The sequence below is a fragment of the Podarcis tiliguerta genome (assembly GCF_965153285.1).
Source record: "Podarcis tiliguerta genome assembly, chromosome: 13".
NCBI classification, from domain to species: domain Eukaryota; kingdom Metazoa; phylum Chordata; class Lepidosauria; order Squamata; family Lacertidae; genus Podarcis; species Podarcis tiliguerta.
Window position 1 is genome coordinate 28907309 of NC_139546.1, and position 144179 is coordinate 29051487.

Consider the following 144179-nt stretch of genomic DNA (forward strand, 5'->3'; position numbering starts at 1 on the left):
CTCAGAAGGTGATTGCAGGGTTCAGGTCAGTTCATATGGGGAGTTGTATAAAGGAGAGCTCATTCACAAAAGCAATTGTCTATAGCTTAGCCATACTGAGGTTGTTGAATTAAAGTAACTATATAAATATGTAATAAACCTTCAAAATGCAATTATTTAACATGACAGATTTTTTGTGGGGGGGAGGGGTATTCTGGAAGTAGCTTCTCAAGTCAAGGTAAGAACATCCCCCCCAAAAAAAATTGATTCCCCCCTCCCAATGATCGTTGGAGTAATTAGAAACCATGGGCGGCATATTTGATGTTACAGCATTATTAGCAAAATAAACAAAAGGCAGCTAGGGTCTAATAAAACTTCTACCTGATTAACATATGTGGAAATGAGAAAAGTTACTTAACAAATTTATCTTATTTTAAAGAAATAGATAGACAATGGAACTATTTCCTCTTCTGTATTTCCAAAGTCATAATCCCCAAAGCCTTGTTTACTTAAGAACACTCACCAACTTTCTAAAGTTATATATATATATATATGAGTTAAAGACCATTGTGAATAGCATTTCCCATATTAACTTAGGAACTTAATTTGCTAAGTGCAACAAGTTTATGTATCTCAGTAAGAATCGTTGTGCACATCAGCTGCAGTCAACAAACCATGTCTGGGTTTCATAGTCAAAAAGAAAAAAATCTACTAGCTAGCCAGAATATAGTAAAAGTGTCTTTGAGCACATACAGAGTGCCTCTTTCTGTCTCTACGCTGAGCAAGTGCAAATTGTCCAACCCCTCCACTTTTCCTCTTTTTCACATCTTTTTCACAGCTGCACTAGAAATTCAATTTGGTTCAAATTTTATTGCAGACCTATGTAATTACAATTCCCGAAACAACAGGCAAATGTAAACACAAATATTCTTCAAAATTCACACTGTTCTCAATATTGTGTGCAGTTCTTCAACCTTTATACTGAAATGCATATATTGGGGGGGGGGGGGGAGTGAACATTAAAAGTGTACGTTAGTGAAAGCTACATGCAAACATGCAGTATATTACATTATGCAGAACTGCTTGCAAAAAGGGATATATTTGGTAAACTGGCACACTAAAGTATGTATATTAGGAGAAATACCAGTGCCACCCTATCTCTTTCCAGGCCACATCCATCACTGGCCCTACTTGAGAAAGGGGTGTGTGAGTGTAGAAACTAATTTTCTGAACAAAAGTAAAACCTGAATGCCTTGCTTCACCCACTTTTTCAATTGCCCCTGTGCGCTACTGACAGGTGCCCCTCTGAAGGTTGCAAACAAGGAAGGAAAAACAAGTATTTCACACTTTGTGACATCAGGGAGATGTTTATCCACTATGTAATTAAGAAAAACACCATCATTGTTTTTCCTCAATCTGTAATCAAAAAAGACAGACGGAGAGATTAAAAACAAGTGCTTCAAATTTTGAGCTCACTTAAGTACTGGTTACAATGTGCTGCATAGGTTGGAGGGTGTGTGTTTGTTGTGACACATGCAGAAGGGATAAATTGACCTCTTACATTTGCTGCTTTATGTGTGGCAAAGCATGCCGTTGTGCAGTTGTGGTATGGGCAGGCATGTATTTGAATTAAGGTGCTTGCTGTTGTTGCTGCTGCTGTTACAGCTACAGGTCCCTCCCTTTGCTTGCAAGAAAACATCAGAAAAATGCACAAACATCCAAGACCATTTGTATAAGCCTGGAGAAGTGATCATCGGTGGGATTCTTTCTCTTATACAACAAGGGGTATATTTGCTCAATTTTACATTCGTTCCATACAGAATTCATGATTTTCCTATGTAAGTTTTGCATATTTTTTTTTTACTAGTAATCATTTTTACTACTTAAAATTGCATATGCCAACAATTGTACAGTGATGTGTGTGGAATGCTACAAAGTTCTGCTTTTCATATGATGTTAATGGGCAAGACGTATAATTCCAATTTCTACTTGTAATATATTTATTAAAGACCTACCCGCTGTGGGTGGCACAATAGTCTAGGATTTTGACCCCATCCCCAATTTTCCTAGGAAAAGCCTTTCAAAACAGCGCACTTTAATGGGAGGGAGGGAGGAAGAGAAATTACTGCATGACACCCTTCCTGCCCAAAATAGGGTATCCTGCCCACCATGCTTTAAAAATAGGCAATTCCACTGGCAATAACCAGACAATTGCTAAGTCCAGCTGATCCAAAGGCAGCAAGCTAATCATTAGGACAAAGTGTTTAATTCTGGCTGGATCTGTCCCAGGTTTACAAGAAAATATTTTCCTTAATCCCCATTTGTGGTTCGAGGACCGAGGGGGGGGGGGCGGCGCCTGAAGATAAAGGATGGCTAGGCACGCCCCTGCTACGGGCGGCTCCAGGTGGGAGCCGCCCCCTGGGCGGGAGGCGCCGGCCAGGTACGCAGGAAGGGGCAGGGGCTCACGCCCCTGCATGGGCGGGGGTTGGAGCTCCCGCCCACAACCACTCCCCTCCCCTCTGGGGAGGAGAGCCTTTGTCTGACTCAGTTCAACAACTCTGCCTGAAGATGCTGAATCAAAATTCACACTTCTTTTCTGATAGTAACCTGCCTTTCTCAAGCTATTAGGGAGTTGTCTAATAGCTTTTCAGTAATTAAAAACACCACCAAGCTGGAAGGTAAATGAAACAGGGGACTTGTCTTCATTTTGGGGCAGGTTTGTGTGGACAACGGAAGAGGTTGAAACAGATGGTCAGTACTCTGAGGCATGTTTGAGATGAATAATGATCCCAGAGACTTGCACATTGGGCTTTGTGGCCCATGGAGCAGGATATGGATGACTTTTGGGGATAGCGTGCATCACTCTATTGGAGTTTTGTATCCTCTTCTTAAGAGTGCCAAAAGGTGAAAGTTAGAATTCAGAACCAACTCGCCATATGGTAGGCTCACCCAGTCAATATGACAAGGAGCCTGATAGAATTGGGTTTCACATAGTTTTCATTGCCCACTATGAAATTATATGACTTCATTATGTTCTTTTGTTATTTTAATAAAGGGCCCCTAATTTTATCCCATACTGTTCATGTGTTCCTTGACTATTTGCAGTCTGCTAATGCATAATATCTAATTGACCTTTGTAAATCTCATTGTGAACCTCATTGCAGCATAAAGTTTAAACATTATCAACATGTCCTCGCCATGATTTTTGCCATTAATGAGATCAACAATAACCCACGGCTGTTGCCCAATATCACACTGGGGTTCCATATCTTTGACAACCTATATAACTCAAGAAGAACATATGAGGCCACCCTGGATCTACTTTTCAAGCAGAAAAATAATATACCAAATTACAAGTGTGGTAGAAAAGATGTATTTTCTGTTACTGGAGGACTCACTTCAGAATACTCCATGCAGATGGCCTCTATCTTAAGTAACTTCAAAATTCCACAGGTGTGTGCATGCTTGCTGTTCAGTTATACCCTCTCAATTTTTCCTTTCTTTGAAAAAAAAAGTTGTTCACTTAAGTGCTGATTATTAATAGTTTGGGAAGCTCAATGTGTTTGTGAAGAATGTGAAGAAAGTGCAGTTTCTTCTTCAGGAACAACCTGAAGATAAATAAAGAATGCCAAAGTAACTATTTGCCATATATACCAATTACTGTAAAGGTTTTTAGAATAGTTTATATATATGTCAATTGGAAAGAAAATATAATCACAATTTCAAACATAAAACATCATTTTCAAAGTTAAACATCAATTTTTGAGCGATGCATGTGGCCTATCTGCTGAAATCCTGTACCTTCTTATACCAAAGATATTCTGGGTTGTTCTATCTCACTTTCATGGCAATAATGTAATTACATTGGATATATCACAGAAAAAGTAATTAAGCAGAATTAATCTACTATCAACACGCTGCTTTTGTTTCAAGACCATATTGGAGATTACACCCACAAGAAAACACTGGTTTGCAAAAGCCCTGGGCTTACTTTTATATACTAGGTACTAGTTTGACAGAGACAGGTGTTGTAAATCTTTATTTAGCAGAGCTATTGATCAAAGGAAAGATTTTTTCATTCAGCATTTCCTAAGAACTAAAAAAAAGGGGGATCCTTGCATATTTGTGAAAATTGGTGTATTAATGGAGGAGAGCCTTCCTATTCTTACAGATATCATTGTTTTGTTCACAGATTGTACACACATTGAAAATTAAATGTGAATAACAGTAAGTGTATAGCTCAACTATTGTGTAAACAAATTCACAAATTGTATACTTTTTGAATGTCATGTGTGAACATAGTCATCACCTGGATGGGGTCCTTTGGTTGCAGATGCTTATAAAGGCAGTTTTTTAAAAAAATCTTGAGTTTTAAAAGAAAACATATGTTTGCTCATTTGTTAGATCACCTTTGACTCATTTGAAGCTACAGTGAATGATAAAAGTGATTTCCCTTTTTCATACTGGACAGCACCAAGAGAAACCATATATCATGTTGGTATCATCCAGCTACTCCTGCATTTTAGATGGACATGGGTTGGCCTCATTGTATCTGATGATGATGCAGGGGAAAGCTTTGCACAGAAGATGTCTTCTTTGTTTATCCACAACAACATATGCATTGCCTTCTTGATAAGGGAAATAGTAACTCATTTTCTTCTTAATGATCACTTGAAACCTGATAGCACTGAAAGAATCATGGAATTAATGCAAATACTTATTTAAAGCAGTGCCAGTGTGATTATTCTCAAGGCAGATGCTCTGTTGTTGAATATTTTAACACGCTTGATGGAAGTAAATGAATTCAACATGAACACCAATGTAGGGAAGGTTTGGATCATGCCACTTCAGTGGTATTTCAGCACCTTCGTAAAAGGAGAATTGATCGGCAGAAACATTTTCTTTGGTGCATTTTCTTTCCCTGTCCACACAGATAGAGTTCCAGGTTTCCATGATTTCCTTCTGAATGTAAAGTTTGATAAAACACTAAGTATGTTCCTCTGTTTCTTCTGGCAATTAGCACTGCTACGGTGTAAAAACTGTAGAGAGGGATATTTAGAAGATCTTCCTGCCAAGGTTTTTGAGATGGATATGTCTGGTGAGAGCTACAGTATCTACAATGGTGTCTATGCTGTGGCACATGCTTTGCATGCTATATACTTCTCCAGACCAAAAGCTATGTTGCATAAAGTCAATGTGGAGCCTGTGAATGTTCACCCGTGGCAGGTAAATTAATCACTTTAAGGCTGGGAGTACCTATTTGTAATCCACAGTTTTGAGAACATGTTGTGGGCACCAGTTACAAAATGCCTACCATGGTTATTAGGCAATAGCACAGCATGCCTAACACAGCAAAATACTGGGAAAAGAGAAAGGAACACAAAACTGTATGGGTATATCCATGGGGGGAAAGGATCTATATCAGCCTTCACTGTGCTTGCTGAGAAAGAAAGAAAAATCTCTGCTTGTTGTCTCTGTTTAGAACAAAAGGTAGGCTAGGTACTGAATCCTTGTCTTTACTTGGAGAGAATTAAATCATAAAACTGCTACCCATAATGTGTGGAAATAAGGTAACAGACAGCTTTTGACCTTTTCTCTGTACTTCACTTCAGCTATAATTTAAAATGCTTGTAAATGGCCTCATGGCATATTGAGGGCATGCAGAAACTATGGCTACCATTTTATAAAACTCATTTTATTTTCTTCCAATCAAGCTCCATGCTTTCCTAGAAAACATCCGCTTTAACAATGGAGCTGCCCAGGAATTCTTTTTTGAGAAGAAGGATTTGTCCATTGGATATGATATCATCAACTGGGTCACTTTCCCCAATGAGACCTACCTAAAAGTCTTGGTTGGAAGGGTTTCATCAAGTCAGAACTTCAGCATTACCAAAGATGCCATTGTGTGGAATACAAGATTGAAGCAGGTAGCAATCAACTGTGGATGGAGCTGCTATCCGCACTCTTGCTGTAGAACCTTAAGTCCTCTTATTTGTCTTTAATAATCTCTGAGCCCCACAGAGGTAGACTGGTGCAATGAAACTAGGCTTCTTTTATACAGGGTGAGTCTTTTAAAAGAGGCTCCGTGGAACATGTGTACTCTGTATCCACAGAGCCTCTTTTAAAGGACTCATTCTGTACATATTCAGGTTTAGTGTTTCTCCACAGGAGACAGAGTTGCTCATTTATTGCAGTAAGCAGCTGGAAACCGGTCTCCTTCCTGGCTGGCAGGACTTGGGCCTCTGCTTGCTCTGAGAGCCAATCAGCTCTCTTGACTAGCTCCTAGGAGTACAGCCAGGGAACATAACAGAGGGTAAATTGTGCTCCCTTGGTCTGCAACCAAGCTATAAAAGGAGACCAGAGCTGTAGGAAGCCTGGATTCCTGAGGTAAGTATGGTTGGACTCATACATTTTTTTATGAATAGGTGCCACCACGTTCCATATGTGTTGAAAGCTGCCATATTGGACAGAGCAAGATAGTTCAAGAAGGCAAACCACTCTGTTGTTATGACTGCACTGCATGCTCAGAAAACATGATTTCCAACGAGAAGGGTATGTGGCAGTACACAGCTATGCAAGTCCATACATGGCACTCCTTTTCCAGATCTGTCCTTTAAACTCTTTACTCTCATAGTCCACTTTTTGTCCATCAACTTGAGGCTCTATTACTGTATTTTCCACCAGAGATTCCTCTTGTAAAGACGGAACCTGTTCTGTTTGATCCATATTCTTGTCAGTTGTCCTTCCTTGTTGGTTTAATTCCAGTCCTTGGGCCGAGTTTAATAATTTTTTTCCCTTCTTGAGCCAGGCTGTGCACATTTTCCTTCAAATCAGAGATGCCAAATTCCAAAATAGACAGTTTTTTTTGAAATTGCTCAAACAGAGCTGCTATTCTTCCCTCCATGTTCCCAAGTCTGTTCTTTCAATGTTATCTTACTGTCAAGGTCAGATGCTTATTTAGTCTGTAAAGTTGTAGCCTGTGTGAAAGTTTCTATCCAAAAGTGTAACATTTGTAACAATCCAACATAAGTTTCTGTAACTTTCCACAGCCACCTGATTACAGTTTCCTTTAGTTATTTTTCATCCACCTTTCAAAAACAATTGTCATTTAACTCCTTTTTTCCTTTCCCAAACAGTAAGCAAAAGATTCAGTTCTCTCTTAATCCTTTTCTTCTTAATAATTCTTAGTAATTTATTTCTTGTTATAAAGATTCTTTTTCTTGTTTTGGCCGCCCGGTCCCGGGCTCGAGATGGTAAAAAATAAGTTCAAAGTACCCTGCTCTGCAGGACTATAAACTGTTAAAGCAATCTCCCCCTCTTCCCTGCTTCCGAGGGGGGGTTTAAAGGGCTTAGGTGACAGATTTGTTTCCTTGTGAAGTACTTTTTAGAGGCTCCAGTTCTCACACTTTTGCCTTGATCTTTCTACAAAGTGGAAGATGGGCTTCCTGTTTTAACCTTCCATCTGATGCCGAATTTCAGTAATTTATAATCCAATTTCCGTTTACTTACGAGAGTTTCTTTAGTCCAAATGTCCACAGGAAAAGTTAGCGCTTCCTGACAGCAGCTGTGCGGCTTCACTCCCCGAAAACAGCGATCGATCCAAAGTGCCGCGCCACTCACCCCACGTCGCTCCGGAGCCCGTAACCGGGTCTCCCCGCGAGTAAGGGAGGCGCTACTGGCACCAGCCGGATCCCAAGTCCACGGTCTTCCTCCGACCGTGGTTTTTAACGGGTCTCCACCTCGCCGTAGGCGGTCAGACCCTTCTTTTCAGAGAGCAGTCTCCTCCGAGACGAAGGAGGTCCGCCATTGCCAGGCGCGCCAACCCGGAAGCCCTCATTGTGACTTATTTGTCGCTTCAGGGCCATGTAGGAATCTTTGGTAGATCCACCACTGGGTGGGTTGGTTTTTTCACCTACTACTTATTGAATAGCTGGGTCATGGGCATTAGATGGTCTGCTGTACTGTAAATTAAGTTAACCTAATATTTTATTCGTTTTCGTTTTCAGCCTGGTCACCCCCTTAAGGCAGGTGCCACAGAAAGAATGTAGTTGGTCAAGGGAGCCTTAGATTCAAAAGGTTGAAAAACTTCTCCCCTAGTGGTTGCAATTTATTCCTGCACCAATAGTGTTTCCCCCCTGCAAGGATTTTTAATAGTGCACCAGGGAATTATATGCAATTCACACAAATTGGATGTTCAAGATGTATTAAAGAAAAAGTCCACCCCAATGGGTGTGAATTATACCTTAAGTGACAGATTGCTTAGAATTGGTCCCAGATGCTCGGTCTGTCCTTCAAATCCCTTGGTGTATTCCTAGACTCTCTATGTTGAAGGGCCTGTGGGAACACAGCACAGCTTAAGTTATCTAAGGGATTTCTTTTTCCTCCATAGGTGTTTAAGACTTGATAGGGTTATATTTTCAAAGCTGAGGTGAAATCTTAAAGGAGACGTCAGGAGTGCTCTGATGGTGTTTCCTGCTTGGCAGGGGGTTGGACTCGATGACCCTTGTGGTCTCTTCCAACTCTGTGATTCTATGATTCTACGATTCTACATGGCTTTTAATAAGATAAATATTTCTTATTCAACTAAATTAATTTGAGTTACAAACAGCTGTGCAGGACAGCATCCTTACCTGAATTTTTAACTGGGTGAGTAGAAAGAATAAGACAGTCAATTAGTTGTTGAAAATAGTAACAGTGGAAGAATAGTATATATTTTAAGTTAATTGATACAAAGAGAGCAGTAAATAGTTGGTAAGTGGCTCTATTTTCCAGTGTGTTTCGGAATATAAACTTTGAGAGAATTCAACTTTTTGTATTCTCCTGAAGCAGTTCCAGCTTCCTGATAAGGCAATGGGCCATGAAAGGGAACAAAGGATGTGGATCTGTACAAGACAGAAAATGGGGCACCTTCTCCATTTAGAAAGACAAAGTATTTGATTAGAAGTGGTGTGAGCTAGAAGTGATTTGAATGTGAATGTGAATGGCATAAACCCCTCCATTGTAATCTCAAGTAATGTGTGTGTGTCTGTGTGTGTGTGTGTGAGAGAGAGAGAGAGAGAGAGACTACTGCATTAAAAATAAATTACTGAAATTGAACATATCATTTTGTGATGGATAAGTAAAGAGTACGTTATGAAAGTCAGTTTGTATATACTGTATAAGTGTTCAACTTCATCATATTATGGCAGGAACACATTTTCCCCTCCCTCCAATACTACTTTATAGCAATTTAAACAACGGGAAATTTTTTATTCTAGAATATCATTCACATGCTTTCTTTATATTTCAAGACCTTTTAAGATTTTGTTTTTAAGTTCCTGTGGCATGGTTGGTGGTTTTATTGTGCACATTTTGGTTCTGTGCTGAGTGTGGTGTTTTGTAGTGATTTGTTTGTGTGTTTGGAGGAGCAGTGATCTCACTTTCATGATACTTTGTGTTTTAAAGCTTATAGGCTTTATTTATTGTTCTATACTAAGTTTTATAGTTTTACTTTGTGGACAACATCATATATGTGATGATGTACCTCATAAAGAGAATTAAAAATGATATTCTTTCCTTCTTTTTAGAGGCATATGCATAATGTTGAAATCATTGTTGACAGAGGCTTTTTAAAAATCGAATTCTAATCCAACTTTATTAAACCTATCAATTGAAAGGAGAAGGCATGTAACCTGAGGTACTCCATGCAGCTCAGGGGGGTTCAGTGGTTTGGCATGACTATGGGCAGGTGCAGCTAGTTTGCTGGCTACCACCATTCCTAGATTGGAATAATCTAGGATCAATCCCTGCCGGAGTAACCTCCCAAGTAGAGTATTGTGACTCACTCCATATGGGACTGCCCATGAAGATAGTCCAGAAGATGCAACTGGTGGAGCAAGCAGCCACTAGTGTCCTAAGCAACATGAGACCCAAACACCTCAGAGTACCTTCCCCCTGTATCAATCTTCCAGTGACTAAGGTCCAATGGGAAGGCTATCCCAATAGTAACATGGAACAAAACCTTATCTATAGTGATAACCCACTTAGGGAACACACACACTATTGGGCTGTTTAATGATACTGACAGAAAAAGGTAGATAAAGTGAGGTTTAAACAGAAGTCAAAAGCAAGTAATAAATAAATCAGTGAGGGTACTGGGTGAGCCTCCATTGGAAAGTATTTTGTTAGCAGATAGCCACAATGAAGAAGGATCTTTTCACCTTACAAGATAGTGAGAGTCGGTGATATTGTTCTAGAAAAAGAGGTGCTGGAATTCACTATGAATGCCTCCCTCATTCTCTTCAAATGGCGATGATGATCTTAATACTATTATGTATATAGTACATTAACTGATTTACCCCATGAAATAATCATATATTCATATATATATCTGGAACTCAGCTCCCGGATGCTCTTCTGGTACAATCAGCATTTCTTCCCACAGAGGGACTTAATCATGGAGGTGTACCATGAAGACTATGCAGTATACAATCATTAGTTTAGAGAAATGGGCAAATCTGTCTATATATACATATCTCCCAAGGGAAGAACAAACAGAGGCCCTACAGCATTCTATTTGCAAATAGAGTTGATGTTGCTTCTATCAAATACACGAGTGATTGTAAATAAAAAGACTACTTTTGGAATTTATTTGTTTGTTTGTTTATATTCCTTATTGTGAAGCAGTTGCCTTTGGTGATATATTTCTGTGTGACTTTGCATTTTGCTATTATATCACTACCCTTTTGTTTCGTTTGTTGAGGAACTCAGTTTGGGCAATTTCCAGCTTTAAAAAAGCCCCAGTCAGAGTATTTGGGGGGGGGGAGTCCTGACAGATAACAGGTTGATGGGAAAGGTGCAGGGGCAGGTTCATGTTGGAGATACACACACACACACACACACACACACACACCATCACATAATATAATATTGTATCATTTCCTGCTGGATAATGAATCTGTTATTTTGGCTATTTGTCCGTGCAGTTAAAAGAAGATTGATGGGAAATACAAATGAAGGATCACAAAATGGAACAAAAGTGATGGAATTCATCCTTCTTGGCTTCCCGGGATCTCAGTATTTACAGATGTCCATCTTCATGCTCTTTCTTATCATGTATGTGATGTCACTGCTGGGAAATGCGGCCATCATCATTCTGGTAATAGCAAATCGTCGTCTCCATACTCCCATGTATTTCTTCCTATGTAATCTCTCCTTCCTAGAAATATGGTACACTACAGCTTATATCCCTAAGACTCTTGCCATCTTTCTGGGGAGGAGCAGAAGCATCTCTTTCACTGGCTGCATCCTTCAGCTGTACTTTGTGTTTTCCTTTGGATGCACAGAATACTTCCTGCTGTCTGTCATGGCTTATGACCGATATTTGGCCATATGTGATCCCCTGCACTATAGCACCATCATGGACAACGAGCTCTCCAGGAAGCTGGCAGCTGGCTCCTGGCTATGTGGTTTCCTCATTATTTCTATACTGGCCTTTCTAATCACAAGATTGTCTTTCTGTGGGCCCAGTGTGATCAATCACTTCTACTGCAACATTGATTCCTGGATAGTTCTTTCTTGTAGCAATACCTATGACATTGAGATGGCAGTTTTCGTAATATCCATCATTGTCATATTGGGCTCCTGTCTGATCACCTTTTTTTCCTACATATGCATTATCAACACTATCCTACACATCCCTTCTGTACAAGGTCAACAAAAAGCCTTCTCTACATGCTCGTCCCATCTTGCTGTAGTGCTCATTTGGTATGGCTCCACGATCTTTCTCTATGTCAAACCTTCTAAACGGACATCCTTAGAAATGACCAAAATTGTCAACATCTTGAACACAATTGTTACTCCATTGCTGAATCCATTCATCTACACACTACGAAATAAAGAAGTGAAGGATGCAATCAGAAGTTCATTGCATTAGGCTTACGGTCCCAATTGCATTAATGGAGGCATCCCCCACAACAGTTGGTGATCGTCAGTGAATGAAAAACAAGGATGACAGAGGGTAAATCATCCTTGCAAACTCCCACAGGGACAGGGGAAATGGGCTTCACTCACAGTTCATCTTGGTACCTGGCTTTTGAATGGAATATGGGAGGCAGGGAGGCACTGAGTGCAAAAGCACTTCACCTGGCGAAATCCCTCCTGTGACGCCATTAAGAAGCAGAGGTTCTCCATTTAATGGGATACAGTGGTGCCTCGAGTTAAGTACTTAATTCGTTCCAGAGGTCCATTCTTAACTTGACTTAACTTAAGTGTTCTTAACGTGAAGCACCACTTTAGCTAATGGGGCCTCCTGCTGCCGCTGTGCCACCGGAGCAGGATTTCTGTTCTCATCCTGAAGCAAAGTTCTTAACCCAAGGTACTATTTCTGGGTTAGCTGAGTCTGTAACTTGAAGCGTATGTAACCTGAAGCATATGTAACCCGAGGTACCACTGTATTTAATTGGCTTTAAAGTACAGGTACGTGATGCAAAAGGGTTGCAAAAACATACTGCCAAATATACCAGCTACATGGATTTAATTGAGATAAGATTTTCTTCGGAAGAGAGTCAGATGGGGAGAGGGATGACAGAGGGTAAATCATCCTTGCAAAGTGCCCACAGGGACAGGGGAAATGGGCTTCACTCACAGTTCATCTTGGTACCTGGCTTTTGCATGGAATATGGGAGGCAGGGATTCGCTGAGTGCAAAAGCACTTCATGACTATTGGAAGGACAGAGTAATCCTCCTCACCTCTGCTTAAAACCAACAAACAAGGAAAAAGAGACTGAGATTTATGTGTGCTACTGATGGAATGTAATCTAAGATAAAGTTTAATTCGGCCATAAATCTCTTGTGGAAGGAAAAGAATTTGGAGGCTGTGAAAATAATGCTGCAGAGATTCTGCGAGTTGGAAAGGAGTATTAAATCTTCAGCATGTTCAGAAATTGCCCACCTTTTCCTAGGCTGAGGGGAAAATGGTGACATGTTTTACTAGTGAGACAGAATGTGTTTTAGCAGACTCAGGGCCGTCTTTACTCAGGGTTGCGTGTGGGGCACCTGGGCACCAAATTCTGGGGTGCGCCAAATGTATACCTACTGTATATGGTCACTCTCGATCAGTGACAGTGAAAAGCAATGGAGCGAAAGTCCCCATCCCCCCTCCGTCGCTATAATACTCTGCAGCACCAAATACTTCCAAAGAGTCAAGAAACAAAAGCAGTTATTTCTGCTGCGTCGTTGTTACAGGCGAGCTATTCCCCCCCCCCAACTTTGAGTTCACCTCCCCCAAAAAAGGCCAACAACTTTGGCTCCCCCCTCCCCCAAAAAGCTCAATAAAAGTTAATTTGGGGGTGGCTAAACTAAATTTGGGGCCGCTGGGCAGATTTTTGCACCCTGGCGGCACATATGCTAAAGACGGCCCTGAGCAGACGGTTCCCTGTTCTGAGACATCAAAGCAAGGGATGGAGAGATAAGACCTCTGAGAAACTTCAAGATTCAGTTCTGCCCCAAGCCCTGATGGGAGAAAACAACAGCTGGGAAGTGAAAGAGACAACACACTATATGGAAAGAAGGAATCTCCGTGGATATAACAGTTTTCACATGCAGGGCAGAATAAAGATAATAGTTTGAGTTCCTCACTTGAAGCTTTATAAATGTATATATTGTAACATCACAAATGGAAATCATTAATTATGTAGCTGTTGACTGAGGGATTATTATTGTAACTGAAATGTAACTGACATTAATTAAGATTATGGAACACAGTGATATAAGATTGGAAATGCACCCCAACTATCATGTGTGGAGCCACTTTAATTGGAAATTTATTGGGGCTTTGATAATTGTATAATTGGCAAATTAATTGTTATTGTTATAATTTGGCGATTATTGTGGGTGTATTGGAAAACTAATAAAAATATTTTTTTTTTTTTAAAAAAAGAAGTTCATTGCATTGAGGTTCAAGAGAAACATTTATTATATGATAATAAAGGGTATTGAAATAATGCCACAAATAAACTCATGGTGAAGAACCTCTGGACAGAGGGGCATATGAGGCCTTCAGTAGCTTGAATCTGGGTGTATGGAAAGGATATCCCCCCTCCTAGACCTAGTTTCCGCAATGGTCATAGGGTTAGTTGCCATACATCCAGGAAATCTTGGACGTGTCCTTTTGGGCGCCTACATGCCCACCTGGGCAATTTTTTTACAATTTTAAGCCAATCACCGGGTTGGGGGAGGGTAAAAAAAAATGTGTGTGCACGACTGGCTCTGTCTCTGTTTTGAGCTTTGTTTTGGGTGCCTCAGGCTCTATTTTGGGCTCTGGCACATGTGGCTCCGGGTCTGTTTTGGATTCTGGCATGGGCAGGCAAGCTAGAATAGGCTCAAGCACAGTGCAGGGGTTGAAAACTGATTGATTAAGCACTGGAGCAGCCCTTGAGTAGTTTAGAGACAGAAACACAAGGAAATGGGAAGCTGAGTGTGATGAGTTGTATATGATGGAATGGGCCACCTAACGCAGCATTAGTTCATCACTGCTTTATTAGGGTTGCCATATTCCCAAAAGTGAAAATCCAGACAAAGTTGTTGAGCCCTAGCTTTATTTCTCATTTTAAATATATGAAGCAGTAGTTCTAGTGGAATAATCATGTGTGTTTGTTTGGTAACTGAAGCATTTTAAGCTTCCTTTTTCATCCACAAGGCTCCCAGCAAAGATCAGCAGTAATAAAGTCCTTGCCCTTAGGTTTACAGTATGTACATTATATTTTAAAAACACTCTCGAAGCTTCACTTGAACCTTGTGTATTCATGGTTATGTGTGCTCTTGATTTTATTGGGACAGTCACACTTGATCCTGTTTATACTGTTTCAGAATTTAGCCCCTACTATATTTTGTTGCTCATCCATACTTGTCCTCTTATTATTTCTGGATTTCTTTTCTTGGTCTTGATCATCGCATCTCCAGATATCCTTTGCCATGGGAAATAGGTTCAGGAATCAACAGAGTGTTGGGTGAGATACTCTCCACTGGGAGAGTGGTTTGTTAGCAGAGAATCATAATGAAGAAAGCTCTTTCCACAGCAGCTACCTGCCTTACAAGAAAACAAGTGTATTCTGTCTAAAAGGCCTTGCATATAGCAAGTTGATGGGACAAGTGTAGGGACAGGTTTACACTCAATATACAAAGTAGGAAGGGCCCTTGGGGGTGGAATCTACTATCCATAAATCAGTGGGCAGTCTGGTTGATTACTAGATACATATCCTATGCCCAAACCTGCAAAAAAAATCAATAAAGTTGTGGCCTTATTTGATCCCAGCACAGTCCTTGGACGTATTTTATGTATCCACTGTGTGTTCACCAAACCCCTCATGGATTCATTGTGCCTGGGCTCACAATTTAAATGCAGATTGATTTCCCTTCTTTGAATATATCAACAGGGAGGGATCTCCTCATAGCTAGTTTCTCATTATCATTATTTGTTATGGTAGAAGTATCTGAATGCCATTTACTATTCAGGGAAGCAAGATTATTGTATGATACACTGGTTTGATGTTATTATTTTATTCTCCAGCTCTATCATTAGTAAGGGTAAGGGTACCCCTGCCCGTACGGGCCAGTCTTGACAGACTCTAGGGTTGTGCGCCCAGCGCTTTCCAGAGACACTTCCGGGTCACGTGGTCAGCGTGACATTGCTGCTCTGGCGAGCCAGAGCCGCACACGGAAACGCCGTTTACCTTCCCGCTAGTAAGTGGTCCCTATTTATCTACTTGCACCCGGGAGTGCTTTTGAACTGCTAGGTTGGCAGGTGCTGGGACCGAACAACGGGAGCGCACCCCGCCGCGGGGATTCGAACCGCCGACCTTTCAATCGGCAAGCCCTAGGCGCTGAGGCTTTTACCCACAGCGCCACCCACGTCCCTCAACTCTATCATTACTTCGCCCCTGTTACTAGCTTTTCATGCCTACATGTTCTTGTACAATAATAATAAAAAACAGATTAGTATTTTGAATCAGGTTAATATAAAGCTGATGAAGATGAGAGAAATTTTAAAAATCTGCTTGACACACAAATACAAAGCACACACACTTGCAAACCTCTTGATTAAAATGCATAGCAAAGAACTTAAATTCAGTGCTTTATTCTTTTCTTCTTGTTAGCATTTCCCTGTTGTTCAAGTCAGGTCTTAACAAAGCAATATAACAAATTGGGGGGGGGGGGGAATGCAACCTAACAATCCAGCACTAGAGGCTAAGATACAAAAGATCTCCATTGCTACCATATATTTGCCTTTAGTGTAACTTGGAACAAAAGATAACCAAACACTACAAAAGACCAACATGCTGAAAGTTATAAACTTGGCTTCATTGAAACTGTCAGGTAACTTCCTGGCAAGAAAAACCACTGTGAAACTGACAGCTGCCAGGAGGCCCATGTAGCCAACAGCAGAGTCTGTGGGTCGGTTGAATTAGTGTAGCGAAATAAGCTGAATCAGGAGGAGTTAGGGGCTAGGAAGACAAGTAAATATCTGAGAGGTGGTTTAGTGAGTGAGAGCAGGTGGTGGAAGTTATAGGTCTGGATAGGCACCCCATGAGTGCAATTGACTGATACTATTTATGAAACCACACGAATGTTAAACTGCAATAAATAAATAGAAGTTTATGTTCCAATTTAACCCTGACTGGACTCAGTATTGTACCAGGTAGGGCCTGGGTGGTGGCAGTGAGAAATAAAGTGGTGGCACAGGGGTCAATAAATGGTGAATTCAATAAGTCTGTGAGGGAAAGCAATACACTTGGAGAGGGGAAAGGAAAAATTGGTAAAGTGATTACCTGGCCCGAGGGTGTGATTGAGGTAAAGCCCAGATTGCGGTGAGGCTGAGAGCACAATAAAGAGCAAGAGATCTCAAAAGACTGTTCTGGCAGAGGCTAAGGCTCAGGGTCAGTGGAAGTAAGCTTGAAAGGTTAGAGGCAAAAACCTAAAGCTATACTTTGGGACCGGGGTCTTGAAAATCCAAGCCAGGAGGAACAGTCTTGAGAGTAAAATTCTCTTATTTATTTAACTAATTAGTGAAAATACTGACTCACACATAATGCCCCCCAAGAAGACCAAGCACCCCGTGAGAGAAAACCCATACGAAAGCTCTGGAGAAGAGAATGGGAATCCCCAGGGGGAGGAAACGAAAATAGAAGAGATGACTAAAACCCCACCTGAAGGAGAAGTTCCATAGTTCTCAGAGGATTTTGAAAAGTGGAAATTAGTACAAGAATATAACTTGAAATTAGAGCTTGAGAAAAATAGAACTGAACAAGAATTGGGAAAAGAAAAATTTAGAGCTGTATAACAATTAGAAAAAGAAAAATTGAGGCTTGAGCAAGAATTGGAAAAACAAAAATTGAGGGCTGAGCAGGAAAGGGAATAGCAGTAGTTTCAGTTAGAGATGAGACGGTTGGAATTAACGGTTTTGGAAAATTGAAATAATAGTAATAACACCGATGGGCAGAATCAAATGAAGATAGATTTAAAATGCTTTCCTGAGTTTAGAGATCAAGAAGTCCTTGCCCCACCATCCAGGCGGGGTTAAGAAGGGAGAAGACAGTTAGTAATCCCACATGAATACCTGGGCAAAATCCTGCAGCATGCTCACAATAGTGTATTTGGAGCGCATATGGGTATTACATGTACAAAACAAAAAGGCATGGGGAAACAAATTAAACAATACTGTCAAGCCTGTGACATATGTCAAAGAGGCACCGGTCAAGACAAAACAAAAGCCAAATTGTGCCCCTTGCCTATCATATCAACCCCTTTTCAATGGTTAGGGGTGGACCTGATAGGGCCATTGCTTAGAGCCAGCAGGCGGGGAAACAGATACATCCTCACCATAGTGGATTACGCAACCAAATATCCAGAAGCCATTCCGTTGCAAAATATTGAAATGGAAATGGTGACAACCTCTTTAATTAACTATATGAGTAGGTTGGGCTTTGCCAGGGAAATAGTCACTGACTTGGGTTCTTCTTTCACATCAAGACTAATGAATAGACTATGGGAAGTGTGTGGTATTAAGCATTTAACATCAAACCTTACCACCCTGAAACTAATGGATTAGTTGAAAGATTTAATTGCCATGTAGGAATCTTTGGCAGATCCACCTCTGGGTGGGTTGGTTTTTTCACCTACTACTTATTGAATAGCTGGGTCTTGGGCATTAGATGGTCTGCTGTACTGTTAATTAAGTTAATATGCTATTTTATTCATTCATTTTTGGCAGGAAGGGGAGTCGTTGTGTTTCAACCTGGTCACCCCCTTAAGGCAGGTGCCACACAAAGAATATAGTTGCTCAAGGGGGCCTTGGAGTCAAAAAGGTTGAAAACATCTCCCCTAGTGGTTACCATTTGTTCAAGTTTGCTCCTGCTCCTGTGTTTTCCCTCTGCAAGGATTTTTAATAGTGCACCAGGGAATTATATGCAATTCAAACAAATTGAGTGTTCAAGATGCATTAAAAAGTCCACTTCAATGGGATTGAATTATACCTTAAGTGACAGATTGCTCAGAATTGCACCTAGATACTTGGTCTGTCCTTCAAATCCCTTGGTGTATTCCTAGACTCTCTGTGTTGAAGGATCTGTGGGAACACAGCAAAGCTTAAGTTATCTAAGGGATTTCTTTTTCCTCCATAGCTGTTTAAGATTTGATAGGGGTATATTTTCCCCTATCAAATCTACCCCTATCAAAGGCATCATGGTTTTAATAAGATAAATATTGCTTATTCAACTACATTAATTTCAGTTACAAACAGCTGTGCAGGACAACATCCTTACCTGAATTTTTAACTGGGTGAGTAGAAAGAATAGGACAGCCAATTACTCATTGAAAATAGTAACAGTGGAAGAATAGTATATATTATAAGTAAATTGATACAAAGAGAGCAGTAAATAGTTGGTAAGTGGCTCTATTTTCGAGTGTGTTTCGGAATATAAACTTTGAGAGAATTCAACTTTATGTATTCTCCTGAAGCTGTTCCAGCTTCCTGATAAGGCAAGGGGCCATTAAAGGGAACAAAGGATGTGGATCTGTATGAGACAGAAAATGGGGCCCTTGCCCATTTAGAAAGACAAAGTATTTGATTAGAAGTGATGTGAGCTAGAAGTGATATGAATGTTAATGGCATGAACCCCTCCATTGTAGTCTCAAATTGTGTGTGTGTGTGTGTGTGTGACTACTGCATTAAAAATAAATTAGTGAAATTGAACATATCATTTTGTGATGGATAAGTAAAGAGTACGTTATGAAAGTCAGTTTGTATATACTGTATAAGTGTTCAACTTCATCATATTATGGCAGGAACACATTTTCCCCTCCCTCCAATACTACTTTATAGCAATTTAAACAACAGGAATTTTTTTATTCTAGAATATCATTCACATGCTTTATTTTTCAAGACCTTTTAAGATTTTGTTTTTAAGTTCCTGTGGCATGGTTGGTGGTTTTATTGTGCACATTTTGGTTCTGTGCTGCGTGTGGTGTTTTGTAGTGTGTTTGTTTGTGTGTTGGGAGGGGCAGTGATCTCACTTTCATGATACTTTGTGTTTTAAAGCTTATAGGTTTTATTTATTGTTCTACACTAAGTTTTATTGTTTTACTTTGTGGACAACATCATATATGTGATGATGTACCTCATACAGAGAATTAAAAATGATATTCTTTCCTTCTTTTTAGAGGCATATGCATAATGTTGAAATCATTGTTGACAGAGGCTTTTAAAAATCAAATTCTAATTTAACCTATCAATTGGAAGGAGAACACATGTAGCCTGAGGTACTCCATGCAGCTCAGGTGGGTTCAGTGGTTTGGCATGACTATGGGCAGGTGCAGCTGGTTTGCTGGCTACCACCATTCCTAGACTGGAATAACCTAGGATCGATAACCCCTGCTGTAGTAACCTCCCAAGTAGAGTATTGTGACTCATTCCATATGGGACTGCCCTTGAAGATAGTCCAGAATATGCAACTGGTAGAGCAAGCAGCCACTAGTGTCCTAAGCAACATGAGACCCAAACACCTCAAGAGTACCTTCCCCCTGTGTCAGCCTTCCAGTGACTAAGGTCCAATGGGAAAGCTATTCTTGTTGTCCCACCAATTGTTTAGGCTCACAATATAGTAACATGGAACAAAACTTTATAATCATAGCCCACTTAGGGAACACACACAATTGGTCTGTTTAATGATATCAGTAGAAAAAGGTGATAAAGTGAGGTCTAAAAAGAAGTCAAAAGCAAGTAATAAATAAATCAGTGAGGGTACTGGGTGAGCCTCCATTTGGAAAGTATTTCGTTAGCAGATAACAACAATGAAGAAGGATCTTTTCACCTTACAAGATAGTGAGAGTCAGTGATATTTTTCTAGAAAAAAAGGTGCTGGATTTCAGTATGAATGACTCCCTCATTCTCTTAGAATGGCTATGGCTATCGTAATACTATTATGTATATAGTACATTAACTGATTTACCCCATGAAATAATGATATATTCATATATACATCTGGAACTTAGCTCCCAGATGCTTTTCTGGTCTTCCCACAGAGGAGCTTAATCATGGAGCTGCACCATGAAGACTATGCAGTATACAATCATTAGTTTAGAGAAATGGGCAAATCTGTCTTTATATACATATCTCCCATGGGAAGAACAAAAAGAGGCCCTACAGCATTCTATTTGCAAATAGAGTTGATGTTGCTTCTATCAAATACACGAGTGATTGTAAAGAAAAAGACTACTTTTGGAATTTATTTGTTTGCTTGTTTATATTCCTTATTGTGAAGCAGTTGCCCTTGGTGATATATTTCTGTGTGACTTTGTATTTTGCTATTATATCACTACCCTTTTGTTTCGTTTGTTGAGGAACTCAGTTTGGGCAATTTCCAGCTTTAAAAAAGCCCCTGTCAGAGTATTGGGGGGGGGGGGAGTCCTGACAGATAACAGGTTGATGGGAAAGGTGCAGGGGAAGATTCATGTTGGAGATACACACACACACACACACCATCACATAATATAATATTGTATCATTTCCTGGTGGATAAAGAATCTGTTAATTTGGCTATTTGTTCGAGCAGTTAAAAGAAGATTGATGGGAAATACAAATGAAGGATCGCAAAATGGAACAAAAGTGATGGAATTCATCCTTCTTGGGTTCCCGGGATCTCAGTATTTACAGATGTCCATCTTCATGCTCTTTCTTATCATGTATGTGATGTCACTGCTGGGAAATGTGGCCATTATCATTCTGGTAATAGCAAATCGTCGTCTCCATACTCCCATGTATTTCTTCCTATGTAATCTCTCCTTCCTAGAAATATGGTACACTACAGCTTCTATCCCTAAGACTCTTGCCATCTTTCTGGGGAGGAGCAGAAGCATCTCTTTCACTGGCTGCATCCTTCAGCTGTACTTTGTGTTTTCCTTTGGATGCACAGAATACTTCCTGCTGTCTGTCATGGCTTATGACCGATATTTGGCCATATGTGATCCCCTGCACTATAGCACCATCATGGACAACCAGCTCTCCAGGAAGCTGGCAGCTGGCTCCTGGCTATGTGGTTTCCTCATTATTTCTATACCAGCCTTCCTAATCACCAGATTGTCTTTCTGTGGGCCCAGTGTGATCAATCACTTCTACTGCAACATTGATTCCTGGATAGTTCTTTCCTGTACCAATACCTATGACATTGAGATGGCAGCTTTTGTAATATCCATCATTGTCATATTGGGCTCCTGTCTGATCACCTTTCTTTCCTACATATGCATTATCACCACTATCCTACGCATCCCTTCTGTACAAAGTCAACAAAAAGCCTTCTCCACATGCTCGTCCCATCTTGCTGTAGTGCTCGTTTGGTATGGCTCCACCATCTTTCTTTTTGTCAAACCTTCTAAACGGACATCCCTAGAAATGACCAAAATTGTCAACATCTTGAACACAATTGTTACTCCATTGCTGAATCCATTCATCTACACACTACGAAATAAAGAAGTGAAGGATGCAATCAGAAGTTCATTGCATTAGGCTTATGGTCCCAACTGCCTTAATGGAGGCATCCCCCACAACAGCTGGTGATCGTCAGTGAATGAAAAACAAGGATGACAGAGGGTAAATCATCCTTGCAAAGTGCCCACAGGGACAGGGGAAATGGGCTTCACTCACAGTTCATCTTGGTACCTGGCTTTTGCATGGAATATGGGAGGCAGGGATTCGCTGAGTGCAAAAGCACTTCATGACTATTGGAAGGACAGAGTAATCCTCCTCACCTCTGCTTAAAACCAACAAACAAGGAAAAAGAGACTGAGATTTATGTGTGCTACTGATGGAATGTAATCTAAGATAAAGTTTAATTCGGCCATAAATCTCTTGTGGAAGGAAAAGAATTTGGAGGCTGTGAAAATAATGCTGCAGAGATTCTGGGAGTTGGAAAGGAGTATTAAATCTTCAGCATGTTCAGAAATTGCCCACCTTTTCCTAGGCTGAGGGGAAAATGGTGGCATGTTTTACTAGTGAGACAGAATGTGTTTTAGCGGACTCAGGGGCGTCTTTCCTCAGGGTTCCAAGGGGTGTGGGGCACCTGGGCTCCAAATTCTGAGGGTATACCTACTGTATATGGTCACTCTCGATCGGTGACAGTTAAAAGCAATGGAGCGAAAGTCCCCCCCCCCCCAATCGATCTGTTACTCCATAGCACCAAATACTCCCAAAGAGTCAGGAAAGAAAAGCAACTATTTCCGCTGCATTGTTACAGGTAAAGGTCAACAACTTTGGCTCCCCCCTCCCCCAAAAAGCTCAATAAAAGTTAATTTGGGGGTGGCTAAACTAAATTTGGGGCCGCTGGGCAGATTTTTGCACCCCGGCAGCGCATATGGTAAAGATGGCCCTGAGCAGACTGTTCCCTGTTCTGAGACATCGAAGCAAGGGATGGAGAGATAAGACCTCTGAGAAACTTCAAGATTCAGTTCTGCCCCAAGCCCTGATGGGAGAAAACAACAGCTGGGAAGTGAAAGAGACAACACACTATATGGACAGAAGGAATCTCCATGGATATAACAGTTTTCACATGCAGGGCAGAATAAAGATAATAGTTTGAGTTCCTCACTTGAAGCTTTATAAATTTATATATTGTAACATCACAAATGGAAATCATTAATTATGTAGCTGTTGACTAAAGGATTATTATTGTAACTGAAATGTAACTGACATTAATTTAGATTATGAAACACTGTGATATAAGATCGGAAACACACCCAAACTATCATGTGGGGAGCCACTTTAACTGGAGATTTATTGGGGCTTTGATAATTGTATAATTGGAGAATTAATTGTTATTGTTATAATTTGGCGATTATTGTGGGTGTATTGGAAAACTAATATTTATTTTTTTAAAAAAAGAAATTCATTGCATTGAGGTTCAAGAGAAACATTTATTATATGATAATAAAGGGTATTGAAATAATGCCACAAATAAACTCATGATGAAGAACCTCTGGACAGAGGGGCATATGAGGCCTTCAGTAGCTTGAATCTGGTTGTATGGAAAGGATATTTCCCCCTCCTAGACCTAGTTTCTGCAATGGTCATAGGGTTAGTTGTCATATGTCCAGGAAATCCCAGACATGTCCTTTTGGGCGCCTACATGCCCATCTGGGCGATTTTTTTTTACAATTTTAAGCAAATGTCCGGGTTGGGGGAGGGTAAAAAAAAAAATGTATGTGCACGATCGGCTCTGGCTCTGTTTCGAACTCTGTTTTGGGTGCCTCAAGCTCTGTTTTGGGCTCTGGCACATGTGGCTCTGGGTCTGTTTTGGATTCTGGCATGAGCGGGCGAGCTAGAATAGGCTCAAGTACAGTACAGGTGTTGACGACTTGTTGATTAAGCACTGGAGCAGCCATTGAGACTTTAGAGACAGAAACATAAGGGAATGGGAAGTTGAGTGTGTTGAGTTGTATGTGATGGATTGGACCACCTAATACAGCATTAGTTACTATGGCTAGGATTTGAAACTGAGGCTCCCTGACTTCATTTTGACTAGAGGTACTGGAGGGCAAAACAAGAATTTTTCCCCTACAAAGAACATGCTTTGTACTCTACTTTTTCTTAATCTGTGAGTTGAATAAGAATGCAAGAAGCATTATCAGAACATTGACAGTGTGATGGAGAGAAGAGCATTGTGTAGAGAGGGATCATATACTATTTCTGGTGGATGATTGGTTTGTTGGTTTCCCTTGTCTTGGGTAATTCCAAACTCTACTCTCCCTTGCTGTGCTGTACAACAGCAGATTTGTCATCATCTTCCAGGGCACAAGATGCTCCTTGCTTTCGGAAGTTGATGAAGCAGTAACTAAGCTTCCAATTTTTACTGTTGTTTGATATTAGAATAGTGGAATTCAACAGAGCTTACTCCCAAGTAAGAATTGTGCATAGATTGTAGTCATGACACATGGCTGATCAGGGATATAGATTCAGGTCTCCTCCAACAATTTCCAAGATGCTAACTACACCACACTACATATTGGAGTCCCAATTGGCTACAGGGTTTGTTATGATGAGCTCCTAACTTCAAAATTCACCACTACACCACTGGTCCCTTATTATCTAACCAAAGGGAATTAAAAAGTGACAGTTCTGAATATGTGACAAACACATTTTCTCCAGCATTTCCACTGGGAATACCTAGCACTTAATGAATAACTACTTTCCTGTTTGATTATTAAGACTATAATTAAAGCTGCTGCTTCTCAAAAATCCTTGTGGATGTTCAGTGATAACTGTCAAAGAATACTATAAATCTAATCAGAATAGATAGGGTCTGGTATCCAAATGTCTGAGTTTGAGACGCCCAAATTGCAACCTCTCAGGAAACTAAATTACCATTCAAATTAGACAATTTTCATCTTGGAGATGCTGCTCATAGTATTGCCAGAAAAATAGTGGTCTCTGTGTAGAATGAAGATTGTATTGTATTAAGGATGGTTATTTTAGTAATCTTTCTGCTGGAACTATTTCCTTACATATGTGAGGCTCACATAGCAAAATGCAGGCTCCAAGGTCCTCATCGTCCACTTCACATCTATCATCAGCCAGGAGATTTCATCATCGGTGGCATTGTTTCCCATGGTGGCTTCTTATCCACTTCAGCAACATTCATGGAGGAACCTCCACCAGTACTGCCTGAAGAACTTGTGTAAGAACTCAGCCTCTCATGATCAATCCCAGAGCAGCAGCTTCAGAACAATGGCTGATGCTGCAAATGTCAACTCAGTTATCTTTGATTTAAATATAACATACTGATCTGAAAACTCACATGAATCAACTGTGAATAAAGGGAGTAACACAAACTCCAATTTATGGAATATATACTAAGAAATATTGAATACAGTGAAAATATACTGATCCCACAATGGAAAGCAAGCTCCATTGTGCTCTTTTAGGTTTAGTTCTTGGTCAGGATGTATAGATTAACAGTCTAGTAACTTAGCAGTAAACCCAGCTGAACTCAATATGATTAACTTCTGAATAGATATTTGGTCTCTGGTTCCTCTGCCCCTTCGAAATCCAGCTTGCACTTCTGGGAGTTCTCGGTCCACATACTACTTGAGCCTTCCTTGTAGAATTCTTAGCATACTAGCAGTCTAGTAGCACAGTAGTAGACTTAACTGAATTCAATATGATTAACTTCTGAGTACATATTTAAATGTTCCAAGTGTTGAAGGTGCTTCTGAAACAATCTGCAACTCTCATTCTAGGGTGGTGCCGAAGGCTTACCAGCACATCCTGGCATTGACATTTGCAGTCAAGGAGATCAATGGATGCTCCCACATTTTACCCAATATCACCTTGGGCTTCCATATCTATGACAGCTATACTAATGCAAGAAGGACGTATCTTGCCACACTGATACTTTTATCCAAACTGGAGAAATGTGTCCCCAACTATGTATGTGATACTGAAAATAATCTGACAGGGGTTATTGGAGGACTCGACTCTGAAATCTCCTTTTATGTGGCAACCATTTTGGATATCTATAAGATTCCACAGGTAAGACACTTATGGGCAATACCTCTATTAGATTGCGAAGTGGAAAAGAAGAGGCTAGGTCCACAGCACCAATTCAGGGTGTAGGTCCCCCACTCCAGAAAAGATCCTGTTATCCCAAGCATTCCTTGTAGGAGAGGGAGCTTTCTAGTATCCAGCCTTTCATTTCTACTATGCACTTTAATGACAACATTGCTTTGCAGTAAATTTGCATGGGAGGGGAGAATAATTCATTCTCTATCTCAACCCCCTCCCCTTTCCAGGAGACTGATATCCCAAAGTCCACTGGTGGGATAATGGACCAGCTATGTTTGGGTATGCAGCATTTTCTACTTAGCGAAGAAGGCATGTGCATTCAGTGTGTGTGTGGGGGGGAGGTTTCAGGATTCAAATACACAGGTAACTGGCACTAAAATCCTTCTCCCTCCTCACCACACCACCCCCCAAAAGTAATGGGTTTGGGGAAGATTAAACACATAATGAAGTTGTGTTAAGTAGCAGAAACAATCAATATTTGCTTGAAAGGAGTAATAGTAGTGAACAGCTGGTTCACAATTGAAATATGGTTTCATAAAAGAAGTGGGAGGTATCGTGGAAAAAGGAGACAGAAATCTCAGTTTTGCTCTGGGCTGGGTTCTGTGCATCATGAATAAGAAAGAAGAAGCTGTAGAAAAATAAATTCGGAACTTACAGTTCTGACAAAGCTAAATAATATCTAATGTACAGGTAGCTAATCCTCTTATTGGGGCGAGATATGCCCCTCCCATCAATTTTATTCAACCTACAAGACCTACCAAAGTCAGCAATGACACACACAAAATCTAAATAAATAAATAAATGACACAGTGCCTGCCCCCACTCATCAGATCAAATGTTTAACAAGCAGGAATGGGAAATTATCCCAGTTTTCAGCTCATATGAATGTGTCTATTTTGAATAAATGAAAGACAGCATGCGGCCAACAGAATTCATCATATAATGCACATAAATAGTTTGAAATAACTCTGGAAATTATATTTTGTCTTGTCCCTTCCTCCATTCCCTCTTTAGCTCATTTATGGCTCAGCTCCAGTGATGAATGATAAAAACCCAGGGCTTTCCTTCTACCAGTTGACAGCCCAGGAAGACCTTCAATATGAGGGAATTATCTCTTTGCTTCTGCATTTCAAGTGGACATGGATTGGGGTCACTGCAATGGACAATGGCAATGGGGAAAGATTTGTGCATACAGTACTTCAATTGTTTTCTCAAAATGGCATCTGTTTTGCCTTCATAGAAAGAATTCCCAATTTTAGTTTCATCTCTGAAATTAAAGATATGCTCCAACAGGGGGCAAAAATACATGATAAAATAATGAGCAGCAAGGCTAATGTAGTGGTGGCCAACGGAGACTTTTATTCTATGGCACTTTTTAAATGGCTTCCATACCTATCAGAACACGATATGACAAATAATGTAAAAAGTAAAGTTTGGATAACAACAGCTGAGGTTGAATTCACTTCATTTGTCTATCAAAGAAACTGGGATTCGGGACTATTCAATGGTGCTATAGCCTTTGAAATTCACTTCAGTGACCCACCAGGATTTCATCAGTATGTTGAGCACAGAAACCCTTCCAACACAGATGGGGATGGTTTTATCAGGGACTTCTGGCAACAGGCTTTTGATTGTGTGTTCCCAGATATCACTGCAGACCAGGTGGAGGGAAAGATTTGCACAGGAGAAGAGAAGCTGGAGAACCTTCCAGGATCATTTTTTGAAATGAGTATGACAGGGCACAGTTACAGTATCTACAGTGCTGTCTATGCCATCGCCCATGCGTTACATGCTATGTCTACATCCAGACCCAGACACATAGGAATGGCATATGGAGGGAGAGTGAAGAATCAGAATCAACTGTTTTGGCAGGTAACGGGTTGAACTTCCTCAACTTGGAAGAGCACTGTTATTCCTTCACAATGTATGGGTTTCCAAAATACTGTCAGCTTGCTCTTTCCTCTCAGGGTTCAGGCATATGGAATATGAGGAGGAACTGAATCTATAATTTTGTGGACAGATGATGGCTGTGTCTTTGTTTCTCTGAGGAAAGAGCTATGATGGCTGTCTCCTTGTTTAAACAGAAACCCCCCAGTACATGATAAAGCATTTGCTTGGAGATGTTTTGTGGCCCATTGAGACACCATTTCACTAACAGTCAGGAAGCAGTGGTAACAGTCAACAGAGATGAGCAGCATTCTTGCTATTCCAATTGTTACAGCCAACCTGCAAATAGCTGTGTAGCTGCTATATATGTATAGGCATCCAGAGGAGTAGAAGCAAATGTGATATTCTTGACAATAAATAATTATCTGTCATGTGCATTCATAGAATCATAGAATCATAGAGTTGGAAGAGACCACAAGGGTCATCGAGTCCAACCCCCTGCCAAGCAGGAAACACCATCAGAGCACTCCTGACATATGGTTGTCAAGCCTCTGCTTAAAGACCTCCAAAGAAGGAGATTCCACCACACTCCTTGGCAGCAAATTCCACTGTCGAACAGCTCTTACTGTCAGGAAGTTCTTCCTAATGTTTAGGTGGAATCTTCTTTCTTGTAGTTTGTATCCATTGCTCCGTGTCCGCTTCTCTGGAGCAGCAGAAAACAACCTTTCTCCCTCCTCTATGTGACATCCTTTTATATATTTGAACATGGCTATCATATCACCCCTTAACCTCCTCTTCTCCAGGCTAAACATGCCCAGCTCCCTTAGCCGATCCTCATAAGGCATCGTTTCCAGGCCTTTGACCATTTTGGTTGCCCTCCTCTGTACACGTTCTAGTTTGTCAGTGTCCTTCTTGAACTGTGGTGCCCAGAACTGGACACAGTACTCCAGGTGAGGTCTGACCAGAGCAGAATACAGTGGCACTATAACTTCCCTTGATCTAGATGCTATACTCCTATTGATGCAGCCCAGAATTGCATTGGCTTTTTTAGCTGCCGCGTCACACTGTTGGCTCATGTTAAGTTTGTGGTCAACCAAGACTCCTAGATCCTTTTCACATGTACTGCTCTCAAGCCAGGTGTCACCCATCTTGTATTTGTGCCTCTCATTTTTTTTTGCCCAAGTGCAATACTTTACATTTCTCCCTGTTAAAATTCATCTTGTTTGTTTTGGCCCAGTTCTCTAATCTGTCAAGGTCGTTTTGAAGTGTGATCCTGTCTTCTGGGGTGTTAGCCACCCCTCCCAGTTTGGTGTCATCTGCAAATTTGATCAGGATGCCCTTGAGTCCATCATCCAAGTCGTTGATAAAGATGTTGAATAAGACCGGGCCCAAGACAGAACCCTGTGGCACCCCACTAGTCACTCTTCTCCAGGATGAAGAGGAACCATTGATGAGCACCCTTTGGGTCCGGTCAGTCAGCCAGTTACAAATCCACTGAGTGGTAGCATAGTCAAGACCGTATTTTACCAGCTTCTTTACAAGAATATCATGGGGCACCTTGTCAAATGCCTTGCTGAAATCAAGGTAGACTACATCCACTGCGTTCCCTTCATCTACCAGGCTTGTAATTCTGTCAAAAAATGAGATCAGGTTAGTCTGACATGACTTATTTTTCAGAAATCCATGCTGACTATTGGTGATCACAGCATTCCTTTCTAGGTGCTCACAGATTGTTTGCTTAATGATCTGCTCCAGAATTTTCCCTGGTATTGATGTTAGACTGACTGGCTGTGAAACACCCTTGACAGCCTGCAAATTTTTCCTCAGAGCAGGGGGTCACACACCACTGTTCTGCCTGAGGGATTTAACAGGGAGAGAGAGGCCTGACAGAAAGAATGAGAGAAAAACATTTATGTGGGAGAAAATGGGTTGGCTCTCTACATGCTTGTCCCTGACTCCACTCACTGTAGGTTCTGACCTCAGAGGAAAAAGGATTGCTCAGCCCTGTATTAGAGTGCAGCCTTTTCTAAGTATTTGTCTTTTCTGTTTTCAATTTAGCTCCACCACATTCTGAGACGTATCTCATTTAATAACACTGCAGGAGATGTGGTATCCTTCAACAAGAATGGGGAGGTAGCATCTAGCTTGGATATTATCAATTGGATTATATTCTCCAATCAATCCCTTCATAGAGTCAGAGTCGGAAGGATAGATCCTGGAGCGCCTTCAGATCAAGCATTCACCATTGATAAAGAAGTAATAACTTGGCACAGCTGGTTTAACCAGGTATAATCCAAGTCACAGGCATTTAGCAAAAAGTCTAATAATAAAGGAGGCCTGTTGTTCTATCCTGATCTTTAAAACTGATTTCATTTGATGATGAACACTTGTGAAATACTTGTTTTATTTTGAAAGGAGAATATAGCGTGGACCAAAAAAGGATAAAAAATGAAGATAGGATAAAATGTGACTGAAAGCCGGGGGGGGGGGGGAGGCCATGGGTGAATGGGTGGAGGTGTGTCCTGAACCACCCACATAACTGGAAGTACATTGCACTGGTGCAAACAGTCCCCAGAGCAATGCTAGATAGTCCAAAAGGTCAAATACTGGTCCCAGTCCAATACAACAAGCAAAGTCCAGACTCAAACAGTAAGGCCAGGTTCCCACGTCTGCAAGTGATCCAGGGTCAGAAAGCCTAGAGTCATCTGAGTGCCCACAAAATTCCTCCCAGATCTAACAAGCCTCATGGTACCACCTGGTCAATTAGTGAGCTGGGCTGTGCTCCCTTGCCTGCCTCACTCTTCTAGAGTATGTTTCCCACTACTCCTGATGCCTCACAGCCCGCTGTGCCCATAGAGATGGAGGCACCTCTGGTTCTAATGATGTGTCAGCTGCCCCTTGAACATCCCCTACTACTGTCCTATGAGTACCTCCAAAGTCCCCAACCACTCCTGCCCTATCTTCAATTTGTACCTGTTGTGACTAACATTCCTTTCTGGTATCCTTTCCCCCTTCCTCAGTGTCCTGATTTTTCATGAGAAGAAGGCAACAGGGGATGAAATGAGGCCAGAGGGAGAAACTGAGAGTTGACAGCAGGAAGTATAGAGGAGACAACTAAAGTTGATAGGGGAGCTGTAGAAGAGAAAAGGGGAGGGGTGGTAGTGAAGTTGGAGATAGTGGAAGAAGGGAAGGACAGGGATGAGGTGAAGAACCTGGTGTAGGAGTCATGTCACACACTGGTATTTACTGCCATTCTCCTTATTTATTTACATATTACTTTTGTAAACTCTCTGTACAACTAAGCTATCTTCCCACTGTTATTGATGCATATTTTTATGAATAGCTCAGTTCAATTCCTTTTAAAAAACAAAACTGGTTCAATGAACATGTTTACTTAATATGCATATTTTCTCTCAGAACATATATTTAATTACATATTTTGATCAAAGAAACACAATGTGATGGATAGTTAACTTCACATTCTGATGGTATGGATCAGGACGTTTTTGTCATGTGAGATAGACACATGAGAGCAGAAGCAGCAAAGCAGCTTCTAAAGTTATTCAGGCCTAACTGCTAGCTGTTGAGTCACCCCGACATGTGACTTAGCAGCCAGTTTTTCTTTGTGATCTCTGTAACTTTTCAGAGTCAGTCTGCCTCAGTTGTGAGCAGAGTCAGTATGTAATCTTAGTCAAACTGTTTGGAGACATGTTGTTTATGAAGAAGTTTATTTTAACTCAGTAAAGCTTTTATTCTTTAAAACTCTGCATTATTAATTTACGCTTTTATGGATGGTGAATTGCTAAAGCTGGAAAATTAGGGTGCTGTTGAAGGGACTGAAGGTCCAGTGGTAAGGCCGCGTACTGAAGAAGCAGACCCAGTGCAGCAAGGAGCAGAAGCCATGTCGGCTCAGCAACCTGCAGAATTATTTATCTTGGCAACACTGCCTAGATGGAACGTCTGAATGGTAAGAACTACCTGACTTGGGCTCTCAAGCATGAACTGGTTCTAAAATGTGATAGACTTTGGCACTGTGTGGAAACTGGTTTGAATCTACAACCCTCTGAGCAGGAATGTGAAGAGGATGATAGAGCCAGAGCACACATTTTGTTGGCTCTAGAGGAACAACATGTCCTGCACATTGCAGATTTGGACTCTGCCAAACAATACTGGGATCATCTACATCAGATACACCTGTCTGACAGTGCTGGTTCAATAATTGGACTAACTAGGAGACTGTATAGAACTGTGCTACACATCTCCAGACTTTGCGCATGTTATTCCTCCAGTTGCAAAGGAGAGGAAAAAGATTTCCAGACCTGGATCAAGTCTATATCCTGCTATACAGTCTCCCACCAAGCTTTAATATTGTGATAGCCTCTCTTGAAAGCATGAGGCAAGAAGATTTATCGATGGTGTACGCAACAACCCGTCTACAGGAGGAATCTGAAAAACGCGTGGAAAAGCTGAGAAGGCAGACCAGAAGAGTTTGAGTCGCCCTGCTAACCAGAAACCCAGATTCTCAGGAACAGATGGGACCGAAGAACGCTCCACGGATCGTGCCATGTTGGCAAAGAAATGCTGTCAGTGTGGCAAGCTCGGGCACATGAAGAAAGATTGCCATGTGAAAAACCAAGGAAATGCGAGCGATCCACATGAGACAGGAAAACGGATGCATTTCGTCTTGGCCGCCGCAAGAAAAGAAAAGAAAATTTCTCCAGACAGCTACATTTTGAACTCTGGCTCTGCCAGCCCTGACTGCTTTACAACACTCAGCAAATTGCCAAAAGGCAAGGACAGCATTTGTCTTGCTGAGGGGCGGCATTGCCCAATATCAGGTATAGGTACGTGTTATTTGCCATGCCTAGATGCAGAATTGAGGGATGTATTGTTTGTTGAAGAACTAGAATTTTCTTTATTGTCAATTTCATGTCTTACCAATGTTGGTTTCGAATTTATGTTTGAAGGTGATGAATGTTTTATCAAGAAGCAGGGCAAGGTAATTGCTTCTACTAAAATGGTGGATGGCTTGTACCCTTTACTGCATTCTCCGCCAAGTGATGGGGTCACAGAGAGACCTAAAGCTGGAAAAAATGATGTGTTAATAACTGAACAGGATAGGTGGGAATAGGTTCATGCCAATCCTAGTATTTTAATTCCTCTCTCAGTACAACCACAGGAGCCCCTCAGGCAGGCAACTGCTGAGAAAGACTAGAAAGTGGGGGGAAATTGCCCTCTGACACTGACACTTTGCAAAGTGCCACAAGTGCTGAATCAGAGGAAAAACAAAATGATGAACTGGAGGAGCAACAAGAGAAGGAAAGCCCAGTGGTTATTCGTAGGAGGTCCACGCGGACTACCAAGGGTATTCCCCCTGATAAATTGACTTTTGGTGCAACAAAAGTGTGTCATGTTAATTGTACAGAGCTATGGGTTTTTGCTCAAGTTCTGAAACTACCTTCCAAGGAACAAACCCAGTGGTTTGACGCCATGAAAGAAGAGTTGGGATCATTCAAAGAAAATAAGGTTTACACACTAGCCAAATTGCCACCAGGTGAAAAGTTAATTTCTAGCAGGTGGGTCTTTAAAAGGAAGACTCAGATGTCTGGTGACACACATTTTAAAGCTATACTGGTAGCAAAAGGTTTTACACAAAAGCCAGGAATTCACTATTATGAGCTTTTTGTGCCCACTGCCAAGGCAGAATCAGTGAGGCTTGTTTTGTCTGTTGCAGCTGACAAGAAATTGGAAGTAAGTCATTATGATATTACTTCTGCATATCTAAATGCTCCTCTGGACCAGGTGATATACATGCGACAACCCCCAGGGTTTGAGGAGGGGAATGATTTGGTATGGAAATTAGACAAAGCTGTCTATGGTCTTAGGCAAAATGCTAAATGCTAGAACGATTGTATAAACACACAACTCTTAAATCTTGGATTTAAAAGGAGCATTGCTGACCCTTGCTTGTATACAAGAGGATCAGGTGACAATTACATATTAGTTTTGATCTTTGTAGATGACTTGATGGTGGCAGGTAGTTCCACAGGTAAAATTCAAAAGATAGCAAATCAGTTGGAAAAACATTTCAAACTGAAAGACCTAGGACCAATAAGTCACTATTTAGGGGTCCAAATATGCAGAGAAGCAGGTGGAAGTTTCTTAATATGCCAAGAGCAAAAGATTAAAGGTCTGCTTGAACAGCTAGAAATGCAGGATTGCAATGCTGTGCCATCAAATTTTTCAGTGTTAAAGACTATATACAAGGTAATGTGATTAAGTTGGTTTATTGTCAATCACAGGATAATTTGTCTGATTTATTTACAAAAGCGTTCCCTAGGGTGCAACATGTTGAACTGATTGCAAAGCTAAATCTTGTGGACAAAATATATGAATAAGTTAATTTTTCATGTTTATACTTATGCTCTCTAGGTCTTTGGGAGACTATCATGTGACATAGACACATGAGAGCAGAAGTAGCAAAGCAGGCTGGGAAGTGCTGAGACTGCACAATCATTTGGACCTACTGAAGTTATTCAGGCCTAACTGCTAGCTGTTGAGTAACCCTGACATGTGACTTAGCAGCCAGTTTCTCTTTGTGCTCTCTGTAAGTTTTCAGTCAGTCATTCTGCCTTATTTGTGAGCAGAGTCAGTATGTAATCTCAGTCAAACTGTTTGGAACCATGTTGTTTATGAAGAAGTTTATTTACTCAGTAAAGCTTTTATTCTTTAAAACTCTGCATTATTAATTTAGGCTGCACGTCAGTTTTGTATTAGAATATTGAGAGACTGAATTCATCAAATGTCCCCAAATGATTTCCTCCACCTCAGATAGTAGCTGTTGAGACTAGGGTTGGTAATTGCTTCTACAGTGTCCAGTGCCCAAAAGGGAGCCAATTCATACCCTACTGAAATGCTGTGTCATTTTAGTAACACAAAGCTGGGTCTAGCACCTGAGGGATTCAAAACACCTTATTTTCTGTTCATCATTCTGCTCTTTAATTTATGAATTAGGCCTGTCCTCTTTCGGCCTGCACTAAAAGTTGCCAACCAGGATCTAGCAAGAAAGTGAAAGAAGGGAAGCCATTTTGCTGTTATGACTGCATCCTATGTCCAGAGGGGAAAATTTCAAACCAGGAAGGTAAGATACATACAGTGGTGCCTCGCAAGACGAAAAGAATCCGTTCCGCGAGTCTTTTCGTCTAGCGTTTTTTTCGTCTTGCGAAGCAACCCTATTAGCTGATTAGCGGATTAGCGCTATTAGCGGTTTAGCGGCTATTAGCGGCTATTAAAGGTTTAAGGGATTAGCGGATTAGCTGCTAAAAGGCTAATAGTAGCTTAGTGCCTTAGAAAAAGGGGGTGGGGAGCGAAAAAAAATCGCAAGAATTGCAAGACATTTTCGTCTTGCGAAGCAAGCCCATAGAGAAATTTGTCCTGTGAAGCGCATTGAAAAACGGAAAACCCTTTCGTCTAGCGGGTTTTCCGTCTTGCGAGGCATTCGTCTTGCGGGGCACCACCGTAAATGATTGCATAGTCAATTGAACTTAGTTTCCTCACACATGATAGGGATCTAAATCTAGCCATGGCTAACAAGCTACCATATTTTTTGCTCTATAAGATGCACCAGACCATAAGACGCACCTAGTTTTGGGAGGAAATCGAGAGAGAAAATATTCTGAATCCCAGAAGCCAGAACAGCAAGAGGGATCTGGCTTCTGGGACAGCCTTTTCCTGTTCTGGCTTCTGGGATACCCACATATAGCCTCTCCCGGGCAGCGGAATGAAGGCTTCCCCTGCCTGGAAGAGGCTGTGCACGGCTAACCTGCCCTCTGTTCCTTCTGCCACCTCCTCCAAAAGCCAGCCAAGAGCGGTGAACTGTTTAAAGGGAGCACTGCTCTTGTGGGCTTTTGCAGGAGGTGGGGGAAGGGACAGAGCTGCGCGCCCTGTCTCTTCCCCCACCTCCTGCAAAAGCCAGGGATAGTCGCATAAAGCCAGAAGCTAGGGGCTCCCTCTCCCTGTTCTGGCTTCTGGGATAGCCGCGTAGCCTGCATTTGCTCCATAAGATGCACACACATTTCCCCTTACTTCTTAGGAGGGGAAAAGTGCATCTTATAGAGCGAAAAATAAGGTATTTTCAAAGGGGCTGTTATGGATAAGAGTCTGATGCTGTGCTAACCAGAGCCAATAATCACACCAGGATGTGGGGGTATTTTATTGAGACTGCAGTAATATGGTACTGGGAAATGGATTCCAAAGTCTATATATCTCATGGGTGCCCAGGAAATATTTTTATGCATGATGCTTAGATTAAGCCATCAGGAGGATATATCATGTTACATGCTGATTGGTTACAAAGCATTTTCGTAGAATCAAGGTATTTGCACACTATTCAGCTTTTCTACTTGTTTTTCAGATTCATGGTAATACCATCTATCTTCTTCTACTGCTTCCTTATTCTGAAATCTAAGGGCAGGTTTCTCTCTCCTCTTTCTCACAAAACTGAGAATATGGTCAATTTTTATTCACCACAGCCATGGGATGCTTTTTCATACCTCACCTGGCTTACCACATCCTTGCCATTATAGCCCAAAATCGTATTATAGCACCACATAGCTCCAAAGCAATTAAACAAGTCCCCACAACATTTCTTAGTATTTGCCAATTTGAATAGATACATTTCTTTTTCTGAGTTTGAGGGAAAGGCATGGGATGTTTCTGGGACTGATAGTATATATGTGAGCTAAGGTTCATACTTTTCTTTTCCCAGATATGAATGACTGTACTAAATGCTCAGATGAAAACTATCCAAACAAGGAACGAGATAAATGCATTCCCAAAGGCATCAGCTTCTTGTCGTATGAAGAACCTTTAGGCATCAGTTTAGCTATAGTTGCTCTTTCTTTTGCTTTCATCACAACTCTGGTACTGGGAACATTTCTGAAGAACCACAAGACTCCCATTGTCAAAGCCAACAACCAGAATATCACCTATACTCTCCTTGTCACCCTCTGGCTATGCTTTCTTTGTGCTTTACTGTTCATTGGCCAACCAAAAAAGATGACATGTCTCCTGCAACAAGCTGCTTTTGGCATCATCTTTTCAGTGGCTGTTTCCTGTGTACTGGCAAAAACTGTCACTGTGATTCTGGCTTTCATGGCCACAAAACCAGGATCCAGGATGAGAATGTGGGTGGGGAGAAGGCTGGCCAACTCCATTGTCATTTCCTGCTCCCTTATTCAAGCAGGCATCTGTACACTGTGGTTGGCAATCTCTCCCCCATTCCCAGATGTTGACAAGCACTCAATGCCTGAGGAAATTATACTAGAATGTAATGTGGGGACTGTGATTATGTTTTACTGTGTCCTTAGTTACATGGGCCTTCTAGCAATAATTAGTTTCACAGTGGCTTTCCTTGCCAGGAAATTGCCAGACATTTTCAATGAAGCAAAGTTTATCACTTTCAGCATGTTGGTATTTTGCAGTGTTTGGTTGTCCTTTGTTCCATCCTACCTGAGTACCAAGGGGAAATATACAGTAGCTGTGGAGATCTTCTCTATCTTAGCCTCCAGTGCTGGTCTATTAGGTTGCATCTTTTCCCCCAAATGTTATATTATTTTGTTGAGGCCTGAGCTGAATATTAGGGAACAGATAATATGCATTAACAAAATGAAGAATTAAATATCTGTTTTTTGCTGTATGCTATGAGGGGAAAACACCTCACTTTATTACCAGCTTTTGTCTACCACTGCTGATTCAACGTCTAACCACTACCACTATAAATATGAAGGATGAAGGCCCTGCCCTTTGAATATATTGATAGTTGCACAGATGCATGTGTGAGAGAAAAATCACTGCTTTATTAGGGTTGCCATATTCCCAAAAGTGAAAATCCAGACAAAGTTGTTCAGCCCTAGCTCTATTTCTCATTTTAAATAAATGAAGCAGTAGTTCTAGTGGAATAATCACGTGTGTTTGTTTGGTAATTGTCAGGGGACTCCCATCGGAACAGGAAAGGGAAGGGGAGGGGCACTTGGGTTACAGGGAACCTCACAAAATCTTGCGAAGCAGTTCCTCTTTGTGATGGCCTGGGATACTGAACCTGAGGAATTCCAACCTGCACAGGATTCCCCGCTTCCAGAGCCATCTGAGCCCGGACTGGGGCATGAGCCTGAAGGGTCCTCACCTGTGCTGGATCCTCAGGTGCTGGCACCAGCTGAGTCTGCTCTGGCTCCTGGGTGATGGAGGACCCATTGCCTGCAGGTGCTCCACTCTCAGCCCCGTCAGAGGAAGCTGAGGTTGCCTCTGGGTCAGATAACCCTCCAGCCTCTCCGGGGTTGTAGAGGCTTAGGGCAGAGAGGCGGAGGGAACTAAGTTCCCACAGGAGGAGTGCTCACCTCCAGGCCAGGAGAGGTGAGTCACCTGAGGATCGGGGCCACCCTATGCCTCAGGGCAGATAAATGCCAGCCAGCCCCACTCCCAAGTTGCGGAAGCAACATTGTTGGTCGCCAGTTCCTGCCTGAATCCTGCCCTGCTCCTGGCCTCAGCTTTTACAGACTGCCTCCATATTGCTCCTTCGACCTCGGACTGGACTTGGACCTCGCCTCTTGATCTACCCATGGGACCAGCACACTCCTCCTGTGGTGGGGAAAGCCACATCTCCAGTGGGGAAGAGGGGAAGGGACCAGAGGATGCTGCTGGGAGCCTTAGCACTCCTGGTCAAGCCAGCCAGGGGGGAAGCACGCCTCTTCCGTCGCACACCCTGCGCAGAGGTGTAAAATGCACATAAGGAAGGAAAAGGCTGGGGGTGACTAAGCTATTATGTTGGGGGAGGACCCGGAAACGACCACTCCCGGATTCTGCTAGCAATTGAGGCAGACATGAACTTGTGGTTTTTCACTGTAAATAGTCTTGCACCAAAATAAAACCAGTAAAAAGGTCCTGGCTGGTTACTCACGAGCAACCACCATTGCCATCTGACAGTAACTGAAGCATTTTAAGCTTCCTTTTTCATCAACAAGGCTCCTAGAGTAGCTAGCAAAGATCAACAGTAATAAAGTTTTTGTCCTTAGGTTTACAGTATGTACATTATATTTTAAAAAACACTCTCAAAGCTTCACTTGAACTTTGTGTGTATATATATATATATATATATATATATATATATATATAGTGTATATATATGCAGGTTTTGGTGTCCTCGGGTGTCTTCCCGTGTAAAAGTTGGGGTGTATATATATATATATATATATTGTTATATAAGTTGGGGTGTATATATATATATATATATATTGTGTATATATAGTGTGTATATATATATATTGTATATATATAGAGAGAGAGAGAGATAAAGATAAAGGGACCCCTGACCATTAGGTCCAGTTGTGGCTGACTCCGGGGTTGTGACGCTCATCTCGCTTTATTGGCCGAGGGAGCCGGCGTACAGCTTCCAGGTCATGTGGTCAGCATGACTAAGCCGCTTCTGGCGAACCTGAGCAGCGCACGGAAATGCCGTTTGCCTTCCCGCTGGAGCGATACCTATTTATCTGCTTGCACTTTGACGTTCTTTCGAACTGCTAGGTTGGCAGGAGCAGGGACTGAGCAATGGGAGCTCACCCAGTCATGGGAATTCGAACCGCCAACATTCTGATCGGCAAGTCCTAGGCTCTGTGGTTTAACCCACAGTGCCACCCAAGTCCCATGTCTGTATATCTATATCTATGGAATATCTTCATGGTTATGTGTGCTCTTGATTTTATTGGGACAGTCACACTTGATCCTGTTTATACTGTTTCAGAATTTAACCCCTACAATATTTTGTTGCTGATCCATACTTGTCCTCTTATTATTTCTGGATTTCTTTTCTTGGTCTTGATCATCCCATCCCCAAATATCCTTTGCCATGGGAAATGGGTTCAGGAACCAACAGAGTGTTGGGTGAGATACTCTCCATTGGGAGAGTGGTTTGTTAGCAGAGAATCACAATGAAGAAAGCTCTTTCCACAGCAGCTACCTGCCTTAAAAGGTAGTGAGTATATTTTGGCCAAAAGGCCTTGCACATAGCACATTGATGGGACAGTGTAGGGACAGGTTTACACTCAATATACAGAGTTGGAAGGGACCTTGGGGGTGGAATTAACTATCCATAAACCAGTGGGCAGTCTGGTTGATTAGTAGATACATATCCTATGCCCAAACCTGCAAAAAATCATCAATAAAAATCATCAATAAAGTTGTGGCACAGTTCTTGGACGTATTTTATGTATCCACTGTGTGTTCACCAAACCCCTCATGGCTTCATTGTGCCTGGGCTCACAATTTAAATGCAGATTGATTTCCCTTCTTTGTATATATCAACAGGGAGGGCCTCTTCATAGCTAGTTTCTCATTCTCATTATTTATTATGGCAGGGGTATCTGAATGCCATTTGCTACTCAGGAAAGCAAGTTTGTAATATGATGCTATTATTTTATTCTCCAACTCTATCATTCCTTTCCCCCTGTTACTAGCTTTTCATGTCTGCATGTTTTTGTATAACAACGACAACAACAGATTAGTATTGTGAATCAGGTTAATATAAAGGTGATGAACACGAGAGAAATTTTAAAAATCTACTTAACACACAAATACAAAACACACACACTTGCAAACCTCTCGATTAAAATGTATAGCAAAGAACTTAAGTTCTGTGCTTTATTCTTTTCTTCTTGTTAGCATTTCCCTGTTGTTCAAGTCAGGTCTTAACACAACAATATAACAAATTGGGGAAAAAATGCAACCTAACAATCCAGCACTAGAGGCTAAGATACAAAAGATCTCCACTGCTACCATATATTTGCCTTTAGTGCTCAAGTAACTTGGAACAAAAGATAACCAAACACTACAAAAGACCAACATGCTGAAAGTTATAAACTTGGCTTCATTGAAACTGCCAGGTAACTTCCTGGCAAGAAAAGCCACTGTGAAACTGACAGCTGCCAGGAAGCCCATGTAGCCAACAGCAGAGTAAAACATAGTCACAGAGCCCTCGTTACACTCTAATATAATTTCTTCAGTCAGGGAATGCATGTCAGCATCTGGGAATGGGGGAAATGTTGCCAGCCACACAGCACATATCCCTGCTTGAATAAGGGGGCAGGAAAGAACAATTGAGTTGGTCAGTCTTTTCCCCACATACTTCCTCAACTTGGAACCTGGTTTGGTGGCCATGAAAGCCAGAACCACAGTAATGGTCTTTGCCAGCACACAAGAAACAGCCACTGAAAAGATGATGCCAAAAGCAGTTTGTCGGAGGAGACATGTCACCATCTTAGGTTGGCCAATGAACAATAAAGCACAAAGGAAACAGAGCAGGAGGGAGATGAGTAGAGTATAGGTGAGGTTTCGGTTGTTGGCTTTGACGATGGGAGTGTTCCGGTTCTTCAGAATTATTCCCAGCACCAGTGCTGTGATCAAACCAAAGGAAAGAGCAAGGAAGGCTAAACTAATGCCCAAAGGCTCTCCAAAAGACAAGAAGCTTATTTTCTTGGGAATGCATGTATCTTGCCTCTTGCTAGGATAGTTTTCATCTAAGCATTTATTACAGTCACTCATATCTGGAAAAAGAAATATGTATTCTGAGTTCACATAGTTGCCATCTATATCAACAGCACGATGTAACTGCTACCCTTAGACAGAGCTGTTCAAATAAGATGATAGAGGAATCGTTGATATGATAAAAAGTGTCAGGGGTGAGTATCACTGCTAAGGTCTGCATGGATCTAAAGAAGCACCATAGTGTGGGACGATGCAGGGATAAAAATGATATGGTAAACTATTTGGGATCATGTGTACTAAATCTGGGAGTGATGTCATAATTCAGTAGCATTTACGTCCAATGCAGATTGACTTAAATACACACAGGCCATAATATCAACCTGCTTGTTACCTTCTGAATCACTTATGCAAATATAAAGAGTAATTGATGCAAATATAAAGAGTAATTGATGATCTCCGGCGGCCTAGGGACAAAGGTGAGAACTGTTTCCTAGTTCTGCTGGATCTCTCAGCGGCGTTTGATACCATCGACCATAACATCCTTCTGGACCGTCTTGAGGGGCTGGGAGCTGGGGGCACTGTCATACAGTGGTTCCGCTCCTTCCTCCTGGGCCGTGTTCAGAAAGTAGTGGTGGGGGATGAGTGTTCAGACCCCTGGGCTCTCACTTGTGGGGTGCCTCAGGGTTCTGTCCTCTCCCCCATGCTTTTCAACATCTATATGCAGCCGCTGGGAGAGATCATCAGGAGGTTTGGGCTGGGTGTTCATCAGTATGCGGATGATACCCAGCTCTACCTCTCTTTCAAATCAGAACCAGTGAAGGCGGTGACGGTCCTGTGTGAGTGTCTGGAGGCGGTTGGAGGATGGATGGCGGCAAACAGATTGAGATTGAATCCTGACAAGACAGAAGTACTGTTTCTGGGGGACAGGAGGCGGGCAGGTGTGGAGGATTCCCTGGTCCTGAATGGGGTAACTGTGCCCCTGAAGGACCAGGTGCGCAGCCTGGGAGTCATTTTGGATTCACAGCTGTCCATGGAGGCACAGGTTAAATCCGTGTCCAGGGCAGCTGTGTACCAGCTCCATCTGGTACGTAGGCTGAGACCCTATCTGCCCGCGGACTGCCTCGCCAGAGTGGTGCATGCTGTGGTTATCTCCCGCTTGGACTACTGCAATGCGCTCTACGTGGGGCTACCTTTGAAGGTGACCCGGAAACTACAACTAATCCAGAATGCAGCAGCCAGACTGGTGACTGGGAGCAGCCGCCAAGACCATATAACACCGGTCTTGAAAGACCTACATTGGCTCCCAGTACGTTTCCGAGCACAATTCAAAGTGTTGGTGCTGACCTTTAAAGCCCTAAACGGCCTTGGTCCAGTATACCTGAAGGAGCGTCTCCACCCCCATCGCTCTACCCGGACACTGAGGTCCAGCACCGAGAGCCTTCTGGCGGTTCCCTCACTGCGAGAAGCCAAGCTACAGGGAACCAGGCAGAGGGCCTTCTCGGTAGTGGCGCCCTCCCTGTGGAACGCCCTCCCACCATATGTCAAAGAGAACAACAACTACCAGACTTTTAGAAGACATCTGAAGGCAGCCCTGTTTAGGGAAGCTTTTAATGTTTGATGTATCACAGTATTTTAATATTCTTTTGGAAGCTGCCCAGAGTGGCTGGGGAAACCCAGCCAGATGGGCGGGGTATAAATAATAAATTATTATTATTATTATTATTATTATTATTATTATTATTACTATTCCGAAAGCTTGCAATATACTCCTCAGATTCATATATCTGAATAGCTAGAGCTTTCCCCCTTCCTTCTTACATTTTTCTTACATTTACTGTATTTCAATGGATACGAACTGCAAATAACTGAGTGGATCCAGCGTTCTATGTTTATCGCTTACCCTCCTTGTTTGTCATCTTCCCCTCTGGACACGGGATGCAATCATAGCAGCAAAATGGCTCCCCTTCCTTCACTTTCTTGTAAGAACCAGGTTTGCAACTCTCAGTACATACAGAAAGAGGCTGAGCCTAATCCATAAATGAAAGAGCAGAATGATAATGAAGAGAACAGTGACTGGTGAATCCTTCAGGTTCAGGGTCCACTTGTTTGGGGAGAGATAGAAAATACCTAGTATGATATACTATATATAGATAAAGCAGTTTTAGGGCTACACCCATTCCCAGTTTCAGCAGCCACTACCATAGGAGGATGTCACGTTTAGGAATGTTTGATAAATCAGATTTATGAGGAAATGGACCTATGGCTTAAAATATGCATATGTGACAAAAACTGGCAAGAGAAATTAGTTCCATGGGTAGTATACAAATGTAGTTTATAACTGAAAAAACAACAACAATACAATTAAAACCAGAAAGAGTGGCTGGTGCGGAGGGCTGTCAAATATCAGTCATTCTGGCAATGCTTTCACTGTTGCTTATTGGAAGGGAGAGTGGGATATGGTGGAAACGTTTCCCCAACCAACACATACCCTTTGCCAGTGCACTTACAGTGCATTGACCTTTCTGCTGTATTTCCCCTCCTCCTATTCCACCCAGTAATGCAGTTACATTGCTGTTGGGAGGCCAGGTATGCTGTGTCACCCTTCCCTGAAAACCACTTCTGTAAGAATGATATATTCCGTATCTCCTGCTCAAACCCCTTCACCACTTCTCTTTTTTTCTCCTCTTCTATTGCTGTTCTAAAAACAACCTGATCATGTCTGCTCTCAGCGGGTCTTTTTATTCTTCACCCCTTTATTGCACATCAACCTGGATAGAATTCATAAATAGTAATCTTCTTTCATGATTCTGGTATTCATGATTGCCACAATGAAAGCAGTTTTCACCATAAGGAGAGATCATCTGTCCTCAATCAATCCCAGAAAACCTTTGAAGTAGCTGACAGTTGGGCTGTACCTGGTTAAATAAGTTGGGCCACTTTATGACATCCTCATCAATAGTAAATGCTTGATCTGGAGAACCCTGTGCATCCATCCTTCCAACTCTCACTCTCTGAAAGGATTGATTGGATAATATAACATAGTTGATAATATCCAAGCCAAATACCACCTCCCCATTTTGGTTGAAGGAAATCTCATCCTCTGCAGTGTTGTTAAATGAGACACTTCTCAGAAATTGGTGGAGCTAGATTGGAAAAAGAAAATCAGTAGTTTCAGAAAAAAAGGTAGAGACGGTGAAACTTGTTTCCAGGAAAGCGTTTTGATACATAGGAAAACTCTTAAACCTCATCAAATGGTGAGTGCAGATCGCAGTGCCAATGGAGCATGGTAATTATGTCAGATGGGAGTAGAGTCATAGCCCAAAATAGACAGAATCAACTGATTTTCTCACACAACATCTTTTCCTGTTCTTTTACCACCCCCACCCCCAACCACCACCTTCCTTCTCGGGAGTGATGTGGGAACACTTTCTCTGAGGAAGGATTTGGAGGATGGGGGCTGCTAAGGGAATGGGGCAGGCGCCTCCAGCCATTATCGTCTCCTGGTTGTTATTAGTTTGGCATCTCAGCTGGCTTTGTGGGATCTTCCATACAAACACTTTGTCATGAAAAACAGGATGCTTTCTGCATGAACGATTCCATGATCATATTCTTTTTTTCTCCGGAAAGTGCCACCTTTGTACAGCCAGAATTTGCAGGCATCACAATATGCCACAAATCAACCAGACTACTGTAACTATAATTCTCCCCCTCCTCCTTTGTGTGGGAAGTCATGATTCATCATTGGTTTTCTCATCCTCTTTGTAAAACTAAGCTGCAAAGAGCAGGCTAGAAGCATGGAGGAAGACCAGATGTCGGGAGAAAGTGACAAACAATGTGTTCTGCTCTGCCACTTGAGGATCTTCAACACCTTACCTTCCAGAACTTGTGGTTTTGATTCTTCTGCCTCATTTGGTGCACCATTGCTCTCTGTTCATGCTTGACTGAAGACATCTCATGTAAAGCATGGGCCACAGCGTAAACAGCATTGTAAATACAGTAACTATGGCCTGTCATGCTCTTTTCAAAAAAATCTGCAGGAAGGCTCTCCAGCTTCTCTTCCCCAGTGCAAGCATTCACTTCCACTTTGCCAGCCATGTAATCTGGGAATTTACAGCCAAAGGCCTGTTCCCAGAAGTGTTTGATAAAACCATCTCCATCTGTAATGAATGGATTTCTGCTCTTAACATATAGATTAAATCCTTCTGGGTCATTCAAGTGAATTGTGAAAGAAATAGAGCCATGGAACATTTCTGAATTCCAATTCCGCTGAAATGCAAATGAAGTGTATTCAATCTGGGCTGTTGTTATCCATACTTTGCCATTCATGTTCAGTGTCATCTGCTCATGTTCTGATAGAAAGGGAAGCCATCTAAACAATACCATGGAATAAGATTCTCCATAGACCACCACTACATTAGCTTTACTGCCCATAATGTTATCATGTATTTTTGCTCCCTGTTGTACCATGCCATAACTTTCACTGTCATAACTATATTTGGGGAATCTTTCTAGAAAGGCAAAGCAAACACCACTCTTAGTAAACATTGGAAGCACAGTTTGCACAAATCTTTCTCCATTGTCATTATCAACCACAATGACCCCAATCCATGTCCACCTGAAATGTAGAAGCAAAGAGAGAATTCCTGCAAACTGGTGGTGTTCCTGGGGGGCCACCTGGTAGAAGAAAAGTCCTGAGGTCTTATCATTCACCACTGGAACAGGGCCATATGTGAGCTAAAGAGAGATTGGAGAAAATGTGAAAGCTATTATAAATTATACAACAGATTAAACTAGTTATAGTCATTCACATATGTTACTATAGGGATTTTTAGAAGAACCCTGAAAGGCATTTGAACTTTACAATTGCATGGCAAACAGACTCTGGAATTTGGGATTGGGTGAGGATGTACACTCTTGTATTTATTTATTTCAGGATCTTGGAGAAAGACTATATTTTAAATGGGCTTGAGAGAATGGTCTAGGTCATCAGCTTTCAGAGAGCATTTGTTATCACATATGCCATGACATTATGCATGGTCTTCATGCGCTGAGCATCCTTTGTCTTTTGTACCTGGGGTCTGCCAGGGCCTTGACCTCTTAGGAGAGATGGAGACCCAAACTGAAGTATGTCAAGAAAATTGGTTTCATCCAAGAGTCAGACATGAATCTCACTTATATTGCTAGAGCATTGTTTTCCAATTATAATGTCTTCCCTCTTTCATGAATGAATTGTAAGAAGGGTTTTTATTAGCCTGGGTATAAGAGAGAGGGAGAGAAAGAATAATTGTTGGTCTGATTATTTCTAATGTGTCTAATTCTCCTTCCAACATACAAAATAAAATCTGGAAAGAGCACGAAAGTATGAAAATAGCATTGGATTCTCATACTCCAAATGAAAACAGACAAGAGTTTCCTACCTGTGGAATTTTATGAATATGCAAAATAGTTGCCACATGAAGGGAGATTTCAGAGTCAAGCCCACCAATGACAGCTGTCAGATTATTCTGGATGTCACATATATAATTGGGGACAAATTTCTCCAGGGTTGATAAAAGTAGCATTGTGGCATGATACGTCTTCTTTGCATTGTCATTACTGTCATAGATGTGGAAGCCCAAGGTGTGATTGGGTAAGATGTGAGGGTTTTCATTGATCTCCTTTATTGCAAATGCCAAGGCCAGGATGTGCTGGTAAGCCTTAGGCACCACCCTAGAACAAGAATTGCAATCTGTGTCAAAATACTTCATACTGGTAAGCCCCTTATATTTTAACTCAGAAGTTAATCAGTTTGCATTCGGTGGGATTTACTCCAATGAAAGTGATTGTGTGTTAAGTGCTGCAACTTCTGGAGGCTCTGGAGAAGAATCCTCCAAGTAAAGCAATGTCGTCAATGATTAACTCTCATGACTGATTATGCATATGAGATGGATAATGTGGGTACTGCACTCTGAATTTAACAATATGCGGTTCAGTAGGGTTTATTCCCTGAGAAATGGGAATAAGATTTTTAGGAAGTTAAAATGACCATAAATGGTCTGGGGGTTTTTTTTTTAAAAAATTGTTTTACTTAAAAAAAAACCCAACCAACTATTTAAAGGTGGTATTTCAGATACACAAAATAGATATTCCTTTCAATGAAGCATTATTTATTCGCCTGTGGAGAAATGGAAGATTATTTTCTTCATTATTACTTTAAAAACATTAATTTAAAAGCACACACCTCTCCATTTTCTGTCAGAAATGGATCATATCATTCAAAGGGAGCTGTTTCCAAATAAGCGTGCATATGTTTGCAGCCTCAGCGGGTGTTTTGAGGCTGATAATTCAAGTGATATGAGAAATATAACTAAAAACCCAAACAATAAATATGTTCTTACACAAGCTCTTCAGGCAATGGGGGTGGCGGATCTTCAGTGAAGGTTGTTTGACTGGAGTAGAAACCACCATGAGTAACTATGCCACCAATAATAAAATCTCCTGACTGATGATATATGTGAACTGGATGGTGTGGATCCTGCACTCTGCATTTTGCTACATGGGAATTGCATATCTTGTTAGGAAACATTGCCAGCAGCAACACTACCAAATCCGCCATCCTTAGAACAAGAGGAAATCTTCCTTATGCACAAATATTTCCCTATTCTCTTCTGCAACACTCTCATTACTTTTACACTGTCTCTCTTGAGTCTAGGAGCATCCAATATCAGACTAGTGGATACCATACCTTTTAAATGGTACTGGGTATGCTTATATCATCTTCCACAGGTTTTGCTGTGAGTTTTGCCAGTGTTCACTTCTACTCCATAGGGGCTTTGGGAAGCAGCAGAATTAATTACAGTACTTTTGATCATGAAACAGGAAGATAATTATTAAGTCAGAATGGGAGATTCCCTGTAGAACTGCTGCTACATTTCCAGTAGTATCATTTTGAATGCTCTTCTTTTAGATAATGTGGTAACAAGGGTGTAGTAGTGAATTCTGATGTTAGGCACTGATTTTAACAGCTGCTGTAGCCAAAAGGGACTCCCTAATGGAGAGTGGTATACATATAATGTTCAAATTAGGCTGTGGAGACCTGGATTCACATCACCAATAAGCCATAAGGCATTACTAAAATACTGTTCATAATAGTTGTATGGGAGTAAGGTCCACTGAATCCGGTGGCTCTTATCTCATCATAGTTTTACAAATTTCAACATGTAAAGCATAATTATTATTTTTTAAAAGATATTTAGTGGGCTAAAATGTGAGCTTAAGGTTTTATTTAAAAATACAAACTAGTTGTTATTTTTTAAAAAACGTTACCCCACAAACTGCTAGTATAAAGGAGAAATACAATCAAAGGAAATGACACATTCATTCATTGCTTGATTGTTATCCTTATGTTTTGACGTCCTGCTCCCTCACAAGGAACAGTAAAAGCTGAAAGGCTCATTATATTCTCATTATCAGAGAGACTCTGCTGTTACCTTTGTACTGTAGCAGATGATGATATCATTTGTGTTCTGAAACATACCCACCCAGAGCTGACCTCTGTTCATTCCTAAACCTATTCCCCTTGACAAAGGATATCTGGGGATGGGATGATCAAGACTAAGAAATGAAAACCAGAAATAATAAGAGGACAAGTGTGGATCAGCAACAAAATATTGTAGGGCTTAAATTGTGAAACAGTATGAACAGGATCAAGTGTGACTGTCCCAATAAAATCAAGAGACACATGACCATGAATACACAAGGTTCAAGTGAAGCTTTGAGAGTGTTTTAAGATATAATGTACATACTGTAAACCTAAGGGCAAGGACTTTCTGACTTCTGATCTTTGCTAGCTACTCTGAGAACCTTGTTGATGAAAAAGAAAACTTAAAATGCTCCAGTTACTAAACACACATGATTATTCCACTAGAACTAATGCTTCATGTATTTAAAACAAGAAATAAAGCTAGGTCTCAACAACTTTGTCTGGATTTTCACTTTGGGGAATATGGCAACCCTAATAAAGCAGTGATTTTTCTCTCACACATGCATCTGTGTAACTATCAACATATTCAAAGGGCAGGGCCTTCATCCCTCATATTTATGGTGGTAGTGGTTAGAAGTTGAATCAGCAGTGGTAAACAAAAGCTGGTAATAAAGTGAGGTGTTTCCCCCTCATAGCATACAGCAAAACACAGATATTTAATTCTTCATTTTGTTAATGCTTATTATCTGTTCCCTATTATTCAGCTCAGACCTCAACAAAATAATATAACATTTGGGGGAAAAGATGCAACCTAATAGACCAGCACTGGAGGCTAAGATAGAGAAGATCTCCACAGCTACTGTATATTTCCCCTTGGTACTCAGGTAGGATGGAACAAAAGACAACCAAACACTGCAAAATACCAACATGCTGAAAGTGATAAACTTTGCTTCATTGAAAATGTCTGGCAATTTCCTGGCAAGGAAAGCCACTGTGAAACTAATTATTGCTAGAAGGCCCATGTAACTAAGGACGCAGTAAAACATAATCACAGTCCCCACATTACATTCTAGTATAATTTCCTCAGGCATTGAATGCTTGTCAACATCTGGGAATGGGGGAGAGATTGCCAACCACAGTGTACAGATGCCTGCTTGAATAAGGGAGCAGGAAATGACAATGGAGTTGGCCAGCCTTCTCCCCACCCACATTCTCATCCTGGATCCTGGTTTTGTGGCCGTGAAAGCCAGAACCACAGTGACAGTTTTTGCCAGTACACAGGAAACAGCCACTGAAAAGATGATGCCAAAAGCAGCTTGTTGCAGGAGACATGTCATCTTTTTTGGTTGGCCAATGAACAGTAAAGCACAAAGAAAGCATAACAAGAGGGTTACAAGGAGAGTATAGGTGATATTCTGGTTGTTGGCTTTGACAATGGGAGTCTTGTGGTTCTTCAGAAATGTTCCCAGTACCAGAGTTGTGATGAAAGCAAAAGAAAGAGCAACTATAGCTAAACTGATGCCTAAAGGTTCTTCATACGACAAGAAGCTGATGCTTTTGGGAATGCATATATTTCGTTCCTTGCTTGGATAGTTTTCATCTGAGCATTTAGTGCAGTCATTCATATCTGGGAAAAGAAAAGTATTAACCATAGCTCACATATATGCTATCAGTCTCAGAAACATTTCATGCCTTTCCCTCATACTCAGAAAAAGAAATGGATCTATTCAAATTGGAAAATACTTTGAATTGTTGTGGGGACTTGTTTATTTGCTTTGGAGCTTTGTGTGCTATAATATGATATTGGGCTACAATGGCAAGGATGTGGTAAGCCAGGTGAGGTATGCATGACTGTGATGTGGGAGTAGTGGCTGGTGCAAAATTGACCATATTCTATGTTTTGTGAGAAAGCGGGAGCGGGAAACCTGCCCTTAGATTTCAGAATAGGGAAGCAGCAGCAGAAGATAGATGATATTACCATGGAACTGAAGAACAAGTAGAAAATGCTGAATAGTGTGCAAATACCTTAATTCAACGACAATGTATACATCAATGCTTTGTAACCAATCAGCATGTAACATGATATACCTTCCTGATGGCTTGATGTAAGCAACATGCATAAAAATCATTCTTAGGCACCCATGAGGTATATAGGCTTTGGAATCCATTCCCCAGTACCATATTACTGCAGTCTGAATACAATATCCCCCCCTCCCAGTGTGATTATAGGCTCTTGTCAGCCTAGCATCAGACTCTTATCAATAACAGCCTCTTTGAAAGTAGCTTGTTAGCCATAGCTACATTTAGATCCCCATCATGTATGAGGAAACTAAGTGCAATTGACTGTGCAATCATCTATGTCTCTTACCTTCCTCGTTTGAAATCTTGCCCTCTGGACATAAGATGCAATCATAACAGCAAAATGGCTTCCCTTCTTTCACTTTCTTGCTAGATCCTGTTTGGCAACTTTCAGTGCAGGCCGAAAGAGGAGAGGCCTAATTCATAAATGATAAACAGAATAAGCAGAATGATAAACAGAAAATAAGGTGTTTGGAATCCCTCAGGTGCTGGACCCAGCTTTGTGTTACTAAAGTGACACAGCATTTCAGTAGGGTATGAATTGGCTCCCTTGAGGGCCCTGGACACTGTAGAAGTAATTGCCAACCCTAGTCTCAACAGCTACTATCTGAGGTGGAGGAAGTCATTTGGGGACATTTGATGAATTCAGTCCATATATATTCTAATAAAAAACGTCCTGATCCATACCATCAGACTATGAAGTTAACTATCCAACACATTGTGTTTCTTTGATCAAAATATGTAATTAAATATGTATTCTGAGGGAAAATATGCATATTAAGTAAACACGTTCATGGAACCAGTTTTGTTTTTTAAAAGGAACTGAACTGAGCTATGCATCAATAACAGTGGGAAGATAGTTGTACAGACAATATACAAAAGTAATATGTAAATAAATAAGGAGAATGACAGTAAATACTAAATACTATGACTTCTGCACCAGGCTCTTGACCTCATCCCTGTCCTTCCCTTCCTTCACTATCTCCACCTTCACTACCACGCTTCCCTTTTTCTCTTCTACAACTCCCATATCAACTTTAGTTGTCTCCTCTATACTTCCTGTTGTCAACTCTCAGTTTCTCCCTCTGGCCTCATTTCATCCCCTGTTGCCTTCTTGTCATGATATATCAGGACACCAAGGAAGGGGAAGAGGATCCTGGCAAGGAGTGTTAGCCACAACTGGTACAAATTGATGATTGGGCAGGAGAGGTTGGGGACTTAGGAGCTGCTCACAGGACAGTAGTAGGGGATGTTCAAGGGGCAGCTGACAGTCCATGGGAGCCAGGGGAAAAGGACACATCATTAGAACCAGAGGTACTTCCATCTCTATGGACACAGCGGGCTGTGAGGCGTCAGGAACAGTGGGAAACACACTCTAGAAGACTGAGGCAGGCAAGGGAACACAGCCCAGCTCACTAATTGACCAGGTGGACAGCATGAGGCTTGTTCTGGGAGGAGGTTTGTGGGCACTCAGATGACTCAAGGCTTTCCTACCCTGGTTCTCTTGCTGAGGTGGGAACCTGGATTTACTGTTTGACTCTGGACTTTGCTTGTTGTATTGGACTGGGACCAGTATTTGACGTTTTGGACAATCTAGCATTGCTCTGGGGACTGTTTGCACCAGTGTGATGTACTTCCAGTTATGTGGACACTCCTCACCCATTCACCCATGTCCTTTTTCCTCCCCCTTTCAGTCACATTTTATCCTATCTTCATTTTTTATCCTTTCTTGGTCCACACTATATCCTCCTTGGTCCACTTGTATTTCACAAGTGTTCATCGTTGTCAAATGAAATCAGTTTTAAATTTCAGGATAGAACATCAGGGCTCCTTTATTATTAGACCTTTTGCTAAATGCCTATGATTTGGATTCTACCTGGTTAAACCAGCTGTGCCAAGTTATTACTTCTTTATCAATGGTGAATGCTTGATCTGAAGGCGCTCCAGGATCTATCCTTCCGACTCTGACTCTATGAAGGGATTGATTGGAGAATATAATCCAATTGATAATATCCAAGCTAGATGCTACCTGCCCATTCTTGTTGAAGGATACCACATCTCCTGCAGTGTTATTAAATGAGATACTTCTCAGAATGTGGTGGAGCTAAATTGAAAACAGAAAAGACAAATACTTAGAAAAGGCTGCACTCTAATACAGGGCTGAGCAATCCTTTTTCCTCTGAGGTCAGAACCTACAGTGAGTGGAGTCAGGGACAAGCATGTAGAGAGCCAACCCATTTTCTCCCACATAAATGTTTTTCTCTCATTCTTTCTGTCAGGCCTCCCTCTCCCTGTTACATCCCTCAGGCAGAACAGTGGTGTGTGACCCCCGGCACTGAGAAAAAATTTGCAGGCTGTCAAGGGTGTTTCACAGCCAAAGGAATGCACATGAAAGATAATTATTTATTGTCAAGAATATCACATTTGCTTCTACTCCTCTGGATGCCTATACATATATAGCAGCTACACAGCTACACAGCTATTTGCAGGATTGCTGTAACAACTGGAATAGCAAGAATGCTGCTCATCTCTGTTGACTGTTTTCACTGCATCCTGACTGTTAGTCAAATGGTGTCTCAATGGGCCAACAAACATCTCCAAGGAAATGCTTTATCGTGTACTGGGGGGTTTCTGCTCAAACAAGGAGACAGCCATCATTGCTCTTTCCTCAGAGAAACAAAGACACAGCCATCATCTGTCCACAAAATTATAGATTCATTTCCTCCTCATATTCCATATGCCTGAACCCTGAGAGGAAAGAGCAAGCTGACAGTATTTTGGAAACCCATACATTGTGAAGGAATAACAGTGCTCTTCCAAGTTGAGGAAGTTCAACCCGTTACCTGCCAAAACAGTTGATTCTGATTCTTCACTCTCCCTCCATATGCCATTCCTATGTGTCTGGGTCTGGATGTAGACATAGCATGTAACGCATGGGCAATGGCATAGACAGCACTGTGGATACTGTAACTGTGCCCTGTCATACTCATTTCAAAAAATGATCCTGGAAGGTTCTCCAGCTTCTCTTCTCCTGTGCAAATCTTTCCCTCCACCTGGTCTGCAGTGATATCTGGGAACACACAATCAAAAGCCTGTTGCCAGAAGTCCCTGATAAAACCATCCCCATCTGTGTTGGAAGGGTTTCTGTGCTCAACATACTGATGAAATCCTGGTGGGTCACTGAAGTGAATTTCAAAGGCTATAGCACCATTGAATAGTCCCGAATCCCAGTTTCTTTGATAGACAAATGAAGTGAATTCAATCTCAGCTGTTGTTATCCAAACTTTGCTTTTTATATTATTTGTCATATCGTGTTCTGATAGGTATGGAAGCCATTTTAAAAATGCCATGGAGTAAGATTCTCCATAATTCACCACTACATTAGCTTTGCTGCTCATTATTTTATCATGTATTTTTGCCCCCTGTTGTAACATGTCATTAATTTCAGGGATAAAGCTAAAATTGGGAATTCTTTCTATGAAGGCAAAACAGATGTCATTTTGAGAAAACAATTGAAGTACTGTATGCACAAATCTTTCCCCATTGTCATTGTCCACTGCAATGACCCCAATCCATGTCCACTTGAAATGCAGAAGCAAAGAGATAATTCCCTCATATTGAAGGTCTTCTTGGGCTGTCAACTGGTAGAAGGAAAGACCTGGGGTTTTATCATTCATCACTGGAGCAGAGCCATAAATGAGCTAAAGAGGGAATGGAGGAAGGGACGAGACAAATATAATTTCCAGAGTTATTTCAAACTATTTATGTACATTATATGATGAATTCTGTTGGCTGCATGCTGTCTTTCATTTATACAAAATAGACACATTCATATGAGCTGAAAACTGGGATAATTTCCCATTCCTGCTTGTTAAACATTTGATCTGATGAGTAGGGACAGGCACTGTGTCTATTATTTATTTATTTATTTATTTTTAAAGATTTTTGTGTGTGTCATTGCTGACTTTGGTAGGTCTTGTGGGTTGAATAAAATTGATGGGAGGGGCACATCAGGCCCCAATAAGAGGATTAGCTACCTGTGCATTAGATATTATTTAGCTATGTCAGAACTGTAAGTTCCGAATTTATTTTTCCAGAGCTTTTTTCCCCTTATTCATGATGCACAGACCTCAGCCCAGAGCAAAACTGAGATTTCTGCCTCCTTTTTACATGATTCCTCGCACTTCACATTTCAATTGTGAACCAGCTGTTCACTACTATTACTCCTTTCCAGCAAAGCTTGATTGTTTCTGCTACTTAACATAACTTCATTATGTGTTTAATCTTCACCAAACCCATTCCTTTTGGGGGTGGTGTGGTGAGGAGGGAGAAGGATTTTAGTGCCAGTTACCTGTGTTTGAATCTTGAAAGCTTCCCCCCTCCCACTGAATGCACATTCCTTCTTCACTAAGTAGAAAATGCTGCATACCCAAACATAGCTGGTCCATTATCCCACCAGTGGACCTTGGGATATCAGTCTCCTGGAAAGGGGAGGGGGTTGAAATAGAGAATGAATTATTCTCCCCTCCCATGCAAATTTACTGCAAAGCAATGTTGTCATTAAAGTGCATAGTAGAAATGAAGGGGTGGATACTTAGATTGCAAAGAGTTATTGCCCATAAGTGCCATACCTGTGGAATCTTATAGATATCCAAAATGGTTGCCACATAAAAGGAGATTTCAGAGTCGAGTCCTCCAATAACCCCAGTCAGATTATTTTCAATATCACATACATAGTTGGGGACACATTTCTCCAGCCTGGATAAAAGTATCAGTGTGGCAAGATACGTCTTTCTTGCATTAGTATAGCTGTCATAGATGTGGAAGCCCAAGATGATATTGGGTAAAATGTGGGAGCATCCATTAATCTCCTTGACTGCAAATGCCAATGCCAGGATGTGCTGGTAAGCCTTGGGCACCACCCTAGAATGAGAGTTGCAGATTGCTTCAGAAGCATCTTCAACACTTGGAACATTTAAATATGTACTCAGAAGTTAATCATATTGAATTCAGTTAAGTCTACTACTGCGCTACTAGACTGCTAGTATGCTAAAAATTCTACAAGGAAGGCTCAAGTAGTATGTGGACTGAGAACTCCCAGAAGTGTAAGCTGGATTTCGAAGGGGCAGAGGAACCAGAGACCAAATTGCAAACATGCGCTGGATTATGGAGAAAGCTAGAGAGTTCCAGAAAGACATCTACTTCTGCTTCATTGACTACGCAAAAGCCTTTGACTGTGTCAACCACAGCAAACTATGGCAAGTTCTTAAAGAAATGGGAGTGCCTGAACACCTCATCTGTCTCCTGAGAAATCTCTATGTGGGACAAGGAGCTACAGTTAGAACTGGATATGGAACAACTGATTGGTTCAACATTGGGAAAGGAGTACGACAAGGCTGTATATTGTCTCCCTGCTTATTTAACTTATATGCAGAATTCATCACGCGAAAGGCCGGGCTGGATGAATCCCTAGCCGGAATTAAGATTGCCGGAAGAAACATCAACAACCTCAGATATGCAGATGACACAACCTTGATGGCAGAAAGTGAGGAGGAATTAAATAACCTTTTATTAAGGGTGGAAGAGGAGAGCGCAAAATATGGTCTGAAGCTCAACATCAAAAAAACGAAGATCATGGCCACTGGTCCCATCACCTCCTGGCAAATAGAAGGGGAAGAAATGGAGGCAGTGAGAGATTTTACTTTCTTGGGTTCCATGATCACTGCAGATGGTGACAGCAGCCACGAAATTAAAAGACGCCCGCTCCTTGGGAGGAAGGTGATGGCAAATATAGACAGCGTCTTAAAAAGCAGAGACATCACCTTGCTAACAAAGGTCCGTATAGTAAAAGCTATGGTTTTCCCAGTAGTGATGTATGGAAGTGAAAGCTGGACCATAAAGAAGGCTGATCTCCGAAGAATTGATGCTTTTGAATTATGGTGCAGGAGGAGACTCTTGAGAGTCCCATGGACTGCAAGAAGATCAAACCTATCCATTCTGAAGGAAATCAGCCCTGAGTGCTCACTGGAAGGACAGATCGTGAAGCTGAGGCTCCAATACTTTGGCCACCTCATGAGAAGAGAAGACTCACAGGAAAAGACCCTGATGTTGGGAAAGATGGAGGGCACAAGGAGAAGGGGACGACAGAGGACGAGATGGTTGGATAGTGTTCTCGAAGCTATCAGCATGAGTTTGACCAAACTGCGGGAGGCAGTGGAAGACAGAAGTGCCTGGCGTGCTCTGGTCCATGGGGTCACGAAGAGTCGGAAACGACCAAACAACAACAACTAGACTGCTATACACCCCTACCAAGAACTAAACTATTTATTTTTTTCACAGCTGATTCATGTGAGTTTCCAGATCAGTATGTTATATTTAAATCAAAGATAACTGAGTTGACATTTGCAGCATCAGCCATTGTTCTGAAGCTGCTGCTCTGGGATTGATCATGAGAAGCTGAGTTCTTACACAAGTTCTTCAGGCAGTACTGGTGGAGGTTCCTCCATGAATGTTGCTGAAGTGGATAAGAAGCCACCATGGGAAACAATGCCACCAATGATGAAATCTCCTGGCTGATGATAGATGTGAAGTGGATGATGAGGACCTTGGAGCCTGCATTTTGCTATGTGAGCCTCACATATGTAAGGAAATAGTTCCAGCAGAAAGATTACTAAAATAACCATCCTTAATACAATACAATCTTAATTCTACACAGAAACCACTATTTTTCTGGCGATACTATGAGCAGCATTTCCAAGATGAAATTTGTCTAATTTGAATGGTAATTTAGTTTCCTGAGAGGTTGCAATTTGGGCGTCTCCAACTCAGACATTTGGATACCAGACCGTTCTATTCTGATTAGATTTATAGTATTCTTTGACAGTTATCACTGAACATCCACAAGGATTTTTGAGAAGCAGCAGCTTTAATTATAGTCCTCTTAATAATCAAACAGGAAAGTAGTTATTCATTAAGTGCTAGGTATTCCCAGTGGAAATGCTGGGGAAAATGTGTTTGTCACATATTCAGAACCGTCACTTTTTAATTCCCTTGGGTTAGATAATAATGGACCAATGGTGTAGTGGTGCATTTTGAAGTTAGGAGCTCATCATAACAAACCCTGTAGCCAACTGGGACTCCAAAATGTAGTGTGGTGTAGTTAGCATCTTGGAAATTGTTGGGGGAGACCTGGATCTATATCCCTGATCAGCCATGTGTCATGACTACAATCTATGCACAATACTTACTTGGGAGTAAGCTCTGTTGAATTCCAAGAGCTTATTTATGATTGCAAAGTTGTACAAGACTCATAAAACATATAAAGGAGAAAATACCATTAAAGGAAAACAAAATGCCGTCTCTACTTTATTATCATCCCACATCTTCAAATTCCACTATAATATACTAATGACAAACAACAGTAAAACTTGGAAGCTTAGTTACTGCTTCAACTTCCAAAACCAAGGAGCATCTTGTGCCCTGGAAGATGATGACAAATCTGCTGTTGTACAGCACTGCAAGGGAGAGTAGAGTTTGAAATTACCCAAGACAAGGGAAACCAACAAACAAAGAAACCACAAGAAATAGTATATGACAATTGTTTTATTAAAAAAATATTTAAAGATCCCTCTCCACACAATGCTCTTCTCTCCCTCACAAAGCCAACATTCTGATAATACTTCTTGCATTCTTGTTCAACCCACAGATTAATAAAAAGTGGACACTTCTAGACTGAGAGTAAAATACATGTGCTTTGTAGGGTGAAGATCCTTGTTTTGACTTCCAGTACCTGTCTTCAAAATGAAGTCAGGAAACCTCAGTTTCAAATCCTTGCTATAGTAACTAATGCTGGGTTAGGTGGTCCACTCCATCACATACAACTCATCACACTCAAGTTGCATGAAGGGCTGCCTATAAGGATCACTTATGAGCATTACAGATTACCATTGGCTGTAAAACAAGCGAAATGAGATAACTAAACCTTTCAAAAAGTAGATTTTGTAAAGAAATAAATGGTGCTTATATAAGTATGTTGAAAATATCCTACATACCTATATCTGCCAAATATGGTAGACATCATTTTAAAATACAAATTAGCAGATACTTTGTTGTTCCCCACATTCAAAGGGTGTGTCAAAGTTTTCATTCACATGCCAGTGCAAGGATTTCTAGTAAACAGTTTCCTCAATGCATTCTGGACATCCTTGTTCCTCAGGCTGTATATTATAGGATTGACCATTGGTGTCCCAACTATATAGAGCACAGAAAAGACTTTGCTTAAGTTGGGATACCACGTTGTTGTAGGTACACCATACACCACCATCAGTGTCCCATAGAACACTGTAACCACAATGAGATGTGAGGAGCAGGTGGAAAAGGCTTTTTGTTTGCTTTTGGCAGATGGGATCTTGAGGATGGTGGAGATGATTTTACAGTATGACAGAATGGTAAGAAGGAATGGAGAGAAGGATACAAGAGAAGCAATAAGGAAAGAAAGGATTCTCACCAGTCGTGTGTCTCCACAGGCAAGTTTAACCACAGGTGCCAAATCACAGAAGAAATGATCAATCTTATTAGAGGCACAGAAAGGTAGCACAGAAACCATTGGCATGGTGACAAATAAGGAAATAAACCCACCAACCCATGACCCTATCGCTAGCTGAACGCATACTCTGAAGTTCATTAAGTTTCCATAATGCAGTGGCTGGCATATGGCTACATAGCGATCATAGGACATTGCTGCTAGAAGAAAACACTCGGTAACTGCCAGTGAACCAAAGATGTAAAACTGGAGGAGACAAGCTGAGAAGGAAATGGCCTCATGGGCAGTCAGTAATGTTTTCAGCATCTTCGGAACCACACTAGTGGTGTACCATATTTCCAAGAAAGAGAGGTTTCCCAGGAAGAAGTACATGGGGGTATGAAGGCTGTGGTCAGTTAACACAGCCGCTGTGATCATTATATTCCCCATTAATGTTACTATGTAGACCACAAGAAATATTACAAATGTAGGCATTCTTAGCTCATGAAGGTTCCCAAATCCCAGGAGAATAAATTCTGTGATCACTGTTTGATTAGGGCTTGCATTTCCACCTGAAAAACAGACACACGGTTGATGAGGAAGAGGAAGACAAGCAGAGCAGGGTATCTGTTTAACAGAATCTGAATAATTTGACTCCCTATAATCAAATGGAATGTACAATCATATTGAGCAATACGAAAACTTCTTTCCAGTTAACTCTCTTCATAAGCCATTTGCACATTTAGTTATGTAGGAAACTCGCCTCCATTGTTCTTTGGGTGAGTGGCACCTGGGCTGCTTCCAAGAAGTATTTCCTAGTATAAATTTTGCACATTTGTACGTTCTGCAAAATTTAAATATTTGAGTATGTAGAGCAGGGGTAGCCAACATGGTGCTTTCTGCTGTTGTTGGATCACAACTCCCATCATCTTGACCACTGACCATCCTGGCAGAGGGTGATGGGAAAATAGCTACCCCTAATATAGAGGCTTATAATCTTTGATTCCTCAAACTTTCCCAGAACCTTTGGACAAAATTCATAGACTCATAGAACTGTAGAGCTGGATAGTATCCCAAGGGCCATGTAGTCCAGCCCCTCACAATGCAGGAATCTCAACTAAAACATCCATGACAGATGGTCACCCAACTTCTGCTTAAAAATCTCAAATGAAAGAAAGTCTACCACTTTCCAAGAGAGTCTGTTCCTGTATCAAACAGCTCTTGCCATTAGAAAGTTATTCCTTATATTTAGTCGGAATCTCCTTTTTTATGACTTGAAGCCATTGCTTCTGGTCCTACTCTGTGGAGCAGGAGAAAATGAGCTTCTCCACCTTCCATGTGGCAACCTTTGAGATATATGAGGATGGCTATCATATCTCCTCTCTGTCTCCTCTTTTCCAGGTTTAACATATCCAACTCCCTCAACCATTCCTCACAAGGCTTGGTTTCCAGACCCTTGATCTTCTTAGTTGCCCTCCTCTGCACATGTTCTAATTGTTATATTTCTAAAACCAAGTCTCTGGTGCTCTGTCATACAAAGGGAAGCTAGACCTGATTGTGCAGGGAACCTGCTGCTCTCCTGATGTTGTGGATCCACTCACAGTGACCCCTTCCCAGGGAGCAAGAGCTAACCTTTGAAGGTGAACAAAGCAGGCAAGATTTCAATGGCTCTACTTAGCATGACTAATGGAACAATCCTATGCACAGGCAGCTTGTGTGAAGCAAGCCCAGTGTAAACTGAACTGGCAAAAAGTACATCAGATCCAAAAGTACATCAAGGGCAGGCTACTTCTGGCTGAGCCAGCCTAAATATGACAGGAGGGAAAGACACCTTTAAAATGTGTTTTGAGTTATACCCCCCATCTTGTTGGCTTAATGTACACCAGGTCTCCAGGACACATGACTGAGCTGAAAGGGTTTGAAATCCAACCTAAGTCTCCATTCCCTCTATTCCCCCCCCCATCTGTTTTAGAGCTTATGCCAATTTAAGATTCTCCAGGCTCAACTCAGATGACTGGATCCCAGCTCAGATGAGATAAGGATGGGGAGATAAGCTGGTGTAGTCTGGGTGTTCCAGGAACCTCCCAGCTCAATCAGAGATCTGCTGGATCCTAACTCCACTCATGCTGGTGGATCTTGCTGTAGAATTGAGTCTGGATCCAACTCAAAGTTTGTCTTTTTAAAATATTTAAAGGAAAGGCAGCTAAATAAATGAATTTTGTTTTACCTTTCAACACATTGTCTTCTAAATGCATCTTGCAGGTCTTGGCTATGTATCTATCATAGGTTATAGGTTATTTCAGATATATATATATATATATATATATATATATATATATATATCCCCGTTGGGGGAAACTAGTTCTTGTGGTGCTTTATTCTGAGAGAGTAGCTAAAATGATGCGTCCTTGGCAAACCAATAAATAAGCAAATTGTTGAACCAATTAGTAGCAAAATATTTATATTTAGCAGTGCCATAATAATTTGATTGCATGAACAATAGGGATTAATTTGTATCACTAGCCTATTTCCAGTTGGGAATATTTATTTATGAGTCAGGTCAATGTTATGGTAGCTAAAAAATAAGGGAGAACAAAACTGATCCCCCGCTTCTTTTTTTGAAATGGCACAGTCAACATTGTGACAATCAGAGAGCATAATTGCCTTTAAATCTGTAGCTATGCATTTTTAATGGATGGTATTTGTATATAAGCATGAAGAAGACATATTGGAATGTTGTTATTCTTATATCTGCATTTGATAAAAGCAGACACACACATAAACAACCTAGAATTCACTAGAAGATTTATTTATATTAGTAGTTTAATATTAAATAATTTAAACTTATTTATTATAGTAACAGGGCACAGCTGTTGCACTACTTCACAACAGCCTTGGCAGACATATAAAATATGTGAGAATGGTATGATTTTTGTAGAGTTATATTAATATTTTAAATGCACCCCCATCTTTTCAGTTTATATCCTATATTTGTAGTTCTTCTGTGAAGTATAAGATACAGTAGTCACTTATATTATTTACGTCTACTATCCATCAACATGTGATCCATACAACATGTATTTTTAATCTTTTGTTGGAAGCTGCCCAGAGTGGCTGGGAAAACCCAGCCAGATGGGTGGGTTAGAAATAAATTATTATTATTATTATTATTATTATTATTATTATTATTATTATTATCACCAATTCCTAGAGGCCATGGGGGCTTCAGCCCCCACAATAAATATTTAAGGGGCCAGGGCCCCACAAAGTTGATGGACATTCCCATTCAAATGGTGTGTCTGTACTGTGTCATGTGATCAATTGTGCAGGGCAGGGCTTACCTGGGCCCCCACAATATTTCATTCAAGTCGGCACACCTGATGTGATCTGCTATTTCTATGCTGTCGTGTTTGCTTTATTGATTTATAAACTAAGTGCAAAATTACTAAAGCACATTTTAAAGGAGACAAGATTGAATTTTTGGGCTCCTTTAGGAGGAAGGGTATACATTTAATACACAAATAAATAAATTCCTCTGTTTCCAGACTGAGGCATAACTGTCAACCTTCCTTTTTTTGCGGGAAATTCCCTTATTCCAGTGCCATTTTCCGCTGCTTCCCGCTGCTACCCTGGATTGTTAGATATATTGTAGAATGTCCCCAGGACAGGTGAGGCTGCTGATCCCTTATTTTCAAATCTGAAAGTTGACAGCTATAGACTGAGGCCTTGTTTTTCTGGTGTCTGATCCTTCCTGTAAGTCCCCAGAAACATTTACATTCTATAATTTCCTATCAAACTAGGTGCATGAGGAAACACCCTTTTCAGATGTGGCAAACATGTTTTCTTGTGCAATTTCTCAGGGAATTTCCAATTTTGTATTCTTGATGCCATTCATTATCATGAGCAGTGCAATTAGTTGCTGCATGTCAAAAATAAAAAGCAACGAACAAGCCAAAATGCCATCTGTGTAGTTGTAGTTACATTTATTATCATGATGAGTATTATAATTAACTGCTGCTTGCCGAAACAAAAACAAAAAAAGGAACTTAGTTGTGGTTTCTGTTAATTAAATTAACAATATATACCATGAAGGATGTGATAAGTATATCCTCTAGCACTTAGAGGGAGGGCTAGCAACTAAAATGAGGCATTTATTCATCAGAATGATCCTCAGGTCTTTCTATTTGCAATTGCAGACTTAAGGACTGTTTGAACATTCAGATTAGGCCATTGTAATCTTGCAGGCTGTTGGGACTTTTTTAAAGACTTCAACAGGAGAATCTGCATGTAGATGGAAAAATTGAACTTGTGCTGGGGATAATGGTTCTCTTGGTGTTATGGATGCTCATTCTGCTCCCTCACATAGCATGCAAGGCTCACACTGTTAAATGCAGGCCCTGGTATCCACACCCTCCATTCCACAAGTATCATCAATCAGGAGACCTCCTCATTGGTGCTGTTGTTTCCCATGGTGGCTTCCTCTCCTTCTCACCAGATTTCACGATAGAACCTCCACAGCCACCGATGGAAGATTTTTTGTAAGGGTTTAATTTTTTTACTTAATATTGGCTTCATTTATCTTAGAAGTAGAATGATTGGTGGTAAGCAAGTCTTGGGCTGATTGTCATCTGATGCCTTTTAAAAATGTCTTGTGGGAGGGGGGATTATTAGGTTGTCTTTGGTTTTGGTTTTATTATGTGTTCTGTGTTTTTTTTAATATGGTGATTATATGTGCATATTGATGATGATAAATTGTAGAATATCCTTCTGATACAAAATGTAACTCCCATTCTAGAGTATTGCCTAAGAATTACCAGCATATTGTGGCCTTGGTCTTCGCAGTGAAGGAGATTAATGAAAACTCTCAGATCTTACCCAATGTTACCTTGGGCTTCCACATCTATGACAACTATTACAATTCTATGTGGACCTACCATTCTACAATGCTGCTCATGTACAGTTTGGAGAGATTTTCCCCAAACTACAACTGTGATCTACGTAATAAGCTAACTGCAGTTATTGGTGGTCTGGATTCCCAAATTTCTTCTAATATGGCCATTTTCTTGGATATGCACAAGATTCCACAGGTAAGATATGCAAATAAGAGTATGACAAGTTTACAGTTCCTTCACAACTCCTTAGTCATAGTTGGGTGCAATGGATGCTTTTGAAGGCAACAAATGAATCTTATCTTACATGTTAGTGTCATCTGTGGGAGAGGGGTGTTATTGTTTTATTTTGTTTTTCTTCTCATTTTTATTGTTCATTTTGTGTTTTGTGCATTTTTATGCAGTGAACCACCCTGAGAGCTTCAGATGAAGGGTGGTTTACAAATTTAAATCAACATCATCCTCATCATTTTTAGGTGCTAGCCCTATTCTTTGGATGAGAGCAAGTTTGCTACTCTCTTTCTCTTTTATTAAGGAAATCATGGGAGTCTTCCTTCTGGAAGAAGTGACTAAGCAGGATTTCACATGGCACAAGGGGTCAATCAGATTGGGAAGTGTATCCTCATTTTAATGGCAGTGCCACCCACAACTTTTTATTTTTTAAATCTTCATGCCATCTACCTTCCCAATGTTTGGCAATATGGGACTAAGCATTTGACTATGCAGGGTGTAAACTGGAATTTCTGGGGTATTTTTAAATCGATGTTAGGTTTTTGTTTGCTTCTTTTTGCCTACTCCACGTTACCCTCTACTGATACAGATAGCTTTATGAATTTCTCTGTTTCATTTCCTAAACTGGTAAGTGGATTTGATCATCATTAAGCATCCAATGTTTCTATGCTTACGTATGAGCACTCCTTTCACTGCCAACCAGCTTAGAAAGCTGTTTGGTATGGTGCCCTTTTGTGGCCTTCTGGATGCCCCCTGTGTAATATGTACCAACCGTGGTGGGGTACACCAGTCAAGTCACAAACTCCCAGGGATCCCATTTAATGAGAGATGGGAATCCCATGCGATTAAACTGATGGAGTTCAGCTGGGGTAGTTTTGCAGAGTTTGGTGTTTTCACCAGTCTGCAAAGATTCAACCTGACTGCATTTAATTATGTTTGGTTATATTTAATAAATATAACCAAAACTGGCCTCCTGATTCTCCCTTCTGGTGTGCAGGAAAACACAGTCTGTATGGTCCGTTCATAACCTATAAATGCCACATTCTCATTGACTTTTAGTTCAGTATTTTAAAAGTTCAAAGTACTTAATTACTTTGTTTTCCCCTCAGAATGTTTACTGTGAATTGATTCATGAATCTCAAGGAGATTCTTCAGGACTACATATTATCATAATGCACCCCACTCTGTAAATAGCCCTAGGAAAAAGGTAATTTAGGAAGCTTCCAAACCAGCTGTTTATTGAGCAGTGATTATTGCATATTTGCAGAAAACCTGCATGGAGCTTTTATAGCATTGCCTCTTTATTAAAAATATTTATATCTCATCCTTCTTAATTTCACTGAATAAAACTCTGATAATTATTCTAGAAATGCATCACTTGTAGACAGATCATAAAACAACTTTAAATTTGAGACACCTTCATACAGTTCACTAACTTTGCAAGTAAAATGGCTGTCAGAGTAGAAATGACATGTGCCAATAGTGCTAATTTCTCTAGCACTAATGGGTAATGAATGGGAGTTTAAATCACCAAAAGTGATTTTTTTATCTTCAACCTCATCTTCACATGCATCCTTAGGTAACATACAGCCCTGCTCTGGAGACGAACTATAAAACCCCAGGCCTTTTCTTCTACCAGATGGTCCCTAAGGAAGACCTTCAGTATGATGGGATTCTCCATCTGCTTCTGCACTTCAGGTGGACGTGGATTGGGACCGTTGTTATGGATACTGACAATGGAGAAAGATTTGTGCAAACTGTGCTTCCAACGTTTCCCCAGAAAGGTGTCTGTCTTGCCTTCATAGAAAGAATCCCCATTCCAACTTTTATCCCAGAGGTTACCAGCGTGGTGGATCGTGGGAAAAAAATAAATGATAAAATAAGAAACAGCAAAGCCAATGTAATTGTGGCTTGTGGGGAATCTTATTCCTTGCCATTTTTTAGATGGTTGTCATTTCTGTCAGGTGTAGACCACATGGCAAAGAAACCCAAAGGCAAAGTGTGGATAACAACAGCCCAGATAGAGCTCAATTCATTCTCCCATCAAAGGAATTGGGATATAGAAACTTTCAATGGTGCAATAGCCTTCTCATATCAGTACAATGATGTGCCAGGATTTCACCAGTTCGCTGAGGGCAGAAACCCTTTCAGCACTTCTAGAGATGGTTTCATCAGGGACTTCTGGCAACAAGCTTTTGACTGTGCATTTCCAAATACAACATTGGGTGAGGTGCCTGAGAATATTTGCACAGGAGAGGAGAAGCTGGCGGACCTTCCGTCCATCTATTTTGAAATGACCATGACTGGCCATAGCTACAGTGTCTACAATGCTGTTTATGCTGTAGCTCATGCATTACATGCCATGTCTTCTTCAAGACTGAAAAACATAGCAATGCTGGATGAAGGGGATCTGAAGCTTCAGAATCAACCATATTGGAAGGTAATTAGCTAAACATCCTTATTAGTTAAACTATTTTGAGAAGTAAGCTGTCTCCCTATACTCTTTCAGTACTCATGGTTATATCTTCCTTAGTCTTTCTGAAAGCTAGAACCATCATATTTAATTCAACCATCCAGCTATCTCTACTTTCTTATTCGTTGTGTATGTGCTCAAGCATAAAAGCTTTGTAACCAGTACAGAAATCCACATTTTGAAGCTACGTCTTTTATAATCTTAGGAAAGTTTGCTCCTGCATCTGGCTGGAAAAGTGGTCCAGGCAGGATTGCATTTGTGCGGGGACAGAAAGACTGGCATGCTGCCACTCCAGTTTCTGATGCTAGAAAATTTCAGCAAGGGGAGGGGGGGGCAGAGGTATTTAAGGTGATGCTTTCTGCCTTTTTGTCCTCTTTCTTTCTGAGCACAGGATCCAACCTGCCCTCCCAGTGTGAGTTTAACTGGTTGCCTTATTTGGGGGCAAGAATAATTTTTTGTCCTTTTCTGTGATTGGCTTACAGAGGCATTTCCCCCCCTCCTATTCCATACTGTCATGCCAAGCTGCCACAGTTAGTGGTGCATAGTGGATATTTATGTTGATAGGTTATGTTGATGATGGGTGGGAAAGGTAGAGACTTAAACATGTGGTGAGTAGGGTCTGGAACCTGTGTCACTCACTCTTGAGGGGGCATGAATGGGTTTCTAAAAAAGCTCAATAACTTTGCAAAACAAATTAACAAATGCCGGAATTATGAGACAAATGCAATTTCAGGACCCACCTCCATCATTTTCTAAACCTTTATATTTTCAATCTAGCTCCATCACTTTCTGAGACATATCTCATTTAACAACAGTGCTGGACAGAAGATTTCCTTTGACCAAGATGGGAAGTTAGTAGCTGGATTTGATATCCTCAACTATTTATGTGGTTCAAATATATCTAAAGTAAAGATTGGAAAGGTTGATCGTAGGGCCCCTTCAGAACAAGTATTAACCATCAATGAGAATGCCATCACATGGGACAACTGGTTTAACCAGGTAGGATCCAGTTAATAGCAGTTACCAGCTACTACTTGTTCCTTGAAGTACTGGATGTCAGTAATGATACACAAAATTAATTTCCTGAGGTATTACTCAAATGAATATACTTTATATAAATTTGTAAAAGTTTATATTCTTCATAACATTATGCTTGGCATGGAGAAAATGGATAAAGGTAAAGGGACCCTGACCATTAGGTCCAGTCGCGGACGACTCTGGGGTTGCGGCACTCATCTCACTTTAATTGGCCAAGGGAGCTGGCGTTTGTCCTCAGACAGTTTTTCCGGGTCATGTGGCCAGCATGACTAAGCTGCTTCTGGCGAAACAGAGCAGCGCACGGAAACGCCGTTTACCTTCCCGCTGGAGCGGTGCCTATTTATCTACTTGCACTTTGACGTGCTTTCGAACTGCTAGGTTGGCAGGAGCAGGGACAGAGCAACGAGAGCTCGCCCCGTTGTGGGGATTCGAACCGCCGACCTTCTGATCAGCAAGTCCTAGGCTCTGTGGTTTAACCCACAGCGCCACCTGTGTCCCAGAGCAGTTTTTCCACCTCTCACATAACACTAGAACCTGTGGATGAAACTGAAGATAGATAAAAGAAAGTAATTCACACAGTGCATACTTAGACTATGGAACCTATTCCCACAGGATGACCACCAGCTTGGGTGGTTTCAAAGTGGATTGGACAAATTCTTGGAGGTTCAGGCTAAGAATGGCTATTAGTTATGATGACTATGTTCTGCCTCCACAGTCTGAGGCATCTGAATAGTATGGGGTGGAGCAAAAAGTGTTCCTGTTCTCAGATCCCCTTGCAGGTTTCCTACAGGTCATTGTGAGAACAGATGCTAGACTAGATGGGCCATTAGCCTGATCCAGCATATGTTAGAATTAAACCAATTTCAAATCATATTTTCATTATTTATCTTAACAATTCTATCAGGTAATATTCAACAATCCAAACATGAAGCAAAACTCATTTAACTCTGAACTGATACATTAAGCACTAGATGGCATTATAACCTATATATATATATATATATATATATATATATGCAGGTTTTGGTGTCCTCGGGTGTCTTCCCGTGTAAAGGTTGGGGTGTCTAGGCGACGTTTCGACGAGGTCTCACTCGTCATCTTCAGGCTGGTGCTTTCGGCTTCTTGTTACTGGAACAGAGCAGGATCTCAGTGTTTGAGTTCCTATAAATACTGTTGAGGAGGTGTGGTGTATAGCCTCCAATGTTCTGGGCAGAGAGGAGGTTCCCAGGCTAGTGTGCCTTTTCTTCTTTTGTTCCTTAATTACTTGAGGGATATCTTGAGTGATTTCTTGAGTGATTTCCTGAATCCCACTTAGGTGGGTCATTAGGTGTGGATTAGTTGCTAAAGCCTTCGTGTCTTGAACTCTTGAACTTTGTGAAGAGTTTTTCTGAGAAGATGGCTGTACTGCACTTGGTTGTGCTCTGGCTTGGCTTCGTGTATAGGGGCGAGCTGTGGTTTTGTGGCCTGTGCCAGCCAGATCTGTGTAGGGATTGCAGGGGGGTGCAGCATCCGGAGGTGCCACCCTGGTTTTGCTACTGGATGGTGTCTGTAATTTATCTGTGGAGAGGGTCTGGGTTTGGGTCTGGTGTGGTTGATTGGTGATGGCGTTCTGTGTGCCTCTGGATCTGGTGTCAGATTTGACACCAGATCCAGAGGCACACAGAACGCCATCACCAATCAACCACACCAGACCCAAACCCAGACCCTCTCCACAGATAAATTACAGACACCATCCAGTAGCAAAACCAGGGTGGCACCTCCGGATGCTGCACCCCCCTGCAATCCCTACACAGATCTGGCTGGCACAGGCCACAAAACCACAGCTCGCCCCTATACACGAAGCCAAGCCAGAGCACAACCAAGTGCAGTACAGCCATCTTCTCAGAAAAACTCTTCACAAAGTTCAAGAGTTCAAGACACGAAGGCTTTAGCAACTAATCCACACCTAATGACCCACCTAAGTGGGATTCAGGAAATCACTCAAGAAATCACTCAAGATATCCCTCAAGTAATTAAGGAACAAAAGAAGAAAAGGCACACTAGCCTGGGAACCTCCTCTCTGCCCAGAACATTGGAGGCTATACACCACACCTCCTCAACAGTATTTATAGGAACTCAAACACTGAGATCCTGCTCTGTTCCAGTAACAAGAAGCCGAAAGCACCAGCCTGAAGATGACGAGTGAGACCTCGTCGAAACGTCGCCTAGACACCCCAACCTTTACACGGGAAGACACCCGAGGACACCAAAACCTGCATTCCTGTACCCGTGAAAATCTACGAAAACAAATATATATATATATATATATATATTCCTCTAATATACATGAAATCTCCTCTACACCCACATTCCTGGTACTTTTTACAACTTTTTACTACTTTCCAGCATATTTCCAGCATATTCCAGTCCATTGGTGTAGAAGAAGGACACCACTAGTGGTAATGGTTGAAAGACTGGACAGAGATGGGTAGAACAAGATGAATTCCAAATGCTAATCCTAATTTTCCAGTTTGATAGTGATAATTGGGCGTGCATTTGTGGGACTGGAGTCACATAACATGGTCCCAAGACTTCAAAAGCATGTTAGCATATGATGGAACCATGCATTACTAGCAGCCATTCTGCTTCTTAAAGATAAATCTGAAAATGAAAAGTTCACCTCAAAGCTTTAAAGGTCATCAAAGGAAAGATTATTGGTTTTTGTCCTATTTGCTTTATGAATTAGACACAACCTATTTCTGAATGCGTGGAAAGATGCCGTCCAGGTTCTAGCAAGAAAGTGAAGGAAGGGAAGCCATTTTGCTGCTACGATTGCATCTCATGTCCAGAAGGAAAGATTTCACATGAGGAGGGTAAGCCTTATATTGTATAGGTTTATTAATAAAATGAATGCAGTCTAGAGGGATAGGTTTGTAAAGACCACTTTATATAGAGATAGATAGATTTTCTATGTTGCACTTCACCGTATGGCTACAGGGCCATGTAGAATATAATGAAATATGTCAATACACACTTCTAGAAATCAGTTAAAATATTAATGCAAAATAAACTCATCATAAACTAAAATAACAGTGGATAACCTAAGATAATTAAAGGTACAACAGATTGAACTAAATCTCCCCCCCCCCAAAAAAAAACCACCCAGAAGAATAGTCATTTTTAAAAAATGTTGGCTTATTCTGGTATGGGTTGGGTGGTGCACAGGCAGCACTGAAAAGGTATGAATCAATATATGTTATTTAAATATACGTGCAATAATTCGACCTTGTGTCTGGCAAGGCCCACCACCATGAGGTCTGGTGAGACCTGCTGCCACCACAAGATTTTGTTAGGGTTGGTGCTGCCGTGAGGCCCGGAAAAACCACTGGCATACTTCTGGAAGCCTGTGCCACACTGGAAGTACACCGGAAGTGTGGCCTGGTTCCTGAAGCATGTCAGTGGCCACAGCATGCTTCTATGCCTTGGCAGAGGCCCTGTAGATGTGGTGGTGGAGAAAGCAGGAAATCACAGATTGACATAAGAAGCCGGGGCAGCTTCTGTCAATCAGTGTCATCCCATACAAATTGGGACTGTTGGTGGATGTGTCATGTTGGTCTCCTACTAAAAGTGAACCAGAAAATATCACCCTTGGGTCTGGAAAAAAACATACTTTCTTCTGCTGTTTTTCTTGAACATGATAACATCATAATCTAGTTTGTTTACACAAAGTAACTTGAAAGAACTTACACCAGAATGCCACTTCTACACTTGAGTGGGGGCAAATTTGCCACACTCCATTTCCCCCAGGAAAGGAGATTTAAGTGGTCTCTTCCTGGAGAGGAGTTGTGGGTGGCCAACCTTAATGTGTGGAGCAATCATAGAGAGGGGGAGCAGGCTTTTAAGCTTTGATCCTCCCTGAATGCTGCAGACTTCTCTTTGGAGAGCCCCACCCCCCGCTCCTTCCCAATGCAATGTAGGCTTGGGTTAGGTGGTCATTTCGGAGCTGAATAGGAATTTGGGAGTGAGCCCATAATTCACCTTGATATTTCTCTATTTTACCTACTTTGTACTCTTTAGTTTAGTTTAATTGTCTGTTAGTCCAGACAGAAAATACAAGTCAAGAGAGGTGGGATAAATAACTGAGGAAGTATTGGGTTAAGGACACTCTTGAGTCACTTTATGCTGCCTTGATTGGAGTCATTGGGTGTGCCCTTTAGGCTAGCATGCACACTGGGGTGAATGCTAACCTGATGGGGCCAGTGTGTGCTTCTCGGGTCACCTACCAAAGGTTATTAGAATTTTCTTTCCAATCTTTTGCTCCAAGGTGACAGGTGTCTCCTGTAAACATACCCAGGAGTAGGAAGTGACATGTTTCCATCTTTCTTAGGAAACTTTTCCATTCAAACTATATTTTGGTTTTGCTAGCTTTAATTTGGTTTTTAGATATATAATCTCAGATAAGTCTGTGTCCTGAGTCTTCCTTTGGGTATATAGACAAATACATAACACCTCCCTTAAAATCAGCATTAAACTATGAGTAAAATCTAAAATGTAGGCACCATGACTATGGAGCTGGCTAAGTGGATCACTGTCCTTAGTCATGAACAATATTTGGTGCTTTGTTCCAGAAGTATGCAACAATCACAGACAAATCATTACTTGAAGAGTGATGTACATTTAGTACCTCTGAGAGGAACAGACATAGATATGTTTATGGGATGAATATAAGATTGACAGAGACTCATTTCTTTTTCAGACATGGCTGACTGCTTTAAATGCCCAGGTGAACATTATCCAAACAAAAACCAGGATGCATGTATCCCCAAGGAAATAAATTTCTTGTCTTATGAAGAACTATTAGGGGTCAGTTTAGCTTCTTTTTCTCTCTTCTCTTCAGTTATCACAGCTCTGGTACTAGGAATCTTTATAAAGCACCATGACACTCCCATTGTCAAAGCCAACAACCGGGACTTGACCTACACTCTCCTCCTCTCCCTCCTGCTCTGCTTTCTTTCTGCTTTGCTATTCATTGGTGAACCTCAGAAGGTGACATGTCTCCTTCGGCAAACTGCTTTTGGCATCATCTTCTCAGTGGCTGTTTCTTCAGTGTTGGCAAAGACTATCACTGTGGTTCTGGCTTTTATGGCCACCAGACCAGGATCAATAATGAGAAAATGGGTGGGAAAAGGACTGGCCTACTCTGTTGTCTTTTCCTGCTCCTTTATTCAAGCAGGCATCTGTACTGTGTGGCTGACAACTTATCCCCCATTCCCAGATGTTGACATGCACTCAATGACAGAAGAAATCATACTAGAATGCAATGAGGGGTCTGTGGCAATGTTCTACTCAGTCATTGGCTACATGGGCTTCCTGGCCATGGTCAGTTTCACAGTAGCTTTCTTTGCCAGGAAGTTACCTAACAGTTTCAATGAAGCCAAGTTCATCACTTTTAGCATGTTGGTCTTCTGCAGTGTTTGGTTATCCTTCATTCCTTCTTATATGAGCACCAAAGGAAAATACATGGTGGCTGTGGAGGTTTTCTGTATCTTAGCATCCAGTGCTGGGTTGCTGGGCTGTATCTTTTCCCCAAAATGTTATCTAATTTTGTTGAGGCCAGAGCTGAACAATAGGGAACAGCTAATAAGACAAAATATTTGTTGAATGTGTCCATGAATTCTTCTGTAATCTGCAGTGCCCAGCACAATATGTGTATGTTCTAGAATAGCTCTAGATTTTTTCCTTGCAGCATTTGTTGTATGTAAATTTTCTTTGCAGCTCTCCAAACACACTCTAGCAGTTTGTTACTAGATCTTGTCATATGTACATCCATGCCCATGAACACATATCTGATATGCATAAGATCTTTATTCTTTATAGTGTGTGTTGTTGTTTCCTTTATTGTGGGTTATGGCTTGTTCCAGTAGTTGTATAGAAGGCATGGGTGCTGAACCTCTCTCCTCCTGAGAGTCACATTTCATTCTGGACAACCTTCTGAGAGGCATGTATCAGTCCCTCTATGTCCATCCAAGGAATGAAGAAGCACTGTCAAACTTCAAGGAAACATTTCAGACAGGTAAAATCACCCAAGGAATGTGTAAAGCAGCACTGGTATATGATCTGGCCAAGGGAAAGCCTTAATAGAGAGTTGTGGAAGAATCACCCTCAGGTCTGAGGTGCATTACCCCTGCTCTAAGCAGTCATCCATAATTTGTAACAGCCAGGTGAACTTTGCTTGCCTTTTGTGCTCATTGTCACAACTACAAAGATGAATCGCGCTGGTTGATGATCTCCGGCGAGCTAAGGACAAAGGTGAGAGTTGTTTCCTGGTTCTGCTGGATCTCTCAGCGGCCTTTGATACAATCGACCATAACATCCTTCTGGACCGTCTTCAGGGGCTGGGAGCTGGGGGCACTGTTATACAGTGGTTTCGCTCCTTCCTCCTGGGCCGTGTTCAGAAAGTGGGGGGGGGGATGAGTGTTCAGACCCCTGGGCCCTCACTTGTGGGGTGCCTCAGGGTTCCGTCCTCTCCCCCATGCTTTTTAACATCTATATGAAGCCGCTGGGAGAGATCATCAGGGGGTTTGGACTGGGTGTCCATCAATATGCAGATGATACCCAGCTCTACCTCTCTTTCAAATCAGAACCAGTGAAGGCGGTGAAGGTGCTGTGTGAGTGCCTGGAGGCGGTTGGAGGATGGATGGTGGCTAATGGATTGAAGTTGAATCCTGACAAGACAGAAGTAATGTTTTTGGGGGACAGGGGGCGGGCTGGTGTGGAGGACTCCCTGGTCCTGAATAGGGTAACTGTGCCCCTGAAGGACCAGGTGCGCAGCCTGGGAGTCATTTTGGACTCACAGCTGTCCATGGAGGCGCAAGTCAATTCTGTATCCAGGGCAGCTGTCTACCAACTCCACCTGGTACGCAGGCTGAGACCCTACCTGCCCGCGGACTGTCTCGCCAGAGTGGTGCATGCTCTGGTTATCTCCCGCTTGGACTACTGCAATGCGCTCTATGTGGGGCTACCTTTGAAGGTGACTCGGAAACTACAACTAATCCAGAATGCGGCAGCTAGACTGGTGACTGGGGGCGGCCGCCGAGACCACATAACACCGGTCTTGAAAGACCTACATTGGCTCCCAGTACGTTTCCGAGCACAATTCAAAGTGTTGGTGTTGACCTTTAAAGCCCGAAACGGCCTCGGCCCAGTATACCTGAAGGAGCGTCTCCACCCCCATCGTTCTGCCCGGACACTGAGGTCCAGCTCCGAGGGCCTTCTGGCGGTTCCCTCATTGCGAGAAGCAAAGCTACAGGGAACCAGGCAGAGGGCCTTCTCGGTAGTGGCGCCCGCCCTGTGGAACGCCCTCCCAGCAGATGTCAAAGCGATAACTAACTACCTGACATTTAGAAGACATCTTAATGTTCAGGGAAGTTTTTAATCTGTGATATTTTACTGTATTTTTTGTTTCTATGGAAGCCGTCCAGAGTGGCTGGGGAAACCCAGCCAGATGGGCGGGGTACAAATAATAAATTATTATTATTATTATGAATAATACAATTCATAGGATCCCCAAATCTTCACTAGCAAGGACGTTTCTTGGACAACCCATTTGGCTGTAATTTATATTGTAATAGTTGCTTATTGAGCCAATAAACTAAATTCCAATATCTGACAGAGCTGGCATGCTTTTTGGTAACTTCTTCTTAATCTGAAACCAAGGTAGCAAGATGCAGCCATCAGTCAATAGTGGTGTATTTCCCCTTCCTATTCCCTGGCTAAGTTTCACCACCAGTTATAGCCAAAGCATCTACAGTTCTAAAACTGAACTATAGGCAGTTTGAAATAAATCAAAATATTTTCATCCAGGAATACCTGTGCCTGTATGTGCATGGTTACACTGCTGGTATACTGTAATTGAGAGAATGAGTATGTGTACCCTCTACTTCTTCAATTACCTTTTTGCTTGTCTATAAAACAATAGACAGGGTGATGATACAATGATTACTGCAACTGAAACAAGAGAATAGCACCAGCAATACTGCAGTAAATAAAGAGTTCACTTGTAATTGTTCAAGATAAAATCTATTTTGGAAAGCGAAGACATGAACTCTGAACCACTGATATATTACGAGTACAAGTGAACTCTTTATTTACTGTGTTTGTTATTGTTTAAGATAAAACCAATTTGGGAAAGAAACTACTTTTGTCATTTTTATGGACGTTTATGGTTTGTTTACAGATTATTGTCTAACCAGTATGTTTTATTTATGTATGGAAGTGATTTTACCTTATGCTGGTCTAGGACCGTAATAAAGATTTGGAATTTGCAATATACAGTTTGTGTATGTTACTTTAAGCATATATACATTTAAGTATATACATATACATACATACATACACACACACACACACACACACACACATATATATATATATATATATAATCTGGAGAAATGTGAATTTAAAATGGTGGCTACGTTTTAATTTGTGCATTGTTTTGGAAAGTGCAAATTTTGCAAATTTGGCTTAAAATGTGATGTAAAGATCCTCTCCAGTCAGGCATTTAAAAGCTCAAATGCATATTCCTAGTCTGATAAGTGGAAAAGAAAACTTCTATTCAGATGTGATAAACATGTTGGGTTTTTTTCAATTCCACAAGGAATTCCCACATTTGAGTTCATATCACACTCCCCTTTATGTGTAAAAGCTATAATTAATTTCTAAAATCCGTTGCACAATTACAGTTTCCCCTTAGAGAGCTAATAACACAAACTGTGGATGGCACAAAAATGCCCTCTAGCAATCACAGTTATGATGAGGGACTAGGAACAAGCATGCAAACACCACTCTTATCACTTTACTTATACTTTATATCTTGGACAAATTCAAGCATATCAGCCTGACTGAGGATCCAAGTCAAGTCACCATAACCACAGAGAATATCATGATAATGATGCAGGTGGAAATATAGGAGAATCTGGATGCAGAGTGAAAGGTGGTGATCAATATGATAGTATTAGTTGTCTTCCTGGTAATACTGCTTTCTCATATTGCATCTGAGGATCACTATGGTAAATGCTGGATCCATACTCCACACCCTCCACTTCAAAAATATCATCAGTCAGGCAACATCATAATTGGTGGGATTGTTTCTCATAGTTTCATCATTGTTAATTCAGTAGCCTTCACAACAGAACCCCCAGCACCTTCATTTGAAGATCTTTTGTAAGGAGCTAATCCTTTTTAACTTGTTTTGTTTTGTTTTTTACTTGGTCTCAGTCTTAGAAACTGCAGTCGCATAAAAAAAATGTTTTCTTGGACTGTAGAAAAAGCTAATGCGTTTAACGGAAAGCTGCAGAAAGAAGCAAATTCCACATGGCAAAGCAAAAAATTGTCTACCCCCAAGAGAGTTCAGAGCCTCCACATTGAAGGAAAGGAGTTAGCAATTCCCAGATTGAATCAGCTCTATTCATTTTGCCCACATGGAGGAAGATGTACTGGTAACATAGTCAACCCACCATTGTAACAGGATTGGTCCAAACATGCCTCTTCAAATATGACTACTACTGTTACTACTATTGTTAAAATTTGATGGTGGGAGATTCTATAATTTCTTACATTTCTTTTGAAGTTAAGGTGGAAAAAGAGAGAAAGAGAGAGAAAGAGAGAGAGAGAGAGAGAGAGAGAGAGCAGGAAGAATTTTAGCTCTTCTTCCTTTTACATACGCCTGCATCTCATCCTTCTCTATCCCATGGTTCCTTTCATCACATACATACTGTGTCCACTTGCACTTTTGTTGTGTTTTCCATTCCTTCTGATATTTCTGTTATTTGGCTTCAAAAACAGCAGTGTTTCTATGTTTCATTTTACTTACATTACTTACATTTCCTGACTCTTTCCAATCATGAGAGTTACCATAACTATCTCAGTGTTTCCCATATGCATATTAAAATAGACGGATTTCTTCTTCTATTTTTTCCTTCCAAGAATGTATTTTTTGAAGGAATATTTATATGACTTTGAGGTGGCTATCATGCTATCATTATGAATGCCTAAACTGCAGGGTTACAACATCAATAGAAAGAGTAAATATAAATGTGAGTGTGCTTTGAATCATAGTAACATACCTTATCAATACTAACGTTTTGAAGATACTGTAAATACTCATATTGCTGATTGTTTAATTTTTCCCACCTGAAAAAGCATATGAATAATAGTGGTGAATCTGATGCAAAACAAATTGGCAATAATTTATTAAGGGAAGAATATATGACTCACTGTAGTTTTTAATCTTGTCCTAGTATGGTGCCTAAAAATTACCAGCACATCCTGGCCTTGGCATCTGCAGTACTGGAGATAAATGAAAACACACAGCTATTACCAAATGTCACCTTGGGTGTTTGCATCTATGACAGCTATTTCAGTGCGCAGAGGACTTACCATGCTACTATGCTTCTTACATCCACCTTGGAGATATTTGTCCCTAACTATTTATGTGACACCCAGAATCATTTGGCAGCAGTCATTGGAGGACTGGATTCAGATATTTCTCTCTATATGGCCACTGTATTGGATATCTACAAAATTCCACAGGTAAGGTATATGTGTATATGAATATTATAAATAATATTGGTAAAATGAACAGCTTGTGAGGACAAATGCCTTTTTATATTCAATGAGAATGTGCACATAATATTTCCAAGAAGAAGAAAATAATCCTATTTGACGGTAAGCATTTATCTATATATATCTATCTATCTGGGACATGGGTGGCGCTGTGGGTTAAAGCCTCAGCGCCTAGGGCTTGCCGATCGAAAGGTCGGCGGTTCGAATCCCCGCGGTGGGGTGAGCTCCCGTTGTTCGGTCCCAGCGCCTGCCAACCTAGCAGTTCGAAAGCACTCTCGGGTGCAAGTAGATAAATAGGGACCGCTTACTAGCGGGAAGGTAAACGGCGTTTCCGTGTGCGGCTCTGGCTCGCCAGAGCAGCAATGTCACGCTGGCCACGTGACCCAGAAGTGTCTTCGGACAGCGCTGGCCCCCGGCCTCTTTGAGTGTGATGGGCGCACAACCCTAGAGTCTGTCAAGACTGGCCGGTACGGGCAAGGGTACCTTTACCTTTATCTATCTATCTAACATCTATCTATCTATCATCTATCTATCTATCTATCTATCTATCTATCATCTATCTACTCATCTATCATCTATTTTATTATATTTGTATCTCAAAACTTCTCCCATGGAAGACCAAGTTGGCAAACATCAAACAGTAAAGCCATACAAGTTCAAATAAAATAGAAACATAGTCAAAACATTTTTAAACCACCTAAAAACATGCTCCCTTACCCACCTTGGGGAACATGTGTATCTGAATATCATTTTGGGCATTATCCATCCAATATATGTGATCTCTAAAAGGCCTTCAAGAATCTGTATATCTTGAAAGAGTTTTGGACTTGGCTTATCTCCAAGATAGACAAAAAAATTCAGATCTTCCTCCCAAGTTTGAGCCCCATGTTATCTGTCCTTGAACTCAAAGATTACTAAGATCTTGTTTGATGAAAGGAGTGCTGAAAGACAATGCATTCAATGGCTCTCTTTTTTTTTTTTATAAATATTTTATTCGTTTTTGCATAAAAGACAACAAAGCAAAACAAAACAACAAACAATACACCAAAAACATACAGAATTACACAAACATAACATACTACAAAAAACAGAAATAAAAACAATCTTATCTTCATATTAATCTTGCATTAACTTGTTTCTCTGACTTCCCCGAGTCTCCCTTCCCTGTATTCCAATTCATACAATTAAACAACAAATCCCATTCCTCTGTCATAATTAACCTCTTTTCTGATTTGAATGTCTTAATATAGCTTATTCAATGCTTAGAACTTAGAATGTTGGGTCTTCTGATCCTTAAAATTTTACTCCAATAACCTTCTACATTCAATCTGATGTTATTTTAACATTCATTAATCTTGTAGTGTTTCTGTAAATAGTCTTTAAATTTCTTCCAATCTTCCTCCACCGTCTCTTCACCCTGGTCTCTGATTCTGCCAGTCATTTCTGCGGATTCCATATAGTCCATGACTTTCATCTGCCATTCCTCCAGCGTGGGTAATTCTTGTGTCTTCCAATACTTTGCAATAAGTATTCTTGCTGCTGTTGTGGCGTACATAAAAAATATCCTGTCTTTCATACGTACCTCTTGGTTGACCATGCCCAGGAGAAAGGCCTCCGGTTTCTTTGGGAATGTGTATTTAAATACTTTCTTCAGTTCATTATAGATCATGTCCCAAAAGGTCTTAATCCTTGGGCATGTCCACCAGAGATGAAAAAAGGTACCTTCAGTTTCTTTACATTTCCAACATTTGTTATCGGGCATATGATAAATTTTTGCTAGTTTGACTGGTGTTATGTACCATCTGTATATCATTTTCATAATATTTTCTCTTAGGGCATTACATGCTGTAAACTTTAGCCCAGTGGTCCATAACCGTTCCCAGTCGGCTAGCATTATGTTGTGACCCACATCTTGTGCCCATTTAATCATTACTGATTTCACTTCCTCATCCTGTGTATTCCATTTCAGCAGCAGATTATACATTCTTGACAATACCTTAGTTTTGGGTTCTAGCAATTCTGTTTCCAATTTTGATTTTTCCACCTGGAAGCCAATTTTTCTATCCAATTTATATGCCTCCATTATCTGATGATAGTGGAGCCAATCACGGACTTTACTTTTTAATTTGTCAAAACTCTGCAGTTTCAATTTATCTCCATCTTGTTCTAGTATCTCCCAATATTTTGGCCAATTGGCCTCCATATTGAGTTTTTTGACTGCTTTTGCTTCCATCGGAGATAACCACCTTGGAGTCTTGTTTTCAAAGAAATCCTTATATCTAATCCATACATTAAACAATGCTTTCCTGACAATGTGAATCTTAAACATTCTGTGAACTTTAACCTTGTCATACCATAAGTAAGCATGCCACCCAAACGCATTATTGAATCCTTCTAAGTCCAGTATATCTGTATTTTCAAGAAGTAGCCATTCTTTCAGCCAGCAAAAAGCTGCTGCTTCATAGTAAAGTTTCAAGTCTGGCAGGGCAAAGCCTCCTCTTTCCTTTGCATCTGTTAATATTTTAAATTTTATTCTTGGCTTTTTGCCCTGCCAGACAAATCTGGATATATCTTTCTGCCACTTCTTGAAACAGTCCATTTTATCAATAATCTGCAGTGTCTGGAACAAAAATAACATTTTTGGCAATACATTCATCTTTATCACAGCAATACGACCTAACAGTGAGAGTTTTAGATTAGACCATATATCTAGATCTTTTTTTATCTCCATCCAACATTTTTCGTAGTTATCCTTATATAAGTTCCCATTTTTTGAGGTCATAATAATTCCCAGATATTTCACTTTTTTCACCACTGTCAAACCTGTCTCATTCTGAAACCTTTCTTTCTCTTTTTCTGTTAGATTCTTTGTCAAAACCTTAGTTTTTGTTTTGTTGAGTTTAAAACCTGCTAATCGACCAAACTCTTGAATCAGTTCTAAAACCCTCTTCACACTGGACTCTGGCTCCTGCAATGTCAAAACCAAGTCATCTGCAAATGCTCTTAATTTAAATTGTTTAACTCCGACCTGTATCCCTCTTACCATCTGGTCCTTTCTAATCATATTCAGCAACACCTCCAGGACCGATATAAAAAGCAGAGGGGAAATAGGACAACCTTGTCGTGTTCCTTTTTCTATTCTGAACTCTTCAGTCAAAACATTGTTAACAATTAATTTTGCTTTTTGTTCAGAATAGATTGCACCTATACCATTTTCGAACTCTTGGCCTACCCCCATACTATGGAGATTCTTTTTCATAAAACCCCAAGAAATGTTATCAAAGGCTTTCTCCGCGTCCACAAATACTAAAGCTGCTTTTGTGTTTATTCTTTCCTGTAAAAGTTCCAAAATGTCAATTATATTCCTTACATTATCAGATAGGTGCCTTCCTGGGAGAAAGCCTGCTTGGTCCTTGTGAATCTCCTCCACTAAAACCCTCTTTAATCTTCTAGCCAAAATGTCAGCAAAAATTTTATAATCCACATTAAGTAATGATATAGGCCGATAGTTCTTAAGTTGGTGTTTTTCCGATTCTGTCTTTGGTATGAGAGTCACAAAAGCTTCTTTCCACGTTTCTGGTGTCCTTTTCCCCTGTAATATGTCATTACATATATCCTTCAAGGGTTGAATTAGCCAGTCTTTCATTGATTTATAATATCTTGCCGTCAACCCATCAGGTCCTGGGGACTTGCCAAGTTTCATATTTTGGATGGCGCTCTCTACCTCTTGTTCTGTTATCCTGCAGCTCAATTTAAATTTACTTTCTTGAGATATTTCCGGTAGCCCATTTTCTTTCAAGAATTCCTCCATATCTGCTTCCTTCTGTGGTTGTTGTGAATAAAGCTGTTTAAAGTATCTTTGAAAGGCACTCCTAATTTCCACTGGGTTCTGAATAATTCTTCCTTCCTCTTCTAAATTTGTTATTGTATTCATTTTCTGTCTCTTCTTTATTTGCCATGCCAATAACTTTCCACATTTGTTTGCTGATTCGAAAGTTCTTTGTCTCATTTGTCTAACCTTCCATTCAATCTCTTGATTTATCATTTGCATGTATTGTACTTGATATAACTTTATCTCTCTCAAGATTTGTTGTGATTTTGGATTTGATCTCAGTCTTTTTTCACCTTCCTTAATCTTTTCCAATATCTTTTCTCTTTTTTCCTGTTGTAATCTCTTCTTGAGTGCGTTCTGTTGTATCAAAAATCCTCTCATAACAGCTTTACTTGCGTCCCATACAGTTCTTTTTTCCACCGTAGTGTTTAAATTTATCTCAAAATAGTCTTTCAGAGTTTTCTGGGCCTTCTTGGTTATTTCCTCATCTCTAAACAGAGAGTCATTCATCCTCCATCTGAAAGAACCAGTTGGTTGTAAGTTCATTACCATCTTTACAGCATTGTGGTCGGAGTAAGTCTTTGGGCAGATTTCTACTTTTTTTGTCTTTGGTGCCAGTCCTCTTGTGATCCAGATTTGGTCAATTCTTGTCCATGTCTTTTTGGCTTCAGAAAAGAAGGTTCCTTCTCTTTCTAAAGGATTTTTGGTTCTCCAGATATCCACCAAGTCCAGGTTATCAGTCAGTTCAAAAAAGGTTTTCGGTAGTCTCCCATCTTTGGTGACTACCTGCCGTTGTGCCTTGTCCATATTTGTAGAAACAACTCCATTCATATCTCCCATCAAGATCACATTGTACTCCAGATAGTCCATCAATGTCTCATGTAACTTTTTGAAAAATTCCGATTTTCCTTCGTTCGGTGCGTATACGCCAACAATCAGATATTTCTGTCCATGGTGTTGAATTTCAATTGCCAAATATCTTCCTTGTTCATCTTTAAAAATTAATTTTGGTGCTAGGCTCTCTTTTGCATATACCACCACTCCTCTTTTTTTAACTTTGTCCGATGAAATAAACTCTTGACCTAGTCTTTTATTAATTAGAATTTTTCTATGGAGCCTAGTTACATGTGTTTCCTGTAAACAAATCAAGTCCAATTGTTCTTTTTTTAAAATGTGAAAAATTGATTTTCTCTTAGAAACCACGTTTAGACCGTTGCAGTTCCAGCTTAATAGTTGCAGAGACATCTTGAAATTGGTCTGCTATATTCCTCCAGAAGCTCCCAATGTGTCTTCTTTCTCTTCTGGTCCCGGTGGTGTCGTCTTGTCCAAATCCAAGATTGCTTTAGCTATATCTCTCCTTTTTCTCTCTTGTGTATCGGACGGGTCTTGGTCTTTAAAGAATTCCTTCTGTAAGTCCTCCTCGTAGTCCTTTAAAAATCTGTCTTTATCTTCCACTGATTTTATTTTTATTTTCCTTCCTTTTATACTAAACGAAAGCCCTTCAGGGAACTCCCACCTAAAGATGATGTTGTTCTTTCTCAGCTGTGTGACCAAGTCTCTGTAGCTAGATCTGAGGTCTAAGAGATGTTTGGGGATGTCCCTGAACAATTCCACTCTTGATTCACCAACTTCCAAAGGCCTTTGGAAATGTAGTCCCAAAATTTTATCTCTCTCCTCTTTAGATCCAAAGGTGACCAAACAGTCTCTTGTCTTGATTCTCCTGCTTGTTTTACCCAGTCGGAAAGCACTTACTATTTTGATTTCTTCTTTATCCAGATCCAGTTTCCAGAAATCTGCAAATTCCTGTGCAAGAAATTCCTTAAGACCTTCTTTTTCAATTTCTGGCAAGGATCTGATCCTGAGATTCGTTTGTTTATCTTTTAATTCAAGCATGGAAAATCTTGTTCTATAGTCCTCAAGTTGCCTGTTAATCGGTGGTATTTTTTCTTCTGTGGCCTCTGCAGCTGCTTTAGCTTCTTCTGCAATTTTCCTTGTTTTTGATGATTCCTGCAATAATTGCTGAATTAAATTCGTATTTTGTTTAATACAAGCTGTATTTTGATCTATTTTAGAAGATGTCTCTGACACCTTTTTGTTTGTTTCTACAACCTCCTCTGTCAATTTATTTAATGATGCTTGAATTTTTGCAAATCCTGTATTGAAAAGGTCCTCAGTTAAAGACATAGCTTTTGGTTTAGGTTGTACAGATGCACCTCCAATTGGGTCAGGTATAGAGGCTCTTCTTCCTGAGTAAAAGGTTTTCCCAGATCTTGTAGTCTTCTCCTGCAGCTGGTCTACTTTTCCCTTATCACTTGCCATACCACAGCAACTTATTTCAAGGTCACTCTCAGCTGAGGCTAGCTGTCAGACTTGAAGTCAAAACAGTGGAAAGTCCCCAGTCACTTTCCCAGCTGCAGCAAGCTGTCAGATTTTAAAACCAAACAGTGGAAAATTCCCATTTGCTTTCTGTTTCTTTGTATCAGTCTTTGTAACAATCCTTATGTCCACCAGGGGGATACAATAGCCCCTGGGAACAATGGCTCCCGTCTTCTCCTTCTCCTTCCCAGCAACTTTGCAGCTAATTCCTCCCAGTAACAAGACTTAAACAGTCTCAGCTTTTAACAGTATAATCCAGTTTGCAGAGCTTAAAATCTCAGAGTCTCTCTCCGCAGTCCCTCCTTTACCCTGTGTTTTCAGATTGACAGATCAGAGCCGGGCGCGCCGGGCGGTGGTTCTGGGCGCGCCGGGCGCGCCGGGCGGTGGTTCCCCCACAGTCAGCTCTTTCTTACGCAGGCAATACAGTTTCCAGTCCTTCCCCCCCTTTTCCCTGCCACTTAGGGGGGGAAAAGATCCTTATCAAAACGCCAGATTCCGTTTCTTCAAAAGCACTTTTAAAGGTTTGGCACGCAAAAGTCTTTGTTTCCAGCTATATACAGAGCGGAAGGCTGACTTCCTGGTTAAACCTTACCGCTTCGGTTCTAATTTAGCTTGCTTTTTTAACTTGCCAAATCCAAAAGTTCCTTAATTTGTTTCTTTCCCTTTTAAAATTTGTAATTCTCCTACTCACGGAAAGTTCTTTTATAATCCAATTTGTCCCAAGAAGAAGTTGAGCGCTCCTCCGATCACGGCTGTGCGACGTCTCTCCGAAAAAGAAGCGATTGACTCTCAGCACCGCGTTACCCCCTCCACACTCCGGAGCTCTTCCTGAGCCCCAGAAACGTTTTAGGGGATCGCTGTTGGTGCCCGCCGAGTCCCACGGACGTAGGCTTCCTCCGCCTACGTTTTCAGGGGTTCACCACGTCGCCGTAGCGGTAGAACCCTGTTTTTTCCGGAGCCCCCCTCCGGTGCTCAGCAGGGGGCCGCCATGATCGCTGGCGCTCAACTCGGAAGTCCCGCTCAACTCGGCTCTCCAACAGGTACATGGTGTTAGGCTTTTCATTGGTCATTTGACTGACTTGTTGGGTCAGTCATGGTGATAGTACACAGGGGTCAGGAAACTGGCTGGCGAAAGAACAATGTAGATATAAAAGTTGCACTTGAGATTGAGTTAACATTACTGGGACTTGAGTTATAGAAGTCAAGGGAAGATAGTCCACTAAAGAATAGCAAGTTGTTACTGAATAGATTAGTAGATGTTGTGGTCAAGAAATAAGAGAATAATGTAGTAATATAATTTAAAATAAGTAAAAAGGTAAAGGTAAAGGGACCCCTGACTATTAGGTCCAGTCGTGGCTGACTCTGGGGTTGTGGCGCTCATCTCGCTTTATTGGCCGAGGGAGCCGGCGTACAGCTTCCGGGTCATGTGGCCAGCAAGACTAAGCTTCTGGCGAACCAGAGAAGTGCACGGAAACACCATTTACCTTCCCGCCGGAGTGGTACCTATTTATCTACTTGCACTTTGACGTACTTTCAAACTGCTAGATTGGCAGGAGCAGGGACCGAGAAACGGGAGCTCACCCCTTCACTGGGATTCAAACCGCCGACCTTCTGATCAGGAAGTTCTAGGCTCTGTGGTTTAACCCCCAGTGCCACCCGTGTCCTGAAAATAAGTAAAGCATTTATTAAAAACCAAGTAAAAGAATCCCTCTTAAAGACCCATCCCAGCAGAATATCTGTGAAACAAAGCAGAAGGGCTGCACCGCATGAAACTATCAAATTTTACCTATTAACGGACAGGGTAAGGCTGTGCATCTTTAGAATAAGCCAGAAACTAAGCTTATTCTAGATGCTAGATGCATCTATGGGTCTACATAATTTAGAAGTTGCCAAAGAAAAATCGCTCTCCCGGGTAATCATTCCCAACACTCCAGGAACATAATAAGTATTATTATCATAACTTTCACGCACATCTCCTCTTTCATCTTCAGCTAACATTCAGTCCTGCACCAGTGATGAATGATAAAACCCCAGGACTTTCCTTCTACCAGATGGTCCCCCAGGAAACCCTTCAGTATGAGGGCATTCTCTCTCTGCTTCTGCATTTCAGGTGGACGTGGATTGGGGTCATTGTTATGGATAATGATAATGGAGAAAGATTTGTGCAAACTGTGCTTCCAGTCTTTTCCCAGAAGGGTGTTTGTTTTGCCTTCATAGAGAGAATCCCCACCCTTTCTTTTGTTACTGAATTTATGGACATCATAGAAGAAGGGGTCAAAATAAATGAAAGTATGATGGGCAGCAAAGCAAATGCAGTAGTGATCTATGGAGAATCTTATTCCATGTCATTTTTCAGATGGCTTCCGGTTTTATCTGTTGAAAATAAATTAGTGGGGAAAGTTTGGATAGCTACAGCCCAGCTGGAGCTCAGTGCATTTCACTATCAAAGGCATTGGGATGCAGAACTATTCCATGGTACAATACTCTTCAGATATCAGTTCAGTTATTTACAGAGATTTCACGAGTTTCTTAAGAAAAGAAATCCTTTAAATACAATAGAAGATGATTTTATAAAGAAATTCTGGGAGACCGTATTCAGTTGTGTCTTCATAAATACCATTGGCAACCATGTGGATGGAGATATTTGCACAGGAGAAGAGAAGCTGGAGAGCCTCCCTCTCCCTTTTTTTGAAATGAGTATGACTGGGCACAGCTACAGCATCTATAATGCAGTCTATGTAGTGGCCCATGCTTTGCAAGCCATGTTCTCATCCAGAAGGACATATGGAACAGTGTTAGTCAGAGAAAGACCTGAACTTCAGAATCAACCATTTTGGCAGGTAAGGGGTATTCTCATGCGATAGCATACTGTATTTTGAAGGTAGCAAAAGATACTAATTTGTCTTAAAACTACCTTTTTTTGTGTGTGCATATAAACCTACTGTAAATACAGTGTATTATGGCTTATGGATATTCATTTTCTGATTTGTGTAGTATGATGGGTGACCATTTTTTTCTACCAATTTTTGTTCATCCCCAATAGAGTAATTTTTTTATTTTTTAAAAATGATATTTATTCCAATTTTGACAAATACAACAAGAATTGAAAAAAATCACAAAATACAATAAAGATAAAGAAAGAAAGAAACAGGGATAGAGAAAAATTAAAAAATACACCACATCTCCCCACCACATTTAAAAAAGAAAAACATTTAAAAAAGACACAATTCCATTTTTCACAATTCCATCCCTCAATAACTTGTTTCCTCAACCTCCTCCCACTCCCTTTTTGTATTCCAATTAATAATTATGTCAGCAAATTCTTTCCATCTTTCACTGTTTACTCACTTATTTATCTTAGTCCATTTAAACCTTATCCTCCCATCAACATATAAGAAATTATCTATACTCCAATCTAATAAAAAGAAAAAGAAAACCTTAAATCTTATACCCTTAAATCCTGAAATCTCAAATCCTTATCATATTTCCACTAAAATCATATAAATTCATTCCACCATCTCCCAACATTCCTTAATTATACAATATTATACTAAATGCTGTTTTAAAAATTCCCAATTTTTTCCCACCATCTCTTCCCCCTGTTTTCGGATTTTGTCAGTCTTTTCTGCCAATTTTATCAGTCTTTTCTGTCAGTTCCATTAAATTAAATTCAACCTGGTGCTCTTATGTCTGAGGCTCTTAACTCTTCTCCCTGTTCTGTCTGCAGATTTCTTTCAGTGCCTAAAATTAAATCCCAAAGGGCTTTCTTCTCGGCAGCTCCTTTATTCCATTTCAACATGTTTGCCCATACTCCATGTTCAAAATTGTAATCCAAAAGGTATTCCAAAGCATACTCCACAGTCCCTTTGAGGTTACAGAGCTCCACTTTTCCAAGCTTTCCCGCAGTGCCTCCCTCCAACAGAAAGTCCATCCATCTTGCCTTATTCAGTCCAAGTGGGGCACTGCCTCTCCAATTCTGGCTTTCAAAGTCCATAACCTCGAACTTCAATTTATATCCATCAATTTGGTTCACTGGGGCCAGGGCCTCCACTTGAGTTTCATCTTGCAGAGCCAAAACAGTTTGTTTTTGTTGTTCCATCTTCTTCTCCAATGCTTGCCATTTCAAAGTTGGTTCCACATCCCGGGCAGTACCTGTTGAATTACTCACTTTCTGTTCCAAGACAAATACATTCTGTTCCAAGTCAGAAACACTTTGTTCAAAAGTGTCCACTTTCTTTATCAATTGCTCCAACAGAGCGTTTATTTTATCAGACATGTTCCCTAGAGCTTCTTGTTTTTCCAGTATTATCTTAAGACTCTTCAAGGCCACTTATTTCTCAGCCTCTATTTTTTGGTGGAAATTTCCACCTCACAAATGTAACAGTCGCAACAGTTTCTGAAGCTCCCTCTATCGGCAACAGTTTCTATTTTTTTTTTGTTATTTTCAAGTCAGAATCCAGTAACAAGATTACAATTCAGCTCTTCTTCTTTTTAAGTACCACAAAATCAATACGAAAAGATAAATATCTCTATTCAACCGTCCATCAAGATGTGTTCCATTCCCCGTTGTTATTTTTTCAAATCATAAAGCTTTTTGACAGCCCGATCCCAGGCTCGAGACAGTGGTAAATTAAGTACTCTTCCTCACTGTCCTGCAGGTTTAAATCATCCACAAAAGGGTTCCCCCCTCTTCCCCTGCTTCCAAGGGGGTGTTCAATGTCTTAAATGGTGAAATTTAATACTTTGCAGAATACTTTTCCCAGGCTTTAGCTTACGACGACTTTGCTTTAATCTTTTTACAAAACGGAAGGCGGACTTCCTGTTTAGTACTTCACGTTCAAATGCCAAATTAAAATGTTTAGTAGTCCAATTTTCTATTTACTTACGAATATTTACTTAAAGTCCAAATGTCCACAGGAAAAGTTGGCGCTTTCTGGCAACAGCTATGCGGCTTCACTCCTTGAAAGTAGTGGTTGATTCGATGTACTGCGCTGCTCACCCCACGTCGCTCCGGAGCCCCGAACCGGGTCTCCCCGTGAGTAGGGGAGGCGCAAAAGGTACCTGCCGAATCCCAAGTCCACGGGCTTCTTCCTCCCATGGTTTTTAGCGGGTCTCCGCCTCGCCGTGGCGGTCAAACCCTTGTTTCCAAAGAGCGGATTCCTCCGAGACGGAGGAAATCCGCCACTGCCAGAAGGACCAACCCGGAAGTCTCTAGAGTAATTTTTTTTATGCTATTGTATTCAGAATGAAGTTAGGAAAATGCAGGTCAGGAGTTCTTTAGAAATTCTTCTAAAGTGTCCATTTTAAGTTCAACATTTTGCACACTACAGTGGTACCTGGGGTTAAGTACTTAATTCGTTCTGGAGGTCCATTCTTAACCTGAAAATGTTCTTAACCTGAAGCATCACTTTAGCTAATGGGGCCTCCCGCTGCCACCGCACCATCGGAGTATGATTTCTGTTCTCATCCTGAAGCAAAGTACTTAGCCCGAGGTACTATTTCGGGGTTAGCAGAGTCTGTAACCTGATGCATATTTAACCTGAGGTACCACTATACTATATAAATGCTGTTATTTATTTATCTTCTTTACGTCTAGCTCCATCACTTTCTCAGAAGTGTTTCGTTTAATAACAGTGCTGGGGACCAGATTTCTTTCGATCAAAGTGTGAAAATAATAGCTGGATTTGATGTTATAAACTGGATTGTTTCCTCCAACCAATCCTTTCATAAAGTGAAAGTTGGTAGGCTTGATCCTCAGGCTCCTCCAGACAGAGTGTTAACCATCAATGAGAAGGTCATAAGATGGCACAGTTTGTTTAACCAGGTAAGAACTGACTGTCAGCACCTTGCAAACTGTTTAATAGTTCAGTGAGTTTTAAGTCACTATTCTGTCATGTCTAAATGGAATAAAATAAAATTTTAGCTGTAAACTACCTTAAATCCCTTTTGGATTCTTTTGTGAGCTCTAGGACACTATTCTAACATACAATATATTTTTTTTTTAATTTACAATTTAAAATTTAATGAAGTAGAATTAAAAAACTGGTGTATGAAAATATAAACAGAACATTAAGTATATGCAAACAAACATAAATATGTATATATGTTTAAAGGTTTTGAAGGTAACATCAGATCAAATCCAGCTGATCTTTATTACAGTTCAATCCTATAAATCACAGATTTCAGAACCAGTTCTATAGCATGATGCACCACAGTGAGCAGAGTTAGAATCCAGCGGATCTCTAGCTGTACTGGAAGTTTCCTGGCCTGGTAATTTATCCCAATTGTTCCCTTCCTTTCAAAATAACAATTATGTTGTACCCACATATGGAATAACTTTTTGTTTTGAGGTGTTTTTCAATCAAGCAGTGAATACATTTTATGAAATAGATAAATATGCTCCAGCTATTTATAGTTCCTCAGTACGTAATGGCTTAATGATTCTCTAAGAAACAACTAAAAGTCCCCAAAATCTTAAGGATACCAAGTTCATTTTTCTTGACCTTTTTCATTTCTGGATTAGGCACAACCTTTATCCGTATGCACTGAGAGTTGTTATACTGGTTATAGCAAGAAAGTGAAGGAGGGGGAGCCATTTTGCTGCTATGATTGTATCCCATGTCCTGAAATGAAGATTTCAGCTCAAAAGGGTAATACACAAACACACACACTTTACAGGTTTCCAATATCAGATTAGAAAAGTATACTTCTGAGGGACAGACAGTGTGGTTTGTTTTTCTTCAATGTTTGAAACGTGATAAAACAATTTGACAGTAAATATATTTCGGATTACTCTGATCTCTATGGTTGCCATTTTTACTTGATCAGGTGAAAACATTCCTCTTCAATTAGGCTTTTACTGATTAAGCAATCTGAGGTTGGCATTTTTGTTGTTATTATGCTGTGTATTATGTGTTTTTATGTTGTACCCCAGCCTGTAATCTTTAGATGAAGGGCAGCATACAAATTAAATAAGTAATAACAATAAATTACCTTTGCTTTTCAGATATGCATGACTGTTTTGACTGCATGGACACAACCTATCCAAACATCAAGCATGATTTTTGCATACCCAAAGCTAGAACATTCCTATCTTATAAAGAACCTCTGGGGATCAGCTTAAGCCTCTTCGCACTTTCCTTAGCGTTAATAACAGCTCTGGTGCTGGGAATAATTCTGAAGCACCACAACACTCCCATCGTCAAAGCCAACAACCGGAACCTCACATACATTCTCCTGATTTCCCTTCTGCTTTGCTTCATTTCTGCATTGCTTTTCATTGGCCATCCTGAACCGGTGACATGTCTTCTCCGACAAACTGCTTTTAGCATCATCTTCTCAGTGGCTGTTTCTTCTGTGCTGGCAAAAACTATCATGGTGGTTCTGGCATTTATGGCCACAAAGCCAGGAAGCAGGATGAGGAAATGGGTGGGGAAAAGCCTGGCCAACTCCATTGTTGCATCCTGTTCCCTCATGCAAGCAGGCATTTGCAGTGTGTGGCTGGCAACCTCTGCCCCATTCCCAGATGTGGACATGCACTCAGTGACTACAGAAATTATATTAGAATGTAATGAGGGATCTGTCATTTTATTTTCTTGTGCCTTGGGCTATCTTGGCTTCTTGGCTCTTGTCAGTTTCATTGTGGCTTTCTTTGCTAGGAAGTTACCGGACAGTTTCAATGAAGCCAAGTTCATCACTTTCAGCATGTTGGTCTTCTGCAGTGTGTGGCTATCCTTCATTCCAGCTTATCTGAGCTCCAAGGGCAAATACATGGTAGCTGTGGAGGTTTTTTCTATTTTAGCTTCTAGTGCTGGGTTGCTGGGTTGCATCTTTGCACCCAAATGTTATATCATTTTGTTGAGGCCTGAGCTGAACAACAGGGGACAGCTAGTAAGAAGATAAGACTGAATAGCATGCTTTTTGTTACAGTCTGTGGTCTGGATGCATTTGTGCATGTATGCACACACCTTTCTGATATGTTTCCCTTTCTGGTGATGTTCAATGTACATTTTACTCAAAATTCTCCAAGCACTTACTAGTTTGAAATACTAGTGAAACTCAGAATCAACTTTTTAAAAAAATGTATGTACAGAAGGTAAGTCATACAGACTTATGTATGTACAGAAAGTACATAAGTCAGACACATTCAAGAAATGGGATCATCTTAATAGATGGTCCTGGTTGTGGGCAGGTTCCCAACCTGGTTCCCCCCCCCCCCTAGCGTAGGTGGAGCTATCACACACACCCCGAGGTGGCACCACAATTACCCAGGGCTATTGCCCAATCATGTCAAAGGGTGATAGTGGGGGAAAGTATAAAAGCAGTGGTTCTTGCTTTCATGGCCACCAAGCCAGGATCCAGAATTGGGAAACGGGTGGGAAAGAGGCTGGCCAATTCAACTGTACTTTCTGGCTCCCTTATACAAGGAGACATTTGCATTGTGTGGCTGGCAATCTCTCCTCCGTTTCCTGAGGCTGATGTACACTCAGTAGCTGAAGAAATTATGCTGAGATTTAATGAGGGGTCTGACACTCTGTTTTACTGCATCCTTGGCTATATTGGCCTCCTGGCCATTGCCAGGTTCATTTTGGACCTTCCTGTCTAGGAAGTTACCAGATACCCTACTTTCAATGAAGCCAAGTTTATCACCTTTAGCATGTTAGTATTTTGCAGTGCGTGGTTATCCTTTGTCACAAATATAGGGAAATATATGGCAGCTGTGGAAATCTTTTCTCTCTTAGCCTCCAGTGCTGGGTTATTGGCCTGTATATTTTCTCCAAAATCATTTTCCTTTCTAGTTAGTAAAGTACAATTATGCTAATTATAAACTGACTCTTCATTTCATAAAAGTTGAGGGTTGCTTTTCATTCTACAGTACACACTTCTAAGATTTTAGCTCTCAGGTGGTTAAGAGCAGAATGGTGCCATAAAGTGTGTTCTCCTTCATGGAGAGCACGTGTTGCGGTGGGGTCTGCTGAGCCACCCCTCTTTTACCAGGCAGGGTCTCTAAAGATGGCCTGGGGCAGTGATTGGTTCACTGGTTTGCTGGGGTAAACGTTATGTTGCAATTTTGGTGGGAGGGGTAAAATGTTTAAATACTCTGCATGCAACCTGGAGCTTTCTCTTTGCTGCGTGCAACGGATCACCCGCCCACCTGCCCTTGAGTAAGGTGTTGTTGCATTGACCTTGTTATGCCTGTCATGGGGTAATCTGCCGTTGGAGCAGGGGCCTGGTAGGAATTTTGTCCATCTGGCTGATTGGCTGGGCCATTTGGTTTTTGCCTACTGCGTAGCAAATCGTCACAACTTGTAAGGTTGCGGTTAGGCATTGGTTATAAATTGGTGGAGGAGGGGTTAGGATAGGCTGGGCCTGCCCCTCCATGGTTGCTGCGGAAAGGGAATTCTGTTAAAGGAATCCTGGGGCTTGCTATCTTTTCGTCCAATCCCTGGAATGGGACTAGGGCCGGCAAGCCTTCGGGGAGCATGCGGATGAGAATTGAGGGTCTGTGACTCAGCTCCATTTCTCCCCGACTTGCTTTCCCCCGCACTGTCTTTCGGTGGTGCCCGGAAGTCAGTGCTGTCCCCAGGCGGGGGGACAGATAGTCTTAACCAATGCCTAAACAACCACTCACGGTTTTGTATTTAAATAAAGTTGTGGCCAAAATTATGCCAAAAACCTTAAACAAAAATTAAGTGTGTGTTGTGAGTTATTTGGGGGGTGGCTTGGGGACCTCGACATGCAACATTATTATTTACACCCAAACACATAAACTCTGAAGTCACTGCTGAAATGCGAATCCATCATCTGGGAGTAAGTCACATTCCATTCATTGGGATACTTACACGTGAGTAGACATGGTTAGAAGTGCTCTGCAAACAAATCTATTCTGAGAATGAACCTGGCCTATCAGATTTTAATATGCCTATATTTAGGTTTTGGGTTTTTTTGCTCATCATTCTGTTTTCCTTTGTAAACTATGCAGTGTAATAGAGAAAATTGAAGGTGTGAAAGTTCAAAGGTAATATTTACTCATTCTGCTTCAACATGTTTAATATCCTCCACAAAATAGGGAATCCTGCCTGATATAAGTTCCCAATTTTGATTGTAGATTTAGCAGAATGCACATAGAAATCCTTTGAAGAAGGGCAACATATTGACATTGTGCAAGAGTGCCACCTAGAACATGGAGGATTCTCACCTCCTGTATTAATCTCTGAATGGGTAGGTGTCTACTGGATTTGTCTTTGAATACACAAATTGAATACAAATTGAATACTCAAATTGAATTGAAAACTCAAATTAAGGTGTTCTAACCAATGGGTCAACTGTTCTGAACAGGTACAGCCTTTAGTCATGAAATCTCAGGGCTGTTAGGGATGTGGAAATCTCCTCTCAGGCAAAGAGCCCATTGGCATTACATATGGACTGCATTTCTTGATAGGGTCAGTCTAAGTCTTTCTTAGGGTGATTGCCTTTTTCTACTGGTCTTGAATGCCTATACATTTGTGAAATTTATCATAGAATCATAGAGTTGGAAGAGACCACAAGGGCCATCGAGTCCAACCCCCTGCCAAGCAGGAAACATCATCAGAGCACTCCTGACATATGGTTGTCAAGCCTCTGCTTAAAGACCTCCAAAGGAGGAGACTCCACCACTCCTTGGCAGCAAATTCCACTGTCAGGAAGTTCTTCCTAATGTTTAGGTGGAATCTTCTTTCTTGTAGTTTGGATCCATTGCTCCATGTCTGCATCTCTGGAGCAGCAGAAAACAACCTTTCTCCCTCCTCTATGTGACATCCTTTTATATATTTGAACATGGCTATCATATCACCCCTTAGGCATCGTTTCTAGGCCTTTGACCATTTTGGTTGCCCTCCTCTGGACACGTTCCAGTTTGTCAGTGTCCTTCTTGAACTGTGGTGCCCAGAACTGGACACAGTACTCCAGGTGAGGTCTGACCAGAGCAGAATACAGTGGCACTATTACTTCCCTTGATCTAGATGCTATACTCCTATTGATGCAGCCCAGAATTGCATTGGCTTTTTTAGCTGCCGCGTCACACTGTTGGCTCATGTCAAGTTTGTGGTCAACCAAGACTCCTAGATCCTTTTCACATGTACTGCTCTCAAGCCAGGTGTCACCCATCTTGTATTTGTGCCTCTCATTTTTTTTGCCCAAGTGCAGTACTTTACATTTCTCCCTGTTAAAATTCATCTTGTTTGTTTTGGCCCAGTTCTCTAATCTGTCAATCTCGTTTTGAAGTGTGATCCTGTCCTCTGGGGTGGTAGCCACCCCTCCCAGTTTGGTGTCATCTGCAAATTTGATCAGGATGCCCTTGAGTCCATCATCCAAGTCATTGATAAAGATGTTGAATAAGACCGGGCCCAAGACAGAACCCTGTGGCACCCCACTAGTCACTCTTCTCCAGGATGAAGAGGAACCATTGATGAGCACCTTTTGGGTTCGGTCAGTCAGCCAGTTACAAATCCACTGAGTAGTAGCATAGTCAAGACCACATTTTACCAGTTTCTTTACAAGAATATCATGGGACACCTTGTCAAATGCCTTGCTGAAATCAAGGTAGGCTACATCCACTGCGTTCCCTTCATCTACCAGGCTTGTAATTCTGTAAAAAAACGAGATCAGGTTAGTCTGACATGACTAATTTTTCAGAAATCCATGCTGACTATTGGTGATCACAGCATTCCTTTCTAGGTGCTCACAGACTGTTTGCTTAATGATCTGCTCCAGACTCTTCCCTGGTATTGATGTCAGACTGACTGGGCGGTAATTATTTGGGTCCTCTCTTTCCCCCTTTTTGAAAATAGGGACAACATTTGCCCTCCTTCAGTCTGCCAGGACTTTGCCTGTTCTCCAGGAATTCTCAAAGATGACTGCCAGTTGTTCTGAGATCACATCTGCCAGTTCTTTTAATACTCTTGGATGCAGTTCATCTGGCCCTGGAGACTTGAATACATCTAGACTAGCCAAGTATTCTTGTACTATCTCCTTAGTTATTCTGGGCTGTGTTTCCTCTGCTGAATCATTTGCTCCAAATTCTTCAGGTCGGGCATTGTTTTCTTTATCGGAGAAGACTGAGGCAAAGAAGGCATTGAGGAGTTCAGCCCTTTCTGTGTCCCCTGTTTGCATTTCACCATCTTCTCCTCTGAGTGACCCCACTGTTTCTTTGTTCTTCCTTTTGCTACGAACATACCCATAAAAGCCTTTTTTGTTGCTTTTAACCTCTCTAGCAAGCCTGAGTTCATTCTGTGCTTTAGCTTTTCTGACTTTGTGTCTGCACATGCTGGCTATTTGTTTGAAGTCCTCTTTGGTGGTTTCCCCCCTTTTCCATTTTTTGTACACATCCTTTTTTAATCTTAACTCAGTTAAAAGTTCTTTAGATAGCCACCCTGGCTTCTTTAGGCACCTTCCATGTTTCCGTCTCATTGGTATTGCCTGAAGTTGTGCTTCTACTATCTCTCTCTTATCAAACTCCCAGCCATCATGAACTCCCTTTCCTTTAAGTCTTACTCTCCATGGGATCTCACCCAGCACTTCCCTAAGCTTTATGAAGTCAGCTTTCTTAAAGTCAAGAAATTGAGTCCTAGTATGCTTGGCTGCTCCTTTCCGCTGTATAGTAAACTTCAGAAGAGCATGATCATTCGCGCCTAATGATCCTTCCACTTCTACCCCACTACCCCACTAACCAGGTCATCAACATTGCTTAGGACCCGATCTAAAATGGCTGGTCCTCTTGTTGCTTCTCTCACCTTCTGGACAATGAAGTTGTCTGCAAGGCCAGTGAGGAATCTGTTTGACCTTATGCTCTTGGCTGAGTTTGACATCCAACAAATATCCGGGTACTTGAAGTCCCCCATTACTACTATCTCCCTTCCTTTTGCATGCTTGGCCATCTGTTCCAGGCAGGCATCATCTATGTCCTCCGTTTGGCTTGGGGATCTATAGTAAACTCCCACAATGAGGTCTCTGTTATTCTTCTCTTCCTTAATTTTGACCCAAATGCTCTCACTTTGGCTTTGAGGTTCTAAATCTAAGATCTCTTCACAGGTATACACATCCCTGACATATAATGCCACTCCTTCTCCTTTCTTTTCTGGTCTGTTTCTCTGAAATAGATTGTATCCCTCCATTATTACATTCCAATCGTGGGACTTATCCCACCAGGTTTCAGTGATGCCTATTATGTCATATTTAGTTTGCTGTACCAAGAGCTCAAGCTCATCTTGTTTATTTCCCATGATTTGTGCATTAGTGTACAGACATTGAAGTCCATTAATCATTCCCCCGTGTCTCTTATTTAAGGATTTTTTCCTCCCACCACTAGGTCTGCGTGCTGTTTGCTCCATTTGGTCTATGACATTTGGATGATCATCTTCATCAATTGATAGACTCCTACCTTCAGGAGCACTGTCTCCCTCCCCCACATTAGTCAGTTTAAAGCCCTCCTGATGAGGTTTCTGAGATGTTCTGAGGACTATAAAAATTGACGGGTAAAACTTGGCATCGTTTATTAAGAAAATATGACGAAAATGATAGGGAAATAGAAGGCTATGATTACCCAACCAATAAGACCAATAAAGTCAATCTTATTGAACTACTTGTTATCTACTTGAGTAGAGTTCCTTGCAAAAGTGAATTTCAGAAAGGTACATTTTTGGACTAATGATCAGATACTTCCAGGAAGAATAAAGCTGAGGATAAAGCTCCACAAATGTATAGGCATTCAATACAGCTTTATTCTTCCTAGAAGTATCTAATCATTAGACCAAAAATGTACCTTTCTGAAATTCACTTTTGCAAGGAACGCTACTCAAGTAGATAGCAAGTAGTTCAGTAAGATTGACTTTATTGATCTTATTGGTTGTGTAATCATAGCCTTCTGTTTCCCTATCATTTTTGTCATGTTTTCTTAATAAAAATGCCAAGTTTTACTTGTCGACTTGTATAGTCCTGTCTTCTCTGTATGCCAATAAAGGTTGATTGGTTGATTGAATGAAAGTATTTATACATTGATGTTTGGTTTCCCTAGTTTTGAAAGGCAATTCAGCTGGATTTTTCACTACTACCCTTTTGGTTCTATGTTTGTATGGCAAAGTGATGGAAATCTATAAGATAATGGTTTTGAGTTTGAGGGTAGTATATTCAGAACTTCTCTCATGGTTTATATTGCCCGACTCAACTATGTTAGGCTTCGGGTGGGGAGTCCTGAAAATGGAGTGAAAATATTCATACAGCTGGACAGATTTATGTGAGGTCCTGTCTGATAGCAACCTATCAATACTCTAGGGCGTGTGAATCCTTATACTAAAAAATAATTTTCTCTATTCAGGCATTTAAAAGCTGAAGTGTACATTCCTAGTCAGAGAGGTGGAAAAGAAAACTTCTATTCAGATGAGATAAACATGGTTGTTGTTTTTTGCAATTCTACAGGGAATTCCCACATTTCAGTTCATATCACACTCCCCTTTATGTATAAAAGCTATAATTTATTTCTAAAATCAACTGCACAATTACAGTTTCCCCTTAGAGAGCTAATAACACAAACTGAGGATGGCACAAAAATCCCCTCTAGCAATCACAGGTATGATGAGGGACTAGGAACAAGCATGCATACACCAGTCTTATCACTTTATTTATACTTTATATCTTGGACTAATTCAAGGATACCATCAGCCTGACTGAGCATCCAAGTCAAGTCATCGTAACCACAGAGAATATCATGATAATGACGCAGGTGGAAATATTGGAGAATCTGGATGCAGAGTGAAAGGTGGTGATCAATATGATACTATTAGTGGTCTTCCTGCTAATACTGCTTTCTCATATTGCATCTGAGGATCAGTATGTTAAATGCCGGATCCATACTCCACACCCTCCACTTCAAAAATATCATCAGTCAGGCAACATCATAATTGGTGGGATTGTTTCTCATAGTTTCATCATCGTTAATTCATTAGCCTTCACAACAGAACCCCCAGCACCTTCATTTGAAGATCTTTTGTAAGGAGCTAATCCTTTTTAACTTGTTTTGTTTTGTTTTGTTTTGTTACTTGGTCTTAGTCTTAGAAGCTGCAGTCGCATAAAAAAATGTTTTCTTGGACTGTAGAAAAAGCTAATACATTTAAGGGAAAGCTGCAGAAAGAAGCAAATTCCACATGGCAAAGCAAAAAATTGTCTACCCCCAAGAGAGTTCAGAGCCTCCACATTGAAGGAAAGGAGTTAGCAATTCCCAGATTGAATCAGTTCTATTCATTTTGCCCACATGGAGGAAGATGTACTGGTAACATAGTCCACCCACCATTGTAACAGTATTGGTCCAAATATGCCTCTTCAAATATGACTACTACTGTTACTACTATTGTTAAAATTTGATGGTGGGAGATTCTATCATTTCTTACATTTCTTTTGAAGTTAAGGTGGAAAAAGAGAGAAAGAGAGTGAGAGAGAGAGCAGGAAGAATTTTAGCTCTTCTTTCTTTTACATACGCCTGCATCTCATCCTTCTCTATCCCATGGTGCCTTTCATCATATACATACTGTGTCCACTTGCACTTTTGGTGTGTTTTCCATTCCTTCTGATATTTCTGTTATTTGGCTTCAAAAACAGCAGTGTTTCTATGTTTCATTTTACTTACATTTCCTGACTCTTTCCAATCATGAGAGTTACCATAACTATCTCAGTGTTTCCCATATGCATATTAAAATAGACTGATTTCTTCTTCTATTTTTTTCCTTCCAAGAATGTATTTTTTGAAGGAATATTTATATGACTTTCAGGTGGCTATCATGCTATCATTATGAATGCCTATACTGCAGGGTTACAACATCAATAGAATGAGTAAATATAAATGTGAGTGTGCTTTGAATCATAGTAACATACCTTATCAATGCTAACATTTTGAAGATACCTTAATACTCATATTGCTGACTGTTTAAGCATATAAATAATAGTGATGAATCTGATGCAGAACAAAATGGCAATAATTTATTAAGGGAAGAATATATGACTCATTGTAGTTTTTAATCTTGTCCTAGTATGGTGCCTAAAAATTACCAGAACATCCTGGCCTTGGCATTTGCCATACTGGAGATAAATGAAAGTCCTCAGTTATTATCAAATGTCACCTTGGGTGTCTGCATCTATGACAGCTATTTCAGTGCGCAGAGGACTTATCATGCTACTATGCTTCTTACATCCACATTGGAGATATTTGTCCCTAACTATTTATGTGACACCCAGAATCATTTGGCAGCAGTCATTGGAGGACTGGATTCAGATATTTCTCTCTATATGGCCACTGTATTGGATATCTACAAAATTCCACAGGTAAGGTATGTGTGTATATGAATATTATAAATAATAGTGGCAAAATGAACAGCTTGTGAGGACAAATGCTTTTTTCACATTCAATGAGAATGTGCACATAATATTTCCAAGAAGAAGAAATTAAGCCTCTTTGACGGTAAGCATTTATCTATCTATCATCTATCTATCTACATCTATCTATATCTATCTATCTATCTATCATTTATTTTATTAGATTTGTATCTCAACACTTCTCCCATGGAAGACGAAGGTGGCAAACATCAAACAGTGAAGCCATACAAGTTCAGATAAAATAGAAACATAGTCAAAACATTTTTAAACCTTCTAAAAACATGCTCCCTTACCCACCTTTGGGAACATGTGTATCTGAATATCATTTTGGGCATTATCCATCCAATATATGTGATCTCTAAAACGCCTTCGAGAATCTGTATATCTTGAAAGAGTTTTGGACTTGGCTTATCTCCAAGATAGACAAAAAAATTCAGATCTTCCTCCCAAGTTTGAGCCCCATGTTATCTGTCCTTGAACTCAAAGATTACTAAGAACTTGTTTGATGAAAGGAGTGCTGAAATACAATGCATTCAATGGCTCTCCAACAGGTACATGGTGTTAGGCTTTTCATTGGTCATTTGACTGACTTGTTGGGTCAGTCATGGTGATAGTACACAGGGGTCAGGAAACTGGCTGGTGAAAGAACATTGTAGATATAAAAGTCGCACTTGAGATTGAGTTAACATTACTGGGACTTCAGTTATAGAAAGCAAGGGAAGATAGACCACTAAAGAATAGAAAAGTTGTTACTGAATAGATTAGTAGATGTTGTGGTCAGGAAATAAGAGAATAATGTAGTAATATAATTTAAAATAAGTAAAAAGGTAAAGGTAGAGAGACCCCTGACCATTAGGTCCAGTCGTGGCTGACTATGGGGTTGTGGCGCTCATCTCACTTTATTGGCCAAGGGAGCTGGCTAGCATGACTAAGCTTCTGGCGAACCAGAGCAGTGCACGGAAACGCCGTTTACCTTCCCACCGGAGTGGTACCTATTTATCTAATTGCACTTTGATGTGCTTTCAAACTGCTAGATTGGCAGGAGCAGGGACCGAGAAACGGGAGCTCACCCCGTCACTGGGATTCAAACCGCCAACCTTCTGATCGGGAGATCCTAGGCTCTGTGGTTTAACCCACAGTGCTACTCATGTCCCTAAAATAAGTAAAGCATTTATTAAAAACCAAGTAAAAGAATCCCCCTTAAGAACCGATCCCAGCAGAATATCTGTGAAACAAATCAGAAGAGCTGCACCTCATGAAACTGTCAAATTTTACCTATTAACAGACAAGGTAAGGCTGTGCATCTTTAAAATAAGCCAGAAGCTAAGCAACAAAGATGCTAGATGCATCTGTGGGTGTTACATAATGTAGAAGTTGCCAAAGGAAAATCACTCTCCCAGGTAATCATTCCCAACACTCCAGGAACACAATAAGTATTATTATCATAACTTTCACGCACATCTCCTCTTTCATCTTCAGCTAACATTCAGTCCTGCACCAGTGATGAATGATAAAACCCCAGGACTTTCCTTCTACCAGATGGTCCCCCAGGAAGCCCTTCAGTATGAGGGGATTCTCTCTCTGCTTCTGCATTTCGGGTGGACGTGGATTGGGGTCATTGTTATGGATAATGATAATGGAGAAAGATTTGTGCAAACTGTGCTTCCAGTCTTTTCCCAGAAGGGTGTTTGTTTTGCCTTCATAGAGAGAATCCCCACCCTTTCTTTTGTCACTGAATTTATGGACATCATAGAAGATGGGGTCAAAATAAATGATAGTATGATGGGCAGCAAAGCAAATGTGGTAGCGATCTTTGGAGAATCATATTCCATGTCATTTTTCAGATGGCTTCCAGTTTTATCTGTTAAAAATAAATTAATGGGGAAAGTTTGGATAGCTACAGCCCAGGTGGAGATCAGTGCATTTCATTATCAAAGGCATTGGAATGCAGAACTATTCCATGGTGCTATAGCCTTCAGATATCAGTTCAGTTATTTACAGACATTTCACAATTTCCTTGAGAAGAGAAATCCTTTAAACACAATAGAAGATGATTTTATAAAGAAATTCTGGGAGACCGTATTCAGCTGTGTCTTCTTAAATACCATTGGCAACCATGTGGATGGAGATATTTGCACAGGAGAAGAGGAGTTGGAGAGCCTCCCTCTCCCTTTTTTTGAAATGAGTATGACTGGGCACAGCTACAGCATCTATAATGCAGTCTATGTAGTGGCCCATGCTTTACAAGCCATGTTCTCATCCAGAAGGACATATGACACAGTGTTAGTCAGAGGAGGACCTGAACTTCAGAATCAACCATTTTGGCAGGTAATGGGCATTCTCATGCAGTAGCATACTGTATTTTGAAGGTAACAAAAGATACTAATTTGTCTTAAAACTGTACCTATGCTGATATTTTCAGCTTTCTTTCTCTGCCCTCTGCATAGAAATGAAAGAATAGTACATGCTTCAGTCAGCTTTCCTTTCCTTTCCTTTCCTTTCCTTTCCTTTCCTTTCCTTTCCTTTCCTTTCCTTTCCTTTCCTTTCCTTTTTTCTCTCTCCCTCATATAAACCTACTGTAAATATGGTGTATTATGGGTTATGGGTATTCATTTTCTGATTTGTGTAGTATGATGGATGACCATTTTTTTTTCTACAAATTTTTGTTCATCCCCAATAGATTAACATTTTTTAATGCTGTTGTCTTCAGAATGAAGTTGGGAAAATGCAGGTCAGGAGTTTTATAAATTCTTCTAAAGTGTCCATTTTAAGTTCAACATTTTGCAAACTACAGTGCTACCTCGGGTTAAGTACTCAATTCGTTCCGGAGGTCCGTTCTTAACCTGAAAATGTTCTTAACCTGAAGCATCACTTTAGCTAATGGGACCTCCCGCTGCCACCGTGCAATCGGAGTACTATTTCTGTTCTCTTCCTGAAGGAAAGTGCTTAGCCCGAGGTACTATTTCTGGGTTAGCAGAGTCTGTAACCTGATGCATATGTAACCTGAAGTACCACTGTATTATATAAATGCTGTTATTTATTTATCTTATTTACGTCTAGCTCCATCACTTTCTCAGAAGTGTTTCATTTAATAACAGTGCTGGGGACCAGATTTCTTTCGATCAAAGTGTGAAAATAATAGCTGGATTTGATGTTATAAACTTGATTGTTTTCTCCAACCAATCCTTTCATAAAGTGAAAGTTGGTAGGCTTGATCCTCAGGCTCCTCCAGACAGAGTGTTAACCATCAATGAGAAGGTCATAAGATGGCACAGCTTGTTTAACCAGGTAAGAACTGACTTTCAGCACCTTGCAAACTGTTTAATAGTTCAGTGAGTTTTAAGTCACTATTCTGACATGGCTAAATGGAATAAAATAAAATTTTAGCTGTAAACTACCTTAAATCCCTTTTGGATTCTTTTGTGAGCTCTAGGTCACTATTCTGACATGCAATATGTTTAAAAGAAATACATGATTTAATGAAGTAGAAATAAAAAACTAGTATATGCAATTATAAATAAAATATTAAGTATATGCAAACAAGCATAATCACATTTATGTTTAAAGTTTTTGAAGGTAACACCAAATCAAATCCAGCTGATCCATATCACAGCTCAGTCTTATAAATGTCTAATCACAGATTTCAGGAGCAGTTCTATAGCATGATGCACCCCAATCAGCAGAGTTAGGATCCAGTGGATCTCTAGCTGAATTGGAAGGTTCCTGGCGTGGTAATTTATCCCAGTTGTTTCCTTGCTTTCAAAATAACAATTATGTTGTACCCACATGTGCAATAACTTTTTATAAACAGCTCTGAGGTATTTTACAATTAAGCAGTGAATACATTTTATGAAATAGATAAATATGCTCCAGCTATTTATAGTTCCTCAGTACGTAATGGCTTAATGATTCTCTAAGAAACAACTAAAAGTCCCCAAAATCTTAAGGATACCAAGTTCATTTTTCTTGACCTTTTTCATTTCTGGATTAGGCACAACCTTTATCCATATGCACTGAGAGTTGTTATCCTGGTTATAGCAAGAAAGTGAAGGAGGGGGAGCCATTTTGCTGCTATGATTGCATTCCATGTCCTGAAATGAAGATTTCAGCTCAAAAGGGTAATATATCACAAAGGTTTCCAATATCAGTTTCAAAAAGTATTGTTCTGAGGGACAGACCTCTAAAATCAGTCTGCTATGTTTTTCTTCAGTGTTTGAAATGTAATTTTTAAAAATTGATAGAAGTTATTTCAGATTCTCTGATCTTTATTGTTATCATTTTTATTTGACCAGCATTCTGAATGTTTCATCGGTGGTTTTTAACTCCCTTAATCCCTAATATAATTTTCCTTCAGTCCATAGTCCAAATTAACCAGAGGAACAGAGCTTTTCAATGGCATTCTCACTAACCAGTTGAGAGGGGTTTTCAATTAATTTGCATATTGGATCAACTGAGTTTTGGCCACATAATAACCCATAGTTAATGTTACTCTTTGTTTATATGTGGTGTTTTGGCCACAATGGCCCCAGGTTGCTCAAATGGGTTGGCTCGAATAATACAATTAAAAATGAATTAAGAAAAGAACATCTTGACATTTTTAAAAATGTGAGAACAACCAAATGTCATCAAGTCTCATCTGTCTTCTTCTTGTTGTTGTTGTTTAATCGTGTCTGACTCTTTGTGACCCGCCCCCCCCCCCCCCCATGGACCAGAGCACACTAGGCACTCCTGTATTCCACTGCCTCCCACAGTTTGGTCAAACTCATGCTGGTAGCTTCTAGAACACTATCCGACCATGTCGTCCTCTGTCATCCCCTTCTCCTTGTGCCCTCCATCTTTCCCAACATCAGAGTCTTTTCCAGGGGGTCTTCTCTTCTCATGAGGTAACCAAAGTATTGGAGCCTCAGCTTCACAATCTCTCCTTCCAGTGAGCACTCAGGGCTGATTTCCTGAAGAATGGATAGGTTTGATCTTCTTGTAGTCCATGGGACTCTCAAGATTCTCCTCCAGCACCATAATACAAAAGCATCAATTCTTCGCAGATCAGCCTTTTTTATGGTCCAGCTCTCACTTCCATACATCACTACTGGGAAAACCATGGCTTTAACTATATGGACCTTTGTTGGCAAGGTGATGTCTCTGCTTTTTAAGATGCTGTTTAGGTTTGTCATTGCTTTCCTTCCAAGAAGCAGGCGTCTTTTAATTTCGTGACTGCTGTCACCATCTGCAGTGATCATGGAGCCCAAGAAAGTAAAATTTCTCACTGCCTCCATTTCTTCCCCTTCTATTTGATGTTGAGCTTCAGACCATATTTTGCACTCTCCTCTTTCACCCTCATTAAAAGGTTGTTTAATTCCTCCTCACTTTCTTCCACCAAGGTTGTGTCATCTGCATATCTGAGGTTGTTGATATTTCTTCTGGCAATCTTAACTCCGGCTAGGGATTCATCCAGCCCAGCCTTTTGCATGATGAATTCTACATATTAGTTAAATAAGCAGGGAGACAATATACAGCCTTGTCGTACTCCTTTCCCAATTTTGAACCAATCAGTTGTTCTATATCCAGTTTGAACTGTAGCTTCTTGTCCCACACAGAGATTTCTCAGGAGACAAATGAGGTGATCAGGCATTCCCATTTCTTTAAGAACTTGCCATAGTTTTCTGTGGTCAACACAGTCAAAGGCTTTTGCATAGTCAATGAAGCAGAAGTAGATGTCTTTCTGGAACTCTCTAGCTTTCTCCATAATCCAGCACATGTTTGCAATTTGGTCTCTGGTTCTTCTGCCTCTTCTAAATCCAGCTTGCACTTCTGGGAGTTCTCGGTCCACATACTGCTTGAGCCTTCCTTGCAGAAGTTTAAGCATAACCTTGCTAGCGTGTGAAATGAGTGCAATTGTGCGGTAGTTGGAGCATTCTTTATCACTGCCCTTCTTTGGGATTGGAATGTAGACTGATCTTCTCCAATCCTCTGGCCACTGCTGAGTTTTCCAAACTTGCTGGCATATTGAGTGTAGCACCTTAACAGCATCATCTTTAAAAAATTTAAATAGTTCAGCTGGAATACCATCACTTCCACTGGCCTTGTTATTAGCAATGCTTTCTAAGGCCAATTTGACTTCACTCTCCAGGATGTCTGGCTCAAGGTCAGCAACCACACTACCTGGGGTGTACGAGCCATCCATATCTTTCTGGTATAATTCTTCTGTGTATTCTGGCCACCTCTTCTTGATGTCTTCTGCTTCTGTTAGGTCCTTACCACTTTTGTCCTTTATTATGGTAATCTATGTATGAAATGTTCCTTTCATATCTCCAACAGATCTTTGGTTCTTCCCATTCTGTTGTTTTCCTCTATTTCTTTGCATTGCTCGTTTAATTGCTCATCTGTCTAATTTTCCTCAACCCATCCCCCAGACCCCACTTGTGGGGCATTGCAAGGATTTATTCCTCATGAATCCTCTCTTTCCCCTTCCTGAACTTCCTCACAGCCCCCAGAAGGCTATGAAGAATAACCACCATTGATCATGGGTGTGGCCGGAAACTTTAAAATATCCCCTTCTAAGTGAATTCCAGAATTAGCCTCTTCCCCTAGCATTATAAAAAGATTGAAGCCTTTATACGTTGTTTTTTATGCTTTCCATGCAAACTCTTCAAAGGTCAGATTCATATGCTTCAGAAAAGTTACATAGGCAGTAAAACATAGCTTAGTTACAAAATGGTGAAAGTTCCTCAATTATTGGTATATTAATGCAAGCATGTCTGGTGAGAGCATGCAGTTAAGCAGCAACAACCAACTCAAACATCTTCACACATTGAGCTTCTTGGTTAGACTTGGTGGGAAGGGGGAAATACTTGATTATCATTTTTCCCCAAGGTAAGAGGAAATGACCTAGCTAAGCCTGGTAGGACAGCTTAATCTATGATATTAACCCCTCCATGTGTTACTTAGACTTAAGCATATTGGTTACAGGAGGCTGATTATCTCATAGTGCCTTCATAACATATCTTTAGGTGCCAGGTGAAAACATTCCTCTTCAATTAGGCTTTTCTCTGATTAAGAAATCTGAGGCTGGCATTTCTGTTGTTATTATGTTGTGTATTATGTGTTTTTATGTTGTACCCCAGCGTATAATCTTTAGATGAAGGGCAGTATATAAATTAAATAAATAATAACAATATGTTACTTTTGCTTTTCAGATATGCATGACTGTTTTGACTGCATGGACACAACCTATCCAAACATCAAGCATGATTTTTGCATACCCAAAGCTAGAACATTCTTATCTTATAAAGAACCTCTGGGGATCAGCTTAAGCCTCTTCGCACTTTCCTTAGCGTTAATAACAGCTCTGGTGCTGGGAATAATTCTGAATCACCACAACACTCCCATCGTCAAAGCCAACAACCGGAACCTCACATACATTCTCCTGATTTCCCTTCTGCTTTGCTTCATTTCTGCATTGCTTTTCATTGGTCATCCTGAACCGGTGACATGTCTTCTCCGACAAACTGCTTTCAGCATCATCTTCTCAGTGGCTGTTTCTTCTGTGCTGGCAAAAACTATCATGGTGGTTCTGGCATTTATGGCCACAAAGCCAGGAAGCAGGATGAGGAAATGGGTGGGGAAAAGCCTGGCCAACTCCATTGTTGCATCCTGTTCCCTCATGCAAGCAGGCATTTGCAGTGTGTGGCTGGCAACCTCTGCCCCATTCCCAGATGTGGACATGCACTCAGTGACTACAGAAATTATATTAGAATGTAATGAGGGATCTGTCATTTTATTTTCTTGTGCCTTGGGCTATCTTGGCTTCTTGGCTCTTGTCAGTTTCATTGTGGCTTTCTTTGCTCGGAAGTTACCGGACAGTTTCAATGAAGCCAAGTTCATCACTTTCAGCATGTTGGTCTTCTGCAGTGTGTGGCTATCCTTCATTCCAGCTTATCTGAGCTCGAAGGGCAAATACATGGTGGCTGTGGAGGTTTTTTCTATTTTAGCTTCCAGTGCTGGGTTGCTTGTGTGCATCTTTGCACCCAAATGTTATATCATTTTGTTGAGGCCTGAGCTGAACAACAGGGGACAGCTAGTAAGAAGATAAGACTGAATACATGCTTTTTTTTACAGTCTGTGGTCTGGATGCATTTGTGCATGTATGCACACACGTTTCTGATATGTTTCCCTTTCTGGTGCTGTTCAATGTACATTTTGCTCAAAATTCTCCAATCACTACTAGTTTGAAATACATGTGCAACTCAGAATCAACTTTTAAAAATGTATGTACAGAAGGTAAGTCATACAGACTTACATATGTACAGAAAGTACATAAGTCAGACACGTTCAAGAAATGGGATCATCTGAATGGATGGTCCTGGTTGTGGGCAGGCTCTCAATCTGGTTCCCCCCACCCTGGCGTGGGTGGAGCTATCGCACGCACGCCAGGGTCGCACCACAATTACCCAGGGTTATTGCCAAATCATGTCAAAGGGTGATAATGGGGGAATGTATAAAAGCAGCCGCACGACATGTGCCAGGCTCCTGCTTTGCGTTGCTGAATACCTGCCCACCCTCCCTTTAATTTAGATCCTTTGGCCTTCCTTTGGGCTTTGGTTGGTTGCCCGGCTTGAGTCAGGGGCCAGATAGAAATTTTTCCATTTGGTAAATTGGCACGGGCCACTTGGTTTTTGCCTACCTTTTAGCAATCGTCACAATTTTGTAAGGTTTGGCGGTTAGGCATTGGCTTATTGTGAATGGTGGAGAGGAGGTCGGCCATTGCCTGCCCCTCCAGTGTCAAAGGTATTCCGTTAAAGGAAGCCGGGGCCTGGTTCCTGTCTGAAATCCGCTTTAAGGGTGAGGGCCATGCCAGGCCCCTGGGAACACCAGGGGAGATGCAGGCGGGCCAAATTTTTGCCCAAAAACCTTAAACAAAACATCTGTGTCCGTGTGAATTTATTTATCTTAATGGGGGGGTCTCCTTGACAGTCTTGCCATGCTACTATACAGCAACACAAAAATGAGGATCAGCGTAGGTTTAAATGGAGGTATGATGAATGCTTTTAAAACATTGTGAGGATTAAAGTAAGTTTGCATTCTGGCACCCATTCTCTTTAATTTTATAGTAATAGGGTTTGTTAGCCAATGCAAACTTGGTATAGATATTGCTTGAATCAGCACACTACAGAGAGAACAAATCACTAGGCAACTGCTTCTAATCAATTCTGAATTCTAGACAAAATAAATGTTGCTTTTTTCAATGCAAGTCAATGTGAAGACCAAAGATTATGATTTCTGAATTTTAATTCCGAGATGAGGTCTTAGGCTGCATGCACACGACAAAGTGCTTTGGATTCTGAACCATGCAAGAGAAATTGCAAGCAGCAAAAACAGTGGACCAACACAAGCTGATGACATGGCTCCCCAAATCTCTTTTCTGATGAGAGCAGCTTTTGCATCTCATTTGGAAACCAAGTACCCAGAGGTTATCAGGTAACATAGGAAGCTGCCTTACATCATCTTATTTTTACTAAACTGTGATTGCCTTTTTCTACTGGTGTTGAATGCCTATACCTTTGTGAAGCTTTATCTTCAGCTTTATTTTTCCTGGAAGTATCTGATCATTACAGTGGTACCTCGCAAGACGAAAAACTCGCAAGACGAAAGAGTTTTTCATTTTCTGAGTTGCTTCGCAAGATGGATTTCCCTATGGGCTTGCTTCGCAAGACGAAACGTCTTGCGCCTTTTTTTTAAAACCGCCAATGCATTCCTATGGGAAACCGTCAATACACAGTGGTGCTTCGCAAGACGAAAAAATTCACAAGACGAAAAAACTCACAAAACGAATTAATTTCGTCTTGCGAGGCACCACTGTAGTCCAAAAATGTACCTTTCTGAAATTCACTTTTGCAAGGAACTCGACTCAAGTAAATAACAAGTAGTTCAATAAGATTGACTTTATTGATCTTATTGGTTGTGTAATCGTAACCTTCTGTTTCCCTATCATTTATGTCATGTTTTCTTAATAAAAATGCCAAGTTTTACCTGTCGACTTGTATAGTCCTGTCTTCTCTGTATGCCAATAAAGGTTGATTGGTTAATTGAATGAAAGTATTTATACATTGATGTTTGGTTTCCTTAGTTCTGAAAGGCAATTCAGCTGAATTTCTCACTACTACACTTTTGGTTCTATGATCATGTAGCAAAGTGATGGAGTTCTGTAAGATAAGGGTTTTGAGAACTTCTCTCATAGTTTATATTGCCCAACTCAACTATGTTAGGCTTGGGGTGGGGAGTCCTGAAAATGGGGTTAAAATATCATTCATGCAGCTGGATAGATTTACGTGAGGTCCTGATTGATAGCAAACTATCAATACTCTTGGGGGTTTGGATTCTTATACTAAAAATATTCAAGAACATCTCTACTCAGGCATTTAAAAGCTCAAGTGTACATTCCTAGTCAGAAAAGTGGAAAACAAAACTACTATTCAGATGTGATAAACATGTTTTCTTTTGCAGTTCCACAGGGAATTCCCACATCTGAGTTCATATCATACTCCCCTTAAGTCTATAATTAATTTCTAAAATCTTCTGCACAATTACAGTTTCCCCTTAGAGAGCTGATAACACAGAGGATGGCACAAAAATGCCCTGAAGCAATCACAGGTATGATTAGTGACTAGGAACAAACATGCATATGCCAGTCTTATCACTTTACATATACATTATATCTTGGACTTTATAATTCAAGCATATCATCAGCCTGACTGAGCATCCAAGCCCAGTCACTGTAACCACATGAACATCATGATAATGATGCAGGTGGAAATATAGGAGAATCTGGATGTAGAGTGAAAGGTGGTGATCAATATGATGGTAATAGTTGTATTCCTGCTAATACTGCTTTCTCATATTGCATCTGAGGATCACTATGGTAAATGCAGGGTCCATGCTCCATACCCTCCACTTCAAAAATGTCATCAGTCAGGTAACATCATAATTGGTGGGATTGTTTCTCACAGTTTCATCATTGTTAATTCAGTAGCCTTCACAACAGAACCCCCAGCACCTTCATTTGAAGATCTTTTGTAAGGAGCTAATTCTTTCTCACTTGTTTTTTTTTTTTTTTTGTTTTGTTTTGTTTTGTTACTTGGTCTTAGTCTTAGAAGCTGCAGGCTCATAAAAAATGTTTTCTTGGACTGTAGAAAAAGCTAATACATTTAAGGGAAAGCTGCAGAAAGAAGCAAATTCCACAGGGCAAAGCAAAAATTGGTTACACCCAAGAGAGTTCAGGGCTTCCACATTGAAGGAAGGGAGTTAGCTTTTTCCTAGATTGAATCAACTGTATTCATTTTGTCCACCTGGAAGAAGATGCACTGGTAAAATAGTTCTCCCACCATTGTAACAGTATTGGTTTAAATATGCCTCTTCAAATATGACTACTGTTACTACTATTGTTAAAATTTGATGATGGGAGATTCTATCATTTGTTACATTTCTTTTGGAGTTAATGTAAAAGAAAAAAGAGCAGGAAGAATTGTAGCTCTTCTTTCCTTTACAAACTCCTGCATCTCACCTTCTCTACTCCATGGTTCCTTTCTTTCATATTTCTGTTATTTGGCTTCAAACACAGCAGGGTTTTTTGTTTCATTTTGCAGTGGTACCTCGGGTTAAGTACTTAATTCATTCTGGAGGTCCGTCCTTAACCTGAAACTGTTCTTAACCTGAAGCACCACTTTAGCTTATGGGGCCTCCCGCTGCCGCCATGCCGCCAGAGCACAATTTCTGTTCTCATCCTGAAGCAAAGTTCTTAACCCGAGGTACTATTTCTGGGTTAGCAGAGTCTGTAACCTGAAGCGTATGTAACCTGAAGCGTATGTAACCTGAGGTACCACTGTATTTACATTTCACGAATCTTTCCAGTGATGAGAGTTACAACTATCTCAATGTATACTATATGCATATTAAAATAGACTGATTTCTTCTTTCGTTTTTTCCCCCCTTGAAATAATGTGCTTCCTTGAAAGAATATTCATATGACATTGAGGTGGCTTTTATGGTGAATTGAAATGCTGTCATTATGAATGTCTAAACTGTAGGGTTACAACATCAATAGAAAGAGTATATATAAATGTGAGTGTGCTTTGAATCATAGTAATATACCTTATCAATACCAATATTTTGAAGATAAATATCCACATTGTTGATTGTTTAATTTTTCCCACCTCAAAAAGCATATTAATACTGATGAAGCTGATGCAGAACAAAACTGCAACTATCAAGGGAAGAATATATATCTGATTGTAGTTTTTAATAATGTCCTAGTGTGGTGCCTAAAAATTACCAGCACATCCTGGCCTTGGCATTTGCAGTACTGGAGATAAATGAAAACCCTCAGCTATTACCAAATATCACCTTGGGTGTTTGCATCTATGACAGCTATTTCAATGCGCAGAGGACTTATCATGCTACTATGTTACTTACATCCACCTTGGAGATATTTGTCCCTAACTATTTATGTGACACCCAGAATCATTTGGTAGCAGTCATTGCAGGACTGGACTCGGATATTTCTCTCTATGTAGCCACTGTATTGGATATCTACAAAATTCCACAGGTAAGGTATATGTGCATATGAGTATTATAAATAATAGTGATAAAATGAACAGCTTGTGAGGACAAATGCTTTTCTCACATTCAATGAGAATGTGCACATAATATTTCCAAGAAGAAGAAATTAAGCCTCTTTGACGGTAAGCATTTATCTATCTATTATCTATCTATCTATCTACATCTATCTATCTATCATCTATCTATCTATCTATCTATCTATCCATTTTATTAGATTTGTATCTCAACCTTTCTCCCATGGGAGACCAACGCAGCAAACATCAAACATTAGATGCCATACAAGTTCAAATAAAATAGAAATATAGTCAAAACATTTTAAAAACTTCTAAAAACATGCTACCCTACCCACCTTGAGGAACACTTGTACATTTTCAGTACAATATATGTGATCTCTAAAATGCCTTGGAGAATCTGTATATCTTGAAAGAGCACTGTACTTGGCTAATCTCCAAGATACACTAATAATTCACATCTTCATCTTCCTCCCAAGTGTGAGCCCCATGTTATCTGTCCTTGAACTCAAAGATTACTAAGATCTTGCTTGATGCAAGGAGTGCTGAAATACAATGCATTCAATGGCTCTCCAACAGGTACATGGTGTTAGGCTTTTTGTTGGTCATTTGAGGTTGTCTACATGCAGGGTCATATCTGCCCCAATCGGCTATAATCCCTGTCATGACTGTTTTTGAGAAATACTTCCTCTTTCCCACTGACACACAGGGTAGATGTTAGTCAGGGAGACAAAGAGCTGGGGTGCAAAAATTATTGACTTGTTAGGTCAGTCATGGTGATAGTACGCAGAGGCCAGGGGACTGGCTTGTGAAGGAACATTGTAGAAATAAAAGTCCCACTTGAGAATTGAACATTACTGGAAAATAGGAGGAGAGCCCACAAAAGAAAAGAAAAGTTGATACTAGATTCCTAGATGTTGTGGTGAAGAAATAAGGGAATAATATGATAATATAATTTAAAATAAATAAAGGATTCAATAAAACCCAAGTAAAAGAACCCCCCTCAAAAACCCAGCCCAGCACAATATATGTGAAAGAAAACAGAGGAGGTGCATCCCTTGAAACTGTCAAATTTTACCTATTAAAGGACAGGGTAAGGCTGTGCATCTTTAGAATAGGACAATGATGCTAGATCATGGATACGCAAACTAAGGCCCAGGGGCCGGATCTGGCCCAATTGCCTTCTAAATCCAGCCCATGGATTTAGTGTGTTTTTACATGAGTAGAATGGTTATTTGTGGGGCATAGGAATTCGTTCATTTTTTTCCCCAAAATACAGTCCAACCCCCCACAAGGTCTGAGGGACAGTGGACCGGCCCCCTGCTGAAAATGTTTGCTGACCCCTGTGCTAGATGCATCTATGTGGGGAGGGAGTTGCATAATTTACAAGTTGCCAAAGAAAAATCCCTCTCCCAGGTAATCATTCCTAGCACTCTGGGAACATAAAAATTATTAACATTTTTATTATTATTTTCACTCACCTCTTCCCTTTCATCTTCAGCTAACATTCAGTCCTGTACTAGTGATGAATGATAAAACCCCAGGACTTTCCTTCTACCAGATGGTCCCCCAGGAAGCCCTTCAGTATGAGGGGATTCTCTCTCTGCTGTTGCATTTCGGGTGGACGTGGATTGGGGTCATTGTTATGGATAATGATAATGGAGAAAGATTTGTGCAAACTGTGCTTCCAGTCTTTTCCCAGAAGGGTGTTTGTTTTGCCTTCATAGAGAGAATCCCCACCCTTTCTTTTGTCACTGAATTTATGGACATCATAGAAGAAGGGGTCAAAATAAATGATAGTATGATGGGCAGCAAAGCAAATGCGGTAGTGATCTATGGAGAATCTTATTCCATGTCATTTTTCAGATGGCTTCCGGTTTTATCTGTTGAAAATAAATTAGTGGCGAAAGTTTGGATAGCAACAGCCCAGCTGGAGCTCAGTGCATTTCACTATCAAAGGCATTGGGATGTAGAACTATTCCATGGTGCTATAGGCTTCAGATATCAGTTCAGTTATTTACAGAGATTTCACAAGTTTCTTGAGAAGAGAAATCCTTTAAACACAAGAGAAGATGATTTTATAAAGAAATTCTGGGAGCATGTATTCAGCTGTGTCTTCTTAAATACCATTGACAACCATGTGGATGGAGATATTTGCACAGGAGAAGAGAAGTTGGAAAGCCTCCCTCTCCTTTTTTTTGAAATGAGTATGACTGGACACAGCTACAGCATCTATAATGCAGTCTATGTAGTGGCCCATGCTTTACAAGCCATGTTCTCACCCAGAAGGACATATGACGCAGTGTTAGTCAGAGGAAGACCTGAACTTCAGAATCAGCCATTTTGGCAGGTAATGGGCATTCTCATGCGGTAGCATACCGTATCTTGAAGGTAACAAAAAATACTAATTTGTCCATAAACCTCTACCTATGCTGATATTTTCAGTTTTCTTTCTCTGCCCTCTGCATAGAAATGAAAGAATAGGCAATGCTTCAGTCAGCCTCCCTCCCCCACCCTCTTTTTGGTATTACGGATACTCATTTTCTGATTTGTGTAGTATGGTGGGAGACCATTTTTTTCTGCCAATTTTTGTCCATCCCCAGTAAAGTAACATTTTTATTATGCTATTTCCTTTAGAATGAAGTTTGGAAAATGAAGAAAGAGACAAAAGACACTAATTTGTCTTAAAACTCTACCTATGCTGATATTTTCAGCTTTCTTTCTCTGCCAACTGCATAGAAATGAAAGAATAGTGCATTTTTCAGTCAGCTTTCCTTCTTTCTTTTCTTCTTTTTTTGCGTATAAACCTACTGTAAATACAGTGTATTATGGGTTATGGATATTCATTTTCTGATTTGTGTAGTATGATGGATGACCATTATTTCTCCCAATTTTTGTACATCCCCAATAAAGTAACATTTTTATTATGCTATTACCTTCAGAATGAAGTTGGCAAAATGAAGGCCGGGAGTTTTATAAATTCTTCTAAAGTGTCCGTTTTAAGTTCAACATTTTACACATTACTATAGAAATGCTGTTATTTATTTATTTATTTTCTTTTTGTCTAGCTCCATCACTTTCTCAGAAGTGTTTCGTTTAATAACAGTGCTGGGGACCAGATTTCTTTCGATCAAAGTGGGAAAATAATAGCTGGATTTGATGTTATAAACTTAATTGTTTTCTCCAACCAATCTTTTCATACAGTGAAAGTTGGTAGACTTGATCCCCAGGCTCCTCCAGACAGATTATTAACTATCAATGACAAGGTCATAAGATGGCACAGTTTGTTTAACCAGGTAAGAACTGACTGTCAGGCCTTGCAAAATGTTTAATAGTTCAGTGACTTTTAAGTCACTATTCCGACATGTATAAATGGAATAAAAGAAAATTTTAGTTGTAAACTACCTTAAATCCCTTTTGGATTCTTTTGTGAACTCTAGGTCACTATTCTGACACGCAATATGCTTAAAAGAAATACATGATTTAATGAAGTAGAAATAAAAAACTAGTATATGCAATTATAAATAAAACATATATATATGCAAACAAGCATAAACACATTTATGTTTAAAGTTTTTGAAGGTAACACCAAATCAAATCTAGCTTATCCATATCACAGCTCAGTCTTATAAATGTCTAATCACAGATTTCAGGAGCAGTTCTATAGCATGATGCACCCCAATCAGCAGATTTAGGATCCAGTGGATCTCTAGCTGAATTGGAAGGTTTCTGGCGTGGTAATTTATCCCAGTTGTTCCCTTGCTTTCAAAATAACAATTATGTTGTACCGACATGTGCAATAACTTTTCGTAAACAGCTTTGAGGTATTTTACAATTAAGCAGTGAATACATTTTATGAAATAGATAAATATGCTCCAGCTATTTATAATTTCTCAGAACATAATGGCTTAATGATTCTCTAAGAAACAACTAAAAGTCCCCAAAATCTTAAGGATACCAAGTTCATTTTTCTTGACCTTTTTCATTTCTGGATTAGGCACAACCTTTATCCATATGCACTGAGAGTTGTTATCCTGGTTATAGCAAGAAAGTGAAGGACGGGGAGCCATTTTGCTGCTATGATTGCATTCCATGTCCTGAAATGAAGATTTCAGCTCAAAAGGGTAATATATCACAAAGGTTTCCAATATCAGTTTCGAAAAGTATTGTTCTGAGGGACAGACCTCTAAAATCAGTCTGCTATGTTTTTCTTCAGTGTTTGAAATGTAATTAAAAAAAAATTGATATAAGTTATTTCAGATTCTCTGATCTTTATTGTTATCATTTTTATTTGACCAGCATTCTGAATGTTTCATCGGTGGTTTTTAACTCCCTTAATCTCTAATATAATTTTTCTTCAGTCCATAGTCCAAATTAACCAAAGGAGACAGAGCTTTAACTTAATATAATTTCTTACTTTTATTTAATACAATTTCTTAAAATCAGGCTTCCTTCTCCTGTTCTAAACATATATCAATCATTTCATATTTAGTGTCCAGTTGTCATCCTTCACGTGCTGTTAAACCATTCTTCCGACATTTCCTCCTTACAGACACCGCCCTGTTACATCATATAAATATAAAAGAAGTCCTTCATATACATTTTAGTTCCAGACCTGGTGTGCTGGGAGAGTTCATTACTATCTTCCATTGTTCAATTCTCTGCACTGTTTATATGGATGGAACAAGGTCACATTCCATTCCTTCAGTGTTTTCAGACTAGCAGATGAGCCGCAGCCATAAAGCGTGTTCTCATTAAAGGAGAGCACGTGTTGCGGATGGGGCCAAACAAAGCACCCCATGGTTACCAGGCAGGCTAGTTCCAAGGGGATGGAATTGGATTGGTGGTTGGTGTTACTGGGCTAAATTTGATGTTGCCAATTTAGGGGTGGGGACAGAGGTTATTTAAACAAGGTGCACAGCATTTTCCTTTCTCTTTCGCTGTGGGCACCGGATCACCCGCCCTCCCTCCCTTGATTGGGCTTGTGCTTTGACCTTGCTATGCCTGTCATGGGGTCGTCCGCATTGGTGCGGGGGCCTGGTAGGAATTTTTCCTTTTGGCTGATTAGTGTGTGCCAATTGGGTTTTGCCTACTGCGTAGCAAATCGTCACAACTTGTAAGGTTGGCGGTTAGGCATTGGTTAAAATTGGTTGGTGGAGGGGTGTGGATTGGCTGTGCCTACCCCTCCAATGCTGCTGCTGCACGGGAATTCCGTTAAAGGAATTCAGGGGCTTACCATCCCCCTCGTCCAAACCCTTGGTGTAAGCTCCTGGGAGCAGGCAGGGAGAAGCTGAGGGTCTGTGGCACAGCTCCAGTTATCCCTGGGTCCTGTTCCTCCACACTGGCTCCCGCTGGAATCCGGGAGTCAGTGCTGTCCCCCAAGGCGGGGGGGGGGGGGGCAGCTAGTCATAACCAATGCCTAAGCAACCACTCACAATTTGTATGATAATAAAGTTGTGACCAAAATTATGCCAAAAACCTTAAACAAAAATGATGTGTGATGTGTGAGTTATTGGGTTAGGTTGTTTTGGGGGACCTCAGCACGCAAATAACACTTCCAGTTTCCACCGTTAAAATTTCCCTGTAGAGTTTTTTCTTGGCACACGGTTAAAAGCTAAATCGTTTCTCAAATCCAGTCTCTTTTCCACATCTGTTTGGCTGCAGCTCATTCTCCTCTGTCCACTGCATTCCTCCAACAACCCCCCAGCCCAGATAGTCATAAATAAAACACATTCAGCCTTAATCAAGGGGCGGGACCATAGCAAAACCATTTTAAATTTATTATTGAGCATAAATCAAAAGCCTCCCCCCTCTTTTTCGACATTCCAGACAGAGTAACAAAAGCAACAGCTACACACGTCTCTTTCATTGTGCAGGGGAGGACAAGAAAAGAAAAGACCATTTGAAAACCATATAAAAACACGGATCACCTTGTCCTTACTCTTCCTTTCCTGGCTGTTATGAGAATTTTCAAGCTTCAGAAAAACATTCAAATGCCTTCAGAAAGCCAAGCCCAGTCCTTTCAGCAGTTGATTGATTGCAGCCTATTAGCATATGTCAGCCCAGGAGCGCCTCTTGATTAAAACCAATTATCCAGACTAAGGAGGAACCCTCCACAAATCATGCCAGTAATGGAGGCTCATCCATGGCAGGGACACACTCCCAGTTTGTCCCCACTCTGCCTTTCAAGTTGGCAGATACAGGGTTATGTCACACTGTGGGATAAAGTGAACCCCCCCCCCAGACCCCACTGGTGGGGCATTGCAAGGATTTATTCCTCATGAATCCTCTCTTTCCCCTTCCTGAACTTCCTCACAGCCCCCAGAAGGCTATGAAGAATAACCACCATTGATCATGGGTGTGGCCGGAAACTTTAAAATATCCCCTTCTAGGTGAATTCCAGAATTAGCCTCTTCCCCCAGCATTATAAAAAGATTGAAGCCTTCATACGTTGTTTTTATGCTTCCATACAAACTCTCCAAAGGTCAGATTCATATGCTTCAGAAAAGTTACATAGGCAGTAAAACATAGCTTAGTTACAAAATGGTGAAAGTTCCTCAATTATTGGTATATTAATGCAAGAGTGTCTGATGACAGCATGCAGTTAAGCAGCAACAGCCAACTTAAACATCTTCACACATTGAGCTTCTTGGTTAGACTTGGTAGGGAGGGGGAAAGACTTGATTATCATTTTCCCTCAAGGTAAGAGGAAATGACCTAGCTAAGCCTGGTAGGACAGCTTAATCTATGATATTAACCCCTCCATGTGTTACTTAGACTTAAGCATATTGGTTACAGGAGGCTGATTATCTCATAGTGCCTTCATAACATATCTTTAGGTGCCAGGTGAAAACATTCCTCTTCAATTAGGCTTTTCTCTGATTAAGAAATCTGAGGCTGGCATTTCTGTTGTTATTATGTTGTGTATTATGTGTTTTTATGTTGTACCACAGTGTATAATATTTAGATGAAGGGCAGTATATAAATTAAATAAATAATAACAATATGTTACCTTTGCTTTTCAGATATGCATGACTGTTTTGACTGCATGGACACAACCTATCCAAACATCAAGCATGATTTTTGCATACCCAAAGCTAGAACATTCTTATCTTATAAAGAACCTCTGGGGATCAGCTTAAGCCTCTTCGCACTTTCCTTAGCGTTAATAACAGCTCTGGTGCTGGGAATAATTCTGAAGCACCACAACACTCCCATCGTCAAAGCCAACAACCGGAACCTCACTTACATTCTCCTGATTTCCCTTCTGCTTTGCTTCATTTCTGCATTGCTTTTCATTGGCCATCCTGAACCGGTGACATGTCTTCTCCGACAAACTGCTTTCAGCATCATCTTCTCAGTGGCTGTTTCTTCTGTGCTGGCAAAAACTATCATGGTGGTTCTGGCATTCATGGCCACAAAGCCAGGAAGCAGGATGAGGAAATGGGTGGGGAAAAGCCTGGCCAACTCCATTGTTGCATCCTGTTCCCTCATGCAAGCAGGCATTTGCAGTGTGTGGCTGGCAACCTCTGCTCCATTCCCAGATGTGGACATGCACTCAGTGACTACAGAAATTATATTAGAATGTAATGAGGGATCTGTCATTTTATTTTCTTGTGTCTTGGGCTATCTTGGCTTCTTGGCTATTGTCAGTTTCATTGTGGCTTTCTTTGCTCGGAAGTTACCGGACAGTTTCAATGAAGCCAAGTTCATCACTTTCAGCATGTTGGTCTTCTGCAGTGTGTGGCTATCCTTCATTCCAGCTTATTTGAGCTCCAAGGGCAAATACATGGTGGCTGTGGAGGTCTTTTCTATTTTAGCTTCCAGTGCTGGGTTGCTGGGTTGCATCTTTGCACCCAAATGTTATATCATTTTGTTGAGGCCTGAGCTGAACAACAGGGGACAGCTAGTAAGAAGATAAGACTGAGTAGCATACTTTTTTTACAGTCTGTGGTCTGGATGCATTTATGCACGCATTCACACACCTTTCTGATTTGTTTCCCTTTCTGGAGCTGATCAATATATATTTTGCTCAAAATTTTCCAAGCACTTACTAGTTTGAAATACATGTAAATTCAGAATCAACTTTTTTAAAATTGTATGTACAGATGGTAAGTCATACAGGCTTACATATGTACAGAAAGCATTTTTAAGTCAGACACTTTCAAGAACTATCCAATAACACAGAAATGAGGATCAGAGTAGGTTTTAATGGAGGTATGATGAATGTTTTTAAAACATTGTGAGGATTAAAGTAAGTTTGCATTCTGGCTCCCACCCTTTTTAATGTTATAGTAATAGGTTTTTTTAGCCAATGGAAAACTCCCCATCTTCAGTAAATAGGGAAAAAAAGATTTTAGTTTTGATGTATGTAGATGATCTAGTGTTCCTCTCTATTTCTCAATTGCGCCTCAAAAATCTCTTGGATGTGTTCACTGCATACTGTAAAGAAGAAAGCCTCTTTATAAACTACAGAGAGAACAAATTTCTAGGGTGACTGCTTCTAATGAATTCTGAATTCGAAACAAAATAAGTTTTGCTTTCCCAATGCAAGTCAATGTGAGGATCAAATGTTACGATTTCTGAATTTTAATTCCGAGCCCATGTGTCTGTTCTGTCCTGTTTCTGCATTTTTGAAAATATGCACAAAAGTAGCATTTCTTTTTATGTGCATGTGAGAAAGTCCAGTGATGTCCTCTCTCCAGAATCTCTGGAGCCGACTGAGGACTCCCACGTAGGTTACACCCTCTATTGTGCCAAGAGGGAGGTCCTGACCCTTACCTGGTCTACTCCTCTGGCTACGCCTCTCCAGTAGCGATTGGTTCACTGAAGTGAGTTAGGCAGAAACCTCAGGTTTGCAACTTGGGGAGGCAGTCCAGGACTGCTTACCAGGGAATCGCTTAGGATCGGGGGTGCTGCACGCGGCCATGCAAATAGTGCCCTCCTATGGAGAGTGGTCATTGGGTTTATGTGCATGAGTGTAATATTTCCCAAAAATATACATTTTATAAAGTAAAATGATACCCCCTTTTTACAAAAAAACCTTAACAACTCCATTAGACCATTCAGGAACGGGGGGAGGGACCACTAATGGAAAACTTAGCTGTGAGCTGCACATCAGATCCGAGTTGTTAGGCAAAGAAGGGAGTAAAGTAAAACTTCTGTTCAGATGTGGCAAACATGATTTTCTGATATTATCTACAACTATACAACCTTGACTTCGTAATTATTATCCTTTGTAATTTTATTGAAAAATAAAAAGTGCAAAATTACTAATGCACAGAGCGAGACATAAACAAAAGAAACAAGAAATAGTACCCATGTAGAAAACAAATCAGAAAAAGATATTGTGTATATTACAAAAGGAAGGGACTTGTTATTGTAGTTAGCCAGATGTTAATCTAAAATGGCATTTATGAAAATAATAATAATCAGCATATCAGATCCAAGGCGGAAAAGGGAAAAAAGTAAAACCTCTGTCCAGGTGTGACAAACAAGATTTTCTGAAATCTTCTACAGTTCCACAGAGGAAACCCCCACTTTGACTTTGTAATTATTTTCCTTTGTTATTATAAAGTAGACTGTAATTAACTCTGACACATGTAAAACTACCTGCAATTATTAGTGCTGGAGACTGCAAAGGATGTTATATATGTGTCATGTTAAAAAAATATGTCTCAGGACTAACAATATTTATTCTTCCTGTTTAATGTCTATTGCAGACTGAAAAGTATTCAAATCAGCCTTTGGAACTTGTAGGCAATATATAGAGAAGTCAGTGGGAACACAATAAAGTAAGTCTAGCGAAGGTTTGTCCTAACACTCAGGATGGTGATATTTGTGATGTTGCTGCTGGCATTGCTTCCTCACATCTCATGCAAGACTCACATTGTGAAGTGTCATGTCCATGATCCACACCCTCCACTTCACAAGTATCAGCAGTCAGGGGACTTCATCCTTGGTTGCATAGCTTCTCACAGCTTCATTGTCTCCAAACAATTAACCTTCACTGAAGAACCCCCACCAGCATTGTTTGAAGAACTTCTGTAAGGGGTTCTCCCATCTTTTTTTATCTTAGCCTTAGATTTGCATCTTCATAGCCAAAATTTAGATTTGGTATGCTGCTCACCAAGCTATTTTAAAATCTCTTTAAAAGTACCTCTGTGGTCATAATTCAGAAAACATTCTGAATTGTAAGAGGTTTGGAAACACCAGTACTCAAAATATGAATCTTACTAAGATGTAGTTGTTGTTATTGGCAACTGTCTGTCTTGAGGGACAATGATGTGTGCCTCCGAGAGTGAAGTCAAACTGCTAGAGAATCAAAGCATTTGCTGGCGCAGCAGAGACTGGTAACTTGTAACTGCTGCCTGTATTGTTGCTGTTTTCTTTGCTAGCAGGAGCAAAGTGACCTGTCTGGGGCGCAATCCTGGGCAGTGTGTGGAGGTCCTAGGCTGCAGACACAACAAGACCCCACTCTCAGTCTTGCTGATTTGGTCCAAAGGAAAGCACAGCAATACATTTGTCATCCACTTGGCTGACTTGTGACTTCCTTTGGCCAAAAATGAATATCAGAGCTAAATGCATTCTTCCCTCTGGGAAACATATCAAACATCTATGCTGAATTTTCTTTTGGCCAATGCAGGGATGGTGATTTAAACTTAATATGCACAATTTCAGCTTTTCACCAATAAAATGAGCAAGGATGGTGGTTTCAACCTGTTGGTAGTGGTTGTTAATAATTTTATTTATCACCCATCCTTCAGTGTAAGATCCCAGGGTTTGTAACAACATTAAAACAACATTGAAAACAATTTGAAACAACCCACCACACAATTTTAGAAAATCAATATGCAAAATTTGGGCTCAGATGTTCTAATGCTACCTATTTCTGTTACATGTCACATTTCAAATATTTATCCAATTACTTGCAGCAAAATCTGGGTGCCACTCCAGCTGAGTGAATATGGGATTGCAACTTTTTGAAGGCAAGAGCTGGACTTCGTATAATATTGAGGAAAACTATGTTGAAATACATTAACAGGATGCATTTGATTATAACCTGATGAAAGTTCTAATTTGAAATTGCTTTATGCATTGCATTGGTTAATTGTAATGTTATGTATTGCATTGGTTAATAATTTCATTTTAAGTAGGCCACCCTAGACTACTACCATAAATGTGGTATAAAATAATGGAAAAGATTTTAGACAATGTAGGATATGGTGTAGATTGCAATTCTCATTCTAGTGTGGTGACTAAGAATTACCAGCACATCCTGGCCTTGGCATTTGCAGTAAAGGAGATCAATGGAAATTCTCAAATCTTACCCAATACCACTTTGGGCTTCCACATCTTTGACAGCTATTTCGTTGCAAAGGGAACATATCATGCCACACTGCTCCTTACGTCCACCGCAGAGAGATTTGTCCCCAACTATAAATGTGACACTCAGAATAATTTGATAGCTGTCATTGGGGGTCTTGACCCCCTAACTTCTCTTCATGCAGCAACAGTCTTGGATATCTACAAAATTCCACAGGTATATCAGTCATTGTGCTGTGCATGATAGATTTAAAGGTGTTTGCTCCTCATGATTGTACTGCCTGAAATATTTCACTGTGTAGTTCAGAGGCTACAATATGTGAACTGGTATTGTGTAGGCTTTCATAACTTAACAAGACTCTTATGCAGAAAATACAAAAGAACATCCTCTCTCACACACACATGCATCTGGTTCTTTTACTTTTTCTTGCCACTAGTTGTTTCATCATCTGAGCTTGTAAAGAATTCAGGATCTGCTCTGGTCAGACCTCACCTGGAGTACTGTGTCCAGTTCTGGGCACCAGAGTTCAAGAAGGACACTGACAAACTGGAACGTGTCCAGAGGAGGGCAACCAAAATGGTCAAAGGCCTGGAAATGATGCCTTATGAGGAACGGCTAAGGGAGCTGGGCATGTTTAGCCTAGAGAAAAGGAGGTTAAGGGGTGATATGATAGCCATGTTCAAATATATAAAAGGATGTCACATAGAGGAGGGAGAAAGGTTGTTTTCTGCTGCTCCAGAGAAGCGGACACGGAGCAATGGATCCAAACTACAAGAAAGAAGATTCCACCTAAACATTAGGAAGAACTTCCTGACAGTAAGAGCTGTTCGACAGTGGAATTTGCTGCCAAGGAGTATGGTGGAGTCTCCTTCTTTGGAGGTCTTTAAGCAGAGGCTTGACAACCATATGTCAGGAGTGCTCTGATAGTGTTTCCTGCTTGGCAGGGGGTTGGACTTGATGGCCCTTGTGGTCTCTTCCAACTCTATGATTCTATTCTATGATCTGTTTCAAGGAAACCTGTCTGTCTCCAAAAGGAAGTTAGGAGATGAAGACTATTTCAAAAAGTTCCAGTTGTATTAATCTGCAGAGGAGTTAATAATTAACTATGTTTCTCAATCAGCCACCAGTTTTTTTGTTGTTGTTGGGTGGTTTTTTTTGGGGGGGGGGGATGTTCCAAAGACATCAGGGAAACAAAAGTTCTCTAATTGCCACAGAAAAATATAATATGATGGTTGATTTTCTCATACTGGTAGGGTGAGAGTTGAAAATGGCATAGGAGGCAGATCAAAAGGGGAGTGGAAGGTTATGGTGTATTGACCCCATCAAAGGAACATTTTGTTAAGAATTAAGGAGGCTACGCTAATATTGAAACATGCCTACTAGACTGCACCACTTAAATTTGATGTTATCTGCACTATAATCACAAGGAGACAGGCAGGAGTGTGCCTTTATCACATTATGAAAGGCATGCACATTTTTTAAGGATTGGAGGTGACATACTGTAGTAAAGGTCAATATAGATCCTTCACCAATCCTATAATCAATCTTGCGGGGAGGGCGCGAATAAGCAGGTCCTGCAAAATGATTTGATACCATCCCTGGTTGTCACTGCCCAAACGGCATTAACACAATCTTGAAAATATTAGTTAGTCTTATAACAAAATCTGTGAAATGAAAATTGGATGCAGTAATATAGAATTTCCAGGGTTGAAAGACAGTGAGACAGCTTCTTTGAAACATGGGTGAAATCTACACACATAGTAAAAATGCTGTGAAAATGCTTTAAATAAAAAGTTTTGAAAAATACATTGAATTTTGCATGGCTCACTGTCACTATCTAGTGCACTTTAAAACACAATTAAAATGTTTTATTTGCAGCTGTGTAGCTGAGACCATGGTTTCCTCTTTCCTCACCTTTATCAACACTCATAGTGGGAGTCCTCCACCTACAGTTCTCAGAGCTTCATGGGGGGCGGGGGGCTTTCATAACTACACTAAAAGTCTCAATAAATGTCCAGTAATTTTTGTATGATAAATATATTGTAGTGATTTATTGAACAATATGGACCTAAATGCATAAACCTTCCTTCCTTCCATATTTATTTTTATGTATTTATTTGTTACTTAAAACCACTTGTTAAAACAGTAAAAAAACAGTAAAACAGTAAAAACAAGAATATTTCATAACCATACTTTTAAACATACAAAAGTTAAAATACTACAACAGATCCAAAGTGTATCAACTTAAAAATCATCTGGGTAGGCATACCTAAACAATAATGCTTTTAGGAGGCACAAAAAAGAGTCTAATGAAGACATCTGCTTGATTTCAATGTGCAGGAATTCCAAAGTGAAGGCCCAGGCAAACTAAACAAACAAGTTATTAAAAGTGTGGAACAGGTATTACAAGGCACCTGTAAAGGTAAAGGGACCCCTGACCATTAGGTCCAGTCGTGGATGACTCTGGGGTTGTGGTGCTCATCTCACTTTACTGGCTGAGGGAGCCAGCATACAGCTTCCGGGTCATGTGGCCAGCATGGTGAACCAGAGCAGCGCACGGAAACACCGTTTACCTTCCTGCTGGAGCGGCACCTACTTATCCACTTGCACTTTGACGTACTTTTGAATGGCTAGGTTGGCAGGAACAGAGACCGAACAATGGGAGCTCGCCCTGTCACAGGGATTCGAACTGCTGACCTTCTGATCGGCAAGCCCTAGGCTCTGTGGGTTAGACCACAGTGCTACCCTGTGATTTCAATGCACAGGAATTACAAAGTGAAGGCCCTGCCAAACTAAACAACCAAGTTCTTAAAAATGTGGAACAGGTATTATGAGGCACCTGTAAGAGTGCCAATTCCACTATCATAGCTGTAAGGTAGGCACATGTGGGTTAAGGTAGTTCTCGTAGCTATGCAGTTTCATTTATTGTGCTGCTATACATTTACAAATGTTGCAGAAAAACTCGCTGGATATCTCCATTAAAGCATTCCTATCTGTTTGTTTTCTTTTCTGTCCCTCCTCCCTTTAGCTCACGTATGGCCCTGCTCCCATCATGCATGATAAAACTCCAGGCCTCTCCTTCTACCAAATGGTCCCCCAGGAAGCCCTTCAGTATGAGGGGATTCTCTCCTTACTTCTGCATTTCGGGTGGACATGGATTGGGCTCCTTATGATGGATCTCGAGAATGGAGAACAATTTGTACAAAAGGTGGTTCCAATGTTTTCCTCTAGTGGTATCTGTTTTGCGATCATAGAGAGAGTCCCCAAATTAACTTTCATCACCGAAGCTAAAGACTTGTTACAAGACTGTGCAAAAATACATGATAAAGTAATGAGGAGCAAAGCCAATGTGATTATCCTCTATGGAGAATCTTATGCAATGCTATTTTTTAGATGGTTTCCATATTTGTCAGAAGAAGAAGAGATGGGAGAGGAAGCAAGAGGTAAAGTGTGGATAATGACAGCCCAGATGGAGCTGACGTCTGTGGTCTATCAAAGGACTTGGGATACACAAATAATTCATGGGGCTCTGTCTTTCGCAATTCACTCAAATAGTCTCCCAGAATTTCACAAATTTCTTGAACACATAAGTCCCTCCACCACAGATGGTGATTTTTTCATCAAGGACTTCTGGCAACAGGCCTTTGCTTGTGTCTTCCCTAGTACAGTCACAGATGGTGTGGATCAGGAGATTTGCACTGGAGAGGAGAACCTGGAAATTCTTCCTACACCTTTTTTTGAAATGAGCATGACGGGCCATAGCTACTGTATATACAATGCTGTTTATGCCATGGCCCATGCTGTCCATGCCATGTTCTCATCCAGACTCAATTCTAGAGTTATGGTAGACAACAGGAAGCCTCCATTTCAGAATCCACAGCTGTGGCAGGTAATGAGGCTGGCTTCCACTTGTAACAGTGTACCAACACTTTGATGTTGAAATAGTGCACGACTTGTGCAATAAATTAACTCCATGAACACTTCTATTCCACTTCTATTGACTTCATTTGTTAGATTGACGTACAACCCCATTCTCTCTTTTTAAATGTAGGTTCATCATTTCCTCAGAAGTCTGTCATTTAATAATAGTGCGGGAGACAAAGTTTCCTTCAACCAGAAAGGGGAGTTGGAAGCTGGGCTAGATATTATTAATTGGGTTGTTTCACCAAACCAATCCTTTCATAAAGTTAAAGTTGGCAGGATGGATCCCCAGACTTCTTCAAATCAATTATTCACCTTCCACGAGGATGCTATAACTTGGCACAAGTGGTTTAACCAGGTACAATTCAACTGTAGTTATTTTGAGTCCTCAGTGTAAACATAGTTTCACCTGACAATGATGAGCTTGTAATGTATGAAGATTTGATTATCTGTTTGTGCTATAGATTTCAATTTTTTGGATGAATTTTTGGATGAACCATATGCATCTTTTGCATTGAATATATGTAAAATAATGATAATTGATTAAGGTCCAAAGTCAGTCTCCAATTAGCCGAGAACCCTGGGAAGCAGCATTTGCTTTCCAGCATGACAGTGGTGTCTTCCAGGAGCCATGCTCCCCCTTCTTGCACAACTGGGAATGGAATGCTCCGCCCCCTTGGTTGTGCAGGCATTGGTCTGGAAACACCAATCAGGTGTCAGGAGACGGGTGGTCTTTTGGCTCTGCAAATGAGGACTGCACCCAGAATCCCCCTTCTTGGATTGCCACTGGATTCACCACCCAATCTACTAGGAAGGCCAAGGGGCTATAGCACCCTTCCCAATGGCGCCCCTGGTGGGATTGAGACACCTGGTGCATGTCAGCGGGCGGATCCCAGTCAGGGTTGACACCCCCTCCATTTACCTAGGAGGCAGGCTGCCTTGGCCGAAACCTACTTACACCTGTAAACAATAAAATTGTGGCCTATTTCATCTTATTTCTGGTTGGCCCCTCAGGCACTATGTGACTGGGAATGCAATCACACACATTGATTTCAATTAGTCTGTTCAGAGTAGTACATCATTGAATATCACCTAAAATATCAAATTACATCCATAGGATCAAACTATGTCCTCTTTAAGCATTGTATTTATGCAATAATTCCTGACACCTGCTTGAAGTCTGCGCAGTGAGCAAACCAGCTAGCATCACCTCATAGTAGTTCTCTGCAGTCTCAATATGTAGAAAACTTTATTTCACACTTTCCTCTATCAAAACAGCACTTAATACTCTGTAACACACCGATTCAGCCACCTCACTATGTTGTGTAGTTTGCATGTTTCTTTTCAAAACTGTTCTTCCTAAAATTGATTGAAAATTTGGGTTGAAACTATTAATAGTCATTAAATCATTCAGATGAAACATGACCACTCTCTTTGGTTGGCACAAACATAAGGCAGCATTAGATAATTGTTTCAGGCACTGAATGCAGAGGAGTCATAAACTGGAATCTCCTGGAGTGAAGAATGACCACCCTTCTATTCCTGATAGCAGCCTTCTGCATTCAACACCTACCCGCTCTTCCTCCTCTTCCACACTGCCTCACTTTGAGAAAGGGCAAACAGCATACCCTCCAACATGTTGATGGCGGAAACCAAGAAATACATCTTCCCAACCCCACTCCTGTGTGAATCACGTGACCTGCACGAGATCAGGGAGCCCAAAAGCACACATTTTGGGGCTCCACAATCTTGTGCATTTTTTGGCTGAGAGCATGGCACCCAAAAGTGGGATGTCCTGATTTTATCATGGTAGTTGAGGTCATTACTTCCTCACAATGAGTATAGATTACAAGCTCAATATCCTCCTTTTTCATTCATGGATTAGGCAAGGCCTATTTCTCAATGCAGCGAGAAATGCAGTCCTGGTTCAAGCAAGAAAGTAAAGGAAGGGAAGCCATTTTGTTGCTACGATTGCATCCCCTGTCCAGAAGGGAAGATTTCAGACCAGATGGGTAAGCAATAATGTATATAGAAATAGGAAGCAGATTGCATGATTTTCAGAGGAATAGCGTTATAAAAAAATAAGGATGTGCCTACGCCAGGGCTGCATTCAGATACCACTTTATTTCATTTTCCTAACATATTTTAGCTAATTATTTCCAGGTTTTATGTGAACTTTCAGGTGACGTGAAAGAAGTATGTGAAAACAGGCAGAATCTAGGACAGGTTTAGTGATCATTTCAATGTGATTAGATTCCAGTACTAAATACATTTGCAACCCTGTTAACCTGGGAAATTGTGGGCATTTTGTGTTGTAGTTTCACATGATGAAATTTGGGCAGTATTCCAGCAATATCACTCCTTCCAGCCAGAAGTTGTATCTCAATTGTTTTAATATATTATATGTGCACAACAACTTTGGTAGAAAAAATGAAATGCAGACTACAAATGTTATGTGTTAATATGTATAGGAGGGCTTTATGGTATCATTTCAGTTTGTTTGGTGTTCCAGGGAAAAAGCAAATGGCTGTTTAAGGCCCTAAAGGTGGAAATACATTCAAAACTTTCCACATTACGGAAGTTCTATATTAATTACTATAATCCCTAAAATTATCCCCACACCACATCCCACAGATTTAATGATTAATTCTTCCCCAATTTGAATTGTCAAATTGGCTGTTCTTGATACAAATGGCATTTTTATGAGATTAAGCCATGTATTTTCCTTTGCAGATATGAGCGACTGTTCTACATGTTCAGACCAAACATATCCAAATAAAAACCATGATTTATGTATTCCCAAGGAAATAAGCTTCTTGTCTTTTGAAGAACCTGTGGGGATCAGTTTAGCCCTTTCTGCTCTTTCCTGTTCTTTGGTCACCGTTCTAGTCCTCTTAACATTTGTGAAGAACCACAACACTCCCATTGTCAAAGCAAATAACAGAGACCTCACTTACACTCTCCTCCTCTCCCTCCTGCTCTGCTTCCTTTCTGCACTGCTATTCATTGGACAGCCTCAGAAGGTGACGTGTCTCCTCCGACAAACTGCTTTTGGAATCATCTTCTCAGTGGCTGTTTCTTGTGTGCTGGCAAAAACCTTCACTGTGGTTCTGGCTTTCATGGCCACCAAGCCAGGATCGAAAATGAGGAAATGGGTGGGAAAGAGGCTGGCCAATTCCATTGTACTTTCTTGCTCCCTTATACAAGGAGGCATTTGCATTGTGTGGCTGGCAATCTCTCCCCCATTGCCAGAGGCTGATGTACACTCAATGGCTGAAAATATTATACTTGGATGTAATGAGGGATCTGTGACTATGTTTTACTGTGTCCTTGGCTATATTGGCTTCCTGGCCATTGCCAGCTTCACTTTGGCCTTCCTTGCTAGGAAGTTACCCGACACGTTCAATGAAGCCAAGTTCATCACTTTCAGCATGTTGGTGTTTTGCAGTGTGTGGTTATCCTTTGTTCCAACATACTTGAGCACTAAGGGGAAATACATGGTAGCTGTGGAGATCTTTTCTATCTTAGCCTCCAGTGCTGGATTGTTGTTTTGCATCTTTTCTCCCAAATGTTACATTATTTTGTTGAAACCTGAATTGAACAAAAGGGAACAGCTAATACGAAGATTGTGATTGTGTCTCCCTATCTAGTTAGTAAAGTACAATTATTCTAATTATAAACTGACTCTTCATTTCATAAAAGTTTAGGGTGGGTTTTTATTCTACAGCACACACTTCTAAGATTTTAGCTCTCAGGTGGTTAAGAGCAGAATGGTTTCATAACATTATTATTTTCAAAAATAAGACACTCCCCCCAACTCTGAAGTCATGTCACCTGGGAGTAAGCCTCATTCCATTCATTGGGATACTTAAAAGTGAGTAGACATGGTTAGAGGTGCTCTGCCAACAAGTCCATTCTGAGCATGAACCTGGCCTATCAGATTTTAATATGCCTATATTTCTTAGTTTCTGTTTTGCTCATGAAAAGGTACAGCCTTTAGTCATGATAGGTCAGGGCTGTTAGGGATGTGGAAATTTCTTGTCAGGCAAAGATACCATTGACATCACATATGGAGTGAATTTCATAATAGGGCCAAGTCTAGGTCTTTTTTGGGTGATGGCCTTTTTCTACTGTTCTTGGATGCCTATACATTTCTGAAGCTTTATCCATAGCTTTAATATTCCTTGAAGTATCTGATCATTAATCCAAAAATGTACCTTTCTGAAATTCACTTTTGCAAGGAACTCTACTCAAGTACATAACAAGTAGTTCAATAAGACTGACTTTATTAATCTTTTTTACAAGCCTGTGTTGGTTGTGTAATTGTAGCCTTCTGCTTTCCCTATCATTTCCATCATGTTTTCTTAATAAAATATGCCAAGTTTTACCTGTCAATTTGTATAGTCCGGTCTTCTCTGTGTGACAATGAAGGTTGATTGGTTGATTCAACAAAAGTCTTTCTACATTGATGTTTGGTTTCCTTAGTTTTGAAAGGCAATTCAGCTGAATTTTTCACTACTACCCTTCTGGTTCTATGATCATATAGCAAAGTGACAGAGTTCTATAAGATAAGGGTTTTGGGTTTGAGGATAGTATATTCAGAACTTCTCTCATGGTTTATATTACCCGTCTCAACTATATTAGGCTTGGAGTGGGGAGTCCAGAAAATGGGGTTTAAGTATCATTAATACACCTGGACAGATTTATGTGAGGTAAAGCATCATCCTAATTGATAGCAACCTATCAGTACCCTTGCGGGTGTGAAAACTTATACTAATAAATATTAAAGAACATCTCAGGCATTTAAAAGCAGAAGTGTACATTCCTAGTCAGAAAAGTGGAAAAGAAAACTTCTATTCAGATGTGATAAACATGTTTTTGTTTACAGTTCCACAGGGAATTCCGATATTTGAGTTCATATCATACTCCCATTCATTTATATAGGCTATAATTAAATTCTAAAATCTACTGTACAATTACCATTTCCCCTTAGAGAACTAATCTGAGGATGGCACAAAGATGCCCTCTAGCAATCACAGGTATGACGAGGGACTAGGAACATGCACACCCCACTCTTATCACTTTACTTATATTTCATACCTTGGACGTTATGATTCAGGCTATCATCAGATTGAGTGAGCATTCAGTCAGGTCACGATAATGACAGAGTACATCCTGATAATGATGCAGGTGGAATCATGAGTTAGAGTGAAGTGTGGTGTTCAGTATGATGGTATTAGTTGTCTTCCTACTAATACTGTCTTCTCATATTGCATGTGAAGACCACCTTATTAAAAGCAGGATCCATGCTCCACACCCTCCACTTCAAAAATACCGTCAGGCAGGCAGCATCATAATTGGTGGGATTGTTTCTCACAGTTTCATTGTTGCTAATTCAATAGCCTTCACAACCAAACCTCCAGCAACTTCATTTGAAGATCTTACGTAAGGAACTAATCTTTTCTAACTTTGCATACTCTCTCCTCTTACACTTCTGTTGTTCTTTCCTTTCTTTCTGAATTTTTTGTTACTTGGCTTGAAACAGAGCAATGTTTTTGTGTTGTTGTTGTTTTCATTTTATTTACTTTCTTGAATATTTCCATTTTGAAAGTTACCATAACTATCTCAATGCATGCCTTTCCCACTGTATTAAAATGGACTGAATTTTTCCTTCTTTTTTCCTTGCAAGAGTGTGTTTCTTTGAAAGAAAATTCATATCATGTTCAGTGGCTATCATTATGAATGTGCATAGTATAGGGTTAGAATATGTGTCTGATTGTAGTTGTAACTCTTGTTCTAGTGTGGTGCCCAAAAATTACCAGCACATCCTGGCCTTGTCATTTGCAGTACTGGAGATAAATGAAAACCCTCACCTATTACCAAATGTCACCTTGGGCGTCTGCATCTATGACAGCTATTTCAATGCTCAGAGGACTTATCATGCTACTATACTACTTACCTCCACATTAGAGGTATTTGTCCCTAACTACTTATGTGATACCCAAAAACATTTGATAGCAGTCATTGGAGGGCTAGATTCGGATATCTCTCTTCATGTGGCCACTGTATTGGATATCTACAAAATTCCACAGGTAAGGGATATGTGTATATGAGTAGCATAAATGATAGTGGTAAGATGAACTAAGCAGCTAGAGACCACATCAGCTATTTTTCAAATTCAATGAAAATGTGCACATAATATTTCCAGGAAGAAGGAATCAGGCCAATTTGACAGTCAACATGTATTTATTGATTTGATTTGATTTCTATCCCAACACTCCTCCAAAAGGAGTGACAAATGTAAAAATAATATGTTAAAATAAAATAGAAACACAGTTAAAACATTTTTAAACTACCTTGGGGAACATGCATATTTGCATATCATGTTGTATCTTAAAAGAATTTTGTCATAACTGCCCCAACTGGCTATGATACTTGTGATTATTACATTTGGGGAATGCTTCACCTTTCCCACTGACACACAAAGGTAGATGCTGGCCAGGGATACAAAGAGCTGGGGCCCAAAAATTATTGACTTGTCAGGTCAGACATGGCAATTGTACACAGGGGCCAGGGAACTGGCTCTTAAAAGAACAGTGGTGGTATGAAAGACCCATTTGAGAATTGGTGAATATTATTGGGATTTCAGTTATAGAAAGGCAAGGGAAATATGAGGACAGCCCACAAAAATGGGGGAAGTTGATAATGAGTAAATTCCTAGAAGTTGTCATGAAGAACTAAGGGAATGATGTAACAATATAATTTCAAATACATAAAGCATTTACTAAAAACCAAGTAAAGGAATTCCTCTAAAAAACCTTTGAAACAAAACGGAAGTTGTGCATCCGTTTAAACTTCCAAATTTATTTTCAGAAAGGCTGTGTGTCCTTAGAACATGGCAGAAGCTAAGCAACAAAGATGCTAAATGCATCTATGTGGGGAGGGTGTTGCATAATTTAGGCACTGCCAAAGAGAAATCCCTCTCCCAGGTCATCACTCCCAGCACTCCGGAGTTGGGAGGAACTATGAAAACATAAAAGTGATATATAATTATAATAATAATTTTCATTCACATCTCCCTTTTCATCTTCAGCTAACATTCAGTCCTGCACCAATGATGAATGATAAAACCCCAGGACTTTCCTTCTACCAGATGGTCCCCCAAGAAGCCCTTCAGGATGAGGGCATTCGCTCTCTGCTTCTGCATTTCGGGTGGACGTGGATTGGGGTCATTGTTATGGATAATGATAATGGAGAAAGATTTGTGCAAACTGTGCTTCCAGTCTTTTCCCAGAAGGGGGTTTGTTTTGCCTTCATAGAGAGAATCCCCACACTTTCTTTTGTCACTGAATTTATGGACATCATAGAAGATGGGGTCAAAATAAATGATAGTATGATGGGCACTAAAGCAAATGTAATAGTGATCTATGGGGAATCTTATTCCATGTCATTTTTTAGATGGCTTCCAGTTTTATCTGTTGAAAATAAATTAGTGGGGAAAGTTTGGATAGCAACAGCCCAGGTGGAGATCAGTGCATTTCACTATCAAAGGCACTGGGATGTAGAACTATTCCATGGTGCTATAGCTTTCAGATATCAGTTTAGTTATTTACAAAGATTTCACAAGTTTCTTGAGAAGAGAAATCCTTTAAACACAATAGAAGATGATTTTATAAAGAAATTCTGGGAGACCGTATTCAGCTGTGTTTTCTTAAATACCATTGGGGACCCTGTTGATGGAGATATTTGCACAGGAGAAGAGAAGTTGGAGAGCCTCCCTCTCCCTTTTTTTGAAATGAGTATGACTGGGCATAGCTACAGCATCTATAATGCAGTCTATGTAGTGGCCCATGCTTTACAAGCCATGTTCTCATCCAGAAGGGCATATGGCACAGCGTTAGTCAGAGGAAGACCTGAACTTCAGAATCAACCATTTTGGCAGGTACTTTTCCACACATTCTCATGTGGTAGCACACCATATTTTGAGGGTAACCAGTGAAACTAATGTGTCCATAAACTCTACCTATGCTCACATTTTCAGCTTTCTTTCTCTGCCCACTGCATAGAAATGTAAGAATAGTCTATGCTTTAGTCAGCCTTCCTTTTATGTGCCTTTTTGGTATATGAACTTACTGTACCTACAGTGTATAATGGGTGCTAGTGTTTTTTTGTGTGTGGTTTCATTCCTTCCAAACAGAGTAACACTGTTATTATGCTGCTGCTTCAGAATATATACATCTAGCTCAGTTGGTCTCAGCAAAAATCACAGGGTTGTGGGTTCAAGCCCCACATTGGGGAGAAAGATTGCTGCATTGCTGGGAACTTGACTATATGACACTTGTGTTCCCTTCCAACTCTACAATTCTATGATTCTATGTAGTCAAGAATGACATGTTGCACATGCAGCAGCAAAGCTCCACGTCTCCATCTCACCCCCAAAGGCACTGTCCTATATTGTTTCAGTACAGACAGATGCCAACCATTTAGTCATAAAAACACAGCTCTCCTTTAAAAAACATTTCTAAGGTGTCATCTTTTTAAGTTCAACACTTTACATGCTACTATATAAATGCAACTGTTTGTTTGTTTGTTTATTATTTTCTTTTTATCAAGCTCCATCACTTTCTCCAAAGTGTTTCATTTAATAACAGTGCTGGGGACAAGATTTCTTTTGATGAAAGTGGAAAATTGATAGCTGCATTTGATGTTATAAACTTGATTGTTTTGTCCAACCAATCTTTCCATAAAGTAAAAGTTGGTAGGCTTGATCCTCAGGCTCTTCCAAGCCAAGTGTTGACCATCAACGACAAGGTCATAAGATGGAACAGCTTGTTTAACCAGGTAAGTACTAATTGTCAGTACATTGCAAACTATTTCTGACTTGCAATGTTACTTCCTTTTTTAAATGATTATGAAATAAAAATAAAGTAAAAATAAAGACAAATATATGCAAATAAATAAAATAAAACTAATTGTATACAAACAAGCATAAACACATTTATGTTTTAAAGTTTTTTGAAGGCAGAAGCTTTTATTCATCCAGTCAAAGGTAACCATTGTTGTTAAACAAGACCCTTGAAAGTGTTCTTTTCACTAGCATAATGAAACCATTTCATTCTAAGAATCCTTACTTTACATGCGGGAACATAAATGTCAGGAGTCCAGGTTCCCAGCTTGATAACATAGTAAGCATAGGTAATTAAAAGGGGGGATTTATTGCAAAAACAAACAGATAGCTTCAGACGGCTCTAACACAGCAGCCAACATTATCACTCGAGATGACCCTTCTGAAGACTTCTTCCGGTTCTTACAGACTATATTGAACCGTCGTCCCTTACTTCTCTTGTTTTGCTTCCTATCTAGCAACCCTCCCATTCACCGACACTTCAGACTTATTGGATTAGCTCCAGCCTCTTCCTGTTCTGACAGACTGTCTATGTGTCTGTTCACTCCTGTTTGAACTTCCTGAGAGCTTCGGCTGTGCTCTAGCCTGCTACTCAGTTGTTCCCTCGGCAACCGGCATTCCAATGTCCAGAGGACTTACCACTGACTGCTGTGTTCTTTGCTCAGCCTCCATCAAATCTATGCCTCTCTGTTCTGCAGCAGGCTGTAAAGTTCCACTAGGAACCGACTCATTCCTAGCAGTAAACCTCGGCTTTGCCTTGTTTGCTATTGAATTTTGATAAATTGCAAGATGTAGGTAATTTCTCCCATTGATAGTCTTCATTTAAGAGTCAAGTAACAATTATTTTGTATCCCCACATGCAATACATTTTGGAAAACTGCTTTGAGGTATTTTACAATCCAGTAGTATATAAATTTTAGGAAATAAATATATATACTCCAGCTATTTATAATTTCTCATAACATAATGGCTTTCTTATTCTCTAAGAAACAAGTCCCCAAATCTTAAAGATCCAAAGCTCAATATTCTTGTCCTTTTTCATTTCTGGATTAGGCACAACCTTTATCCATATGCACTGAGAGTTGTTTACCTGGTCATAGCAAGAAAGTGAAGGAGGGGGAGCCATTTTGCTGCTATGATTGCATTCCATGTCCAGAAAGGAAGATTTCAACTCAGAAGGGTAAGACATATACTTATGTCCTCTCCTTCATACACCTTCAACACAAGAATCTTCTCCCAATTTCAAACATCAGTTCCACGCAGCTGATTGCTCACAGTTATGATGTCCACCTCCTCTGGTGTGCACCTATTCTTAATCCAAATTAAAACCCGATTATTAGAAGAACCTCCACATCCAAAGGCAATTTTGGGGGTTTTGCATCATGTGAATTGCGTAGCACCCAGTGCCCCCTGCCCATCCCCCGTGGTGAGCCATTGAGGCGCTGGCAGATTGCGAGTACCTCCCATACCCTGAGAGTTTTATAGGGGATGGTTTAACTCCTTCCATCTCATTTTTTCAGCCTGTTCTTCTCTCCAATGTTGAGAGAGCCATTGCCATGGCATGATACAGGAACCAGAAGCCAGAAACAAAAAGGTTTTAAAGGTAATAGTCACTCACCAGAATTCTGGATGGGCAGGGGTTGTGGCCCAGCAAATTCCCTCCACCTTTGAAAACCATTTTCTTGTGTCTGCCCATTGGAACCCTCAACAGCCTGCCATCAGAGCTTGCAGGATTGCCCAACAAAACTGAATCTGAACCGGGCAAAAATGCTTTTTCACGGGGGCAGGGGTGGAGCAGCAGACTGTAGTGAAGACTGTAGTCCACCTCCAAAGTATTTAAACTGATGGTATTCAGCAGTTTGGTCGGCAGAGCAGCAACCTTCCCTCCCACAACATATATATGGTATCTTAGTTCTTTGGTTCTTAGACCTTGCTGTGGTGCAAAATGATCATCATATTCTTGGCCGGGAGGAAATTTGCCTTCAAACAAATTGGGCCTATTGTGGCATTTTTTGCCTTTCTCATAGCAATTGTCTCAACTAGCTAAGTCTAGTAGGACCTGGCTAAGGCTAGCAGGACAGCTTACTCTATAGTATTAACCCCATTCATGTGTTAATTCGACTTAAGTAAGTTGGTTACAGAAGACTGGTTATCCCAGTCCCATCATTACATATCCCACAGTCCCATCATTAGGTACCAGGTGAAAATATTCCTCTTCAATCAGGCTTTTCTCAGATTAAACAATCTATGGCCCTTTGAATGAATTATGTTATATATTTTATGTTTTAAAGTACCCCACCCTGTGATATTTGGGTGAAAGACGGTATGTAAATTTAATAACAATAAATTACCTTTGCTTTTCAGATATGCATGACTGTTATGACTGCATGGACACAACCTACCCAAACATCAAGCATGATTTTTGCATACCCAAACCTAGAACATTCTTATCTTATAAAGAACCTCTAGGGATCAGCTTAAGCCTCTTTGCACTTTCCTTTGCATTGATAACAGCTCTGGTGCTGGGAATAATTCTGAAGCACCACAACACTCCCATCATCAAAGCCAACAACCGGAACCTCACATACATTCTCCTGATTTCCCTTCTGCTTTGCTTCATTTCTGCATTGCTTTTCATTGGCCATCCTGAACCGGTGACATGTCTTCTCCGACAAACTGCATTCAGCACCATCTTCTCAGTGGCTGTTTCTTCTGTGCTGGCAAAAACTATCATGGTGGTTCTGGCATTTATGGCCACAAAGCCAGGAAGCAGGATGAGAAAATGGGTGGGGAAAAGCCTGGCCAACTCCATTGTTGCATCCTGTTCCCTCATGCAAGCAGGCATTTGCAGTGTGTGGCTGGCAACCTCTGCCCCATTCCCAGATGTGGACATGCACTCAGTGGCTACAGAAATTATATTAGAATGTAATGAGGGATCTGTCATTTTATTTTCTTGTGTCTTGGGCTATCTTGGCTTCTTGGCTATTGTTAGTTTTGTTGTGGCTTTCTTTGCTCGGAAGTTACCGGACAGTTTCAATGAAGCCAAGTTCATCACTTTCAGCATGTTGGTCTTCTGCAGTGTGTGGCTATCCTTCATTCCAGCTTATTTGAGCTCCAAGGGCAAATACATGGTAGCTGTGGAGGTTTTTTCTATTTTAGCTTCCAGTTCTGGGTTGCTGGGTTGCATCTTTGCACCCAAATGTTACATCATTTTGTTGAGGCCTGAGTTAAACAACAGGGGACAGCTAGTAAGAAGATAAGCCTGAATAGCATGCTTTTTGTTACAGTCTGTGGTCTGGATGCATTTGTGCACGCATGCACACACCTTTCTGATATGTTTCCTTTTCTGGAGCTGTGCAATATACATTTTGCTCAAAATTCTCCAAGCACTTACTAGTTTGAAATACATGTGAAACTCAGAACCAACTTTTCCCCCCAAACAGAAATGTTACGTATTTACAGAAGGCATTTTTAAGTCAGAAACATTCAATAAAAATATAAAATGGTGGCTATACAGATGCTAAATTTCTGAAATTCGGTATGTTATTGTGATGGGATGAAGAGCTGCTTGTGTGTAAATTGCAATCCCTCAGAGTTTGAACCGCTTCTCAAACCTCTGCCTGTGACGGAGCCCCTCCAGCATGGCTGCGTCAGTCGCTAGCAGAATCCGAAAGTGGCTGCTTTCGGAAACGTTTCCAACATAAAAGCTCCTTAACGGAAACACGTCTTCTGGACTCTCTGCGTGACAGTTTCCGCCGAGGAACGGGTGTACCTATAGGGGGCCCTGAGACTTCCCCACTGTTTTCACTGGAAGCATCTCTGAGCCATTCCTCCGACTCCCCTTCCCTTGACGTTCCTGTTCGCCCCCTACTGGTTCCCTCTTCAGGTGTCAAGTCTCTCTCTACCTCAGAGAGCCTTGGCACCTCCTGTCCTGCCGATGGCAGTTCCCTGACATCCACCTCCCCTCCAGGGCCCCCTTCACCCCCTCCCGTCTCCTCCCCTACGGGTTGTGAGGAGGTAAAACCCCGGAAGGAACCTTCCTCATCGTCTGAAGTTTCGAACACCTTTCTCCACTCGTTGTGGTTCCTAGTCTCTCGGTACTCCTCGTCATCTGAGTCCGTTCCTTCTTCCAACTCCGACTCCGCGAATCCTTCCAGTTCCTCTTCCTCGTCTGTGGTGCCGAAATACTCCCTTCTAAACCTTGCTACCGGCTGTGGTTTCCGCGGGAATCTTTGGTGGAACGTTTCTGTTAAAACCTCGTCATTGACCTCCTCTGCAGTCACCCAGGTGTTTTCTGACTCCGGTTCCCCTTCCCACGCCACTAAATACTCCACCTGATTGCCCTTCCACCTGGAATCGAGGATTTCCGCTACATGGTTACTGCTTTCCCTCTCCTCCAAGACCGGTCCCCTGGTGTGCTCCTCTTCACCTCCCCCCTTGTACGGTGACAGTAATGACCTGTGGAACACTGGATGCAATTTCATGTGGTTGGGTAACCGGAGTTTGAAAGCCACTGGGTTGACCTGCTGAATGACCTCAAAGGGTCCCAATCTCTTGGGTCTTAATTTCTTACAACCCCCTTTGAACGGCAACCCTTGGGTGGACAACCACACCTGATCCCCCACCCTTATGGTTTCACCTTCCCTCCTGCTCTTGTCTGCCTGCTTCTTATATTGAGCCTTGGCCCTTTCTAAGTTGAGCTGAAGCTGACGATGGATCGCTTCCATCTCTTCTACAAACTGTTCGGCCGCTGGGACGCTCCATCTCTCGCCCCCCTCCCCCGGGAATGCCCTGGGGTGACACCCGTAATTGGCCAAAAAGGGGCTCATCCCTGTGGACACATGCTCCGCATTGTTGTAGGCAAATTCTGCCAGCGCCAGCTTTTCGACCCAATCATTCCCTCTGTCATTGACATAGCACCTCAGATATTGTTGGAGGATGCCATTTGCTCTTTCCGCCTGCCCATTGGTTTCAGGATGCCGGGCCGTCGAAAAATTAACTTCCACGTGCAGCAAGCTCATGAGCTTCCTCCAGAACCTGGAAGTAAATTGTTTCCCGCGGTCCGAGACAACCCTCAAGGGGGCGCCATGCAGCCGGAAGACGTGTTCTACAAACAACTTCGCTGTTTCTTCCGCTGTGACTGCATGTGAACATGCTACAAAGTGGCACATCTTAGTTAACAGGTCCACTACTACCATGATGGCCGTCTTCCCTTTGGATTTGGGCAGATCCGTCATAAAATCTATTGATACCGCCTCCCAAGGCCGTTCTGGCGTGGGTAGTGGTTCCAATAACCCTGCCGGCGCCCTTCTTTCCCCCTTGGCCCTCTGGCATTGGTCACACCCTCTTACATACTCCTTTACATCTTCCCTCACCTTGGGCCACCAAAACTCCCTGGTGACCATCCACATGGTCTTGTGTTGTCCAAAATGTCCCGCCGTGGGACTATCATGCAACTGCTTGAGTACCCTCCCTCTCAATTCACCTTCTGGTATATACAGTGCCCCTTTGTAATACAATGCCCCATTTCTTTCTTCAAAACCCTCCGGGCTCTCACCCTCTCCCCTGAGGCCTCTGAGCTTATTTTGGGCATATTCGTCAGTTTCCGTTTCTTCTACCAGCTCTCGTCTCCCCACCAGCGCCGCCCCACACACCCAGCGGTCCTCAGGAATGACATGTCTTTCTTCGCTTGCCCCCTCCCCTTCCAAGTACTCTGGTTTGCGTGAGAGAGCGTCCGCCCTGACGTTCTCTGGGCCTGGTACATAACAAATCTCAAAGTGGAATTTGGAAAATTCCTGTGCCCATCTCACTTGCCGTTGGTTGAGTACTCGAGCTGTTCTCCAATACTCCAAATTCTTGTGGTCGGTGCACACTTGCACCTTGTGTTGTGCCCCAATCAATAAATGTCTCCACCTCCGGAACGCTTCGTGAATGGCAAGTAGTTCCCTGTCATACACCGTGTAGTTCCGCTCGGACTTATTCAGCTTCCTCGAGAAAAAGGCACACGGTCTCCACCCT

The 144179-nt window shown here is 40.8% G+C and overlaps 7 protein-coding genes across 10 annotated transcripts; 5 read left to right on the plus strand and 2 right to left on the minus strand.

Annotated features, from left to right (window-relative positions):
• Positions 1–8012: 8012 nt before the first annotated feature.
• On the minus strand, positions 8013–54718 carry LOC310663338 (vomeronasal type-2 receptor 26-like). Of its 4 annotated transcripts, XM_083411133.1 has the most exons (4): positions 53870–54718; positions 52903–53130; positions 51316–51442; positions 49395–50574 (listed from the first exon to the last, which is right to left on the minus strand). In XM_083411133.1, the coding sequence occupies exons 1-4, from the start codon at positions 54701–54703 to the stop codon at positions 49664–49666; spliced, it is 2100 nt and encodes a 699-aa protein (XP_083267259.1). In that variant the 5' UTR covers positions 54704–54718; the 3' UTR covers positions 49395–49663. The 4 variants fall into 4 exon arrangements, 1 of the variants encoding a protein (XP_083267259.1); XR_014504480.1 differs by lacking the exons at positions 49395–50574; positions 52903–53130; positions 53870–54718 and adding exons at positions 8013–8313; positions 52260–52351; XR_014504481.1 differs by lacking the exons at positions 49395–50574; positions 52903–53130; positions 53870–54718 and adding exons at positions 43387–43512; positions 52260–52351.
• Positions 10958–12154, plus strand: LOC310663401 (olfactory receptor 6F1-like; the record flags this gene model as incomplete). The annotated part of the gene is made up of 1 exon (XM_083411220.1): positions 10958–12154. The coding sequence occupies one exon, from the start codon at positions 10958–10960 to the stop codon at positions 11891–11893; it is 936 nt and encodes a 311-aa protein (XP_083267346.1). The 3' UTR covers positions 11894–12154.
• Positions 20987–22095, plus strand: LOC310663398 (olfactory receptor 6F1-like). The gene has a single exon (XM_083411217.1). The coding sequence runs from the start codon at positions 21080–21082 to the stop codon at positions 22013–22015; it is 936 nt and encodes a 311-aa protein (XP_083267343.1). The 5' UTR covers positions 20987–21079; the 3' UTR covers positions 22016–22095.
• Positions 27086–37857, plus strand: LOC310663448 (vomeronasal type-2 receptor 26-like). The gene is made up of 4 exons (XM_083411292.1): positions 27086–27937; positions 30011–30238; positions 34967–35093; positions 36720–37857. The coding sequence occupies exons 1-4, from the start codon at positions 27104–27106 to the stop codon at positions 37628–37630; spliced, it is 2100 nt and encodes a 699-aa protein (XP_083267418.1). The 5' UTR covers positions 27086–27103; the 3' UTR covers positions 37631–37857.
• Positions 54719–59172: 4454 nt separating the features above from the next.
• On the minus strand, positions 59173–61802 carry LOC310662105 (olfactory receptor 6F1-like; the record flags this gene model as incomplete). Its single annotated transcript, XM_083408873.1, has 2 exons — positions 59173–60119; positions 61775–61802. 2 exons carry the CDS (start codon positions 61800–61802, stop codon positions 59173–59175), a joined length of 975 nt encoding a protein of 324 aa, XP_083264999.1.
• Positions 61803–63867: 2065 nt separating this feature from the next.
• On the plus strand, positions 63868–74255 carry LOC310662106 (vomeronasal type-2 receptor 26-like; the record flags this gene model as incomplete). Its single annotated transcript, XM_083408874.1, has 6 exons — positions 63868–64085; positions 64343–64634; positions 66247–67107; positions 67918–68139; positions 70904–71030; positions 74079–74255. 6 exons carry the CDS (start codon positions 63868–63870, stop codon positions 74087–74089), a joined length of 1731 nt encoding a protein of 576 aa, XP_083265000.1. The 3' UTR covers positions 74090–74255.
• A 50948-nt stretch (positions 74256–125203) lies between these two features.
• LOC310662107 (vomeronasal type-2 receptor 26-like) lies at positions 125204–132888 on the plus strand (the record flags this gene model as incomplete). Its single annotated transcript, XM_083408875.1, has 5 exons — positions 125204–125551; positions 128364–129224; positions 129387–129614; positions 131142–131268; positions 131990–132888. The coding sequence occupies 5 exons, from the start codon at positions 125204–125206 to the stop codon at positions 132886–132888; spliced, it is 2463 nt and encodes an 820-aa protein (XP_083265001.1).
• Positions 132889–144179: the final 11291 nt, after the last annotated feature.

Bases quoted from the DNA above. Each gene is read 5' to 3' on its own strand.
- LOC310663338 (XM_083411133.1), bottom strand. From the start codon at position 54,703: ATGAATGATAAAACCCCAGGTCTTTCCTTCTACCAGTTGACAGCCCAA. The intron at 53,131-53,869 runs GTAACGGGTTGA...TTTTCAATTTAG, and splicing joins AGAATCAACTGTTTTGGCAG to CTCCACCACATTCTGAGAAG. The intron at 50,575-51,315 runs GTAAGAGACATA...TTCTTTTCCCAG, and splicing joins CAAGATTTCAAACGAGGAAG to ATATGAATGACTGCACTAAA.
- LOC310663398 (XM_083411217.1), top strand. From the start codon at position 21,080: ATGGGAAATACAAATGAAGGATCGCAAAATGGAACAAAAGTGATGGAA.
- LOC310663448 (XM_083411292.1), top strand. From the start codon at position 27,104: ATGAATGATAAAAACCCAGGGCTTTCCTTCTACCAGTTGACAGCCCAG. The intron at 27,938-30,010 runs GTAACGGGTTGA...TTTTCAATTTAG, and splicing joins AGAATCAACTGTTTTGGCAG to CTCCACCACATTCTGAGACG. The intron at 30,239-34,966 runs GTATAATCCAAG...TTTATGAATTAG, and splicing joins GGCACAGCTGGTTTAACCAG to GCCTGTCCTCTTTCGGCCTG.